This window comes from Physella acuta, unplaced genomic scaffold, assembly GCF_028476545.2.
Source record: "Physella acuta isolate Inbredline_101_S28 unplaced genomic scaffold, ASM2847654v3 ptg000255l, whole genome shotgun sequence".
Classification (NCBI taxonomy): Eukaryota; Metazoa; Mollusca; class Gastropoda; family Physidae; genus Physella; species Physella acuta.
In genome coordinates, this window is record NW_026731774.1 from 6,162 (window position 1) to 136,089 (window position 129,928).

At 34.8% G+C, this 129,928-nt stretch overlaps 9 protein-coding genes and 1 long non-coding RNA gene across 35 annotated transcripts in view; 7 read left to right on the forward strand and 3 right to left on the reverse strand.

Annotated features, from left to right (window-relative positions):
- LOC131938710 (uncharacterized) overlaps window positions 1-1,552 on the forward strand; it is a 5,734-nt gene extending 4,182 nt beyond the window's left edge. The window contains exon 2 of one of the 3 annotated variants that reach the window (XR_009386340.1): window positions 438-510. Coding sequence is in view for 2 of the 3 variants with exons in the window: in XM_059296839.1 (XP_059152822.1) it covers window positions 438-1,475 (1,038 nt within the window). In the remaining variant the exon portion in view is untranslated. Of the gene's footprint in view, window positions 1-437 lie in introns of all 3 variants that reach the window. The other 2 variants (XM_059296840.1, XM_059296839.1) reach the window with 2 other exon arrangements.
- A 1,105-nt stretch (window positions 1,553-2,657) lies between these two features.
- LOC131938663 (protein transport protein Sec16A) lies at window positions 2,658-27,963 on the reverse strand. Of its 7 annotated transcripts, none has more exons than XM_059296782.1 (30): window positions 27,866-27,963; window positions 24,401-26,851; window positions 23,347-23,465; window positions 22,701-22,948; window positions 22,193-22,300; window positions 21,221-21,350; window positions 20,176-20,367; window positions 19,218-19,393; window positions 18,882-19,089; window positions 18,402-18,540; window positions 17,831-18,088; window positions 17,595-17,692; window positions 17,425-17,509; window positions 17,156-17,273; window positions 16,938-17,049; window positions 16,202-16,307; window positions 15,822-15,962; window positions 15,350-15,457; window positions 14,865-15,032; window positions 14,215-14,407; window positions 13,156-13,365; window positions 12,187-12,392; window positions 11,072-11,242; window positions 10,539-10,640; window positions 9,935-10,034; window positions 9,706-9,795; window positions 8,997-9,140; window positions 8,091-8,176; window positions 6,387-6,446; window positions 2,658-4,083 (listed from the first exon to the last, which is right to left on the reverse strand). In XM_059296782.1, exons 2-30 carry the CDS (start codon window positions 26,846-26,848, stop codon window positions 3,934-3,936), a joined length of 6,474 nt encoding a protein of 2,157 aa, XP_059152765.1. In that variant the 5' UTR covers window positions 26,849-26,851; window positions 27,866-27,963; the 3' UTR covers window positions 2,658-3,933. The 7 variants fall into 7 exon arrangements, with proteins under 7 accessions (XP_059152765.1, XP_059152763.1, XP_059152764.1 ...); XM_059296780.1 differs by having other exon boundaries at window positions 27,820-27,963; XM_059296781.1 differs by having other exon boundaries at window positions 27,808-27,963.
- Window positions 27,964-35,071: 7,108 nt separating this feature from the next.
- On the forward strand, window positions 35,072-45,951 carry LOC131938664 (pre-mRNA-splicing factor 38B). Its single transcript, XM_059296787.1, has 9 exons — window positions 35,072-35,273; window positions 40,946-41,103; window positions 41,196-41,264; window positions 41,365-41,516; window positions 42,316-42,376; window positions 43,830-43,949; window positions 44,168-44,313; window positions 44,444-44,593; window positions 44,709-45,951. The coding sequence occupies exons 2-9, from the start codon at window positions 40,948-40,950 to the stop codon at window positions 45,295-45,297; spliced, it is 1,443 nt and encodes a 480-aa protein (XP_059152770.1). The 5' UTR covers window positions 35,072-35,273; window positions 40,946-40,947; the 3' UTR covers window positions 45,298-45,951.
- A 281-nt stretch (window positions 45,952-46,232) lies between these two features.
- Window positions 46,233-48,583, reverse strand: LOC131938665 (ubiquitin-related modifier 1). Of its 5 annotated transcripts, none has more exons than XM_059296790.1 (5): window positions 48,422-48,583; window positions 47,214-47,284; window positions 46,935-46,959; window positions 46,512-46,560; window positions 46,233-46,381 (listed from the first exon to the last, which is right to left on the reverse strand). In XM_059296790.1, the coding sequence occupies exons 1-5, from the start codon at window positions 48,463-48,465 to the stop codon at window positions 46,313-46,315; spliced, it is 258 nt and encodes an 85-aa protein (XP_059152773.1). In that variant the 5' UTR covers window positions 48,466-48,583; the 3' UTR covers window positions 46,233-46,312. The 5 variants fall into 5 exon arrangements, with proteins under 5 accessions (XP_059152773.1, XP_059152771.1, XP_059152774.1 ...); XM_059296788.1 differs by lacking the exon at window positions 46,935-46,959 and adding an exon at window positions 47,004-47,085; XM_059296791.1 differs by lacking the exon at window positions 46,935-46,959 and adding an exon at window positions 47,004-47,085 and having other exon boundaries at window positions 46,508-46,560.
- A 286-nt stretch (window positions 48,584-48,869) lies between these two features.
- Window positions 48,870-57,065, forward strand: LOC131938667 (coiled-coil domain-containing protein 15). 2 transcript variants are annotated; one of them, XM_059296793.1, is made up of 11 exons: window positions 48,870-49,055; window positions 52,056-52,205; window positions 52,355-52,481; window positions 52,972-53,030; window positions 53,322-53,438; window positions 53,523-53,658; window positions 54,025-54,186; window positions 54,562-54,745; window positions 54,928-55,119; window positions 55,525-55,673; window positions 55,823-57,065. In XM_059296793.1, exons 1-11 carry the CDS (start codon window positions 48,882-48,884, stop codon window positions 55,870-55,872), a joined length of 1,500 nt encoding a protein of 499 aa, XP_059152776.1. In that variant the 5' UTR covers window positions 48,870-48,881; the 3' UTR covers window positions 55,873-57,065. The 2 variants fall into 2 exon arrangements, with proteins under 2 accessions (XP_059152776.1, XP_059152778.1); XM_059296795.1 differs by having other exon boundaries at window positions 52,975-53,030.
- A 72-nt stretch (window positions 57,066-57,137) lies between these two features.
- Window positions 57,138-72,961, reverse strand: LOC131938668 (tetratricopeptide repeat protein 19, mitochondrial). Its single transcript, XM_059296796.1, has 4 exons — window positions 72,842-72,961; window positions 58,931-59,126; window positions 58,415-58,576; window positions 57,138-57,928 (listed from the first exon to the last, which is right to left on the reverse strand). The coding sequence occupies exons 1-4, from the start codon at window positions 72,952-72,954 to the stop codon at window positions 57,278-57,280; spliced, it is 1,122 nt and encodes a 373-aa protein (XP_059152779.1). The 5' UTR covers window positions 72,955-72,961; the 3' UTR covers window positions 57,138-57,277.
- On the forward strand, window positions 62,728-66,602 carry LOC131938669 (uncharacterized). Of its 13 annotated transcripts, none has more exons than XR_009386325.1 (5): window positions 62,728-62,861; window positions 65,270-65,387; window positions 65,557-65,699; window positions 66,067-66,131; window positions 66,448-66,602. It is a non-coding gene; the product is annotated as an uncharacterized LOC131938669 (long non-coding RNA). The 13 variants fall into 13 exon arrangements; XR_009386333.1 differs by lacking the exon at window positions 62,728-62,861 and adding an exon at window positions 62,919-62,956; XR_009386331.1 differs by lacking the exon at window positions 62,728-62,861 and adding an exon at window positions 62,934-62,967.
- Window positions 72,962-73,210: 249 nt separating the features above from the next.
- On the forward strand, window positions 73,211-95,375 carry LOC131938682 (FK506-binding protein 15). Its single transcript, XM_059296808.1, has 30 exons — window positions 73,211-73,378; window positions 74,773-74,870; window positions 75,363-75,429; window positions 75,678-75,747; window positions 76,229-76,303; window positions 76,450-76,548; window positions 76,721-76,873; window positions 78,068-78,133; window positions 78,225-78,368; window positions 78,494-78,640; window positions 79,090-79,203; window positions 79,629-79,851; window positions 80,265-80,410; window positions 80,514-80,577; window positions 82,223-82,380; window positions 82,644-82,778; window positions 83,161-83,255; window positions 83,410-83,512; window positions 83,770-83,941; window positions 84,714-84,850; window positions 85,144-85,227; window positions 85,709-85,780; window positions 86,323-86,475; window positions 87,069-87,161; window positions 87,438-87,698; window positions 88,071-88,178; window positions 88,707-88,842; window positions 89,669-90,359; window positions 92,234-92,366; window positions 92,803-95,375. The coding sequence occupies exons 1-30, from the start codon at window positions 73,329-73,331 to the stop codon at window positions 92,875-92,877; spliced, it is 4,122 nt and encodes a 1,373-aa protein (XP_059152791.1). The 5' UTR covers window positions 73,211-73,328; the 3' UTR covers window positions 92,878-95,375.
- A 4,473-nt stretch (window positions 95,376-99,848) lies between these two features.
- Window positions 99,849-111,633, forward strand: LOC131938685 (uncharacterized). The gene is made up of 7 exons (XM_059296814.1): window positions 99,849-100,052; window positions 101,152-101,187; window positions 103,912-104,041; window positions 104,794-104,909; window positions 105,487-105,571; window positions 106,617-107,044; window positions 111,430-111,633. The coding sequence occupies exons 1-7, from the start codon at window positions 100,007-100,009 to the stop codon at window positions 111,588-111,590; spliced, it is 1,002 nt and encodes a 333-aa protein (XP_059152797.1). The 5' UTR covers window positions 99,849-100,006; the 3' UTR covers window positions 111,591-111,633.
- A 6,813-nt stretch (window positions 111,634-118,446) lies between these two features.
- On the forward strand, window positions 118,447-128,497 carry LOC131938687 (uncharacterized). Its single transcript, XM_059296815.1, has 7 exons — window positions 118,447-118,622; window positions 119,625-119,660; window positions 121,524-121,653; window positions 124,083-124,195; window positions 125,029-125,113; window positions 126,568-126,995; window positions 127,818-128,497. Exons 1-7 carry the CDS (start codon window positions 118,577-118,579, stop codon window positions 127,976-127,978), a joined length of 999 nt encoding a protein of 332 aa, XP_059152798.1. The 5' UTR covers window positions 118,447-118,576; the 3' UTR covers window positions 127,979-128,497.
- Window positions 128,498-129,928: the final 1,431 nt, after the last annotated feature.

Below are 129,928 nucleotides of genomic sequence, written 5' to 3' on the forward strand. Positions count from 1 at the left end.
ACTAAAATATAATCTGTAGATTTTAAAATTACTTTAAGAATTCTCCTAACATCCTACTAACTGCCTATACCTTTTATGCTTTTAGTTACCTTTATAAATACTGTCTACTGCTAGAGCCAGTAAAACTTCTATTTTAATATTTATATATATTTACAACTATGTGTTTAAAATATTGAAATGTATTTATATAGAATACAAAATTTTTATTTTACTATTTAGATGGAAATATATTTCATAAATGATGGCATATGAATAAAGGCTTAATTATCTTTTTAAAATTTTACTTATTTCATTTTTAATTGCTTAAATTGTGATTTATATTAAATTACTGATATGATAGCCGGAAAAAATTCATTTATTTCCCATGTCAGCAGAATTATTTCCCCTTAATTCTTTTGAAGTTTATACCCTTATCAAACTTTTTTTGTATCCAACAGATATCTGGTCTGGGGGAGACAAACAAAAACAAGGAAATCAGCCAGAGTCATCTCCCCAGCAGGCAAACCAGCAGAATTCTACCCCAACCCCACCTGACCATTATCTGCAAGGACAGAGGGTTAGAGGAAGAAAGCCAAACAGGTTCACCAAATATGGCAGCCAGTCCCTTGAGTCCTACCTGCCACAGCTTGAGAGCCACCAGGACCAGCACTGGTAGAATTACTGGCATCAGCCATGTCTACAAGGGCACAAGCTACTCCACTGCTCTAAGACATTTGAACGAAACCGCTGGCCCAGACCAGGGGACATTATCTATAGAGGGAGGCAACTGCCTGTTTAGTAAAGGCTTCATGGGAGGGAAGTGTCGTATCAGAGGACAGGAAGATCCGGTACTGCTCTCACATCAGAGACGGGTGCAACATCTCATAGAGCAATCAAGGCTCCGAAGTCGATTTGGGCAAATGATTTCTAAAACAGACAGTATCTGCCCAAAATCGTATTTGGAAATTGCTAGCTTGCGAATAAATAACATTCCCTGGAGTGAGGAAGAATCTAAAGGTATTCTTAAAAATGAACTAGCTGATGCAAATGGGCTTAGTTATGTAGATAATAATGTAAAAAGTGGTGTAAAAGAAACTCAAAATAATAAAAGCAGTTTTGAATGTGTTTCTAAGATAAATCATCCATTTGCAAAGGGTTTCAATATTATAGACAATTATCAGCAAGGTAAAGATAATGAAGCAGATGGAGTTTCATGTGCTGTTAGGTATACAGCTCCTAAATTGGTAGACACAGATATTTTTCCAAGTCATATTAGGATAGATTACAGCTATAAAGCCCTGCCAATTTTGTATGGGGAAGCCATACTCAGCAAACCTGTGGAGTCTCTACCCCCTTCAGACAAACTGGCCTCAACTAGACAAAAGCCTTTCTCTGGCAGCTTTATGGCTGATGTGCCTACCAAAGTGAACATTGGGGTGCCTCGGTTAAAATACTCTGCTGCTTCACCTGTGGCGCCCTCACAGTCCCTCATTTAATGGAGATAAACAAACTGGCAGCTGTTTGCAATGTTTCACTGATGTAAAAAAGCTGTATAAATTATTCATCTACCTCATGCAAGTTTTTCTCATATTTTGTTAACTTAATCTGTTTTTGTAGTGCAATAGCATTGTTAAATGATGAGTAGAAAACTAACACATACAATTTTAAAAATGGTTGATCAACTTGTGACATACATATCCACCTATACAACAGATGATAATAAACTGTACCTGAATATATTCCACACCAGATTTTCCCAGACAAGAAAACTTTTTTATCTGCTCTGAAATTTATTTTGTAATTTAATTAACCTTTTAACAAATATTTAAGACAAACATAAAATACAACATTGACAAAATTCAGATTTTAGTAATAAGACACACATTTTTTTGTTGCATTAAAATCAACATTTAATCAATATCTATAATCATTCAATCATACAGAACCAACAAATCATGAAATAATGATCAAGTCAATACTAGCACAAAAAAGAACACTCTCCAGTCAAAAAATGTACATTCATACATGATGCTGAAATCACATGGGTACAGGAAACATTGAGTAGCAACAAACATTTGTTTAAAAGCTAAAAAATAATTTCAATGTTTAGATCTGCAGATAATTAATTTTGTATTATTTCATTGGCTAGCATTTATTGAATTAATGAAAGAAGTGTATTAAAGAAAATTTTCTGGAACTGAATGGCGGTGGTGTGGCGAGTCATCCACAAATGGCAAATATTCAGAATGCAAAATGGACAAATTTCAAACTTTAAACAATACCTAGACCAAATTAAAGATAAATCCAATCTATTTCTAAGACTAAACATAGATAAATCATCAAAATTTGTGAAAAGAACAGGAAAATATATACCTAATCATTTAAAAAAAAATGTATTAACTAATAAGAAATGTAAAATATTTAAACAAAATAAAATCCCAAATCCTGCTGTAATAAATTAAAATATGTAGAAAAAAAATATGAAGGCATTCATCTTCTTGTACAAGCCAGTTCAACAACCCACCCTTTCTTTCTGAATCTGAATGCCAGTGAGCTCACAAGTGCAAAAGGGAATCAAAACTAGTAACCTTCACCCTGATATAATTCAAGTCATTCAATTATGTGTGATCTCTAAAAATTAAAAAAAGTTTAATTTCATGTCAAATATATATATATATTTTTTTTTTTGTAAAAAATTAAACTTCAATCTCTTACATTTATTTTGCAACAGTCCTGTATTATAATACAAGCAATTATAAGCACATTACTTTAATTTGGTAATTAATAAATAAAAGTTGGTTGAAGGTTTTAAAAAGTAAAATCTTACAGAAAAAAAGCTTGAAACTTAGAAAGAATTAACAGCCACAATGTTTTAGTATAGTTTATAAAGAAATAAATACTACAATAATGTAACAAATGGAAAACTACAGGAGGTGCAAGTAAAGTCAACAACAGTTTCACTAGAGTCAAATGTGCATTGTAAGGTTTTTTTTTGTATCTGCACAGCAGATTCTAAACAACATACAGGAATCATTGAATGTATAGGGGCAATAACTTATTAGAACTGATCAATAATGACTAATGCTTTTAGTGACTTAGTACTGAACTGTATTAGCATCTCAGTTAACAGCTTAAAGCACACAGCATGCTTGTGATTAAATCAAAGACTTAATAGTGCTATAATCTTTCAATCATTTAGAACCAACAATACCATTTTACAATACAACTTCTTGTTGCTAATCTGTTTAGGGTACCAATAAGTATGCAAGTATATCAGATTTTCAGAAAACTTGTCCTTTTTAAACATAAGGTCTAGAAGTTTTCTTATATATTAATGAGGCTTAAAATAAAATCTGTTACTAATAGTGACACATACAAACCTGTGAGGGAATAAAATTCAAGAATAATAATATTTTATGGATTAATTAAAATGTTTTTTTTTTGGAGATGTATGTCTCACCATTAGTTTAAAATATACATAAATCAGAGAACAATTTTTTAAAAGAACAAAACCAAGACTGGTGAATGTTTTTTAAATAGAAGTAGAGAATAGGATAAATATGTTGAGTTAAAAAAAACCATTCCACTAATAATAAAGCACAGCTACTCTGTGCTCCACTACAGGTATAATATTAACAATGATAAAACATGGCAACTGTCTCCCAACAATATGACAGGAGAATGAAATATGAGGAAATAATGTATACATCTTCTGAAGTCAATAAATTATTTTTTTTTGTCTTTTATACACTTTTCCAATAATTGCAAAAGACATGCACATTATACATTACTGGTCAACAAAGAAAAATGCCAGACTATACAGAAAACTGTTTGTACACCATTATCTTACATATCATACCAGGAGTTGGTTTAGTAGCTTGAACAGTTGTGTTTTAGTGAAGTTGAGCTGAATGGTGACATCCCTCGATGCGTCTAGCAGGGTGGACGTGGCCGCTACTTGGGATAAGCTCGACGCTGTCCGTACTTCAGTCCTGGACCTGCTGCTGAAGACTGACCTGGGGCGTTACTTTTCAAACTTGCAGGGTTAAACAAAACTGGCATGGTTGGTACCTGCTGGCTTGGTGCTGGGGTGTCAGAAGAACTCTGGGGGAAAAAATTAAATGTATTGAAAGAACTCTTGAAAAAAATGTTTCAGCCGAACAAATTGGAAAAAAAAATGTCTGTATCAGAATCTTAGAGGAACAAAAACTGATGAATCAGAAGAACTTTAAGGAAAAAAATTAATCAGAAGATCTCTAGGGGAAAAGAATGGATGGATGAGAAGAACCTGAGAGAGAAAAACAAAATGATGTGTTAAGAAGTGCATCACTTAATTAACAGCAAGATTAATCTAATCCTGAAGTTCACCAGTCTTAAAAAATGCAATTATTGATCCAAATGTTTACACACAAGAGGACAACCTAGTTTTAATATTTAATTTGTAATTAGTTACAGTTGTGGTTTGGACATCACTAGCTAATTTAAGGATTAGGTAAGTTGTGAGTTTTTTTTTCAGTGCATACAAGCAGTAAATTGTGACAATTAAATAAAAAATTGCAATATTTTAAAAAAGGGAAAAACTGACTAATCTGAAATTAATGCATGATAAGTCAAAAGTAATCTAAAAGAAAGTGTAGACAAATTATAAAGTACAATGTCTTTTAAATAACCTAAATAAACAACACAAATATGGAAATGAGTCTGACGTATACAATTTTTATTGGGAGTGTGTCTGCAATTATTGTAGCGAAGTGTCAACTTTTGTGTTTATTCTGTGTGGTAGCTGTGTGTAGTTTCATGGTCCTATGTTTATTCTGGATGGAAAATGTGTGTAGTTTCATGGTCCTATGTTTATTCTGGATGGAAAATGTGGGTAGTTTCATGGTCATGTGTTTATTCTGGGTAGTAAAACAATTCTGTCAGAAGATATACAAGAATTTTAAAAAACATCTAGAGATTTTTAATTCTTTAAAAAAAGTTTATGCTAAAACATAAGACATACTTTATATTTTTACCACAAGTGTTTCAAAATATTAAGAGAATAGTTAAAACAGGCAGACATTTAAAGTAATTAAAACAACTGCTGAAATTAGCAGTCTTACAAGTAAGAGAAAAAAAAGGAAAGAAAAGAGATAAATTACAATGCATTATAAAATATACCAATATTACAGATAATTTAACAGTAAATTGATGAAAGAAAAGAGATAGCCATAACATTTTCACAATAAATTCATAAATTGGTGCAGAGAATTGAAGAAAATATAGTACAACTACAATATTTGTTGTTAATATTAGTTAAGACCTGTATTGACCAGAAGATGTTTGCATTCCAATAAACAATTTGAAACATTTGATTGCAGTTAATCTTAGTGAGTGATCTCTACAAGAACTAAAGTAAATGTTTAAATGTATGCAAAAATCATGCAGAACATATCTTCAAAGTGTCTTATGGCCATTCACAGGTCAAGTAATATTCCTCTAACATACCTCCATTGGCCCTGAGTGCATGTGTGCTTTGAACAATGCAACTGTTTTTTTTTTTTAAAAAGCATGGTTTGAGACCATTTGAGTGTCAGCTATTGACTTTCTGACACTGTTAGCTTTTTATTCTAGACAACCCATGCTTAATTATTTAAATTTATTTCAACCATTATATAATAACATGCACAGTACCAATCAAAATAAGCATATGGGTGCCTCAAAACCTAATTCAAAATTCACTACATTACAGAAAGAAATTATATAAAAAAATAAAATCTTCACTACACACAGCACATAGAAATAAAAGAAACAGTTATATTAATTGTACCTACACTTTAATATGATTTACAGTGTGCTACATGCTGAGTTAGCATTATAATAGATAAGCTTATTACATTGCAAGCCTATAGTATACATTTTCAACCACATAACTTGATGCATTAATTTATTTTCTAATGTTAGTGTAAATAATATATGTATATGCAGCTTTTAAGCTATAAAATGAGTGAATAATTTATTTAAAAATATGTCAGGTGTATGCAGCCACAGCTATGCTACATGACTAAAATCTATGGTAGTCAACTCCTCACTCTTGTCTATTATTACTTTAAGTAAATTCTCCTACATTAAACATTCATTAAATACTACTATTTTAAATATTACAATTTATTAATTTAATTTAAAACTGTGTAACATTTTTTTAAAAACATAACTGATTCAAGAAATAATTTTGATGAAAAAGATTGAAACAAAATTGAATGACATCAAGTTAAAATAAAAGTTTGAAAAAAACAAGGACAAAATTTTTAAAAGACAACTGGGCTAGAGGAGTCAACATGTAAACAAGTAATGCTAGCCAACAAGCAAATACAACTGTGTGAGTGTTAGTTGTTAGCACAACTCTGTCAAAAGGAAAACTGTGTTACCTCAGCAAAATAATGTTGAATTTCTTGGGATAAAGAACTGACGGAACTAGAGCGGGACAACTGCAACAGCAACAAGACCTGTTACAATACTGCCTAGGTGTTCTACTGCACATTGGGTTTAAATTACTGCCTAGATATTCTACTGCACATTGGTTTAAATAACTGCCTAGGTGTTCTACTGCACATTGAGTTTAAATTACTGCCTAGGTGTTCTACTGCACATTGGGTTTTAATTACTGCCTAGGTGTTCTACTGCACATTGAGTTTAAATTACTGCCTAGGTGTTCTACTGCACATTGGGTTTAAATTACTGCCTAGGTGTTCTACTGCACATTGAGTTTAAATTACTGCCTAGGTGTTCTACTGCACATTGGGTTTAAATTACTGCTTAGGTGCTACTGCACGTTGGGTTTTAATTACTGCTTAGGTGTTCTACTGCACGTTGGGCTATAATTACTGTCAAGAAGTGCTACTTCAAGTTAGGTTTAATTTACTGCCAAGGTGTCCTATTGCAAGTTGGGTTAAAATTATTCCCTAGATGTTTTACAGCACATTGGAATTAAATTACAGCCTAGTGTTCTACTGCAGGTTGGGTTTAAATTACAGCCTAGACGTTCTACTGCACGTTGGGTTTAAATTACTGCCTAGACGTTCTACTGCAGGTTGGGTTTAAATTACTGCCTAGGTGTTCTACTGCACATTGGGTTTAAATTACTGCCTAGACGTTCTACTGCACGTTGGGTTTAAATTACTGCCTAGGTGTTCTACTGCACATTGGGTTTAAATTACTGCCTAGTGTATTGCATATTGGGTTTTAATTACTGGCTAGGTGTTCTATTGTACATTGGGTTTAAATTACTGCCTAGGTGTTCTACTGCACATTGGGTTTAAATTACTGCCTAGTGTTCTACTGCATGTTGGATTTAAATTACTGCCTAGGTGTTCTACTGCACATTGGGTTTAAATTACTGCCTAGGTGGTCTACGGCATATTTAAACAAAAATTTGATTTAAAAAATAGAATGTTTTGTCCACCTCTAGTCTCTAGTCAATTTTTAGAAATTAAAATTCATGCTATGAAAGCACCACTGAAAGAAAATATTAGCAAGCCAAAAAAAAAACATTTTTAATTACTGGTAAACACATGCAGTAATTTCTAACAAATCGCAAAGCAAAACATGTATCTATTTCTATAAACAAACTATTCATTAAATTCATTTATTAATACTGCAAGGAAAAATATCTTGTTTTCCATTGTTTTTAATCTGATGCTCACATGATACATTAGAAGACTTTATTTTGTAGTACACCATAGACTATTTGGAAAAGCAATTCTATACTTATGCTTTAGATAACTAAAAAAATAATCAACCCTGTACAGTATAATAATGGCAGTTACTGTATGTTTACCTTTGCTTGATAAAACATCTATGAGTGACACAATTTTTATGCTTTAAAAACTTTAACATGTGATCAATGAAAACATTCAGTGTTATTGAGTGACATTCACATTACTTATGATGCGCAAGCACTCACTGAACAAAAACCTGCATCGAGTACTACAATTTGTGCATTAAATTATTTCCTCTTTCTTATGAACACAACAGAACCTGAGTGACTAAGTGAAAGTTGGGGGATCATGACTTTAGAAACAATACCTCCACCAAATACACAGAGGGCACATTCAATGTTTGGATCATCCTACCTGGTCTGTGGTTGGAGGGACTAGCAGCTGTCCCCCTCCCTGATTACTGTTATTGCTTGTATTCAGTGATGTGTCATTGGCTGGTGCTGTGTCATTCAGATGGTAGGGAAAAACAAACTTGGTTAAAAGCAGTTCAGTAAATTAATCATGCAGTGATCATATGGTTAACTAAATTCATCATGCGTTGATCATATAGTTAATTAAATTCATCATGCATGATTATACAGTTCAGTAAAATAATCATGCATTGATCATACAGCTAAGTTAAATAATCATACATTGATCATACAGCTAAGTAAATTAATCATGCTTTGATCCTATGGTTAACTAAATTCATCAGGCATTGATCACATAGTTAACTAAATTCATCATGCATGATTATAAAGTTAAGTAAAATAATCATGCATTAAACAAACAGTTAATTAAGTAAATTAATGATGCATTGATCCATAAAGTTAAGTAAAATAATCATGCATTGATCATATGGTTAAATAAATGCATCATGTATGATTATACAGTTAACTAAATTAATCATACATTGATCATACATATTAAATTATAGTAAACATGATTGTTTAATCTAAAATAGATCAGAGGACGTAACCTAAACAAGTTATGATTAAAATTTAAATGCAAATCTACATGCAAAAGTAAATGTCTAGCACATATGTATCTAAGTAACAGTGTACATCTCCAGCATATCCTTCAGCAATGAGATGTCTAATTCATATTCAATAGCAATTATATATTTCTACAGCTTATTGGTTAACAATAGCTTGTGTATTGTCCTAATCAAAACCCAAAGCACTTTAGTTTTAGTGCAGTGTGTTATTTAACACACAATAAGTAACAAAAGTACATTTTTTAAAAATGCAACACTACTCTGACAAAAGTAGCATGACTTACCTGAAGAGCCAGGTAAAAAGACCTGTGGGGGTGTGGCTGTAACAGCCTGGGCTGTAGCAGGGGGCATGACATTGAATAAGTTTTGTGGTACAGACAGTGGCTTTGGGTTGTTCACATCTACATACTGTGGCGGCTTGCCTCCAGCTTTGGAACAAAAGGTGGAAGTAGAAATAAGGAGTGGGTATCATCTTCAAGGTCTAGATTAATCAATTCTATATCACCGAGCTGGACTCTACAGATAGATGATTTACCCACATGAACAAAAGTTGGAAGTATAAATTAAAAACAGAAATTCTTCTTCGCTTTTAATTGTAATGTTGGACATGCAATACAATAAAGTATTACATGTCAACCATGTTATGTGCCTTATTCACTCTGATTTCAGCCTGCTTTTCATTTTGGATTTGCTCCCATGGCATTTGTCCATCCAAGAACAAACTACAAGGCAACAGTTGTTTCTCTCCTAGATGGGTTGCTGTTCCCCAGTTATCAAACTTCTAACTTTTTGGTTTATTAACTATGAGCTTTACTGACAAGACTATACAAAATTTACAGAGGATTCACTTATTATATTCATTTATTATTCTACGATGATAAATGACTTATCTGTTTCAAAGACAGATAGTTTACCCATTATAGTTTAAGAAACACACAAACTGTGCAGGGTATTAAGCTGGTGTAAAAGATACTTGTGAGTGTTCATTCCTACCTTTAGATTTGAGAGAGAAGCGGTTGCCGCCAGCTAATCCTGTTGGGGGAGGTGGTCCTACAGCACTAGGTGCTGGTGCTGGGATTTTTCCTAATAAAATTTATAAAATATATTACAATAATATAAATTATTTGCCTATAAAAGGATTAAATGTTCTGGCCACAATATGTTCAACTAGTAATGTAACTCTTGCATAAAGAAAAACACTTTAAAAAAAAACACTATCTACCCATGAGGTCCATGTCTTTAGGTGGGGGTGGTGCTGTGCTCTCAGGCTCCTCAGTGCCATCAGCATTAATCCATTTTTTCTTATCAGGGTCCCACACAATCTAGCACATAAGTTAATAACAGCAAGCTCAGAACATGAGTACTAAAGATAATTTTCCTAACAGAGTGGGATGGATATTAGCAAATGTAATTGAGGCTTATTTTAACTTACTTCTACTCCAACCCTAATATTAATTCTGGCCAAATGCTAAAGCTTTACACTAACACCTAGAGTTTTAAAAACTAGTAATACCATTAGAGAAAAATATCTAAAACCCCTCCTTCAAAACATGTTGACAGATTTGTCAAGTTTCTTGGTATGTGTGCATTGCTTACAGATACCTAGAAACTCTCTAATCCTTGGATGATAACTGCTCATTACCAACTCTTCCAAGTTATAGCAAATTAAATGTAAATTTGGCTCAATAAAATCAACCACCAATATCAGCTACAAGGGGAAATATCTACTGGACCTTAGACAAAACAGAAGTTACAAAGAAAGGTGAAGGCAGACATTGTTTTTAGCTGTTAGTAGGATGATAATTGTTGGTGGAGGTATAACATACAGCTGGGTTTTTATCATCAGGTAAAATCATCTCATTTTTAGGTCGGAACTTCTGAAAAAAACCACCAAACCATCCGCCTCCTTTCTGGCCTTGGGAAGTTTTCTGGGAATAAAATATTAAGTTGGATATAACCATCCAGAGGAAAGCTTGAATTTTGCTTCTATCCTGATCATTAAAAAAAAAAAAATCAGATAAAAATAAATTCCATGATCATAAACAAAACAGCTAATAGATTTTTTCAATAAATTTTTTACATGTCTAAAACTATACCTCATTGTAATTTACTCAAATGAGAACATTTTTGTGTAGTAAGACGGAGTGGTCTAGCAGTAGAGAGCTGGTTCTGCTAACCCGTAAGTCTCGAGTTCGAATCTGGGTTCAAGTCAGTAGACTGTCCCTGAGTCCACCAAACTGATGGGTAAAGCAGCTGGGCATAGTGCTGACCACACTATCTCTTGATATGCCATGTCACAGAAACAAGTGAACTCTACCCCATAGACCGTCAGGTTTGAAAGGGGAACTTTAAGACTTACATCTTTAGCTCCAAGCTGCTGTTGAGGTTGTTGTGATGATGGTGGTGAGGTCTTATATGGTGCAGCTTTGACACTGCCCGTGCTGCTCCCAGATGTGGTCCTCCTCCTTCTGGTGCTGCCTGTTGAACTTTCTGACATCGTACGCCACCTATTGGGTGGTGGTATCACTTTCTGATCAGGGGAGAGAGAGTATTTGATTGTGCTATACATTTTTTAATATGGGGTGGGGGAGGTGGGGGATGAAAATTTAAAATGTCAAGGGTCTGATTTTCATTGCTATAAATAATAAATATCATAAAAGCTGCTTAGAAAATCAATATGAAATTTGTTTCATTTCTTCACATCCCTAAACTTATAATTTTAAAATGCCTTCAGTTTAAAAGTGTTGTATTTAGCTCATTAGCATCAGATTGTGTTTATCAAATATTACACAAACAAAATGAATGCTACAAACAGAATGTAGCTATTAAAGGACAATAATTGTTAAATTGCTGTTCCATTCATTCTAAAGAGTTCAGTCCAGCAAAGTTTGTGACCACAACACCCATTGAAAAATACAGTTTGTTTCTATCAGGCTTTATTCAGAACAATGTGAATCCGATACCCATAACACTGGTACGCTAGACAACTAATTTCTAATTATAACTTGACTGATAAATAAGAGTTCATTTCTTTCTGTGACAAAAACAGAAGAAGGAATTGAAGAAGGAATTGTTCGGCAAGTACAATATCTGATCAGGCTGGATTAACTCGGGTTAGTCCCTACAAACCAAAGCACGGAAACAAAAATACTATGTGTTAGTCAATGCATCATCTTTTCCCATGTGCACCAAAGACACATGGGGCAGATGAAGTAGAGTTCATCAGTTTCAATTACCCCAGCATACAAAAGGAGAGTGTGGTCAGCACTATGACCAACCACCTTTGGTTCTTTAACATTAGTGTCAGGAATCCAACTCAGGACTTTTGGGTTAGCAGTTGTAAGCTCTATAATCCGACCATGTTGCCCCCAACCACTGCATGCTCAACTGAAATTCTTTTTTATTAATCTTAGATAACATATGCCTATTGTTGTTCATGAACAAGTTGCTGGACTTTAAGAAATGTCCGATTACCTGATTGCCGCTGACATTGCCAAAGTAATCAAATCCACCAGTGGAAGAATCAATGACTTCCTCATCTTCATTATCATCATCATCCTCTTCCTCTGTTGTTTCATTGGTACTAATACTGGCTCTTTGAGGAAGTTGGTTTTCTGGTTGCTGGTAACCATAGTAACCTTGTGGAACCTGAGTCTGTGAGTGTGTTGCTTCTTGTGTACCTAGTTTAATTAGTTTTGTTTTTAATAAATGACCTATAAATATGGGAATAATATCTTTGAAAACTGTAAACACCAAAAGAAAAAAATATTGAATAGTATGTAAGTAGAATGCTTTAAGTTTAAAAAAAACCCTCTCTAATCATAAAATTTGATATAAACCACAAACCCAACTAATGTAAGGGAAAGTTAATCCTGAATAAGAAAAAGTTAATTTATTTTATTCAAATTTTTTACTTTGATTTGACTCTGCAAATAATGTTTATAATACCACAATGTTTTGTTTCTTAGTTAAAAATGAAACAATCCTCGAGACTAAACATTAAAGACATCCAAAAATAGATAAAGATCATATCAGTAAATTACACCATGCACTGCATCCACCAGCCATTCAATTTACAACAAAATCTTTGAAGGTTCATTTTAAAATTTTATTTACATTAGAATCAAAGCTGTAGACGTTACATATAAATATTAGTTTTATTGTTATTTAAATAATATATCACAAAAGTTCCTTTTTAAAATTACTTTGCAATATATAAACAGATTGTGTTCAATCAACACTTTATCTTTTGAGCTGGTAATAAAATAATATGCCAAAATGCAATCTTTCAAGTATTTTTATTTACTGTTTAAGTTATGTTTACGTTTACGTTTGGAAAATAAAGTGGAACAAGCAAATTTGGATGTTGATACTGGTGGCAATACAGAGACATGCTTTGTTATGTAAGGAAAAAAAAGGAGCGGAGAATGCCTTAAAACCCACCACCAGGATGAGATACATCATCCTTCACTCTGGCATCATCCACAGGGAAATCACTTCTAGTGACTTCACTTGATGTGCCTGGAGTGACTTCCCCTGTTGCCCTAGATACGTTGTGCTGTTCATAAATCTGTTGTTGTGATGGTGTCTGTTCTCCTGGCTGATGTTCATAGGGTTGCTGCTCAGCATAATGACCATAGGGGTATCCTACACCTATACCACATTAAAAATCAACAGAAATAGACAGAGCAAGGGGGAAAAAAGAACAGCAACTGCTAAAAAAGCACCACAAGATTACCCTCAGCACATTTTCTTTTTGTTTATTTTTTTTTGTTTGACAATAGGACACTAAATTTTTTTTTTTAATTTAGTAGTTAATGTGTGTCCTTTTAACTCAAATACATGTATCATACTTCAAGACTCTAGACCCAACCCTAATCTTATCAATGATACCAGCCAGCTTTTTATTTGTTTTGAGGGCTAGCTCACAAACAAAAAATATCAAAATTCATAACCACCTAAAGAAAATGGCTTTTAACTTAATTCCACCACCATTCTTAAAAAGATACTACAAGGTTACATAATTAAGCTAAATTAATTTTTATTATTATATTGGTGTAAAAAAAGTAAGAAATAGTTGTTTGTCAAAATAGATAATTTTATGCAAGCAGGAAATGCATTAAAACAGAGTATATTTTTTAAAAATAATTTTTAAATGCCAATAAAAGTGTTTAGGAAATTAATAAAACAAGGACCACATTAATTTTTAGTATTTTTTTCATTAAAATATTGGTAGAACAGTAATAGTTTTTTTTATAATTCTCAAATTAATTTTTAACAAAACTTCTTTGTAGATGAAAACTGTTTTAGTTTTAACTGTCTTTAAAATTTATTATTTTCTGACAGATTATAGTTGTTATATGATTTTTTGAAAAAAATAAAAATAACCAATAGTTAAATATGTTCAAAACAAAATATTCTGAGTAAAATTCAGAAAAAAAAAAGGTAGAGTGCCCATGGTATTGTTAAGACCCACATGCACAAACAAGAGAACCAACTAACCCTGTTGCCACTGGCTGTAGTCATAAGCTTGCTGAGAGTAACCAGCGTACGCTCCATCAACTTGGTGGTGAAACTGCTCCACCCCTTGGGTGGGTGCAGTGTCTTGACCTTGAACTGAAGATGTGACATCTTGACCTGCATAATAGCCTGAAGAAAGCTGATCTGGTCCTTGCTGAATCACTGGTTGATAAAGCTAAATAAAAAAATTATAAATAAATTAAGGTAGGAATTTCTATTTAAACTTAACACCTATATGACAAAAACATTTAGTGTAAAAATTCCAAATTAATGAACAACTTGTTTTTTAGAGGGAATGTCACTAGTACATTCATTTTACTATGCCATCATTATTCCTACTGGATCACTCACATGCTGTTGCTACACATGGAATTACTTTTAACATTAAATCTGACCCCACTACATCTACTGAATCATCCACCTGCTATAATAAAGTTAAATCTGACCTCACTATATCTACTGAATCATCCACCTGCTATAATAAAGTTAAATCTGGCCCCACTATATCTACTGAACAACCCACCAGCTATTATTAAAGTTAATCTGACCCCATTATGCCTACTGAATCACCCACCTACTATTATTACTTTTAACGTTATATCTGACCCAACTAAGCCTACTGAACCACCCACCTGCTGTTGCCTATACACATCACCAGCTCCACTCTGGGGTGCTATCACACTGGCCTCTGCCCCATTGGGATACCCATGTGAGTTGTAGTCCCCACTCTCACTGCTGGTTGTGGTGCCAGCAAACCCAGCAGGTGTAGCTGTACCTGACACTGGCTGTATGGATCCATCCTACAGAGTTGACATTTATCAATTTCATTTAAATATTAAAAATAGGTTAAGAGTCATTCTTGAAAAAATTAGCACTATGTAGTATATCTTCTGTACAACCGCTAACCCGAAAGTATCAAGTTCAGATCTCGTATTAGGGTCCCTGAGTCCACCAAAAAGGTACCTGACTCAAGCTAGGGAAAGTAAAGGTGGCTGAGAACAGAGCAGACCACACTATTCCTTCATATGCCAATGTCACAAAAACAGCTGAACTCTACTTAATAAAGACATAACATATAAGACAATTTAAGTGGTTTATCCATTTACACTGGGCATACCTCATACGCCAGAGATATTTTTTCCAGCTGTTTGATCCAAAGTGGGTCCTCAGCATCCTCATATGACTGCAAACGTTGAGGGTCTGAAAACTTCAACTTGGTGGAAAGCTGGGGGGAAAAATATCTTTAATGGCATGTGTACTGTTAAAAACAAATTTTACACATTTAATTGAAAATTGAAAAATAAACTTTTGTTGGTTTGCTTTGCCAATCCCCAACCCCCCCCCCCCCCCCCCCCAGGTAATTTTAAAAATTGTTATAGATGTAATATCAGTTTTTTTTTATAAAAATCCTAACAAGACAATACAGTATGTACCAAGGTTTAGCTCAAAAAAAAAAACCTGTCAAATTGATGTCTTTCATCTGATCACACTAATTTCTTTTAAAAAAAATACTTGCTTTACATAGGAAATAATTGATTGGGGGATGGTTGATCCTAATTAAATGTTAAAATGTGTCAAAAAATAGGAACCTGGTAGACAAGTTTAACAAAGGCAGGCTGGAAGTATGCTGGGTACTGCTGAATGTTGGCTGCTATCACTTCCAGATAATGCAGAGCTTCTTGAGACATACCATAGTCCACCAGTTTACAGGCATACAGATACTTGTATATCTAAGTGAAAAAAAAAAACTTGTTTCAGTTCTACAGATACTTGTAGCCTATATCTAATTGAAGAAAAATATAAATCATGTTTCATTTCAATGACGGTTTAAAGAAGTAGCTACGTTAACCAAGTTACAGTAAAACCAAGAATCTATATATACCTGTTTGAGAATTTATGTATTGTGTAAGACTACATTAATCCTATGGATTTTTAAGGGATTAAAATCAAGTTAATGTGGAAGACTTACCTGAAAGTGGGGTAAACAAAAGACAGCATTTCCTAATACTTGAGCATACTCATACACTTCAGTGCACTGTATGGCATTGTTACTCGCAAATTCATTCAATGGTAAACTGAAAAAAAAAAAGAAAATATGAATGAACGTTAAAATATTTAATGAGCACAATTTATTTTTCAACTAAGTTGATGTCGATTCTTCTTCTTCTTCGTTCTTAATTATTAGTGTTGGAGAGGATCGAGATTTATCTGCCAGTGGGTTTGAACTCGAGACTTTGTTCGAATTTATCAACCATGAGCTTTTTGCCGACTCGACCACACCTCCAACACAATTAAGCGTTACGTGTCAACTGGTTATGCGCCATTGAGGCCATTGACTCCGATTTCAGCCTGCTTTTCTTTTTGGATTTGCTTCCATAGCCTTTGTCCAACCAAGAACAAACTACAAGGCAGCAGTTGTTTTAATTTTGGAGTTGTCTCTCCTAGAAGAGTGGCTGTCCCCAGCTAACGAGCCTCATCTGCCCGAGGGTTCGAACTCGAGACTTTTCGGTTTAGCAACCATCAGCTTTACCGACTCGACCACGCCGACCCCTTGATGTCGATTAACTTTTAACTTTATCTGTTATAATTATTATGTAGAAGCTACTCAGTTATCAATTTACGAATGCTAGGCTTTCTGTGTAATAAACTACTTTACAAATCCTTTGTGACAGAGATTTTTAAAATAAAAAGGTTTTTAAACTTACTTGTGACTGGAGCCTACTAGAACAATCTTTGAGGTTTTCTTGGAATAGGTACCAAAGCTGACATGTGCCATTAGGTAACAGAAGTGGCTGGCATGGAGATACCCTTTGGAAGCTGGAATACAGTAAGAATGACGTAATGAGGATAAGAATAGAGAAAAAAGTAATCCTGGCCGCAAAGAAAACAAAAAAAATTCAGTGTTTTTGATTGATGCACTGACCTAATGTATCCCCTAATGTGCAAATGCTCTTCCTATCTATCTCAAACCTAGAGGTCTGATTAGATACAATCATCGCAAGGTGTGGTCTCCAATCACCCCACCTTTCATCTACAATACCCTGTAGGATAGTAAAAAATTCTTAAAACTATTCATGCAAATCACTAATAATGTTAATTTTATTTTTTTAAAAATTTTAAATTTACTTTGTAAATAAAAAAACGAACATTACATTTATTTAGTTAGCAAAAAAAAAGTAAACTTTTTCTTACAGTGACAGCAGCTGGCTGACGTCCTGACATCAACTGATAGAGTGTTTGTAGTGGATCATTCATTTTTATTGCGCTGTTAGCAAACCTTTAATATAGAGAGGGAAAAATAATGTTTCTTGTGTATAAATATAAAAAATACAACTATAAAAAAATTTTTGTTAATAATTTACCTAGTCATCACATTAGCATGAGTCCTTGTGTCCATTTTACTTGCTAAAAATAGGGCGTGGCCCCATAAGTGGTTTTTCATTGCACACTCAAGAGCATCCTGATTTTTTTTAAATTAACAAAATATATAAATAATCATTCCAAAGTTAATACAAAAGTTTTGTTTTTAAATCTACCTACAATTAACACAAAAAAAATACTTGTATTATTTCTATAAAAAAAATAGAACAGATAGTACCTTTTTTCTACCATACAATAACAAATGTCTGAATCTGTCTATCCAGCGCTCCCTTTCCTTCTCTGCTGTCATAATGACAGTTCTGTCAGAGGTAACTCTGACGGCTGGTGAGTCCCTGGCGCTGTTATTTTCCTCGCCATTATCCTCCTCTAGGGCATCTAAACTTGGAGAGATCTTCATCCCACGCAGGCTATACTCGTGAGTAGAAGGCTCATGGCCCTCCAGTAACAAATCTGACAAGTCGGTACCAACGACTGACTAAAAAATTTAAAACAAAAAAATATCTACTTTGAGACTAAATTTAAAAACAAACATTACACTTAATTAAATTTCAGGTACTTCACTCCCATTGAGGATAGCTTACATTGTAAACCAAAGTATAGATAGTTAAAGAGCTAAATTATAATAACCTCTGTTCAACTTCTTGAAATGCAAGTATTCACAAAACAGATATGCAGATAACATAAAGGTAATTTTAAATAAAAATGTGTTAGAAAGGCTTAGAAAAAAATACCATTAATTTTGTAATTAAATATTTTTTTTAATAATCAGCTACAAATTTTGAACCCACCCCATTCTGTTTAATAAGCAATTCAAGAAATCGCCACAGCAGCTGAGCAGACTCTCTATCTGGTAAGCTTATATCTTCTGCACATGCACGTGCTTTCTGCTGACAGAACAGCAGGACATCCTTTTTATGTGTGCTCACTCTGTAGAGAAGAAACAATCCTTTATCAACTATGACAGACAGCTTAATATGATTATTATACAAGCTTTATCATTGTTTGTTAAATAATAATTGTGTTGGAGAAAATCTCCTCCAATATTACAATTAAGTATGAAGAAGATATAGTATGACATACTTATTAGTCTAATTTGTATGAATGTTCTTCTTTAATAATTATGAGTTATTTTGCAAGAGCTTCAAATGTAGATAAGTGTGAAGTTAAAATACATTTATCAAAAGATATTCAAACTAAGCTATATCAAAGGTGCTTTTTAAATGAAGTTTCTTCTGCTTCCAACTCCATCATAGACAATAAATAATTACCTTGTCAGGGGACCTGGGAACTGCTTAAGTTCTTCAGCTTCTGGGCAACTTTCTAAGATGCTCTGGACGTCCTGAATCTCCACCATAGCTGGCTGACCATCAGCTGGTTTGTTTGGTAAAACTTTGACCAGCTGGCCATTGGGTCCAAAGCAAGCTCGTATGTGAGGGTATGTGTATTTTGGTGGGGTAAGGCGGCCTTGGGAATATCCTAACATAAAAAATGGGGTATCTATTTATATAATCAGTGTGGTAATGACAATAGTATACAGTACTTATAATTTTAACATTGTACTTATGTACAAACCAGATTGATGGCCCCCAAAACTGATATTATACCTTGTTGATACTGTTCTCCGTAGTTTTCATAACCATAACCATAATTATATGGATCATATCCATATCCTGCAACATCATAGTAAGGATCATATGGTTGGTATCCATAGGCTCTATAATAGTCCCTATTGTAATCAGTACGACTTGTTGGTCTAGATGCATGGCCATAGTAATCAGAACTGTGGAGGAAACAATATTTGTAGCTTTGTTACATATGCTTCAAAATGTTTTGGCTAATCTTAGCAATTACTATAGATTTACTGAGGTAAAACAAAATACAATTTTAAGGTGGGATAACATAATAAATATTAATATTTTTGTATAGGTTGACAACTAAAAGCTACATTATACTTAAATTTTGCAGGGAAAAAAGAAATATTAAACAGTACAAACTACAAAGTTAGAAAGAAAAATGTGCAATAATAACAAAAAGATGAAAATTACAACAGCAAAGAACATTTAATAATTGAGCTAACTTTAATTTAACATGTAAATCAATATTGATTTACTTGTTAATTTAAAAAAAAGTGCTGACATTTTACGATATTGATATTGATTTGATTGATCAATGTATAACTGCTGAACAAGCTTTTAGTCTTAAGTGTTAGGTAACTAAATCAGCCACCACCACAAAACTAGAACATTTAACATACTTCACTATACTAAATGTTAGGTTTAGGGTTAATATGAAATAGAAAAACTTTTATATATAGAGGTCATAAAAAAGACTACTTCTCTACAACTTTCATGGCTTTTTTTTAAAATGCATACTAGATTATTATGTTGAAAAAAAAAGCAACATAAATATTGTGCTGTTAAACAGGAAAGATGCAAAAGATTATGTAGATGTAAAGAGTAAATAAAAGCAGCTAGAAATATCAAACAGTGACTACAATGCGAGTAACTTCTGATAGATGATGTGACGGTCTATGATGTGACGGTCTATGATGTGAAGTTTTACCCAGTTAACGGAGCAGCTGCAGGCGCTGTTGGTGGAACATTTCCAGGTGCGGGAGACGGAGCAATACCTGGTGTGTTCCCACGAGAATGACTGTGGTTGCTCATGCGATCAACTTCTTGACGACTACTACGGCATGTTTGTTGTTGTTGCAGCTGTTGCTGCTGCTGATGTTGTTGATAAATTTCGGCATGCCTAGGCAAAATTATGAGTGATGTTTGCAAGAGAAAAAAAAAGCAACAAAACAAACAACACCAAAGGCAAGGATTCCACTTGTGGATACACGTTTTTAATAACAGATTCTACTAATAAAATGCAGCAACTACTGCTAAAGGGTAGGTAAGAAAGGAAATAAAAATTAAATTGGGAAAAAATATTAAGAAATAAAGAAAATTTTAAAATGAAATATTGTAATTAAAATACCACTGGGCTTAAATAGAACAGATTTTTCCACTTTCCACAAATGAATTAAGACTTTAGAAAACAGTTGCTTTTTTTAATTGACCTTTTTAAGACTGAGCTCCATATATATAAAATCATGCTATAACTAGCAACATTAAGTCACTACATTTCAAGACAAACAAGCTTTGTAAATACATTTCATACAACAGCTAAAAGGGTAAACAACCAAGCACTGATTGTGTTAGTTACAACATAAAATCATGGAATCACACAGTGATAAGTGCTGAGAAAAATATATTCATTAAAACATTACACACATAATAACACTGAACATAATCCACCACTAAAAAGATTGATAAAGTTAACTTTAATACCTAAAACGATGTTTAAGTTTTCTTAAAAAATATTATATTATTTTATTTTAATTAAAGATGTTACCGATGAAAAATTAACCTTTCTCAAAAGAGCATTAAATTTTTATTTTTTTTCAGACTCATATTAAATATATTTAAATACTGATCAAATTTTAAAACTTAATCTGACAAAGAATGTTTTAAAATATAAACTTTTCACACTCTTTATTTGTCTGTAACTTGAGTACTTCATGAAAGTGAAAAAAAACAACACTAAAAGTATATTTACTTACTTGGCTCCATAATATTCTTCATAATAGCCTCTAGCATATCTCATTTCCTTATCTTTGTAGTAACGATACCAGCGCTCCTTCTCCTCATTATACAAGTCCACATTTCTGTTATAATTTTCATACCCATAACCTAAAAAGTAAATTTTTGAATTGTTTTGAAACAAGGAACAAATATTTTAAATAAAATAACTTTTAAAGAAATCATACTAAGTTTTTCTTTAATATTTGACCTTTCAATACCTTAGATGTAATTTATTGTAAAAAAAAGATAAATGTTAAAAAATATATACAAGCCTACTCATCAGGAGATATTCAAACATAATAATAATAACGAGCCGGCCCGCGGCATAACATACGCCGCTATTTAGTTGTTTCTAATTTTCAATAATTCATAATTTGTGAATTCGACAGTACCAACGCTGACACTGAAAATATTTCTTTAAAACCCTCCCCCCCCTACGTTTAAAATCGTTGGCTCTGCTTGTAAACATTTAGAGTGAACACAGCTCACTAAAACCATGTAGGGGTGGGGAGGTAGGGAGAGCGTTTGCAGCTTGTTTTCTAACGGCTCGAAGAGGAGAATTATATATATAGATGAGGTTAAAGGACATCCCTCATCAAGCTGCAATAGGTTACCTCGTAAAAGCTTTTTTGTTACACATACCTAAGAGAATCTTACTTCTAGTTTTAAAGTACTTAAGTTTTTGAGCCTTATATAATATTCAGATATAAATTAAGATATAAATAAGACTTTCTTCAATTTGAGTTATCAAGTAATTATCAACAGCTGAAATGTGTAAAAATTACATCCACTTCTTTCAATGGTTTCAGTAACCCAGAAATAAAATTCTTTAAGGCTGTCCACAACTTAGGTGTAAAAATCATAAAATTACAAACATCATACTAGTAGACAACCCAGCGTGATACAGATGGTTTTAGGAAAATATTTTTAAAATCAAATAATAAACTTACCACGATTTCTGTCTCTGTAATAATAATCCCTATCATAGTCAGAACGTGATCTGTCAGCATCTTGACCATGAGCTGACCTGGATGAGGGTCGACTGCCCCTTATTTCATCTTAAAGAAATAAGATTTAAACTGATTATCATCTGCAGCAAACAGTTAAATCCATACAGGAAGTATAAAACTCCAAACATAATGTAAACATAATAACTAAAAGTGTTGTTCTTTATAATAAATAATACATAATTTTGTTTTAGATTCAATTATGGCTCTGCTAAAAAGGATAGTTAACTAATAAATTAGGCTTTACAAATGTCATCAAAAAATTTATAATGTACAAAAGCGCTTTTTATGATAATTATTAAAAACAATTTTCAAAATACAAGACAATTATATATTCAGTAACCTAGTGAACAATAAGTTTTTTATATATATATATTTTTTAACAATGGTCAGTTTGAAGCAAATTTAAATTGCGGCGGGTAAAATGCATTCTACTCATAACCAACCTTACCTTGTCTAGAACGAGGGCGGTCATATCTTTCATCAAATGAGCTATCACCATAGTCTCTGTAGCTAGTTCTTTGTCTACGATACGGGTCATCTCTTCCATAGTCAGTCCTGCTTACAGGGCGTTCATACTGGTACTGACCACTGCGACTTACAGGACGATCCAATCTGCCTGGTTGAACATCTGGTTCGCGGCCATAGCGGGAATCTCTGTAATCTCTTGTATCTTTGCTGCTCTTGTAACTTTTATCTCTGTGTTGGATGGGGATGGGGAGGGGGGAGGAAAGAAATGCCACTTGATATAGCATAGGCAGTCGAAGTATTTAAGAAGTATCACTTTATGCAAGATATGTAAGAAACTGGAACTGGCACATTTATAGTTATTAATAGGTTTATCAAATTTAAACTCTAGCTATTCTTTAGTTCAGTAATGCTTGATCATATACTATCATATTATTACTATTAGTTTTATAAGTGTAGAACTTAATATTAACATAATAGGCTGTTATTGCCAGATTAATAGAATTTTGTTATACCTTCTGATATGGTGGAAACAAACTGCTTTACATAATATGTAATTTAAAAGCAGGATTGACATACAAGGGTTAACACAAATAAAATGCAGGTACAACAAAAATCAACCAACATACCTAGGCTCATCAATCACAGCATCTATCTCATCCAAGGAGTCAAAAGAACGATTTTTGTCTTCTCTCGATCTCCCATCTCTACCTCTTTCTGATCTCCTCTCACTTGACCTGCTTGTTGACTAGTCAAATTAAACATTAAATGTTAGTTTTTTGTCAAATTTAACTGCAGTTTGAGTGATGAAAGTTTTAGCTTCTTTGTCTCTCAATAATATGTCAGTGTTAAAAAGTTTTGTATTTACTACTTTATTATCTAGACTGGTTAATAAATCAATCAAATAAAAAATTTGCAGGTGAAGTAGAGTTCACTTGTTTCTATGACCTCTGTGCAGAGGTCAGATACCCACCCAAGATAGGTGTTAAGGGATGACTATTGATTACTTGAGACCAATGATTTAGCAGTCATGTGCTCTTCCATCAGACCATGTCCTCTCATAAAAATATAGTAAGAGACCACTATTTATATAACTATAAAGAAATATGTGGGTCTATGTATATACATTGAATACCCTTGCTAAAATTTAGTGGCCCCTGCTTTTCTTTCATATTTTTATAAATAGCTATGTATTATTTTTAAAGCAAAAAAAAATTTCTTTACAGACATTTAAAACTTTTAACAATTTCTATTATTTTATAATAGGCCTTTAAACAAAACCTAATTAGATAACTCAAAGCACTAGCTAACCTAATGAATGCACTGAAGTGTGTGTTATAGGGCAAACAAGATTATATTGAATTTTTAAAAAATTAAGCCAACATAATTATCTCAAAGTTTATGTTACAAAGCACTGTCATTGAGTCTTCGCCTATGCGTTTTAAATAAGTCGGTTCCATACAGTTGGGTGAAATTTCTAACACAGAATGTTAAACACAAGGAACTAAGTTAAATAAAAGCTTGAAAAAAAATTTTTTTTAAGATCTCATAACTATAATGGCAAAAAACGAGGTTGAGATTATTTAGGACTAGGTCTATTTAATGTTCTGTTACAGTATGAGCTACCTCCTGTTGTGTTAGTTAACGATAATAATTTAATTTAACAATAAAAAGAAAGTTTACCAAGGAATCCTCTGAATAATAGTTTCCACCAACTCTTGCTTTCTCTTCTGGTGCAGATGATTTTGGGGGCCTGGCAGATTCAGTTTTAGGAGTTGAAGTTGTGTTGGATGAGACAGCAGCCAATCCTGGAATTATCAGTGGCATGGCAGGAGCCAGTTGAATACTGGTTGCAGGCGTCTCTATGTTGTCCCAGAGGGTGGTTGCCGGGGACATGGTTGTCTGTCTTGGCCGACTAACAGGATGAAAAGCTGAGTGATGGCGCAGATGGTCACTAGATTGTGCCACCTCTTCAGAATCTCTGGAGTTTTTCCTACCAGGAATCACAGTTTGTTTTGCTAAGGCAGGTTTAACATCACTAGGCTTAATGCTTAGATCTGAGTCATGTCGACTGCCACGGCTACCATCTTCATTAGACTGGCCTGACTTTGGCTTAGGGGGCTGTGGCATTAGAAATGTGTTCTTGCTATTGTCTTGAGATTTATCAGCAAAGGGGGATTTCTCCATCTTGTTGGCGACAACAGGAGCTGGAGGTAAAAATGATGATTTACTGGTGGAAGATGCTGGGGTGGCTTGTTGGGGTGGGATTCTATCATGATCTCGTCGGTAAGGGTTATTTCCAGAACTTACAAGCCCTGAAGGAGGTGGCAGTGGTGCTGCAGAGGCATGGGTACTTTGTGGAACAGAAGTTGGTACAAAATCTTTGTTGTCTGTGACAGAACTAACAAAAGGACTACCGGATCTCCTGTCACCTCCTCTAGGATCATTTCCTTGTGGTACTTGTTCATGGTGTAATGGAGCTGAACTAATATTTGTCTGAGAAAAAAGCCTAACAGTATCTAAATTTCTATTTTCTAAATGTATACTTTCATTCTCTTTGGTGCTAGGAAAAAAAGGTTGAGGCTCCTGATGCAACATATCATGACTTGAACCTCCTTTAGATGGATGTATTCCCCCATCAGATTTATCAGACAAGAAATTAACACTGTTATCTGGAGAACTGTTCCTGCTGCTTGTCTTTGGAACTAACTGAGCTGGGACAATTTCCCAATCAGCTAGCCCAGAAGAGCCACCAGAAACACCAGATCCTCCTGACTCAGCAGAACCAGGCTGGTCACCATCTGGGGATGAAGACCTTGCACCTGTGTCCAACGGCAGAGTTTGAGGTGTGGTATGAATGTTGTGATCAAACCCAGAGTAGGTTCCTTGGTGAACTTCTTGAGAGAGTTCATCTTGCCCATAAATGGACTGTCCAACACTGTTCTGTTCATGAGAGGCTTCAGAAAGATCCACATTCTCCATCTTCTTTACCAGCTCTTGGACATTTTGAAGTGAATCTCTACCATCATCTTCGTCACCAGCAGAGAGGTTTAGTGTAGAAAGACTGGCATTGCTGATATCAGAACTGGTTCTATGAAAAGTAGTGTTAACATTCAACAACCTGTTAAAACCATACGCATCATTTCCCTGATTCTGGTCATCTGTGTTGCGCCCAAGTCTCGGTGGATCTATGTTGCCATCATCATCCCGACCAAAAAACCCTGAGACAGTACCATCGTCGTCATTGTTATGATTGCCTTGAGTGCCAGCAGATTCACTGTCATGACTAGTGGGTTGATTATTATGATGCTGTTGTATACTACTTCCTGAGTTTTGACCTTCTAAATGAGAGCCATTATCTTCTTCAGCATATCCTAAGGGCTCTTGCTGCTGCTGTGTAAAGCTTCCTCCCCAGTTTGCTGCCCCATCTGGAGAACTCCATGTGGTTTCACTGGAGGCAGCACTAACACCATAATAAGAAAGCATCTGTTCTTGATATTGTTCATGCCCCTGGTCATAATAATCCTGTGCCTGACCTTGACCCTGGTCCTCGACTTGCACTTGATTTTGCTGCTGTGGTTGTTGCATCTGTTGTTGGCTTTGATCATAGAACTGACCATCATAAAATTGCTGAGGTTGATTTGCAAACTGGTTGTATGACTGACCAACATACTGTTGTCCCTGGTTAGGGTCAAACGGGGCATTTCCATCAGACTGACCATAAAGTGCTTGCTGCTCTGCATACTGACTAGCATCATTATAACCTGGATTCCAGTCTGTTGTGTACTGGGCACCATTGTAATATTGATTACCTATTGAACCATCATTTGAAACAGGCTGTGGCTGCTGTGATGTAACTGGCTCTCCTTGTGTCTGCTGCTGTTGTTGGCCAGAGTTCCAATCCCAGGAGCTCCAGTTGTCCCAAGAGGTATGGGTATCTTGATTTGATGAAGAAACCTGGCCAACTGACATAACAGGAGCCTGTTGATAACTGTCTTGTGTTGTTGATGTCTGTGTATTCTCAAAAGTGACTGGTGTTTGAAATTGTGAAGGGTTAAAAAGCTTCACTTGCCCTACTTGGTTTGGCAAACCTTGCTGAAAGGGTCCACCACTGTTCCATGTATTACTCATCTTCTGTAAATCAAAGAGGGAAAAAAAGACTTTATAAATCCTTTGTCAAAGTAAAGTCTGTTGTCGTTTCTGTAGCGCTTTGTTTCCACATGGTGGATTGCTACCCAACCCCCCCCCCCCCCTCCTTTCTCATTCTGGACACTTGTTAGTGAAAAGTAAACATTAATCCCAAACTCTAATTCCAGTGTTTTATTAAAAACAAGAGATAATTTTTCGTAGCAAATTTTTCCTCAAGGTATTGTATCATAACAGAACTCTGATTATGATCTTGCTTTCTTGCTTGGACTAAACAGTAAAGAGCCATAAATTGATATTCCTAAAAAAGAGGGTGGGCTTTGATATTTCATGTGAGTTTGACTGGTTGGTGGCTGACACTATGAAATCTTCAAGAGATGGCTCATTATGTATAACAATGCATAGTATTGCATAGGGCCTATAAATCTAGATCTAGAACATATTACATTAATACATACATATTACATAGAGTTAGGTTAGACCTAGAAAATTTAGATCTAGTAGATCTAGAGACTAGATTCTAGAGTCACTAAAGACTAGTAGACAAGTCAAAGCATCAGAGTCAGTAGATGATCAGATACTATGAAAGATAGTACTAGATCTAGAAGATCTTGGTACTAGATTTCTAGATCTGGTACTAAGAGTAAGAAGTAGATTAGTAGATAGATCTAGATCTAGTTAGATAGATTCTCTATTTCAAACGAATGTGGAATGATTAAATGACCAAATGGTCCAAATCAAAAGATTCTGCTACAAAAATGATCAATATGTTACATAAGTACAACAACAGAATACACATTTCTCTACAATACGGCTGCTGAATACGGACGTTCATTAAACTTATAAAATTTTCATAACTTTGACAATCGTCAACTCACTACCGACAACTCCGTCAACCCAACATGACTTTTTTAAATTAAACATTTCTTAAATAAATGACTTACTAGGTAGTTTACCTGTTAAGTGTACAGAGCTGTAGATCTATTAGGCTAATATACATACATCTAAATAATCCCTACACTGGTAATAGCTTCATCTCAAAGGATATCGCGACAGGAAAACAACACAGAATCCATGCTCGGGTTTGATTACGTGTGACACTTTGTATTGCTATTCGAAACTGCGGCTATTATTCAGAAAACACAGTTATATCAATATTTTTTTCATAAATGTGAACTATGTTAAATGTGTGTTCGAATCCCATAAAATGCTAATTTTTAAAATAAAATATCCTTTCTAAATATTTTTATTCGAAAACAATTTTGCTGACGTTTTTTCTTAGTTCTAATAATAGACTTTCCAATTTGCCGAAAATTTCCGGTCAAAGTCGTCGAAAGTCCAAAAATCCTGCTCCGTTTTACGTTAGGCCTTTTTTTTTTTAGCGCAATTTCCATTCTGGAGAATTGCGTTTATTAACCCGTCATTTCTGGATGTATGAATGGGTGGATGTGTGTCCGCAGCTTTAAGTCGTATCTCCTCCTCAACGAAGCAATATCGATGACTCTAGTTCCAAAGCAATATTGTTAAGCAAGTTACGAGGATGAACATAGGCCATAAAAATTCCGGGTTTCTTTCATGGATTTCCCGGAAAAGCCAAAAAAACTCGAAAAAAATGCAGTTTTTTGCCCATATCTCGGCAACCAGACCACTTAGCGACTTGAAACATGTACCAATCGATTCCTGCCGTAATTTAGAACAATATTGCCGAAGAAAGTTTTCAAAAATATCCTTTCGTTCGGTCACAATTTTTTTTTTAATTAATTAAAATTTGGACCGAATTAGTAGGCATTTTTTCCAACCAAACCACACGCGTCATCACGTTCAATAGCTGCGCCATCACGTTCAATGACTGCGTCATCACGTTCAGTAGCTAGGCGCGCAATGGTTTTTAGTCATGTAACTCTATTGTAAATAAAACATGCAAAATACTGAAATTTTTTTTAATAAAAACGTTTTAATAACTAACCAATGGTTTTACTAACCCTGCTCTTGATTTACGCTACGACAGAGCTATTTTTAGATAACATAAGGAAATTGCGCTTAAATGTCACTAGACTTTTTAATTAACTTGTTTTTTTTTTAAATCGCGAATTAAAACAAAAACATGCCTTTCAATTTTAAGAACAGTGTTGAAGACTTTAAGTGCTAATATTTTGGAAGGGACTACATCTAGATCTACATTTTTTATGAAAGGGGGAGGATAAAGACGCCCGATAGAGGATGGAGTCACCAGAGGCCCGCACCGGGTGACACCATTTAGGGGGTGACACCAAGGAAAAAATAGCAAAATATATAGAGAAAACTTTGCGGGTGTGTGTGTAAATCGAAAGTTTGAGGGGGGTGCAAATCGAAAATTTGACACCAGACCATATATATATATATATATATATATATATATATATATATATATATATATATATATATATATATATATATATATATACTTTGTTTCTTTGTGGGGGGGGGGGGTGACACCACGAAGTGCCGCACCGGGTGACACCCGGCCTAGCGACGCCACTGGAAGTCACGAACTTTTAGAAAGCCCATAGTAGACAAGATCTAGATCTAGATCATGGGTTCCCAAACTGTGGGTCGCAGAGGGCTTTCTGTGGCGGGGGGGGGGGGGTACCAACCGGTAGACTAAACCCTAGCAAAGAAATTAAAAATATAAATATTTAGAAGATCTGAAATTCGACTTTACTAACATCACTGGAAATGGAATAGAGAAGAAACAATGCGTACTGTGCAAAGTTTTTCTCAGTCATGAGTCTATGAAACCTTTAAAACTAAAACGTCATTTTGAGACAAGTTATTCGGAACACACCAAAAAGATATGGAGTTATTTCGTCCGCATGAAGCTAGACCTAGTTGCAAATGTCAGAGACTTGATCGAACAGGAAGTTTTCACCAAGGAAATATAGCATTAGGCCTAGTGAAAGTATCAAATGAAGTCGCATTAGAAATTACCAAGCAATAAAAATTACTCAATAGGAGAACATTTTTGCAAACCCTGCATGTTGGAGATGGTGAAATTAATTCTTGGGGATTCCAGTGCAGTTAAGGCACAACAAATATCTATGTCTAATAACACTATTCAGCGGCTTATAAGCAGATATGTCCGTAGATGTTAAAGAGAAAATTTTGAATGAAATCAAGCTTTCGCCATTGTTTGCTTTTCAAGTTGATGAATCAACAGACGTGAGTTCATGTTCGCAGTTGCTTGTCTGTGTGAAATATATTCATTCAGATGATAGCAAAGAAGAGTTGCTATTTTGTGAAGATATGGAGAAAATAAATACGTTTTTTGAAACTGGATGTTTAAAATGGGAATACGGCTGTGGGGTTTGTACTGATGGTGCGCCATCTATGTTTGGGTCAAAATCGGGCTTTCAGAAAACAATAAAAGATTTAGCTCCCTAACCAAGGGGAATCCATTGCATAATTCACCGGTATGTCCTCGCCAGCACGACTCTTACGACTCCACTGCTAATAAAGATCACGAGGTTCTGCTTTTCTAGACTACAGTACGCTGGCTGTCAAAAGGAAATGTGAATGCTTTCTTTTAATTGAAAGATGAAATCAAATTGTTCTTGGAAGTGCAAGGGAAACAAGACCGTTTGATATACTTGAACAACGAAGAGTAGTTGAAGTGAGTATCGTACCTAGTAGATATATTCGAACATCAACATAAGCTCAACATGAAACTTCTGGGAAAATGAACGAATATTATCTCTTTTAAGATAATCTCGGGGCATTTTTTTCAAAGGTGCAAAATTAGCGAAGAAGAATAAATCTTGGAAATATTGCCATGTTTGAGAAACTCTGCAGTGTAGTAGATGAATCTGATTGTAAGATAAATAAATGAATCTCTTGAAAACGAATTGTGTAGTTATTTCCTTTAGAAGAAAGAAGAAACTGCATTGACACGTAGTCGATTCTCTGCTTCCCTTGAGGTTGGCGTTAACAAAAACTCAACCGCGAATGTCGAGGCTAATTAATAGCATGAAATTTTACTCATCGTATTAAAACAGTTATCAAGAATAATTCATATTGAAAGGCTACTAGAAAATCTTATTTTAGTGCTTATTAATATCCTTACTAATTTCTTCTTTTAAATTCTATGCGGGTCGAAGTTCACTTACTTTTTATAAAAGGGGGTCGCCACTTGAAAAAGTTTGGGAACCACTGATATAGATACAGTGGCGTAGCGAGGTCGGGTGACACCCCCCAGAGGCGTAGCGACCCTTCCCGTGGACAAACTTTCAAACTTGAGATTTGCACCCCCCCCCCCTCAAATTTTTCTCTATATATTTTGCTATTTTTTGCCTTGGTGTCACCCCCCCCCCTAAATGGTGTCACCATATAGATCTAGGCACAAATGTAGTAATAATTGGACAATTACCAGAGAAAAGCTACCCTCCCATTTTTCACTTCTCTGATGTAAATCGAAATGTAGTTTTGGTTGTCCTGCACAGGCTTCTGCTTCATACAGCAAAACATACTTTACATTGGAGTTGATTATGCGAATCCTGGTTTTCAAGTTGAGCTAGTTATAGGTCCATTAGTTGGGTGAAAATAACCACTTGTGACTCTTTTATTACAAGCTTTTATTTAGGGGGTCATCCATAAGTGACGTCACGCTTTTTTGACGATTTTTAACTCCTCCTCCCCTCCGTCACACATCGTCAAAAAAGCCAGACCCCTCCCTCTAAATGACATCGACACCTCAGTCTACACCCCCCCCCCCCTCAAAATCGCAGTTGAATTTTTCTTAAAACATCGACATTTTTCCAAAATCTTGTCTGAAATCTGTCAACATAGTGTATTTTACTCAATTCCTATTACAATTTATTAAAATAGTTTTCTAAAACGCGAAATAACGGCTAAAACTCGTTTTCTAACATTGCTTTTTTATAATGCAAAAGTATAATGTAACACAATCTACCCCCCCCCCCCTTTCCCCTCATCACACACCGGTGTGACGTCAGTTGTGGACTACCCCGTAAAAGTTGCAACGTTTATTTGTGTGTTTGTGGCAAATCTTGTTACTTGAGTGATTTTCGGAGACGGAAGTATTACTTTACGGTATTTCCGATTTCTAAAGAAATATCACTTCTACTGGGCCGATTTGTTACAATATGTAGTTAAAGCAGTAGCGTAGCGAGGTTGGGGGGGGTGGGGGGGGGGGGGGGGGCGGGGGGGGGGGAATATGTCACCGGGCGCCGACCTTAGGGGGCGCCAAAATGGGTTGGAAAAATAAATTGAAAGGTTGAGGAGATGCAAATCGAAAGTTTGAGGGGGGGGGTGCAAATCGAAATCTTGTGGGGGAAGTGCAAATCGAAAAGTTTGTCCCCGGGCGCCGGGAAGGGTCGCTACGCCTCTGAGTTAAAGACCTTAATGACAATAAAATGTGACATAAAATTTGACTTAATTAGATGTTAAATTAACTTTTTAAAACATAAATCAATGTTTCCTTTTCTAAGTTCCCGCGCACATCTCTTTTTAAGGACTAAAAAAAAATTAAAAAAAAAACATTTTTACATACCGATTGCACTGGAAGTGCTAATCTCCCTTATTAATATCTAAAGATACACGAGAAAGTTTAGGGGAGATTATAAAAACTTTTTTCAAGACAACTCTTTAATAGGGCTAACACAAACTAGTTCGATAACTGAGGACAGCAACTCTTCCAAGATATACAACTCCAAAATCAAAGAACTGTTGCTTTAATTGTAGTTTGTTCTTGGTTGGACAAAGGCTATGCGAGCAAATCCAAAAAGAAAAGTAGTGTGAAATCGGAGTCAAAGACCTATATGGCACATAACCAGCTGACGCGTCCTGGTTGTGTTGGAGGGAATACCTTCAAACACTAAATTTAAGAACGAAGAATAACAACTAGGTCAGGAAAAATACCATTTCTGTGTGATTTGGAAAGTCTGTTGAAAGCTCTTGGCGTGTTTCCGTTTTTACGGAAAATACAATTAACAAATAGCGGAGAAACCCAGCTTTCCAAAGAAGCCAAATACAATATAATGGCGGATGTCAAACAGTTCGAATTAAGCGATCGTCGTGTAATATTGGAAAACTATGATCTTGTTTTTTTTAGAGGCAGGGTCATACATTTTTTTTAAACTAAGAATTTTTTTTTCTCATTTAAGTTTTTATTCCTAAATTAAGAAATCGGACCAAAAGAATCCAAAAGTGCAAGAAACCTATTATGACGAAAATTCGCTTCCTCCTAGGGACCAGAGTTTCCTTCAACGTCCATTCCCCACCCTCCCACTGAAATTTAAGTCCACCCCCTTCCCAACAGCTACAAGTTTCAAATTTTCTGGAAGAAACACTATCGTGACTATCGTGACACGGATATACCGTTTTGTTAGTTAAGTGTCATTAAATAGCCCCCGATGCACAGTTGCATCTGTTATACCCATAATCCGATTACAAAATTTGCTCGCATGTCAAAAGCAAATTTTTAGCACGCTCGCATCCCAAAAAAACTCTTAAATCGGGGCACTCGAATATCGACGTACGACTGTATCACAGAGGCGTAGCGACCCTTCCCGGCGCCCGGGGACAAACTTTCAATTTGGCGCCCCCCTCGGGATCATCCTTTCAATTTTCGATTTGCACCCCCCCCCCCCCCCCGAACTTTCGATTTGCATCCCCATTCCCCCCCCCCCCCCCACCCCCACTCTCACAAACCTCATAAATTTTTAAAATATTTATAAAAAGCAAAAATGCAGCTCAAATGAGATTTTAATTTGTTTTCCAACCCATTTTGAGGCCCCCTAAGGTCGGCGCCCGGGGACATATGCACCCCCTGCCCCCCCCCCTTCGCTATGCCTCTGCTGTATCATATAATGGATGGCTTACGGTTAAAAAAAGCATTCGTCTACACGTCTTTTGTAATGCGAAAATGCGCGATGCTCTTGGTCTTTACGCAACAGCTTTTAGTAAAACATTAATAAGAAAAGTAAACCATCTATAGGCCAACTCACGCAAACATTAAACAAGTCACAATAGTGTGACCGTCCCGCGCGTTGCCGCAGTCTCAGAAGAAAGTCTGGCGCAACATTTTCAGAGGGTTTCATTTCATCAATGTGTTACCAATCCTATATTCTTAGACGGTGTTCTACCCTTGCGGAGAGAAATAACTTACACTCAGGGTTGTCATACTACACAACATAGGGCGTCTGGTAGTAGTGTGGACTGTGGACAAACCCGCGCCCCAACAACTAAGATTCAATACATAAGGGGTCATGACGTCACGCTTTTCTTGACGATTTTACCTCCCCCTCCCCTCCGTCACACGTCGTCACAAAAAGCCAGACCCCCCTACAATGACGTCACACCTCAGCATAAAACCCCGCCTCAAAATTGCAGTTGAATTTTTTTTTTAAAACATCGATATTTTTCTACAATCGTGTCTGAACTCTGTCAAAATAGAATATTTTAATCAATTCCTATTGCAATTTATTAAAACAGTTTTCTAAAACGCGAAATAACGTCTAAAATTCGTTTTCTAACATTGCTTTTTTATAATGCTTAAGTGTGACGTCGCACCACCTGACCCCCCCTCCCCCATCACACACCGTCACAAAATTACGGACCCCCTCCCCCCTACGAGTGTGACGTTATTTATGGACGACCCCTAAGACCAGAGCAAGACCAGAGTTCCTTTCAGGCATCTCTTCGAGAGGGTGGGGAAAGGAAGTCTACCGCCCCCTAACGAAATTTATATAGAAAACATACTTTTACCAGTGTCCCCGTCCGGAAAATTTTGTCCGCCCCCTCCCCCCCCCCCCTGAAAATATCAAGTGCCCCCAGAAAAAAAATTCTGAAAGAAACACTGAATAAGACCATATAATAAGCATTAGATTTGACAAAAGAGTAATAAAATATCGTTGAAATTTTAGCTTCACTAAAATTTTAAACTTAACTAAAAAACTCTGGAGTAGTCTAGAAATTTATTAAAATACTCTAGATCTATGTTGAAAGAGTTCAGACAGGATATTGGTAAAAAAACATTCAACTGCAATTTTGAGGGGGGGGGGGGTTGTAGGCTGAGGTGTGACATCATTTTAGGACGTCATTTATATAAATTTTATAAATGGCCCCTTATCAAAGATCTTTTGTTAGTACTCTCGGTAACATTCGTTAATTTGCGGACGGTAGACATCCGCAAGAGGGCGCTTTTAGTGATTTAGATGTTGTTATCTAGTCCAGACCCAGAAGCGTCGACGTTCATCTTACGAGTGTGCTTTAATAATCTAGATCTCGAATCTCTATTGTTGTAAAAACAATTGAAGTTGTCTAGATATAGATCTAGATAGATCTATATCTTCACTTCTCACAAGTTGCGGTTTATGACAAAGATATATTATATTAATATAACATAATTGCCAAGGTAACTAGATTCTAGTTCTAGATCTAGATTCTACACATTTTACAATTTATTTGATTAGAGTTTTAGAGTTTAGTCTCTTAAGTTCTTAAGGACTTAGTCTTAGACTGAGTTAGAGATCGACTGGTGGTAACCTAGATCTAGATCAGGATCTAGATCTAGACTAGAATCTTAATTTTAGGCATTTTGATGAAAATCTCAAAACTATTATTTTATAAAAAAAAAGTTTCAACTTGTAGCTGGCACATTAGTAAACTAAGTCAGGTAAAACCTTAGTTTAGCTTCGGTTATTATTCCGTAGTTTTTCCTACTAAATCTAGAATTTATCCAAATTTCAAATTAAACATGACTACTGAATGATAGACAACCATATTTAATCCATTAGGCACTAATTTTGACGTTTTAGTTCGTTTTAAACTAAATTAGTTGGGCTAATTAAATATTTATTGACACTCACAAAAATGCACAACACACCTCTCCATGACAACTCTTCTTACTAGGTCGGTTCGTCACTTAGATGGCTGGATTGACCTCTGACCCTGAAACGTCATGCGTCGTTTTCTGACGGTTTCTAAATTTATTTTAGGGGTCCTATCCACGACAAATTAAAGAACTGTTTATCTCGCCAACTCTGATCATTATTTTAACACAAAATGCTAATAAAATGGATAATATGCCTTAGAATGCCAGAAAAAATCGCGAGAATTGTGTTTGTAAATAATGAGAGGATTTCTAGTGGAGCACTCTCCGTAAAAACTGAACCGCGGCCAAAAACGACCCAATAACCAGGGATGTGACTTTTCCGAATTTTAGCGGAAATCCGATTTTTCCGTTTCAGTTGCGATTTTCCTCCGCTGATTTAATTTTCGCCGAATTTTTCCGCCGAGTTTCAATTGTTTACGAAGTTTTAAAAATTAGGAAAAAAAAAACGGAAATGTCTTCTACTGAAAGGGCCGACATGCTCATTCCACTTATTCGTATTTAAATTTAAATCGACAACTACTGTACTTAGGTCAAACGGACACTCGAATATGCGCATTTCTTTTCGATTGGTCAATTGCGCTGGGTCTGACGGTGCTAGATCAAGATTAAACATAGATTAAGATTCGGAATTTCGGCGGACTTTCGAATTTTTTTAAAGCACACTTTTTTTAGTCCAAATTTTCCGCTGATATTTTCAGTTAACTATTTATCAAAAACACGGGAAAAGGTAATCTAAAATAATGCAGTTATTCAAATAAAACTTACATATCTTAAGCCTGGTAATCTAGCTGTCGATATAGCCTAATTTACCTATCGGTATTTTAACCCGCCTAAATCTACAGTTTCTCTCTGATTTTATTTTATTTCGCAATCTCAAATTAATATGGAAATCCTTGCAAAAGGTGACTATGAGGACTAGACTAACCCGCCCCACCTCGTAGCAACGGTGTCTCTTGTGACCTCGCCTTGACCGCAAGTACGTCTTCAGTACTGCTTGTGGAAAAAAAATGACGTCACAGTCAATTTCAAATAGCTGTTCCTGAAATATGCTTATGCTTCGTAGGCCTACATATTTAAAAAAATACTAAACTCAACGTGACTACGACCGTGTCTTGTTTGTGGAAGAAAAAATACGTTCAGACTGTGGGGGGGGGGGGGGGGGGGAGTCTGGCATTTGTAGGAGAGAGGGGAGGTAAATATCGTAAAAAAAACGTGGATGACTCCTAACAATTTACAGCTATTCCAAAAAAACATAAATATCGATGTGGCTTGGTTATCATTATGATTAACTTTGGTTTACATATCAGACCCTATCTAATTTTAGCTAACCTGGTCCATTTCATTTTTCCATCACATTAAACTAAAACTTTCAAATTGTAACTAATCTTAATCTAGGGTCTTTACAGTTAAAGACAAATATTTTTACCAATCCAATCTTTAAAAGAATATAAGGCATTAGGCCCCCTATTTAAAAATTGAAAACAGGAGTACATCTAGAATCTACACTAGAATAGTACAGTTTAAATTAGCTTAATGGTAAAATAAAACTTAATTGCTACTTGTAATTTTTAAAATGTTGTTTATAAGGTAAACATTAAATTGCAATTAGACAAGACTTTCAATGTCATTTTAGAGTAACATAAAGTTCTTGTATTTAAAAATATTAATTTCATTAAGCAATTAATAAGTACAGTAACAGTATGAAGCTGCTTAACCGCGATAAAAAGTAGATAAAACATATTGAGTTATTATCCGAAGAAAATTTCCTAATTTTTTTGCCTGGTCTGGTCACATCCCTGAATAACGGGGAAAACGGCTCCGATAACACTAAATTAATATATAATTGAGATAATTACCATGTATATTTACAGTATTATCGATTCTACTTTCCAAAATCTGATTCCAAAATGAGGTACCCACCCTGACATTTCTATCCGCTATTTTTAGTATCATGACGTCATTGCTACGCTAGTTGCCAGACTGAAACAACTAGTTTTTGTTTTTTACGGAATGAACTGTTAAGTCTAGTATTTTAATTATTATTAAATATTATTCAATTGTAGCATGTGGGGAAAAAGTAAAATTATGGACATTATTATTGTATTAGTAATTTTATTAGTATATTGATTTTTTCTTCACTGTGGGCCGACCGTTGCTGCATTCGTGACCGGTGGTTAACCTCGTCAACGCCGCGTGGCCTATTCGTTTATATAATCAGTGATGCTCGTTCAGTGGCCTTTTTCAGCGCTAGGCCTAATTACAGCGATTTTTAGACTTAATTGATTGGCCGTTAGCCTTTTTCATTGCTGCGTATTTTAAAAAATGCTCGTTCAGCGGCCTTTTTTTTTGGCGCTAAATAATCTGTTTACGTGCATTTTAAGCGTTTATTTATTTATTTTTTTAAGCTAGACGTAGATCTAGTTAAAAAAATATTTTTTTATACAGCTGGCTGATATGCGAACTTTTAAAAAAACGACCGAGCTTTTAAAAAAAATGACCAGAAGGGAAATAGGTCTGTTTTTCAATTAGCTTGAAGAAGGGTGGGGGGGGGGGGGGGAGAAGAGAGAGAGAGAAGTGAAGACACCGACCATCTCGTCTGCGCGTGTTCATTCTATGACGTGTACTATAGGCCTGCTGAAGTCACGGTGACCCCGCGACCGTGGTGGGATTTTTCATCCACAGGATAGTAAACATAAGCAAGCAATCACGCGAGTGACGATGTTTGGAGATTTTATTTTTAAAAAAAATCACATGCGTCATGTTTTCAAGATGAAAAAAAAAATGTAATGTAAAAAAAAAAAGACACTAATACCATGTATGAACCTCAGCTGCCACACTGTTGACTCAATATAATGTGATTGAGTGTAAAATGTATTTGTATTTATAAACTATCTTAACTCTTAACTATTACTATCATATTATTTTATGCATATTTATTATTTAAAATTAGAATTTGAAATAAAAATATTTATTATGGTCATTTGATTTATGCAGGTGTTCATTACTTCATAAAATGGTATGAATAACATGTAGATTAGAATTTAATAAATAATAAAATAACTAGATCTAGTTTTATTATCAACCAGTTGCTTTTTGTTATTTTCCTGTGATTAAATAACCTAAGCTGACGCAATTACCATGGCGGGAATTAAAAGCTCGTGCACACAAAACCACGACGTCATGTTATGCCGGTCGAGGAGCAAAAACGATGTTCTGACTTTCATTTTCCATTCTCGGAAAAAATTTAAATTCTCTCTTTTCTCGTCAACCGATTAAGCTAGATATTTAAATGTGGTGTCAAATGTTCTCTTAAGGGGTAAGGAACTTAATGGTGTATTTGAAATAACAGAATATTTTATTTTAAAAAATCCATAATTCAACCTACTTCTTACGCTTGAAGCTAAAGAAAACCACAAATAGGTTAGACTTTTTAAGTGGCCATGTACCGGAAGTTCCCCACTAGTGATCATCAAATAGCGGTCACGTGGTTTAAAAAAATAAATAAATTTGGTTGTCATTCAAAAGTCGTGTCTTATTTTAAAAAGCGCATGTAATATTTGATTTATTTCTTCATATAATGATAAACCTAATAGTTCTACAACCTCCAATTCATTTTTGTGACCTCCGGGCTGATATTTTAGAAGTTCTATTAATTTTAATGAGACCGACTTTTAAATTTAGCCTTCATTCTCCAAAGCAAATTTTAAAATGCTTTTCTGGCATATTTAGCCTTGCCACCTATAGCATGTTTTATAGCGTGAAAACCCGCCATTTTACTCGTGATAAACATTTTTAAACGTAATTCTAAGAAGGTCTCTGGATCTAAGACGAAAAATCGTCGGAAGTCATGCATCCGGTCCGTACGCCATATTGTTGTTAGCAACCAGCCACGCCTCCGGGTTAGCGAGAAATACTATTATTCCGAAATGGTATAGCAGTAAAAAACAGTAAAACAATATCAAAGTCTGTCACACAGTTCAGGTATCCACCGGAAGTACTGTAAACCATACTTTATTTGGCGTCATCCTTTATTTTTAATACAGAACGTTTAAAATTTGGATAGATTTATTTTAATTGCGTGTGAAATGCTGCTCTATTACTTATTTTGTATAACTAGTTATTTTTAAGTGTTTCAGCTAAATGTTTCTGCTACTAAACATTGTTTAACAGGGTTTGTACGCAGTCTGGAAAAAGTCTGGATGGGTCTACACTGTGGTATGACGTTTTTCGCTGGGTATCGGAGAAGAAACCTGATTTCTCAGTTACTACGTCATTGGGGGAGGGGGGAAGAGTGTTAGACCTGTCTTTTTTTGTTGTTGTTGCTTGACTGACCGTGAAAATGTTAAGGGCTGGACTAACCCGCCCCTCATAGTAACTAAGGTCACTGATATCTAATCTAGTATGAACTCACCGTGACCCCAAGTACGTAGATGGTGCTGTTTGGCTAGGTGAGAGAGAAGTGGGGAATAAAAGTTACGGTACAGTTCATGATATGACGTATTAGACTGGGCTACTGTGACCCCTCCACTAAAAGATAGCTAAAAGTTAACATAATCAATAAACAATTAAAAAAAAAACAAAAAAAATTAAGGCAGAATCTAGCATGCAAAATGGAAACTACAGCCTTCATTCGCGGTGATGTTTTCAGACCTGTTGATCCATATGGCAGATAGTTTTAGTAAATTAGGTCAGCACTAAGCTCAGCTACATTTTACTTTCCCTATTGGAAGTCAAGTAATTATCAGAACTGGGTGGACTCAGGGACAGCTTTGGGCAAAATCAAAATATTAGATGTCGAGCCATTACCTGCATTTAGTTAAATATGCATGTTTAACCCTTTACATTCGTATGCATCAGCGATTGCCAGAGATTTGTTTGGTACAGTCCAAGCTGCTCGTGGTCACTCGAATTATGTATAGTACATTTATTCACTCATAGATTTTGCAGATACCATCAGAAATAAGAAATTATAAGTTTGTAAAAATTGTTGTAGGTCCTATTTTGTAAAATAAAAACTCTATATTAGTAAAGCTTATGTTAATTGATATCAATTTTTATTAATCTTGGACTTTTGAGGTAATATTTTAATTATATAAACTTCTTTGATTTTACAAAATGGTAAATGATGATTTTAAAGGATCTTTAAACCAATGGATTCAAGCCTTACAAATTTTAACTTTTTATTTGTCCAGAAATGGCACCTAACAATGCCCTTACAGCTTGGGGCAATGACAAGACCATGAATCTCAACACCTTAATTTTAACAAATATACAGTCCTCACCTTATTTTAAAGTTCAACTCTTTGAACTTAAAACTTTCCATGAAGTTGTTGATGAAATCTTCTACAGGGTAAGCATCTTTTTTTTTCACTGGTGTTTTTTAATTTGCCACACAATTTTTTCCCTTTGCTATTTTTAATGTACCCATTTATTCTTCGGCAGGTTGAACATTTAGAACCTTGGGAAAAGGGCAGCAGAAAAACAGCTGGTCAGACTGGGATGTGTGGAGGTGTAAGTTATTAATCTGCTATTAATTCATATCACGTTACTTTATTTTAAAAAATTTTAATTGCTCAAAACCATTTTTATATTGTTGTAACTTTCATATTAGGTGCGAGGTGTTGGTGCAGGAGGAATTGTTTCTAGTGCATATTGTCTACTATTCAAGCTGTTTACATTAAAATTGACAAAGAAACAGGTCAATAACCTCATTACACATGGAGACTCTCCATACATAAGAGGCCTTGGATTCATGTACATCAGGTAATTTATATTTTTCTAATACATAGGTTGTTTTTTTTTGTGTCAACTTCAGAAAAATAAGCAAAATTTTCTTGTTTAACCATTAATGTCCCGTAACGCCCGCTGCCGCCCGACACTGTTAATGTCCCGTAACGCCCGCTGCCGCCCGCTTAAAATACGCATAGAAAAATTAAATTTGTTTCATTAAAATTTGGCCTACAAATCCTAATTTTTAACTAAACAGGAAGTCGGATAGTTTCAGCGTCCTTTTCCGGTCTTATAATTTCAATGGCGCTTTTGAAAGATAAAAAATAATAGTTTTTTTCTATCTCGAAATTTTAGACTCATCTGTCCTTTTTTTAGTAGATTTAATATTAAAAATAAAATAAAATAATGCCTCTAAACGTATCTAGGCATGTATTTTATGAATTATTTATCTTAAACATAACCAAATTGATATTTAACTGTTAAATTCGATGCATAGTTGTTTAGACAAAAATAAATAAAGTTGACTACCGAAAATGACCTGTTTTGAATTTTCTCCGACATTTTTTATTTTTTTACTGTACTTTTACCGAATATAATATATTCTATTTAATACTGTTGGAAAGCCAGGTTTATTCTTAACATTAAGCAGTAGTTTTTATCTTAATTTTCAATTTCATTTAGACAAAAACAAATATTTTGTGAAACTATTCACTTGATCATACAGAGTTATGCTCCTTACATTGGGCCGTCATGGGTGGAGTTTTGGTAGAATGAATGGGACATTAATGGTTAATTACAGTGTATATTTCTAATTTTTCTAATTTACTGATAGATACACACAACCTCCTCCTGATCTATGGGACTGGTATGAACCTTATTTGGATGATGAAGAGGTATGACACTACTGTTAGGGACAAAAATGGCATTGAACAGGCTTGGCTCTTTACTTGAAAAATAGTAATGAAATTATATCAAAGATACCTTTTCCTTTTTATTGATAGTGTAAAATGTTTTAAATTTGAAACAATCATGAGTACAGTTTTTAAAAAAATAAAGTTTACAGCAAATTTATAAAAAGGTTTTCCAAAATAAAGTTGTTCTTCTGTTGGGCCAAGCTTGTACTTAAAAAATGCAACACAACACTTAAAAAAACAAGGCATATTAATACACACATTTCCACACCATCTGTCTGGAAATAGAGCTGCTCTACAAAACAGCTCAAACTGACTGGTGAGTACTGTCAAAATTTGACAAAAATCATCTTTCTAGTGCTATCCTTTTTTTCTGTTGCTTGCTTCTCTTTTCTGTATAAACTTTTGTGATATAGCCATAGTATGCATATGTACATGTGCTATAACCACAAAATGTTTGTTTCTGTTTACTTCTTGAAGTTAAATCTCCATTGGATACATAGTTTTTACAATTAACAGTCAACAGCTAGCTTAGGATGTAGAAAGAATTAGAACTGACTATTATAGTTCAGGAAAACACTGTTTTAATATTAGCATGTGTAAATTTTATATGCTGATTCAGAATATAAGTCAGACTTGAGGAGAATCTTTGGCTGATTATCACCAAATAGTGTATTAAATGTTAGAAAAAAATCAGCTTCACACGTACTGTATATAGTTCCATAATTGATGTGCTGTTTTGTATGTACAGGGTCTTTGCCTTAGCCCGTGCGAGGATTTCCAATATCTCCCAGCATCCTCCAAAGTCTTTCATGGACGCCTCGAGCAGAGGTTATAATAGATTCTAAGGGGCCCAGAAAGGGGGCCATTTATTATTTTTTTCCATTATTTTTATGTTCATGTAGTTTTTTTTAAACAATAATATTATTATGACTTGTTCTCTGTTCACCTGGAAATTTGTCCATGGCATTTAACCCCATCCTCAACAAAATTTTATAACAAAAATTGTAATTGTAGGCATTTCCCTTTTAGTTTAGCTTTGAATAGTGTTGAGGTAAGTAATCATTGGCATAAAAACACACAAGTTGTTTTGACTGGATCAATAAAATCCCAAAAAGATGTGAAGAATGTCGTACATATAGTCAGATTCAGCATTAATTTTTTTTCACTCACTCAGATAATTTTAATGGAATTTTCCCTCTGTACACTATAAAACAGTACGTGGCTATATCATTAAATACACAGGATGTTGGAGTTAGAAATACTTTTCCAATGTGTTGAAACCTGTTAGGGTGTGAAATAAAGACTGATAAATGACAAATCTTTCAAATTTAGTGGTGCGATTAACATTAAAGCCAATTTTTTTTTGTATGTCTTAAGCAATTTTATTAATCTTTTTTTCTTTTTTTTGTCTTTTTTTTTCCAAAAAAATCAGGAGCTGGATGTTAAAGCAGGTGGTGGACACATGATGACTATTGGAGAGATGTTGAGGCAATGGCTAGTAAAGCTTGAATGGTATTCTACTCTTTTCCCAAGAATACCTGTGCCTATTCAGGTAATACATTTTCATTGCCAATTAGTTACTGGTACTTTATAATTATAGCTAAAATTAGTGTATTTTAGTAACAGCTATTCCAAGCTTTCAGGCTTTGTTTTGTTTACTCACTTTTTTTTTATAAATCTTAAAACATAATCTAGTTATCTCAGTCATCTGTTTTGTTAACTGCTGTATTTGTATGCAGGGTTATAATATGTTTCTAATGTTAACTGCAGAAGGACATTGATATCAAGCTTCGGTCGAGACCGGTGACTGCAGGTTACCATGGATATGGAGAACAAACAGATAATGAGCCTGAGCACATTCCTGACGATCAAGTATCTTTTGGAGAGGCTGAGAGAGCAGCCATGTCACAACGAGGGTACAAATCTTTAATCAAACAATATTTGAAAGAAAGCAAATATTTCATTATTGCATTAAAATGAATGCTTTATATTTAGAGTTTTCTAATGTAACGTTTTGAGCTATATTGATTGTTTAATATATTAAAGACGAGGTGGTGGATATACTAGAGACAGCTTTAGAAATGGTGCTGTATCAAGAAGAACACCTCCACAACGATTTTCTCCACCAAGAAGACGCTCACCTAGGAGATCACCGCCAAGGCGTCCAATATCTCCAAGAAGTAGTCCATACTCTAAGTAATTATTTTTTATGTTTGGTTTTATAAATTCTAACTAATTGTCTAGATTGTTATATTTAGTTTATTATTTATATCTAGTTTATTAGAATTCTATAATCTTTTTTCTTTTCCAGACCATCTGATGATTTTACAAAGGAATTAGAAAAAGAGCGAGAACGACAGCGCAGGGAAAGAGAAAAAGACCATAAACGTAGTAAGCATAGTAAACACAGATCTCGCTCTCGAGAAAGAAAAAGATCACGTTCACGCTCGCGAGACAGGAAAAGATCTCGCTCACGTGAGAAGAAAAGATCCAGGTCTCATGAGAAAAAAAAGTCTCGTTCTAGATCTCGTGAAAAGAAAAGGTCAGTGTCAAGATCTCGTGAACAGAAAAGGTCACGGTCAAGATCTCGTGAAAAGAAAAGGTCACGGTCAAGATCTCAGGAAATGAGGAATTCACACAGCCATGAGAGCAAAGAACGTTCATCTTCGCATCACCATGACAGGGATGGTTTGACTTCACATCAACGTGACAGGGATGGCCCATCTTACAGCCGTGAAAAAGATTCATCCCCATTCAACCAGGATAATGCCACACATCACTACCCAGACAGTCCCTCATCTCACAGAGAAACAGACGCACACCATCGCAGCAAAAAAGAGCATAAAAAAGAAGAAAAGAAGCACAAGCACAAAGAAAAGGACAGGGAAAAGAGACATTGAAACTTTGTTGTGTCTAATTCATAGCATTTATAAAGTGAAAAAATTTGCCTTTTTAGAACATTACATTTTTTGTTTTAAAATATGTTATCGTCTGTGTTACATGGGTTTTTTTTATTTAGGGGGAAACTTGTTTAAATAAATTAACTTGTTAAAAAATTTCCATTAAAAATTACATTATGGTTAGAAACAGATAATTTTTATATAACTCATGTTGTTTAATGATAATTGTCAGGACTACACTATATATTGTACAGCAAATCCTCTAGATTTTGCTAAATTGTAATCATTTACTTTTTGAAAATTGTGGCTGTTGTATGAAAATCATGCTCTTCTATATAAAAAGATTTGTTTTTGACATTTGTTTTTAATATACTTTTAAGTTAATGGATACAACTTACATTAAGTTGTGATTGTGTGATTACCCAAGTTTCTTAACAATTTAGTTCTTTGTTAGGTATCAAAACATATGGGGTAAGATTTTGTAAAAATGCAAAAAAATTACTGAACATGATTTTGGAACATTTAAGTTTAATGGAGAGTACTGAAAAAAAATGTTAAGTTTTACATTTAAAATGCATTTTTTGAATATTGAAATTAATACTATTAGTTAATTGTAGATCTGTCATTTAAACATTTCACCATTTATTATTTTTTTTTAAAAACATTGTTCATCAATATTGAAATACATTTTTTATGTTGAGACCAAAGTTTTCACTTAAGATAAAACTCTTCATTTAAATATGTGCTGCATAAATTCTAAATTAGCTAAATACTTATCTTACAATAAAAATGATGCAAATGAAAATTAATTTTTTTTTGTTTTCTTTTTAGGCAAAGAAGTAGTAGACTTACAGGTAGATTAACTATTCTGTGGTAAATAAACTTCAATTACACTTTAGAATCTGCCACAGAAAAACATGACAAAACAAAACACCATTGATGACCAAAAACATTTATTATGGCGCTAGTGTTAAAAAATAATTTCCAAACCACACTCCCTAGGTGTCTTTCGCAGTTATCCGCCATGAAGGGTTGATATGAAAACTATCTGGTCATTTTCTTGAATTTCATATTCCAGTTCACCCTATAAATAGTATAAAGAGAAGTTTTTAGAGAATATATAGGTTTTTGAGTATTATCCAACTTATTTTGGTTATCTTTTCAATACCATTAAACAAATCAGTTTTCACAATAATGCTAATAAGTATACCTACAAGTAACTCCCAGTCTGCATCATTCACTAATACAAGAATCCCTGGCCTCCTGCAAACAAAAATAAATTAAAACACTTATTGGAGTATCACAGTACAACCGGCTTGATGCAATCATAGTTACTGTTCCAACAATATAACTTGCTAATGATATGGGATGTGAATAATTCGATAATAATTAGCAACAGTAAAATAAAATTCTTTATTAATATGGACATGTAGCTGTTAACTACTGAGAAAACATCCTTTTAAAAAATGTACTAAATTACTATTGTAACTGAGAGCTAAAAACAGTGCAAATGTACATTTATTTATTTGAATGCTAGACATTATTAGGACTACCATTTTAAAAATAAAACTCTTGAATGATGACAAAATGGAAACTAACAGTGGCTATAATTAAGTTAAATCTGATGTATTCTGTACCTCAGTGATTGTAGGAACAGAAATGCTGCAAAAATCAAGGATTAATTCAAGAAATTAGAAATTGATTACACTGTGTTTCCCTGCATAAACAGTTCAGGTCTTTCTTGAATAATATTGTCTTTGAGCCACAATAACAGATTTTTTATTTGCCCTGTAATAGAAACTGTTATTTGTAAAATGCCAGTTTACTTATTCAACAATTAATATGAAAATAACAAAGATTAGACTATTCTATTCTTCTAGAGCTGTCTTGATGAACTACATTTCAGCAAAACTTACATTTACTATCTTGCTTGGGCAAATGAATATCATGCTTTTTAATATTTCCACACAGTAATTCAGCACCACCACTAAAATCAAGAATAGAATGCATTTTATTATTTTTAGTTTGAATTTGGAAAAAAAATAAATAAAAAAAAAACCACTTTATTTCTTCTTTAAGTTTGAGACTTTCAGTAAGTAGTTTAAAAGTTAGTTAAAATAGGGAAGTTAAGTTGATAATTATTTAATATTGCAGACTGAAGTTTTCCTGGAAGATTCTGCCTATATTATAATATTAGGCCTATTATAACATTTCTTTTTACTATTAATTATTTTCAGTCAAGAGGATGGTGAAGATCCAGAAAAAATAAGACGATTAGATTTACAGTTCATGATATGACGTATTAGACTGGGCTACTGTGACCTCACAGTGACCCCTCCACAGTCTCTTGTTGTGTGTGTGTTTGGGAGGGGGGGAATACCGGTAGTTTTTAATAGCAGACAAAAGTTTCTCAGCTATAAGCACAAATAATGGTGTGGTTACAAAGGTCTTGTTTCCTTTTCAAAATAGGGTACGAACCCTGTTTCTATTCACTTTTACTATTTTTGTAATCATTTTTACATCTTTGTAATCATTTTTACTATTTTCGTAATCTAGGTTTTTTTTTTAACTTGGCCTAGCAGCTAGCTAGATCTAGATCTAATTAATTAATGGTCGCAAATCCACTGCAAGCCAAAAACATTAAATTATTACATTTGACTTTTCTTTTTAGATCTACTAATTCAAATCTACTATTATATTTATTCTTGTTTACTTTTGTCGATTAAACTTAAAATTTAAAAAATGAAAACATTAATTTGCTACAATCGACTTTCACTTTATTTATATTTCAATATATTCAATGGTCAAATGAAATAAACCATGGTTTACCGTAACTCTAGTTACCGAAACTCAACAAACATTAGGCTACCCGATAATTTCCCACGCTAAACTAAGGGACTAAGGTTTTACCAACTTTTAAACTACTTACTGAAAGGCTCAAACTTAAAATACTTAATACAATACACTTGAATACTATGAATACAGCTTATGATTTAGACTCCTAGTAGTAGATCTATAAAATAAATCCAAACTTAAGTTTAAGTATTAATGTATTATTCTAAAAACGAGGAAATACCTGAATTCTACTGATAAAGAAAGTGACATTATCTAACAATAAATTTACTTTCTATCTTTAAATATATTATAAATATCCAGTGGTAAAAGCATAATAGATCTTATAAAATTAACAAACAGCTGGGTTAGATAGAATGTAGTAGATCTAAATCTAAATCATTACTAGAACAGTGTTTATTTTTTAAATTTTCATGGTAAATGAAAGCATTTTTGCCAGATCAAGTTGTTGAAAAATTGCAACAAATTCCAAAAATCACGCATATGAAAAAAGTCGGAAAAAATTAGATCTAGATCGATACTATTATAGAATATTATAGAAATTAAAAAATGCTAATATTAAATAACTATTTGCATACTCTAATCTAATAGTAAAACCAAATTTAAACTTCTAAGCTTTTTGAAATAATTCTTCATTTTAATAATATTCACATTCAATTCGTCAACCATGGAAAAAGGGGAAATTATCATTGTTTTAAAGACAGAGTAGCTTACCCGAGTAAAGCGTCAAAATGGCGACAAGGCAACGAAACAGACCGTCGTCTGGATTCGAAAAAACTCGTCGTGGTAGAGAAATAATGCGTCCTATAATTTCATCGGATGTAATGGGTAATAGAAATGTTGAAATAGTTCCAGTTGGAGCATGGGTTGAGCCTGCGGATGCTGATGTTCAGCAAGATGCAGTAGTAGGTTTTTTTTTGTTTTTCAACTCTAAATAAATTCAAGTTTGGGCTTGAATTTGAATATTAAAATATAAATGAATAGGCCTAATATTAGCCTAATAATAATAAAATTATTAATTGAGTCCAGTGTATAAAAATATTGTTAATATTAATGTAACTACTTTTTTTGTAACATAATATTCCACTGTAACTCACTTAGTACTTGCATATTACTTAGGTTGTCTTATTACAATTTTTTAATTAAAATTTTCTGTCACTTATCATATATCATTACAAACCATATCACTTACTGGTTAATTTGAGACCAAATTTAATGGTCTAGCTTAATTAGGGGCCGAGAAAACAAACAAAAACAAAATGACCTATTAACATCTTAAAATGCGAAACTCTTTTTCGCCATCAAAAGATATCAAAAAGTTACGTTGGTTTGTGTTTTCCATTCGTAGCATGATGTCATAGCAATTACGACAACATTGGGTATTTTAGTTACCAAAAAAAACCAAAACATTTTGTTAGAAATAAAACTTTATATTCATTATGTTTATTAAGGAAATATCAGACATATTTATTATAAATTCTATGTACAATGTACAATTTAAGACATTAGGCATTCCATGATGAATTGAACAATCAATACCCATGAAGATGACAATAAAATTAATATCCAAAACTAAAAATAGATCTGACAGAAATCTAGATCTAGTCCTTCTAACTGTAACGACAATACAGTATTATTAGGTAAGATGATAAATGAACTTTTTTTTAACTTTAAAATTAAATACTCTATAATTAATATTCTCTTCTGTAGTAGCATTAGGTTAGGCGAAGTTTTCTTTTTTTTTTTTTTTTTTTTTTTTTACCAGCTATGCGTAGTAAATCTACAGTCCTGTAAGCTTGCGTGAACTTAAAATGACCCTAAGTTGATTTACAATTTGCTTGGTTTATGAGGGGAGGGGTGGGATTGCCCACCGACGATCTCTAACAGCAATAGTTAATGCTGTGATGTATGTATGGTAGGCCTGCTGAACTCACGGTGAACCCTCGACCGTGTCAACATTTTTCTCCCGCAGACAAGAAAATGTAAGCAGTCGATCTCGCGAGCGACGATGTTTGGAAAATTTTGAATAATTATTTCATAAAATATTATTTCGTTCAAAAAAATTTTTTTTGAAAAAGAAAGAAAATAAAACCGCTCGTGGCATTTCCCATGTGAAACAATAAAATAAAGCACAACTGATTAACGTCGGATTCGAACTCGGAGATTCTAGGTCACCTACCGCACCGTTCTGTTTACTCTGCCACACACCACGATGTATTGGAAAATAAAATATTAGACATTTTGTATCAAAAGATTGCTAAAACTAAAAGGAAATAATTACTACTTCATTTATTGATATCATTCTACGTAGTAACTGAGTAACTGCATAAATTGTACACACAATTCCTATATTTTTAACTAACACAACAGCATTAACGAGGTTGACCAAGTCTAAAAATAAAAAAAAAATTGCCAGTAGGCCTAATTAGATCTAGCACAAAAAGGCTCGGAATGAGCATTGTTTAAAATACAATACTAAGGCCTAATTAAAAACTACATATAATTTCATATAAATTATACAGTCGGGTAGGCCACGAAGTATTAATATTAGGCCTAACAAGGTTAATGACCGGTCACGAATTATGTTCAATGAAACTAACAGTGCAGTCGGCCTACTTGGCTTGCAGTGAAGAAAAAAAATCAATATACTTATAAAATTACTAATACTTTAATACAATAATAATGCCCACAATTTCTGCACATGCTAAAACTGAATTATAATTAAAATACTAGACTTAACAGTGCATTCCGCAAAAAACAAAAATTAGTTGTTTCTATCTGACAACTAGCGTAACAATGGCGTAACGTTGCTAAAAATAGCAGCGGCATGGTATTTCTATGGGGAATTGGATTTTGGAAGAAGGGAAGCAGCATCATTGTAATTAATCATGGTAAATATCTCAAATATATATTTATCTAGGAGCTGTCGAGCGCTGATGCCCGGTGGTCGGTTGTTTTTCGTTGCAGTTCAGTTCCTAATGAGAGTGCTCCATAAGAAATGCTTGTATTAATTATTACTACATATCTCGCAAATGTTTCTGGCATTTAAGCCATAGTATCCATTTCCTTAGCATTTCGCATTAAAATAGTGATGAGATATTGCTAGATTAGCAGTTTTTTTCATTTTTTGCATATAGGACCCCCCAAAAACACTTAAAATGCGAAAACTAAAAGAGCATGACGTTTCAGGGTCAGGTTCTGACTTCCGGTTTTGGTAAGGAGATCGACTAATATTACTTATACTTATATTATACTATAGCCTAGGCATAATGAATAGGTCTAATAACTTATAATTTATAATATAGGCCCTAATATAATGAATCAATTAATTTTAAAAGCCATCTCAATCTCATTGTCACGTGTCGTGTGTATTAGGCCTACTATATTAAATAAAATATTGATTATTATCATCGGGCAGATGAGGCTTATTAGCTGGGGACAGCCACTCTTCTAGGAGAGACAATAATAATAAGTGAATCATCTGTTAATTTTATATCCTCGTGTCAGTAAACCTCATAGTTGTTAAACTCTTACACTTCTCAGTTATGTATTCTTTGTGGACTCAAATTTCAGCCAAATGTCAAGCTTAACTAGGTACCTTACACAAAAAGTTAACCTAAACTGGCATAAAATAGAAAGTCATTTATTTCTTTATTGTCTCACATCAAAATAATGATGAGATTTTCATTCATCACCTGCTGCGTACAAAGCAATGCCAGACCATTGTTTGATCAGATCAGAATTCTGCCAAAGTGAAAACTATTTAGGGATACGTTGTATTGCCAAGCAATAACCATAAGTTACCTTATGAAATAGTACCCAATTTTTATTACTACAAATAACATTGTATGCTACATGCCCAGCTATGTTACATTTTAAATTAGAAATATCAATAATCTCTTTAGACAGCTGCCAAAGAAGAAGAGCTGAAAATTAAACAAATTAAAGAAGAAAAAGAAAACTGTTTGCGAGATTTCCAAAGAAAAGTCAAACAGCGTCTCAATTATGCTAATCGATTAAAGCGAGAAAAACAAATACAAGAAGCAGAAGAAGCAGTGAGTAACTGTATATATCAGTAGTGTTTATTTGTGATTTATACAAATATATGTAAATATATTTCTATTATACACATATAAGAACATATTAATTTATTTATACCTACATACAAAGCTGTTAACTAGAAAGCATAATTTGTTGTTTTTAGTTTGAAAGAGAAAGAAAAGTTGTTCAACAATCATTACTAACTGGAGATGCACCAAGACGTGACACATGTATCCAGAGACAAGACCTAGATAAAGCAATTATGAAGCGTCTTTTAGAAAAATATGGAGGTAATTTAAAAAATGTTAATATACAGCATGCTACAAAAAAAATAGTTAATCACTTGATGGTAGTAGAAAAAATAAAATGATTTTTCCAATGTGTAGTGAGTTCATAGAATTATGTGATGGATCTTCACTTTCACACTGTAGCTAAGATGCAATTCACTTGTAGTTTTTCTTGTGTATACCCTTAACAAAGATTACTCTTACTCCTTAAACAACCTAACACCTGTGTTATAAATTGTATCTCAGTTTATTGAAAGGGTATGAGAGTATGTCTTGTGTGAGTTGTCTCATCTTGAATGGTTTGTCTCATCTAGGGTGGGTTATCTTGTTTAGGGTGTATTGTCTTGTCTAGGGTGGTTTGTCTTGTTTAGGGTGTATTGTCTTGTCTAGGGTGGGTTGTCTCATCTAGGGTGGGTTGTCTCAACTAGGGTGGGTTGTCTGGGGTGGTTTGTCTTGTCTAGGGTGAGCACTTATATTTTTATTTTATCCACAGAAGATGTTTCAACTTGGGAAAGAGTTTCTAGTCAGCCATTGCAATCCCACACAGAAGAGGTGAGCCTTAAAACATTAAAAAAAAATGTGTTCTCTTGTAGAAAATACAAGCTGATACAAGTAAATGTAGTTTGGAGGTTTTTGGATTAACAAGTGTCATTTTAAGGCCTTGTATTTCAATTAAGTGCAGCTCTGTATGTAGTAAAAAGATAATTTTATCCATATTTTGTAAGTTGTTAGAATAAATATCAGTTTGCAAACGTAATAATTATAAGATTAACAATAATTGAAATATACGATGAAAGAATAAAGAGTATTTACTATTTATAGATGAACTTTTTGTTTTAATAGAGTCACCAGGTTACAGACAAAGCTCGTCAACAATTGATATCAAGAAAAATTGGACAGAAATCTAATGAAGATAGTCAGAAGCATAACCTTCGTAGTAAAGCAACTAGAGTTGTACAGGTCTGTTTAAACTATGTGTATGTTTTTGTGGGAAACTATGTAAATGAATGTCGCTTTTACATTGACATTATTTTCGTTTATCAGAATCCTGTGGTGAGAAGTGTAGTCAATGTAGATGGTGGGAATGTCAGAACCAGCCAGTCCAAAAGGAAGACCCAGAAGTTAGAGGAGGATAAAAAGTTAAACTCTGAGTTGGAGGTGGCAGGGAACAAAAAAAATGGTGAGTAATTTATTCTAGATATTTCTACACACACATTACTATTACTCACTATTCAATCAATTTGATATTAAAGTAATTAAAAAATAAATAGGTTAGCTCTAAATTGGATGTAAAGTTTTTATGCTGTAACAAGATTTAGAAGTTGTGCATGGCTTTTTAAAATTACAATTCCTAAAGGTCATTTATAATCTTCCACACCATTGAATTTCTATGGAAATCTTGTTATTCAATGTATAAAATAAAGTTAAATTGTACTAGAATTCATTATGCATTTACTAACCTAGGATTGCCTTTACATTATAGAGCCATAAAGAAAGTTAAATTAAACTAGAATTCAATTTTATGGTATTGTTCTTAACATCATAGATCAAGTACCCAACTCGAGAACAGAGGCTGAAGAATCAGATAACACAGATGTTAGCAGTGATTATGACAGTGATTATGACAGCGTTGATGAAGAAAGTACAAAGGTTCAGTTTGCTGATCCAAAGATTATAACAGTCAGGCAAAAGATTAAAAAAAGATCAGGTTTGTAAAGAAAATTTAATGCACATTCTAATATTTCAGATTCTATTTTTTGGGGAAGTACAACATTGAAAATTTTAGCATTATGCCAAATGACACCATCTCAAATATACAACTGATAACTAATCCTAACAATGATACTAAAGTTTTAGACTGCTAGAGCTTACAACACCTTGCCTAGAATTAAACTATCTGATTGGAAGTAACTGTTACATTACCAATTCTTCATGCTTTGTATGTTTATAAATGGAGCGTTGTTGGTTAGGTTAAGCGGGAGGAGCTTAATAAACAGTTAACTTTGAGTGATTGTATTTTAACTTTGTTATTGGATCCAAAAGCCTTCAAACAAAAATAAATATTTTTAACTTTGCTTTCAAGGATCCTCCAAAAGACCTTCTTCTTCAAGATTATATGCCATTTTATCACAAGATGCAGAAAATGGACTTTTGGCTCGGCAGAGGAAGCAACAAACTGCCGTCTCTAGAAGGATTTTCATGGACAGAGAGAGAGAAGCGGTGAGAGAAAACATTCGCAGACAGGAACACAGAAAAAAGATTATCAGGTCAGTTAGAAAGATTATCAGGGATAAGATAATCAGGTTGGTTAAAACTTCATTGTAGGAAAATATTTTCCCACAAAAAAATACCCAAACTTTCTGGATGTAAAAATTGGATTCAAATAACTCATTAACAATTTATTCTAAGTTAGTCTCTTTTCAACAAACTATTTTTCCTCACATTACAGCCTCAAGAAAGAGAAGGAGGAGGTCAGACAGGAGCTGGAAGAATTAGCCCATCAACAGTTTGAGCCAGATGACTTTGAGAAGGGGGAGTCAGCTGAAGAAGCCAAACTCAGGGAGGAAATAGAACAGCTGCAAATCCAAGAGATGGTGAACAGAAAGAAAGATGAAATAAGGAAAGCACGAGAAATGGAAAGGTAATATTTACTTTATGTCACCCTGTATGGAAGTTTGTTTTAAATTTGAAGTGTTGTGGCTGCCTTTTCAGTCAGTTTCCCAACCTTGTCTGCCTGCTTTGGGGTTTGAGTCAGTAAACAAAGCACTAAGCCTTACTCTACCTCCTTGTTCTTAGGGGTCATCCATTTATGACGTCCACATGGGGTGGGGGGGTGTCTGAAAAACATTGACTTTAGCGTACACGTATAGACTTTTATAAGGGAAATAAGTGGATTTTTGTGGGGGAGGGGGGGGGGGGGGGTCGAAAATCCACAAAATTTGTGGACGTCATAAATGGATGACCCCTTACCAAGGCGGTAGTGCTGACCAGTAATGAAGAATGTTTGGTGTTAAGCATTTGTAACACTCCTGTGCTTTGCCAACAGGTACCTGGATGCATTGCGCCATAGTTTGGTTGAGAAGGTGTCAAGACAGAGGCTACAGTTGCCAGCACTGTGCTCCTGTGGTGATACCATTTGGGACACACACCCTGAGACTTGCGCCAATAACTGTTTCTTCTATAAAAATCACAGAGGTAACATAATTTAATACTGGAAAACAGTTCAGTCTTTTAAGAAATTAAAATTTATTTAATCAGTCATTACCATAGCTATTGCACCATTTAAATATTTGCATCTTATTTAAAAAAAACACATTAAAATATATTAAAAAATCTCTTTACAGCATATGCTCGAGCACTGCAGTCACTTTTAACATCCTCTGAAGTCAAATAAAGATCCATTAAAAACTCTTGTAAACAGAATTTGTATTATTACACTAATATTTTAAACAAAGTTTTTAAACCTTGTATCATATAAACCTGTGTAGTCACAAGTACACTTTGGTGTATTGATATACTAGGGATGTTTCAGTTATTTCTTCATTAATAAAAAGAATGAACTGATTTACTAAGGGTTTTCCATAATTATTGTCATTCACAAATAGTTGTGACAGGGTGATGCAGCATTTAATGTGTATTTCTCATGGACAAATATGAATAAAAAATAGATGTAAATTTTTTTCAAATACAAAAGACCAGTGGTTCATAACCTTTTTGGAAGTACCAAACCCCAAAAGTTTCATACAGGCATTCACAGAACCCTTCTTAAAAGTTCCATGGTCTGCACTGACAAAGTCCAATTGTGAAGCATAGGAGTCTGGCGTGTGTCTTGTGACCTCTAACAAACCCTTGAGACTAACTCCCTGAACCCCATGAGTTCAATTGAGCACAAGTTAAGAACCACTGCAAATATAGCCATGAGACTCTAATATTACAATTTACACTATAAGGTCTTAATATACTGTTGTGACAGTATCCATGTCAGAATTTGCCTTATACAAGAATAATACATGCACAACTATTTTTACACCACAAATACAATGTTAAAGTACATTGTTCTTTTACATTATTTAAAAGAGCATGAGTAATGTGACTTAAGCCTGTCTAGACATTAGAAGCGCAATGTTCTTTAATTAAATAACATTAGTGATTAACAGGTCTCTTCTACCCCATTTCGCTATTTGTTTCTTTGTCTCATCAACAGCACTGTATTATATTATGTGGATATGATGTGTAGTTGTGATAAATCAGGGGTCCCCAAACTTTTCAGTCCGAGGGCAGCATTAACTATCAAATTTCAGTTCGGGGGCCAGTTTCTTCCAGGCATGTCTTTGATTTTTCTGGGCAAAGTTCCTCAGCCATCACCAACAAACGTTTTTCGGTGGACAAAAAGATCTCCGTGGGCCGGATGAGAGGACCTCGTGGGCCGCAGTTTGGAGACCCCTGTGATAAATTGATTGTAAATAGTGTGGTGTCTGTATATTGTAAACATTTAACACATGCATACTCTGTATTATCGTAAGTCTACTTTAAAAATTCTTATGATTTTAAAATTTTCATACTTGAAATAAAATATTTTGTACATTACAGGTTTTCAACAATTTATTGATAAATAATTTTTAGAAAGGTTGGAAAGCCATAAGTTTACTGGCTATTTTGTTTAATAACCACCAAGTAATCTAATAAAAATGAGAACCCACAAAAAAATTTCAAATAAGTTTTTTAATGCAGCAACAATTAGGCTGAAAAATTGTAACATGTTAAAAAATTGTTAGTTTCATATACAAATATCACATGACTTATTTTTTGGGAGGGTTTAGAGTTGCAGCTTTCTGTAGACATGCCTCTGCCATATTTATAGCCATCTTATGGTCAAACTTTTTAGCGTAATCAAGACCTTTTTTGCAAGTACTAGTGGCTGACATTACCTCCCCTTTCCTCAAATATATTGCACCCAAGTTACAAAACAGTGTAGCACCTTCCCCTAAATTTGAACTCTTAGAAATTTCAATCCCCTTTTTCAGAAGCTTTTCTGCTTCAGTGAGATTTTTAGTTACAATGTACAAAGTGGCAATATCATTTAAAACAACCAGATACTGGTTGGAATTAGTGCCCAAAACATTTTCAGCATACATCAATGATTTCTCAAACATAGGCAATGCTTCAGTGTATCTCTTTTCATACAACAAAAACCTGCCATAACTGCTCAATGCCATGCCAAGTAAAGAAGCTGTGTCTTTTTCTGTTTCAGTCAATTCCATTGTCGGTGTCTTTGCACCCTCTGGTGCCTTTTCAGTCAATTTCTCAACTTTATCTGCCAGCTTTGGGGTTTGAGTCTGTATACAAAACACAAAGCCTTCCTCTGCTTCCTCTTTCTTACCAATGATGGCGTAAATGCTGGCCAACTTCAGTGAGATCTCAACTATTGTGTTGTGGGTTACATCCATTCCCTTATTGAAAAGAAAGAACAAGTAAAAATAAATGAGTTATGAGTACACACAAAAACATTAACAGGCTACACTCAAACTGTTTTTTTTGTTACATTTGCCAAAATTGACACAGTGATCCACACAAAAAAACCCTTGATACCACACTATTAATTTCTTCCTGGATTTCAGCTATATAAACTACCAATTATTGCAAACTTTATTTAAAACTAGAATACCTACACACACCGAATACCAAGTGCTAAGATAGCATATGGGGAATTCTAGGCACCAAATCACACCCTGCAAGCATGCCGCCCTTCTAAAATTAAAATTTTCTCACATAAAACTGCCTAGGAGTATTCTCATCAACTTCCCAAAGTTTCATGGAAATAGGATGGAAGGTGTAGTAATGCATAAAAGACAAACCCACACTCAGATATACACACTTTCACATAAAAAAAAACAAAAAAAGTGATATAAACAGCAAGTAGTAAACAGCAAATCCACCTGTTGCAAACAGCCCTTCATTGTGTCCTTGTACAGAACCTCAGCTGTCTCAATGTCTCCTGTCTGCATGGCAATATCAGCCAAGCCATCATACATCAGAGTACGGGCCGTCACAAATTTGTCCTCAGTTATTTCTTTAGCTTCTGCAAGCTCACTAGCCAGCTAACGGGAGGTTTATAAAGATGTAATGAAAATTATGTTTAGTAATTTTATGATTTTTAATGGAATCTTCTTAGAAATGGAGCATAAGATTGCAGGTATAAAGCTATAAAATAATATAAACCTATCCCTAACCCAAGCGCAATTAGTAAAATAGCTTTAACCTGTACACTAACTTTAATATTACAATACTACTAATAGTAATAACCTTAATTATTTTTATAGTAGAGAATTATGTTAGACACTGGTAAGAAAAATACTCAGAGGAACTTGTATTGTAGTGTAATATTTCTAAGTTAATAGATGAAAATAATTTTTAACAATTAAAAATACAGAATGGACCTTTGAAATACTTACTTTAAGACACTCATGGTATAAATCATCAGCCAATTTGAGATCTCTCTTCATGTGTGCAAGTCGGGCATCTCTGTATTTCTGAGTCAGTGCATCAGTCTCCTGCTTTTTTCCAAAATTCAAACCAAGTAAACCAAGGGATATTCCATAAGTTGTTCCTGCCACTGTTAGTGTTAAACTATGTGTAGAATTTTTCTCCCTAAATAATGCAAAGAGTACAATAAGAACATAACCAAATAAACATCAAATGTGACAAACAAAATATAATTTAAATGATCACTTGTGAGGCCTGACCTGATTTCTTTCAATGTTGCATCCAATAGTTAAAATTATTTTTAAAAAAATCAACAACTTACAAGGGTCAGATTAACCTCATTATCTAATTAACCTGATCTTCTGTCACCTTTTTACATAGGTAACAAGGCTAATCTTTAATGAATATTGTCAAAAAAAACAAACAACCACAAAAAAAATAACAGAAACACAGATACACATACAAATTTGAATTCTAAAAAGTTAATTCTTGCTGTTTTAATTTTAACAAACCATTTTATTATTTTCATTGACTAGATACAACTTTTCCCCCAAGACATTTTTAATGTAAAAAGCCTATGATACAAGTTAAAAAAAAGGAAAAAAAACCTGACTTAATTACATAGAGGTACCAAGTGAAAATTATAAAGCCCATTAGTACCACTGTGGTAATTGGAGAAATGAGCAGCACTGCCTTGCTCTCAGAAGTGTCTTGAGTTAAGTGGCAAAGTGTAAACAACTATTTATTATACACACTGGTTTATTATATACTTCTGAATTTCTTAGTCTATATTCATTTTAATTTAGAAGCACTTGTACTAATTATTAATTTACTTTTACATTAAAGTGCTAAAAGGTTTTTATGATTTTATGGTATTTTGTAAATTTTAGAAGCTGAAACAGAATGTCCCTACATTTTAAATGATGAAACCTATTTGAACTAGAGATCTAGATAAAAGCCTAACAGAGCTTAATTCTTATAATCTGAGATAGATTAAGGTAATGCAATGACTTTGATATCACCATACCAGTTTATACCAGTTTCCGATAATAGAATCTTCTTTTAAAAGTGGTGCTAGGCTACTGGTAGTTAATTAAAATACATACATGGCTTGCTAATGTCAATGCTAACCCTCGCCCTACCATACGTCCAAACCTAATTTCTAACTATAAAACTAGCCGAGATTACACAACAATGTTACTAGATCTAACAACCGAACACACCTATTTTATTTTTGGAAGAGTCTATAGTCACACTATTGTGACTATATATATAGTATAGTATAGTGAGTATAGTGTAACTATACTATAGTAGTCTGGCGCGTTGCTTAGACCTCTGACCCTGAAACGTCACGCATCGTTTTCTGACGGTTTCTACGTTTATTTTAGGGGTCCCATCCACGACAAATGAAAAAACTGTTTATATCGCAAATTCTCATCATTATTTTAATGCAAATTGCTAATAAAATGGATAATATGCCTTAGAATGCCAGAAAAAATCGCAAGATTCGTGGTTGTAAATAATGTAAGGATTTCTAGTGGAGCACTCTCCGTAAAAACTGAACCGCCGCCAAAAACGACAGACTAACGGGGAAAACGGCTCGACTAACGGTACATTAATATATAATTGATATATTTATCATGTATATTTACAGTATTTTTGATTACTTTTTCCAAAATCTCACTCGAGGATGAGGTACCCACGCTGACATTTCTATCCGCTATTTTTAGTATCATGACGTCATTGTTACGCTAGTTACCTCACAGAAACAACTAGTTTTTGTTTTTTACGGAATGAACTGTTAAATCTAGTATTTTAATTATAATTCAATTGTAGCATGTGCGGAAAAAGTAAAATTATGGACATTATTATTGTATTAGTAATTTTATTAGTATATTGATTTTTTTCTTCACTGTGGGCCGACAGTTGCTGCATTCGTGACCGGTGGTTAACCTTGTCAACGCCGTGTGGTCTATTCGTTTATATAATCAGTGTTGCTCGTTCAGTCGGCTTTTTCAGAGCTAGGCCTAATTACGGGCGATTTTTAGACTTAATTGATCGGCCGTTAGCCTTTTTCATTGCTGCGTATTTTAAAAAATGCTCGTTCAGCGGCCTTTTTTTTTTGGCGCTAAATAATCTGTTTACGGGCATTTTAAGCGTTTATTTATTTATTTTTTTAAGCTAGACGTAGATCTAGTTAAAAAAATATTTTTTTATACAGCTGGCTGTCTAGCATGCCTGATATGTGAACTTTAAAAAAAATGACCGAACTTTAAAAAAAAATGACAAGAAGTATAATAGGGAAGTAGGTCTGTTTTTCAATTTGCTTGAAAAATGGGGGGGGGGGGGGGGGGAAGAGAGAGAGAGAAGTGAAGACACCGACCATCTCGTGTACGCGTGTTCATTCTATGACGTGTACTATAGGCCTGCTGAACTCACGGTGACCCCGCGACCGTGGTGGGATTTTTCATCCACAGGATAGTAAACGTAAGCAAGCAATCACGCGAGTGACGATGTTTGGAGATTTTATTTTAAAAAAATAATCACATACGTCATGTTTTCAAGATGAAAAAAAAAATGTAATGTAAAAAAAAAGACACTAATACGATGTATGAACCTCAGCTGCCACGCTGTTGACTCAATATAATGTGAATTGAGTGTAAAATGTATTTGTATTTATAAACTATCATAACTATTACTATCATATTATTTTAAGCATATTTATTATTTAAAATTAGAATTTGAAATAAAAATATTTATTATGGTCATTTGATTTATGCAGGTGTTCATTACTTCTTAAATTGGTATGAATATCATGTGGAGTAGAATTTAATAAATAATAAAATAACTAAATCTAGTTTGATTATCAACGAGTTGCTTTTTGTTATTTTCCGGTGAGTAAATTACCTAAGCTGACGCAATTACCATGGCGGGAATTAAAAGCTCGTGTACCCAAGTCCACGACGTCATGTTATGCCGGTCGAGGGCCAAGAACGCTGTTTTGTCATTCATTTTCCATTTTTGATTAATTTTCAAATTCTCTCTTTTCTCGTCAACCGAGTAAGCTAGATATTTAAATGTGGTGTCAAATGTTCTCTTAAGTGGTAAGGAAGTTAATGGTGTATTTGAAATAACAGAATATTTTATTTTAAAAAATCTATAATTCAACCTATACTATAGGCCTCGGTGTCTGATATTCATTCTGATAGTTAAGAAATTAATTTAAAAAATTGGTAATCTATCGTTTTGGGTACGTAAAATCGCCCGCGACTAGTAATGTGAAAAACAGGTGACTCCTTAAATTTTAATAATTATTTCACATTTTGAGGAGGATTTATGTTTTGAAAAATACAAAAATGTTTCCTTGTTTCATTTATGTACCTGTTTTTAAACAATTGAATTAAAACTTGTCAGTAATAAATGAACACCAGTGATGTTTCCAACAGATGCAACCATGCTCATTTACTATGGCAGCCATCTTGTTAAAGTTTTATTTTTATAGACTTAGAGCGCGAGATTCAGGCGGAAGTCACTCTATTTTACAAATGGCTGCTGTTTATAATTAATACTAATAGCCGCTCGCGATTTTACGTACCCAAAACGATAGATAGATTACCAAAAAATTAGGCCCCTTAAAACTTAATGTCTAAATGTTATTGTTTAGTTTAAACAAACTTAGAGGTGTGTGACTGTAAAGGATTTTAAAAATGCAGCTTGAATACATAATTATAATATATAGATCTACTCACCCCATGCGGATCATCTCAACGACAGAATCGTTGAGCCTCTCTCCGACTGTGTCGCTGAGAATAAAACCCTTTGGTGGTTTCTCAGTCAACACTGTCGTTGAAAATAAAACAATAATTAAACATGCTCTCCACAATTAGGAAAGCATAAACTGTAGGTGTTTTGAAGCTAATATTCCAGCCATTTTGTTTTGACGAGAGCTAGTCCAGTTCTAGACTAGATCTACTTGATCAACGATTTACACTGATGTAAAACCTACGTAAATCTACAAGATCAGGATTTACATTTAGATCTAGAAATCTACATTATTGACTAGAGAGAAAAAGTTAAAAGTATGCCTAGTGCGTCGAAAGTAAATGATAGAATCTAGATCTAGAAAATCTAGTAATTTTTCAGTAGCACTAGCTAGATCTAGAATCTAGACTTAGTCTAGAATCTAGATTGACTAGATAGAAAGATAATTATTTCTGTGGCATAGCTGTCCTTTAGCATTTAGGATCTAGATCTAGAAGTCTAGATCTACTCAATTTTAAATCTCTTCTATTTCAAATTGTTTGTAGATCTATATCTACAAGATTAGGCTTAGGTCTAAAAATATACTAAAGTAAAGTTATTAGTTAAAGCTACACAAGTACACATCATTCCTAAACTTAATGCCATTAATGGCTAAAATTCACTGAGCATTGTTGCACTTAAGACTTAAACGTAAGGCCTAAATAAATACTAGATATCTAAATAAAATTATTACGTTAGCTTAATTTTCGTGACAGCTTTTCTCTTCTTTTTTGCCATGCTTAATTTAAGTCACTTTCATGTGCTGGTAGCTTAAAATAAAACTTGTTTAGGAAGTTTATTTCTTTCTCCCTTTCATAATGCTGCAAATATGAGTAAGACGCTTATTATTATAATTAAATAGCTGCGATAAATAATCATTTGCATCTTTTTGGGGGTATTTCTTTTACATTTTACATGAACTGTGAAATACGGTATCTCAAATTTTGCGCGTAACTCAAAGCGAAATATTACTCGCTCAACTGCTCTTATTAAAAAATCTGGTATGTCGAGGCACTAGAATGTTGAGGTACCACAGGATCTACTATGTATTGAAAGAAAACATAAATTAATTATAGAATAATAGGCAAATATAGTAATAAAGTAGGCCTTATAGCTTTAGATTTTATTCAGCCTACTAATAAATGATTAAATAGGCCTAAAGTAGTACTAGATATTAGTTAAATCACTAGTATTGTGTAGGGTTATTTTTATTAAAAAAACAGATCACATCTTATACATTAAGGCGGGCTCAATAAAATAAAAATAATTTATTTAGGACCTAGGCCTATCTTTTGGAGATCTAAAATTCTAAATGAAAAATAAATTATTAATTAGACCAACAATAGGCATAGTATGCTAAATCTATTTTAGTATTTAAATTTAAGGCTCGGCCATCTACTAAAAATTTTATAAATGTCATAAAATGGCCTACTTAATTATAATTACTATTAGGCCTAAGTTTAAACTAGAGATAGCCTATTTTATTAGTAGAAAAAGTATTAGTCATAGTTAAGATGGTATAGCCTTATGTAAATTAATGTAATCAGTGTTAGATATTATGATATCGATCAAGCAATTATTATATAATATCGGAAAGGGGCCTAGCACTCTCTTAGTCATTAGTCTATTAGGTCTTACAAGTAGTTTAGCCTATTTATATATTATAGGGCCTATAGGCTGTTATTTAAATTAGGCCAAAGGCTTATTAGGAAAAGGCTTAATAGGCTTTAGTTTTTAATTAGGCAACAAGGCAGAGGCTTAATGTTGCTTATAGATTTAATTTGAAATTATTATGATATACGCTACTCTGCGACTATCACTATAGACTGCTATAGAGTATATTATAGCCTAGGCCTATCTAAATAAAATAATTCAACTCACTTAGCTTACTATAATTTTTAAAAATGTTTAGTTAAGTATTCAGCTCTCTATGTCAGCTAAGGCCCATAATTGTAATTATCCTACTGTTAGATCTATTAATTATTTAATAATTAGTAGGCCTAACTATAGGAATTAGGTCTGATACATTAAGTCCTATACATTGGTCGTAGAGTAATACTATTAGGCTAGTAATTATATACAATATCTATACAAGCCTACTTATCGTTAATTTGGAAGTCTTTGCATTGACCTTAGTTTTCAGATGTAGCAGCCTAATTTTTATCAGATTATACCATAAAATCAAAAGTAGACTTGTAGATCTTTTTAAAACAAGGCATGAAATATTAATTTAAATAATATAAATTAAACAAATAGCCTAAATAACAACTACACAAAGTTAAAGTCATAATAACTTTTTATAAAGGTATCTTGAATTTCAACTGGAGGTAGTTTTGATAAATATTAGAATTCTGAACATTAAAATAGGTAGACTTAACATACATTTGTTCTGAAAACATATTTAGAAATTGGTTTTAAAAAATGAGGTTAGGATTGGGGTGATAACTAGTTGAGGATTAGATATGATATTCATTGTGTTTATCCATGTTGTAATTTCTCTTTTACAGGTTCATCCAAAAAAAAGGGAAGATCTGATTTTTACCAGTAATAAGACTACAGCATACTAAATGACACAAGATGTTCTTTCTCTATTACCTCTTACATTTGACATAAAAGTAGGAAAAGGTATGACAATTATTAATAAGCTGCTTTAAATTTTATAATTTGTTTTTTTTTATAACTTAATTGTACCATTTTTATTTCCAATAATGATAAATATAATTTAGTGTCATTTATATTTTAAAATATTTATATTATACTAGATATAATTTATTTCTATAATATTACTATCCAGGTTTAACAGTCTATGCCTACAACATAGATCTCCAGGACTAAAAGTACACAAAATGGCAATCAGTATATCACAAGTGTAATAACACATGCATCTAATCTGCTTCAGTGGCGAGAACTGGGTGAATCCTCTCAAACATTAATCAGGTAAGTTATCACAAGTTTGCTTTGGTTTATTTTGAACATGTTGATTGAGATAGATTTTTATTTGTATAAATATTGTATTTAAAAAAATATTTTACCTAGTAAAACCAAGTCAGTGGTGATGATTGATACAATATCATTATGTATTTTTTTAAATATTTGTTTTGCAAAATATGCTGATTTGCAGGAAGGATATATATATATATATATATATATATATATATATATATATATATATATATATATATATATATATATATATATATATATATATATATATATATATATATATATATATAAAACAGTATCATTTAGTGGTTTGTCTTACAAATTTGAATTATTTACTTAATCTGTCTTAACTGCTCAACAGGAACTAGGCATACCTAATGAGCGTCAAGCTGATACAGTAGATGTACAGAAGAGTTTATACACAAGGTAAATATTGATAAATTTTAAGTTTTCTTTTTTTAAGGATACATGTAGTGTTTTGGGAGAAAGGAATTAAATTATTTAAATTAGGCCTAATAGTTTATTTCTCTAGCTTATGTTTCACTTAAAATAACTTAAATTTTTCCCCCTTTATCACTAAAGCAAAATTTTATAGATATCTATGCCATGATTCATCTCATTCAATCACTTTTTTCTTGTTTTGTTTTGATGTATTAAACTAATTTAAACTAAAGATTTTTTTTTTTTGCTAATTTTATTATTTCAGATGGATGATTAAGAAAATCATTTTGTTTTGTTTCAGGAAGTGAAAAGTGATGTAAAAGGCAACTAATACTTCCATCTACCATAGTTAAACAAGAATCTGCAAATGGTGATAATTGCAATAATCTTGATATATTAATGTTTGGCTTTATAATTATATGCAATTGTTTCATAAATAAATTATTTCTCAAAATTTGATGTTTTTGGTTTTCATACTTTGTACATAAGATGCAAGTGATTGAAAGCTGAAAAGGGTTGTATGTAGTTATAGTATTCCCAGCACAAGTTGACATTAAAACAGCTGAATCCCTTTAAAAAAAAAAAAAAAAAAAAAAATAATAATCTAGGAATGCTGTTTCTATTAGCTGAGCATATATTTGGAAAAGAACTTAATTGTTTACCAGAGAATACTGTAACCCAGTTTGTACTCCAGGCAAAAAGTGTCTATGGTTAATATTAAGTTAAAGAAAAGTATCAAACAAACAGGATAATATTAATAAGCAAGACCTCCACACTAGAGAAGTATGGAATGAGTGTTGCATGGAATTCAAATCAACTTTGATGTTGCTAATTGCTACACTGGCCATAATTGGCCTACATTGATTTTTGCTGAGGTAGGCAACTGTTTTTGTTTAACTTTAGATGTCGACTAAATAAAGAAGAAAACTGACACGCCAATACCAAAATCAAGAACTTGTAAAGTTCGTGGTTGCTAAACCGAGAAGTCCTGAGTTCAATCTCCCGTGTAGATGAGGCTCTATAGTTGGGGATAGCAACCTATCTTGGGGATACAACACTTGTTCTTGGATTGACAAAAGATAAGAAAAGAAATCCAGAAAGAAAAGCAGCTGAACGAAGAAGAAAAAGGCTGGATATATTCGGTATCAACTGTACAATTTTAACAGACACACATTTCAAACTACACATGCATTTCAATGACAAAGTTCAGTGAAGCCATAATGTTGAGTTTGACTGAATGAAGAACGATATTGTTATTTCAAGCAAAGTTAAGGTTTATTGTCTTAAAGACATTGTCGTGGATTGATTTAGACTAAGACTTCCCTGTTAAATAAGCCGACAACGATGGTTCTTTTTATTTCTCGTCTTTGATGTTGCTTTCAAGAACTTGTATGAGATTAGATTACCTATATACATAAGGCTACACAGTTTGGAATCTTGGCTTTCTAATAGTGGACCTGGCTACATGACATTACCCCCACCCCGTCAATTACCCCCCCCCCCCGGAGGAGACCCCCCTCCCGTACTTACCCCCCGGGGCAATTACCCCTTGTCAATAACCCCCCTGGAGAATCCCCCCCCCCCCCCGGCCTCAAGTTATGATCCTAACTCAAACTCTATACCTATGTATTTCCTTAATCCTAATCGATAAAAAAATGACCAAACCCTAAGCATTCACCTCAGCCTAAAACTTAACACATAACCAAAACCAACTCTAGACTTAGGTTTCAGCCTAACCTTGACCATAACACTAACCCTAATCCTAGCCTTAATCCTAACCCTGACCATAACACTAACTCTAATTCTGAATCTAACCCTAGCCCTAACCTTAGCCCTAACGCTAACCCTAACCTTAGCCCGAACGCTAACCCTAACTCTAGCCCTAACTCTAACCCTAGCCCTAACTCTAACGCTAACCATAACCCTAACCTTAGCACAAACGCTAGCCCTAGCCCAAACTCTAACTCTAGCCCTAACTCTAACCCTAGCCCTAATCCTAACCCTTACCGTAACCCTAACCATAATCTTAACCTTAGCCAGAACGCTAACCCTAACTCAAACCCTAACCCTAGCCGTAACCCTAACCATAACCCTAACCCCAGCTGTACCTTAAGAGGTGTGTGCGTGGGGGGGGGGGGGGGGGGGGGGGGGGGGGGGGGGAAGATGTCCTCCTTGGCGGGGGGTAAATGACAGGGGGTAATTGCTTCAGGGGGGGAGAGAACTAATAATCTGTAAGTCCTACTATTCAATACATTTGGTTAACACAATGTCGTCACACATGTAAAACAAAATAAGCAGTGTTTTTATTATTTGTATCCTTAAAAAATGCAAAATAAATGCTACGCCATTAACTCAACCCTCTTTTTTCTCGTTACATATCGTCACATAAAGCCACCGCCCAAAATGATGGTGACGTCAATATACAATCATAAAGTGGTCACCCATTAACCACGACTCACTCTTCAGACGATTTTGCACCAAACCCCCCTTCTCTAATTGTAACAAATTTTCACAAAAAGCCAGATCTTCGCTTCCCCCCCCCCCCCCCCCACACCACCATTTTTACTTTCTCGTATATACGAAGTATAGAGAAAGTCTTGTAATCGTGCAAAAAAAAAAATCGAGATTTTTTACAAATCTCGACGTTTTACACCTCACTGATACGGAAAAACATAATTTTGCAATCTTGTCCGTATGTCTGTGTCTGTGTGTGTCTGTGTGTAAACACGATTACTTGAGTACCGTTACAGCTAGGTTGATGAAATTTCATATATAAGTATTTTATCAAAATCATAGATCCGTATAAACTTTTGAGTGATTTCCGATAACAGAAAGTGGTACTTTTTCTACTTTGAATTTTTCAAAAGCCTATAACTTGAGTACTATTGCAGATAGATAAATGAAATTTCACATGTAAGTAAAAGATCTAATTCTCTACCTTCTGTCAAATTTTGAGTAATTTCCGTTGACAGGAAGTACTAATTTACGCTATTTCCGATTTCTCAAAAAACGCACGTAAATTTATAAAGTACTAATAATGTTGCGCACTATTATGCACATCTTTATTTGACGTTCACTTGGTGTGCAATTCTTTTTTCTACGAGGTTTTATTCTATTTTAAAAAGTTTAAGTATTTAAAATGGATTAAAAATCATGTCTATATCCCGAGTTGCCATTCCCCGTAGTGTTATATTAGAATATTCGAGAAAGTTTAGGGGAGATCACTCCCGGTTTATTATAATATGTACTGACCTCGATAAACATTGAGTTAATAAATGAATTAATACCAAAACAATCTTTTAAAGCCCGAAATAACGGATGAAAGCAAAAATGTGTCGTCACACTTTCCGATCATCCCTTCCAATAAATGAAAAAAAAAGCCTGAACATACTAAAGGAGAGTATGGATGTTGATGGAGGATCACAACGTTAAAAATTAAAGCAGCGCAAAATTTCAGGAATCCATGTTACATATTATTATTTTCCGTAGGTATAACAAAGGTATTTACATTGTGTTTTATATTTTACGAGCCGCTATCATACGCCGCTATTTTGTTGTTTCATTTTCTACTTTTCAGTAATTCATAATTTGTGAATTTGACAGTAACAATGCTGCCACTGAAAATATTTGCTTTAAAACACTATCAGTAGCTCGTTAAGGACGATAACCCCCCTCCCCACCCTCCTTTCCCAAAAATCCTCCCCCCCCCCTCCTCGTGAAAGCAGCCCCCTCTGAGATACCTCCACTAAGTTTAAAATCGTTTCAAACTAAATTATCTGCCCCTAATAGCTGTCACTAAACCCGGTTCTACGATTGTAAACATTTAGCTTGAACCACAGCTCACCAGACCATGTAGGGATGGGGGTGGTAGGGATAGAGAGAAAGAGAGGGGGCTGCTAGGGGCGCTTACAGCTTGGTGTTTTCTATGGTATCCATGAAGAGAATTATTTATATAGAAGAAATATATATTAAACCAGCGTACCCGTCCCGCGCGTTGCTGCGGTCTCAGAAGACAGAATGACGCAATATTTTAAGAGGATTCCATAATTACATTAGCAATCACGTATTTTTTTACGCTTGACATTGATTTCTAAATCTAAACAATTTAAATGTAATCAAAGCCGGTGTTATATTGCTTTCATCATAGTTGTTGAGGCGCAAATTCTACCGCACACAGTAGCCCATTGTATCCATAATGTATCGCACTCTTTAAAACGAACGTAGGCGCAATAGTGTTTATGAGGGACCCACACAGGGGCGCTAGACCACACGCCAGTGGTGCAGTAGACAAAAAATTTCCCTACTGTAGGGCGCTCTTTTAAAACTCATAGTGTTCCTCCCGAAGCCAGTGGCGCATCGGGTCAAACGAATTGTCATCGAATGTCGTGTGCCACAGGGTCAATATTGTAGAGTGCTCTTTAACACAACCTTAGGATATCTCAGGGCGCCAAATCGCTTCCTGCCGGGGAGCCGGCAGACGCGCCTGATTCCATATAGTCAAAAATTGTTGCCCATCGTGTCTTTAGTGTATAAATAAAAAAAAAAACGAACGTAGGCGTCATAGTGTTCACATGGTAGCACGGGGCGCTTCGGGTTACGTAATATCCGGGGCGCCGGCGGCTGCGCCTGTTGTTGCTTTTTTACCTTAGCCCCCATGCAGTTTTAATATCGCGGCCCTGGATTTTCAGGCGCCAAGCCGTTTATTAACAAAAATCGCACCCTCCAGGGAAACGCCCATAATAAATTTTAATTTTTGTTTTCGCAGAAACCTTCTCGTGAGTGTTTTCATTAACTCTCGAAAGTTTAACGGCACTCAGATAAACGATGTCAAACAGCATCCGTTTTGTTTTTTACAAACTGTGTAGAGAAAAATTGCACCCTCCAGAAGCGCCGCCCTGTTAAAATTAAAAAAAAATAACCTCCCCTGAAGTTTTATGGCGAGCGGATGAACGGGATTAAACCGCAATCTACTTTTACGTATATATACCCTATATAGGGATCTATATATAGAATCGATTCGCGCCCTGCTGGGGCACCGTGCTTGTGAAATATATCCAGTGGTATTCTTAACTTAAGTTGCATGGCCATAGGATGAAAGGTGTAGTGCTGCATAGAGGACATAAACAAACCCACAAACAAACAAGCAAAACTTCATTATATATATACATAGAGATAAATATAAATAATTCTACATATGCATATATATATATATATATATATATATATATATATATATATATATATATATATATATATATATTTATAGCTACATTTGGTGACTTCCCATTTTCCCCAATGGCGTCAAATTTTGCACATAATCCACCTATTAATTCATGTGAAAAAAAAGCATCGTTTTCATCGTAAATTATTAGATTTTGGTATCAGCTTCTCTCCGGTCGTCGCTTAGCAAATCTGTTATCCAAAAATTCAACAAGCATGTATTCACCTGTACATTTTGCAGTTTGTGTCATCTCCCCTCACCCCCCCCCCTGAATGATAGTTTTTAAACGTGCACAGTTAATTGTATATTTTTTTTATCTGTAGTCAGTTATTAGTACAGTTAACTCTCATTAGTCATTTATTGAACTGGCAAAATGCTTACTTCTTCTATATATTTTGCTATTTTTCGCCAAGTGTCACCCCCGAAATTTTGCCACCTTGCGCAGTCCTCAGCCCCGCCCCCCCCCCCCAACCTTGTGACGCCTCTGGTTAGGGGTACTACTTGAGTACAGTAAATATGTATATATATATATATATATATATATATATATATATATATATATATATATATATATATATATCGGGGGGGGGTATAGCCCCTTGGCACACCTTGTACCTACGCCACTACATAATCATGTTCTTAAGATTATATAGCACATTCTATGTATAAATTCGATAAAAATAGCTATTACGTATTCTGCAATTTTATATTTGTAATAACATATTGTAAACGAAATGAGTCTTAAATTCGATTAAAAAATGGGCCTTTATATTATGTATTTTTTCTATTTTGCAATCATATCATGTATTACTTGTTGTATAGCATAGATTCTATAATAATATACTAATATATTCTATATTACATAATCCTATATTATATCGTTTAGTAATCTCTACCCTAATGTTTTCTATACCGAATAATCAATATTCTGTAATTCTAAATTGTGTATAAATTAATCATACAATCTCTAAAATTAATCATAACTATGATCACAATTAAATTCAGCAATCCACTGTATTAATTTATATTGCTAAAAATAATTTAATTTTCAATTTTAAAGACAGAAGATACATTTTTTATAATATTAATTATTATTAGCTCTGTAAAATGAATGGTTGTTTAATTTTTCTTATATTAAATATTTTAAGCGATTAATTAATCGAAATGGTTTTATTCCGTTAGCTAGTTTTTACAGTTTATAACTATAATTAGAGTCTCAACGACAGAATCAAATGAGAAAAAATCTATAGCGTTATTATATACCGACACTGTTGATAAGCCACTCAACGACAGTCTCGTTGAGAATAGTGTAGGATCGGCTGATCTACTAGATCTAGATCTATCAGACATCAGATCACATGATGAAATTTTTGAAAGTTTGAAAGCAGAGGTCAGGCACTGAGATAAGCTTTTATTAAAAGTAATTTACAGGGCCTAGATCAAAACCTGAAAATAGTTGAGTTATGACAGTCACCTGAATCGAATAATTCTATTGATGCGATCACTTTTTTGTTCGAATTTAAATCGAATCAGCTTTATGTTGGAGCAAAGCCTGCGACCCATGACCATGGCAATGGAAGTCGCCATTATTGTTTACACTAGAGTTAAAGAGTTAATATTAGTTGGGAGAAGCTATTATTCCAAATTTATTGCCAACATAAAACACACCCCTTTTTTTACAATTATAATCTGTTGTTATGGTTTTTAAAAAAAATACTAGATCTATAGTGATAATTTGTTATATATTTCGAATTTATATTTATTGCATAATATACTGTAAAGCTATAGATCTAGTATAAAAACAACAATAGATACTCTTTTTTTTCTCTCTAATAAACTTCCGGGTCACGGAAGTGCTCATATGACCACTGTAGAGACTTGCCTCCCTCCTATATTTACTGATTTTACTATTTAGACTAGACTAGATAAAAACTGAAGTATATTTTTCCCAGTAGTTCGCTATGTTTTTCAACGCTGAAGATGATGAGCAGGATTTTATGTCATCAGGAGGGTGTGTAATCATTACAACACTAGTTTCATAAGTTAGTGTTTAAGTGTTAGTCACACAAGTGACAGAGTCTGACACACAGTCATCATTCAATCAATTCATCATTTACATTAACATTATTTATTTTTCATTATGTCATTATGATCAATGATTGATCAATCCAATGTCTGAATTGTCAATAAATTGAATACATTCAATTATTTTTTACATTAATACATAGTAGATTCTACTAATACATAGATCTAGTAACATACATTACATTCGAAGTGACTACTCGGAAGAAGATTTTTCTCCCCAACGTCTCCACTTAGTCGGCAAAAGATAGCTCTGCGCATGCGCAGTGACCTAGGGTTAGGGCTAGAATGAGGGGTAGGATTAGGGATAGGGTTAGGGATAGCATTAGGGCTAGGGATAGGGTTAGGGATAGGATTGGGGTTGGTGTTAGGGTTCTGCGGTTGTAAACACACGCATACGCAGTACCATCGAAAACATCGCCGCGAAGGCAAGTCGTAGTTTCCATTGCGCATGCGTTTCGCATGCGTATCTTATTCCGGCTAGCATCGGCTTAATACATTACATAGCTAACTATTTAAAAATTATTTAGTTTGCCTTCATTCATAGCTGCCTTAAGAAAATTATAAACTATAGCCTAGCCTATCTGACTGCAGGATGTTCTTTATGTCCCCATTATCACAGGAAGACAAAAAACTTAATTGTGTTTGCCTTTTTTAAACAATTTGTTCAGTTAGCCTACCAAAATTGCTAAAAAGTCAAATATATACAAGTCAAATATTTAGCACAGTCAGGCAAAAAAAAGTCAACTTTTTCAAACCATACTATTTTAATAACATTGTACATGATTTTAAAAATCTTTAAAGGATCTTTTAGACTTTTCATGTTGGGGTCCATTGGTCATATTAGTATTAGCTTATTACTTTTACTTAGTCAGGCTTAAATGTTAGTCATTACATAATTAGGCCCGTATTAATAATATTATTTATTTTATTATTTATTGGATTGCCAGAAAACAGTAACTGTAGGCCTACTTTAACTTTATTTAGTTACCATAGATCAAGGATCTAACCTTAATTGACTTGATTCTTTGCTTCTAGTTTAACATAAATATTAAAATGTTGTTGCAAGTCCTAATTGGTTACCTATAGGATACTTATTTTAGCCACTATTGATAGTTGCTTCATTGTTAAGGAGATAGGTTAACTTCAGTTATTTTGTTTTTTTTTATGTATCTTAAAAAATAAAAACAACTTCATCCTATTCTGACTATTTTTGACTTAAAATGAAAAAAAAATCAGAGCAATCATTGTTTAGTATTTAAAATTTATATATTTGCCTTTTAAATGCAACACTTTTGTTCAGTTTTAAATTGGCTTTTTCAGGTCCAAGCTTGCTAATCTGTTTGGGATGGATAAAGCCAGCAGACAAGGAGGAAATGAATCCCTAACATACACAGCACCTAAGCAGCCAAAGAAAAAAGGTAAGAATTGACAAATAATTAAAGTTTGCCATGGCTTTATTGGCACAAAAGTTGATCTCATGTGGTGACTGGTCGTGTCTATCTTCCTGTATGGATGTGAGGCATAGACCCTCAACCGCATCCCCCTTCCCCCCCCCCCCCACCCCCAATAAGAATCCAGGGTCTGGAAATAAGATATTTATGCAGACTCTTAGGAATCGCATACAGAGATCATAGAAATGAATTAGTCTGTGAAAGGCAAGGATGTCATTGGATGGAGGACATTAAAAATTGGACTGGGCTGCCCATTGCAGGGTTACTCAAAGTACTGAGTCAGATGGAAGAAAATTATGAAAAAATCAGATGTGGTGCCCGAACAACTCCAATATGGGTTAAGGGATTGATTGATTGTTTTATTATCATTGTTCAGAAAAGTTACATTTTTTATATTAGAAAGAGTACTATTATGTTGTGAGTTCCATTTTGTTCTATTGTTTCTACTTCAAATTATAGAAGGAACTCCAGATGGAGGTGCAACCCCTGCAGTTGTGATTGCTAGTGTTGTACATGCATATAAATAGTAAGTGCAATATGTTTTCATTTTATAAGTTAAATATCAACTTATAATTCAAATTTTAATGTTGAACCGTATGCAAGTTTTGGATAAACACATAACAGTAAAATTTGCACTCACAAGTATGTGATAAAATATTAAATTAACAAAAATCTCAATTACAACTACAACAGTCATAAATAATTATTTAATAATTAGATAATTACATTAAGTATTTTATCAAAATAAGTAAAACTGTGTGAACAAATCTTCAGCCTTGAAGGTAAATATGTTTCACAAGGAAAACTTGGTGCAGCATTACTGGCAAACCATGGTGCAAAAGATGTGAGTACTTCTGTTGTTTACTTCCTTTGTACATGTTTGTTAACAAATTAGCAATATGGGTAACATCTCTCTCAACAAATCAGCAAACACTTATTGTGTTTGTAGACAAGTTAGCAGTATGGGGAAACATGTTTATGTGTTCTACATATGCATCTTGTATTCACTATATTTTATCACAGCTTGAAAATGGAAGAAATACTGGGAAACCAGATACATTTTAGAATGTTGTTGCTTCAGTGCTTTTTACTTTAATAAAAATAGATTTTACTCTTTATAGTTGACTTCTGTTATTTATAAACTTAATTTTTACAACACTAACCTATTTTGATTTATTTAGGTCAAATTCATCAGATAAAGCAAATTATCTTAATCATGGTTATAAATAGCTCTCTTACTGTACCATTATAAAACAAGTACTATTAAATAGCACTTGTTCATTAGTATCATTAGTTGATTTGTATCTGTTTTATGTTTATTTCAGTATCGAATACTACTGTATGTTACTCGTCAGCAACAAGTTACAAATGCTAAAATCACTTTAAATTTTGCATTTAATGTAAGTAAATGTAAATAATTTAAGAGTTTAAAAAAAAAAAGTAAAATTAGTTTACCCAAGGTTTTAGAAATTATTTTGTTACTTGTCTTATTATATTCAAAGCAAAACCATGTAATTTTCATTCAAAGATCTTTTTGTGGTTTTAGATCCAACAAAATAACTATGCCAGCTTTTATGATGATGCGAGACAGACATGGTCCATTATGTTTGAATCTGCTGATGCTGCAGAGAAATTTGCCAAAGAGGCAAGTTATTTTTGTATTTTAAGTTGACATTTTAAAGAGGTATTGAAAAATGAAGCACTGTCCAGAGCCTATTAAGTAACAAAACAAATGTTTTCAAGCAATGGTTAGAAAAGTATTGCCATATTTGTGAGCTCTTCTGTTTGAACTACATTTATCTTTACATAATCAAAAGGTAGCCCTAGCAAAAGTAAACTCTGCACCTGGACCTATCACAGAACTAGTCCAGCAGGAGCTGACCTTGGGTGAAGGTGGACCTCTGGAGGCTGGAGACTCTGTAGAGGTGAAATACATTGGCTGGCTTTTGACTGGCGGCACTTTTGGAAAGGTAATTGGTAATTCTCACTACCATTTTATGTAACATCTTTTTTAATGAAGGCTAGAATGGACCATAATGGTTTGTACTTGTTTGATAAAAAAACCAGAGCTTACTAAAGCTCCTTATATTATACTAGGCATGCTGCCCAGCTTCGCTTAGGCTTTCGAAAACATTGAGAATTTGAATGCTTAATTAATTCGCCCGAAGGTCGGTCTACGACCTCAAGAGTTATGAAGAGGTTCCTCCGTGGACATTTTTTTTCGATTTATAGCTCATATAAGGTACCGGTCAGTCGAGGTCAGTTTTGACCCCCACATCGTAGACTTTTCGGCCAACCGGCCCCCGTGTTCTGTCGCACCAAGGCAAGATCATGCCAAATTTGAAGCGCCTGCGGCGCCGGGAAGTGCCCTATCGGACACCCGACAATCTAGATCTAGATCTAGATTCCTAATAGAATTTTTTTTTTTAAGTTTAGCCCGAGCATAATAATCCCAAATTAACCAGTTCCAAACAAAGATTTTGTATAAAATAAATAAGTCTTGAAATAGTTTAGTCCTAATATAGAAATTTATTTTTGGAATTGATTTTAGAGAAGTTAGAGTCTAAATCTAGATCTTAGCGTCTACGTCTAGATCTAGTTATTGCCTAGATTTAGATTTAGATTTAGTCTAGATCTAGAATCCAAATACATAAAATAAATTTTATGAGTTTAGGCCGGAAAAATTGTATTGTATACATTTCATAGTGTACGTAGATCTAAATCAAATTTGAATGAAATAGTTCATTTCTTTTCATTCTAAACACGGCAGATGACGTCATTAGTTAATGTATAAGCAATAGTGACGTCACAGTTTTATGCGTTCTTTTTCACATATATTAATGCTTTTCCGGTTGCATAAATAATACTGTTTCTCTACATTCGAATACGCCTTTAATTTTTATTTTTCTGCTTTAACTAAAATTGTGGTTATACATTTAAAACATCTAACATATTATTTTCAACAAAAGTCCGTATAAAGTTCTGCATATATCGCTGCCGTTTCTGACGTGATGTCCGGCGAAAATATTTTGCGGACAGACAGAGAGAGAGAGAGAAGAGCGCACATGGCCTTTTATAAATTAGGATAGTTACTTAATTTCAATTTCTATTTAAATTCTTTCATTTTTATTTAATTTAGCCTAAAATGTCCATTGACATTTCAGATCTTTGACCAATCTCAACCAGACAATAACTTCAGGTTTAAAGTTGGCAGAGGAAAGGTTATCAAGGTTGGGTTTTATCTTTCTTATCTTACTTATTGATATTACAAAGTTATAAAAATCACTTGCCTGAGACTGTAATTTTCAATATTTTTTAAAGGGTTGGGATCAAGGAATGCTGGGAATGAAGAAAGGGGCAAAGAAGTTGTTAGTTATTCCCCCTTCATTAGCCTATGGTGCTCAGGGCGCTGGAGAAAGAATTCCACCAGACTCAACTCTCATTTTTCAGGTTCAAATTGTAAGAGTAAGTATCGTCCTCACATACTTAACTTATTCTATTGAATAGAATAAAAAAAAAAAAAAACAGCAAAAAAAAAAAAAAACAGCAAATTTACCAGATTTATTGGTTTGCTATTTGTGGTGGTGCAGGTAAAATTACAGAAGGGTGAGTCACCACAAGAGTCTCCAGCACCCACCCCTGCCCCAACACCTGTACCGGTTCCTTTACCTGAACATGATGACCTAGAGGATGGCGTCAAGTCACGCACCAGGTCCATTAATGAACAAATTTCACAGGTAACTTTTTAAGTCTCTTCTTATTTCTAACTCTACTATGTTTCTGTTTTACTCACATCCCAATTCAAACTTAAGCAAATGTTTTTTGATAAGATAAAATTTAGCCCTTGTGCAGTACCTCAGTTTTAGTTTTTAACACATTTAGTAAACTGTTAGTTAAAGAAAATTCTTTTGATAAAGTCCAACAATTTTGAACACTATTGTGCCAATGATATAAATTCTTTAATTAAAATATATCTAAAAGCAGATCAGTGAGCATCAAGTAAAAAAAAAACATTAACCAAAACATTTTTAATGTGATCCCTTGTCAAATTAAAAAAAAAAATTACTTGAAACAATTTTAAATGCAGTCCCCTATCAATTAAAAAAATTCTTTATTTGAACTAAATCTTGTGTTTGAAGCCAATAATATTCATGCGTGAATTAACAATGAAAATTTTTGAATGCAGTCCCCTGATAGCAACAAGGCCAAGCTGATCTCCCGCATGGCTAGAATGGGGCAGCCTATGTTACCTTTCCAAGGGGCCGTGCCAGCACAGCCTGATGACAGTGATGAAGAGATGGTAAGGTCACATTTTCCAGCTATTCTTATTTTAGAAAGGCTTATGTGGGGATCTATGGCATGGTGTGGTGGAGTGTTTGACTGCTAGTCCAAAGCTCTCGAGTTGAAGTCTCACTCTGTACTCCCAAACTGCATGTCCACCCAGCTCAGTTGGGCATCTGACTCACATTAGGAAAAGTAAAAGGAGCTGGACATAGTGCTGAACACACCATCCCTTTATACTCTGAGTTCATGACTATATATGAACTCAATTTTATCTGCCCTATGAATTTGAACATATGAACTCTATAACATCTGCCCAATGGATTATTAGATCTGAAAAGGGAGTTTACTTACTTTTAGGTGGGTTTAGCACCAAGAGAAACGTAGGTCAATATGAATGACATCAGCTTTATTAAAGTACTTTTGATCCCTTCCAACACACAGCATCACATTGATCATTCAAACCCCGCACCTACTGTCAAACCAACCCTACCCACCAAGCCCAGGACCTTGTCTAACGCGGGCATGGCAGTTCCATCTGGTCATGTGATCATCACCCAGACCCAGCCCACAGCTGTCCATCAAACCCTCCCTATGATGACCAATCAGCCAATGATGATGACTAGTGATGGAATGATGAGCCAATCCCAGCCAGCCTTCTTACAGAGTGAGTAGTTTGAGTTGACCTTCGGTACATGACCCGAGACTTGACTTGTGTTATCTTGTGTTGTCACTTTGTTTATATTTACAAAAGCTAAAATTCACATTCACTTAAATGCAAGATTTAGAATTTTTTTTATCTTGTAAGTATTAAGAAAATATTTTCTGCTAATCTAAATTCTGAGCAGCAGAAATAGAAATTCATTTTGTTTTATCCCAAATTATCTCTTACATCATATTTTTAATTTTAGAAAAATACTTTTCACACAAAATATTTTAATTTTTTTATTAACCTTTAAAATGGACCATAATTTTTGGTATATTAAAAAAATATTGCCCTAAAGCTGCTAGCATATGAGTATGTATTAATCAGTGCTTTGAATGGACCAAATTTTTTTGTCCTTTTTTGAAATAACCTAGACCTCCCTGGAGCCCAGCAGCTGGCTGTCTATCAGAATCCAAACAATTACCTACAACAGCAGCAACAACAGCAGCAGGCGGCACTACTTCAACAGCAGCAGCAACAACAACAACAACTTTTACATCAGCAACAACAACAACAGCAGGTATTTCTTGCAAACATTATTGATTTGTTTCTCTTCTTTTTCTTGAAAAAGAAACAAAACAACTCATTATATTAACACTTGTACATTTCTTCCTTGTTTGTAGGCTCAGTTGTTAGGTCAGGGTCTTATGATGGGTGGAATACCTGGTGCATCTTCAGCATTTGGAGGTAATCTTAACCACTTTATTTTTTTTAGTGTTTCTAATTTTTCTGGCATAGTAAGTTGTATTTTTTTGTTAGCTTGAAAAGAGTAAATGATGTTGAAAACTTTAGAATTAAATTTGTGTTTAAAGTGATGATTTTTTTTTAAGAAGAAAAACAACTTATCAATTTATAAATAACTACATTTTTTTAAGCTGAATATTTTAATTAATTAACTATAATGTGAAATAATATGTTTTTAATTTTATACATATTTCAAGATAATTCAAATATTTAAATATTGTTGATTCAACCTTAAGAATTTATGTTTTAATTATATGTATATTCCATTTAAAAAAAAAATTACCACCCTAACAACATTGATAAAATAATTTAATCACTTTTTAATAGTTAAAAAAAAAAAATTAAAACATTTAAACTTTATCAACACTTGTATGCATCTTATGTATATTAGTGTCAGGTAATCACTATAGCACCTTTATCTCACCATTCAAAATGGAAAAATTTATGTGCATGGTATGTTACAATTAAGGTAGCCATATGTTAAATCTTGCTTAAGACAGTTCTCACCCTACAGGAGCCATGAGTCTTGAGTGTAGCTGTCTCAGACTCATAAAATCTCAACTTCCCACTATACATTAAATATGTGAGGGCTTCAGTGACTTAATCCCTGAAGGTTAATTTAAGGGTAAAATCATTTATGGAGTTAAGACACAGAGGACCATAAGATCAAATAAGAAACATAAAAGCTTGTCTAAACATACCCAGAAGAATATTTAATATCCATTGGCTTCAACTCTATTACAAATGAAGAACTATGGCAGCAAACAAATGAGCATCATAAAGGCTGTCACATGAATCCACTGGACAAAAGAGGCAGGTTAAGAAACACCTGGTATATAGTCTTGAAGTATGACACAAGAAAGATGGGTTAGCACCTGTGACAGTAAAAGAAAACAGCCTAAAACATACTAGGGTTGAAGGCTAACAAGTACTACTACCGAAATTCTAAAGTTTTTCACCATACAAAAAGTCTTTGTTTGGAGAAGACACAGACAATTAACTGGAGTTATGATAATAATGATGATGTTAGAAACTTTTAGGAAGTTCCTCTTCTGTTCTTTCAACTTTCACAAAGACTAGATGTAAACAAAGGTATCAGTAGACCAAACAAAAGCAAATAAATACACCGCATGCAGATGACATAAGTGTGAAGGTTTTATATAGCTACTTTATATCACTGACTTGTTTATTATACAACATTACATAAACCTTAAGAAACAAACAATACAATAACTAATTGTGATTCTAAATAATATTTGAAAAAATGTTCATACAAACATAAAATAAAAAATCCATATTATACACAATTATGCCATAATAGCATTAGGATACAATTTTTTTTTTAATTGTGTAACTAAGCATTTATATTTTCATTAAAATTTTGCTACTTTTCAAAACTTACCACCCTTTTCACTGTAAAAAAATATTTCCTTCTTACTGAACTAACACATTGTTTATACATTTCTTGCATGGCTTGTTAACTCTCTGCCTGCCTGAACACATCTTCCTCTGATTGGCTTGGTTAACACTGGTGATGGGATTTATCTACTTCTGGGATGGCTGACATCTTTGTAACCATGGTTACCAGCCCCTGTATCCCTTGCCCCCCAAGTCTCAGCCCCTCCACAACAATCCTCAGCAGACGCCTTAGCCCCAGCCCTCCTGTCTGAGACTAGGCAGCAGAACACAGAGGTCAGGATTGGACTGTCCAAAATGTCCGATAAGGTGGACAAGATTTTAGAAAAGGTGGGTTGGTTAGAAAACTTGTTGAAAAATACATGAAATGTGGATTGGAGTAAATGTTAAAATAATCCCTTGCGCTGATTTATAATCAAGACTTCTATTTAAAAATAATTTTACTTATTTTACTTCTATTTAAAAAATCATACAAGTATAATTTTATGTGTATTTTAACCTAAATAAAGCATCTGCATGCTGAATTATTATCATGACTTTATTAAAAAAAAACCAAATCATCTAAGTATAATTTTATGCGTGTTTGAACCTAGATAGAGCATCTGAACACTACAGTGGTCAGTTCAGCTAGTCACACCCTTGGGGCTCTGGCACCCTATGGTTCCAGTATGCCAGCTCCATCCATGGAGGCCAATGTCTTAATGCAGAATATCACAAGAATTGTCCAGGTTAGTCAATGTCCCATAAGCCAAAATTTAAGATTACAAAAATACTTTTATTTTGATGTAGAATTGGAAGAAGAAAAGGTCCACAGAGATGAAAGTTGTGTAGAAATTGAATGATAATAACAATAATCTATCTTTTACTTAATAACATTTTAAAAACGATTATTCTGTGCAAGTATGTTAATTTAGTGATTTTACATCCCAATATGTCAGGATCTTTAAACTTATCTATAACAATATTAAGCAGTAACAAAAATAAGCAGTCTATTGATTCTTTGTATTAAAACCTTGTCTAAAGCAGAAAATTTTGCTGACAATTTTAAATAGATTGTTTAAAAATATCCTTGCATAAATCTTTTCTCTGACAATTTGTATCATGTTTCAGGAAAATGAACGTTTGAAGAAAGACTTGTACGACCAAAGTCACAAAGTGCAAGAACAAAATGAGAGAATAGCCAACCTGCTAGAGAAAAATCAAAAGTAGGAAAAATGTTAACGTTGAAAATTTAAAATCTATAAATTAGTAATTCCACTTGAGCTGGTCTAGGATAGTATAATGATTTTTATGAAAACAGAAAATGAAACAGAACTTACATCAACTGTTGAGCTAATTAAATTTTAAAATCTGTGCTAGGTATGTTGAACAAAGTCATTCAGTTCTAGAACAAAGAAATGAGGGCTATAAGAACACAGCAACACAGTCACAAGCCAGAGTTCTAGCTTTAGAGCAAGAGAAGGTAACTCTAATCATCTGACTTTCTCCCTTTTTCATTTTAGCATCTTGTTTTAGCTATACAAAGTTCTAGCAGTCTAAATTTAATTTATCCGGGTTTTTTTTTTCTATGGAATTGTGAGAGTTGATATTTTTTTAAAACATTGAACTCACCTGGCCACTGAATAAAATTTTGGTTCCAAGCTCCACCCCAAATTATTTTTTCTTATGTTTGACCTACCAAGTGAACCTTGTCAATCACACCTGAGTGTACACTTGCAGGTGCATCTAGCCACGGAGCTGAGCACAGCCTCAGCCCAGATCAGCACGCTGCAGCTGGAGCTGTCGGAGTACAGGAAGAGGGAGGGGGAGCTCAGGCAGACCATACAGATGACCACCAACACAAACACAGCCACCAAGGATGAACTGGACAAGCTGCGGCAACAAAGAGAAGGTGAGAGCTGAGCTTAGATGGGTTAGTTGGGTTAGAGGTTAGTTAGGTTAGAGCTGAGGTTAGCTGGGTTAGAGGTTAATTGGGTTAGAGCTGAGGTTAGCTGGGTTAGAGGTTAATTGGGTTAGAGGTTAATTGGGTTAGAGCTGAACTTAGCTGGGCTAGAGCTGAGGTTAGAGCAGAAGTTAGCTGGGTTAGAGCTGAGCTTAGCTGGGTTAGAGCTGAGGTTAGAGCAGAAGTTAGCTGGGTTAGAGCTGAGCTTAGCTGGGTTAGAGCTGAGCTGAACTGGGTTAGAGCTGAGGTTTGAGCAGAAGTTAGCTAGGTTAGAGCTGAGCTTAGCTGGGTTAGAGCTGAGCTGAACTGGGTTAGAGCTGAGGTTTGAGCAGAAGTTAGCTAGGTTAGAGCTGAGCTTAGCTGGGTTAAAGCTGAGGTTAGAGCAGAAGTTAGCTGGGTAAGAGCTGAGCTTAGCTGGGTTAAAGCTGAAGTTAGATGGGTTAGAGCTGAGGTTAGCTGTGACAACAAAGAGCTTAGAACTAAGTGACCAGACAGGAGGTTTAGGGTGAGAGCTAACCTTAGTTCAACTTAAAAAATTCAGGTTTAAAAAATTGGGACAGTTAAAAATACAATTGTCTTTATCAGCAATGGAACAAAATTTTGAAAGACAATAAATTAATTTCTCTCGTGTATGTATTCACCTAACTTTATAATCACTGTTTAAAAATACTAATCCATGTGTATTTATGCTAATAATTGATGTTTTACATTTCCTGAGCAGAGGATGAACAGAAAATAGCCACCCTAAACACCAGCATACGAGAAGAGAAGCAAGCACGTAAAGCTGCAGATGTTAAGCTGACCAGCTTGGTTGAAGAGCTGACTGACTTGAAGGCCGCCCACTCAACTTTGGAAAAGGTAAGACAGTAAGGTGAAGGACACACTGTTTTGTATCGGGAAATAAAAGCTTGGTGTAAAATGGGGGGAGGGCGGGGGAGTTAGTGATGTATGTTGTGTGTTGTGTAATTTCCTTCTACAATATGCTCCCCTTCATTCTTTCTAATATTTCCTAAAGTGGAATTAACATTTATTTTCAAAGAAATATAAATTTGGTTTGTGGCTTCCTTTTCTGTGCTTAAATAATAAATAAAACATTCTTACACCTTAATGAAGCAGTATGTAGTTTGTATATAACACATTACTTTCCACAGAACCTCACTGAGAGGAAGAGAAAGGCTGCGGAGGAGAGGAGGAAAATGGAAGAGGACATGGAGGATGCTAAAATTAGCTATGAGGTCAGTTGTTGTTTGGTTGACCAGGTCATTGTTGGATCATTATTAGTGTCTGTCATGTCCTAATTGGGTCTGTCATGTCATCATTATTGTATTTGTTGGATCACTGTTGGCTTTTGGTTCATGTGTCCTTTGTTAAAACTAGATGGATACTAACATACATCCTAACAGTTTTAAAAACTAATGAGTAAAATTAAAAGAACATAATTTAACTGTTAGGAGGGTCTCACTGATGAGTCATGGACAGGATAAGTTTGATAGTAATAAAGCTATGTTGTGACTTATTGCCAATGACAGCTAAGGCAGATGACCACTGGTCAGTCAACTAGAACAACCTAGAAAATTATGGGGGGGGGGGGAGCTTAGAGAAAAGAAAGTAGAGATGGAAATCATGGTACAAATACAAATCAATATTTTACGGTCACATCCATGGATGATCTATCTTTTTGGTTCTACCATCCAGAAAATGTGTTTTCTTCCATAGCAAACAATTGAAAGTCTGAGAGAAAGAATTCGCAAACAAAAGTCATCAGTAGATACAGAGACGGAGAGTAAGGTAAAAACATTAATCCCAGTTGCCAGAAAAAAAATGTCTTAAAGAAACTTAAATTTGGCAGTATTATCAAATGGTTAGTAAACTGATGTGGCTTTCTAATTATGCGATGTTGTTTTAAAAGTTTAAAGTAAAGCACCCTTACAGACCAGATAGAGTTCATATGATTCTTCTACCTCAGCTGGTGAAAGAATTGTTTGAACAACACTATATTGAGCCCTGGGTCCATCAGCTGTTTGGAGACAGGAGGGGGGGGGGCCTGATACATGGGCTGCAACTGGCTTTGTGCTTGGATTTCCAATGCGCAATCATTCTATGGTTTATTAGACTATAGAGCCATTTTGAGCCAACTTAAGCCGGATAGCTTTCAGTGCTGAGTTTACTCACTGACATCCATCAAACCCAAGGTTATGAACTGAACTCCAGACTTTGGGTTAGCAATCAGGCACTTGGCTGATGTCCCCTGTGTCCCAGTGTTCCAAAATGGTTGATTTAAATGAAAAAAAGTTTAGATAATTGGGGAACCTTTTTTAAAAAATTTTCAGATGTCAAAGATCGAGGAAGACATCTCTCGTGAGTGGCAGATCAAGTGTGACAGAATGATGTCTGCCGTCACTGAGAAACACAACAGACAAATAGAGGATTTGAAGAGTGAGAAGGAGGAACTGCTGCGTAAAGTGGATGAGTTAGAGAAAAAGGTAGGATTCATTTTTTTCTGTAAACCATTTTGTTCTGTTGATAAAAAATTATGTTACACAAATTATTACTATTATTACTATTGTGTTTTTAAATGAAAATTTCTTGGATGATACTTTATTCATATAAAAATTAAATTCTTTTTTTTTTCCTTTATTACCACCATGGTAAAAGAAATCAAGTAAATTTTCTATCAACTGAACAGTATCATCCTACCTCTTGTCTATACACCTTTTCTGCCTTTCTATCCAGAATTACTTCTCTCTTAGCATCAATGCACACCAATAATACAATTATTTTAATCAAGTGAAATTTGATGTTATAATTTTGGGTGAACACATCTAATGTCTGCTCTGTTGTAATGGTTCTAAAATTAGTAAAATAATACTAAGTTGAGAGTACACACCCCATGTCAAAAAATGTCTAAAAATGTGTAATACATGATGATGAATGTAGTAATTACAATAATGAAATATAGTAAAATTTTGTTTTGATTTTCTTAGCATGAAGTAGAATGTTCTGAAGGCTTTTTAAAATGCATTAATTTTTAATAATATTGATTTACTTTATTAATAAAACAATTATTTTAAACTAGATAATCACAGTTAGGTCATCAGGATCATCCACAGAGAAACAGATAACACTCTTGCAAGATGAGCTAGCAGACATGAAAATATGGAAAGACAAGGTAGATAACTCTTGACTTTTGTAATTTAAATGTTTTACAAACATATATAAAAACATAAGTGAATGAAAAACCCACTGAAGTTTAAATCCTTCGACTAAAGAAATGAAAATAGAAGCCTTGTTTGAAAGCATTCTATTAGATGTGCGTCATATTATAAAATACATTTTGTTTAGATAAAGCAAGTGAAAAAAGGTTGTAAAACAAAAGTGGTTGAATTTAGTAAATTATTATTAAAGTAGTTGAGGAAATATAAAAACATTTTTGTTTTTCTGAAAGTACGACACTCTAAGATCCCAAGCTGCCAGCATGAAGGAGAAGTACGAGAAGAGGCTGGAGGAGCTGGAGAAAGACAAGGAGGAGGACGAGGAGAGGCGGAGTGAGATAGTAGAGAAAGCCAAGGAGCAGAGGCAGGACCTCCTGCAGCAGATACAGCAACTGCAGCAGCAGGTCCAACAGCTGAGGGCGCAGGCCAACGTGGCAACCCAGCACAAGCCTGCTGTCACACCCACTGTGGCCAGCGCTGATGTGGCAACTGAGGTAAAGTTGAAAGGTCATTTTGATGTAATTTAAAAATCAACTCAAGTAAAGCTGAAATGTCATTGATGTCATTTGAAATCAACCATGGTGAAGTTGAAATTTTATGTTGATAATTCATTTACTATTTCATTGCTTAACTTGCTACATTGGAATGTTAAGATTTTGTAGAGTACATGACTGCTAACCAGAGAATCTTATTTCATGTGGTAAGTCTGAAGGTTACCCTGAGTAAACTGATCTCTAATGAGTACCTGACTTGAAATAGTAAATGTTTCTGGTCACACAATTGCCCAAGCTATTTTGTCTTTTGCTAACATCAAATAAACAAATACACTCTACTTCATCTGAACAATAGTCCTTTTGTTCCATCAGGTGAAGAAGATAATGAACTCTGTCTACCAGTCCTTGAGGAGTGAGTTTGAGGCAGATGAGAGTTACGCAGGCTCGGAGGTTCTAGCCACCATCTTAAACGCTATTAAGGTAACTTGCGTGTAGTGAATGAGTGAAGGGGAGGTGAATGTTGTTTATATTTTGTACCCTGTCCCGTTCATCCCTGTTCAATCCTTGTGCTGTGAGTTGTGATAGTCTGGTTTATACATGTTTTCTGTAAGGGTGTATAAGGTGTGTGTGAATGTGTGTGAGTGCCTCAGTTTAAGTCCAGTCCTTCCACAAGGTTAGTGTAAATTAGTTCTGTACTGTTAGATAGCCACTGTATCTTAGTTTGTGTACTAGTGCATGTATTTATATTTAGAATAGACTGTGTTGTGTAGATAGTGTATATAGTATTACACTTGCTGAGTCAAATTAGCTTCAATTAGTACCTAATAAAAGTCAAGTTTATAGACATTTGACTGGCCACACTTTGTGTCCAAGTTAGTGCTCAGACAAATAGATGAACTCTACTTCAGCTGCTCTAATATCGACCTTGATCACAATGCTTCTTAAGTTTTATTTCTGTGCTTAAAAATTGAGACTTAAAAGTAAAAATTAAAAGTTTTTGACTTGCAGCAAACAACTTTAAAACTTGTCAATCAAGCTGCCTCTCGTCAAGAAGAGAGTGAGGAGGAGGAGGAAGAGGAGGAAGAGGATGAGGAAGAAGAGGAAAAGAAGGAAGAGGCTGGAGTTGATGAAGTCGATGAAGAAGGTCTGGAAATATTGTAGAGAGAGTAGAAAATTAAAATAATACAAATACAAAGATATTTACATAGTTTAAAGAATTACTGTATTTTCTAGCATATAAGATAACTTTTTAACTCAGGAAAATTTCTCCAAAGTTGAGGTTTATTTTGTATGCTGGGTGCCTTTTATTAAAGCACTTATATATTCAAACTGTATATTTTAACTGGAAACATTGGGGTCATCTTATAACTGATACATAGTAAGTTGGTTTAGTATCTTTAAAAAAGCCATATTTTTGTTTAATTTTTTTTACATCCCTGAGTAATCCAAGCCATTTATTCATTTTAATTTCTTAAATTTTAATTTCTATTTTTGACGCAGTTAAATAATTGTGCTAGTTAAAAAGTCAAATTGTCACAATTATTTTGATATTAAAAACCTGTTTTGGGGTTTTGTAGAAGGTTGCCTCAGTCTGTGTAGTGTTCTCTGTTATTAATTATTTAAAAAAAAAATCTGCATAGGCTTGGACATGTGTTTGCATGTGTTTATATAGTGATGTCTTATGGTGTGTCTCAGCTGTCAGGGGTAGACAGTCTGCAGTGTTCTAACATTCTTTGGCTTTTTGAATCATTTTTGAATAATCCAATGTTTTCTTTTTCATTCGGCGTAAATGATGTACCTATAGTTGAATTAAAATTATTTATTACTATAAGAAATAACTTGGTATCACTTTAGTAGAAGTTGTTAATACAACAAGGTAAAGACAATAACAGATAAAATTGCGAAATAATTAACATATTGAAACAGTTCAATCCACAATTTAAATAATGAGTTAACCTTTAACCCCTCAGTCATTGAAGAGGTGACGCAGCCAGACAGTGAAGCTGCGGTGAGACCTGTTGCTGAAACCGGCACACAAGATGGCCGCTACCTAGCTGAAGAGGCATCTCGCTCAGAAAACATAGAACAGAAAGCTGCGACAGAAACTGTCAGCCATGTTGAGTCTGGAACCCAGCGATCTCAGTCCCCGGTTAGCCAGTCTCAAGTTCCGCAGATTCTGGAGACTCTGTCAAGTTTAGGTGCAGTTGAAACAGAAAACGAAATTGCCACCAGTGATGATGTTAGCGGAATAGACACCAGTGAAGATGTAGTTGTTAAAAATGGTGGGGTTTCAGAAAAAGATGTTGTTAATCAGAATGAGGCCTTAAATTCAAATGTAGAATCAGCAGATGAGACAGCTCAGAAAGAAGATAGCGATGTAGAAAATTACCACAATGCACATGAGAATCTTCCGGAAATCGAAGACATGGATGTTAAACAAGACAAGGCAGTGGAGCAGAACGGATTTGATCCAGCACCAGTAAGTGATACACATGAATCAGAAGAAAAAACTGCACTAGTAGATGATCAGACAGCTGAACAAAGCAAGCGGGCAAGTCTCGAGGCCAGCACTTTGGTGGCACCAAAAGCACCCACAGACACAGATGCCAGGGACCCTCCCCCTCCCCTGTTTGATGATGATGATGAAGATGATGAAGACAGGTAGGTCTTTGTTTTTTTTTTTAACCAATATGTTAACGCAAACAGAAAGCACTGAAATCTGCCTTTACCATACCCACGTTATGTAATATAGTCTTGATTTCTTTTTGTCAATATTAATATAAAAAATTGTAAGAACGTTAGTATGAATAGATGATCAGCACGTACAGATGTACTTACCGAACATATACTTACATACCTCGGGTAAACAATATAGAAACACTGTAAGAGTACAACAGCCTCCAAAATCTTAATAAGCAAACTTCAAATAAAGAATTACTATAGCTGTTTAATTTACAATCAGGATCACGACTTTTGAAACAGGTACAACTCTGTGAATATTGTTTGTACAATTACCAATAAGGAGGTGTGTGAGCAATATAGTGATCTACTAACCCAAACCTTAACATTATGTTAAAAAATAGTATTTAAAGAACACAAAAAGTAGTAGCTAATTCAAAAATATAGGATCTGATGTGCAAGATTAAAAATTTAGATACCATTATATATGTGGGCTTTATTTCAGAATTTTCCACCTATTAGCTATAAATTTCCATACAATCTAAAAGCGCATGTTTATACCAACTCCATTTTTATAAACTTTCTTTATTCTGTGATGTTTTAGCATTTATTAAGAAATATATTTAATTCTGATTGTAGAAAAAAAATGTAAAATAAATCTTAATAAACTACATTAATTAGTGATCTAGTTGAATTTGACAATTACAAACCCGAAAACCAGTATACGCCTCTGGTTTTCGTCTACCATGTTCTAGAAAATCCTAGATTATAAACATAAAACACTTAAATTTAATAGTTAAAATAGTTAATATTCTAAATTGCATCCCATTTGTGTTTCTGAAATATATAAGGGAGACAAACACAGAGTGGGTAAAATAAAGTATTTAAAATCGAAATACAAAAGTAAATATTATATAATGGGGAGATTTTTAAAAATATGTTGTAAAACATAAACACTTTTAATGTTATTTAATGTATATTCTGAAATTTTTCATAACTGGGAATAAATATTACCCTTGATTTTGAATAAAATAACAATATATTATTAATAAGAATAATGTTTAATAAAGTAACTTACTATGCAACAACTGTAATACTGCTTCAGGAATCGGTGGATATTTTTTGGAAGGCCTTTCTAAGTAGCCCACGCTACACATGTACTGCTATTTAGTTGTTTTATTTTCTACTTTTCAGTAATTCATAATTTGTGAATTCGACAGTACCAATGCTGCCACTGAAAATATTTGCTTTAAAACACTATCAGTAGGTCGTTAAGGACAATACTACCCCACCCTCCTTTCCCCCAACCCCTACCCTACACCCCCCCCCCCCCCCCCCAAGCTACCTCCCCTAAGTTTAAAATTGTTTCAAACTAAATTATCTGCCTCTACTAACCGTCACTAAACCCGGCTCTATGATTGTAAACATTTAGCGTGAACCACAGCTCACCAGACCAGGTAGGGGTGGGGTGGTAGGGAGTGCGCTTATTGCTTGTTTTCTAGCGTCTCCAAGAAGAGAATTATATATATATAGATTCTTGATACCTGTTTTAAAAATGTTTCTCAAAAAGAAATACCAATATTTTGTTAAAGTTAAAAATCAGTTACCCTTTTGAACCTGGTGGGCCATGGGGCAGATGAAGTAGAGTTTACCTGTTTCTCTGACCTAGCCACATGAAGGGATGTTGTGATCAGCACTCTGCCCAGTCCCCTTTACTTCCTTAACATAGTAGACTCAGGGATGTTCTATGGACTAGAGCTCGGGATATGAACTCAAGACTTTCATGCTAGGAGCCATGCACTCTACTGTACTACTATGCTGAATATTTTTTAAGATCTTGAACAATTTTTTCCCAGTCCATTGTTTGGTCAAGACAGTATCGTGTCAGACACACTGGGCATTGAGCCCGCCCCCAAGTCCAGTGCCACACCCACTGATAGCAAAACCAAAACAACACCAGGCAGGAAACTGGACCTCACTAATGAAGAGGTGGGTAGTGTTGACACTTGTTAGTTAAGGCTAGGGCTTGTCAGTTTAGGCTTTTGTCAGTTTAGGCTTTTGTCAGTTTAGGCTTTTGTCAGTTTAGGCTTTTGTCAGTTAAGGCTAGGGCTTGTCAAGTTGTCAGTAGGGTCAGTCAGGTCTAGGAATGTCTATCATCAATACTGGGTTAACTCAGAGCAGTTAGAAGAAAAGTGAACTTCATTCATAGAGGAGACATTTCCTCTCATTATAGGCCTCTTGCAGATTCCCTTTTTATGATTAGCTATATTAATGCATTGAAAAGATACACCTTATTTAGTCAATTTTGTTACAAGAATGAAGGTTTTCAGCCTATTTAAAAAGGAAAGAAAGAACTTAGATCTACCTGTTAAAGTAATTTCTGTTGAGGTATTAATTTTAAATTACATTTTTTTATACCCCCCAGGACTTAAAGCCTCAGCCTCCCCCGCCCCTGTTTGGTGATGACAGTGATGATGATGACTTGGACTGGTTAAGCTAACTGTGGATGAATTCTAGGCCAAACATTATTTTATTCTGTTGTCCCAAGCATAGGTGTGTTTCCTCACAAACATGTAGGGGAAGCAACTCCTTTGTTTACCATTCATGTGCTCTAGAATTAGCTTTCTAATTGTGTAATGAAAATTTATTTAAGTCACTAGGTTGAATGGCTGTAATTTTAGAGTAATACTGATATTAAAAAAATGATAATTGTACTGTAGGTTAGTTTGGAAATATTATTTTTCTTCAAGGTACTATCACTAGAATGAGTTTCATTGTATAGTTTTTAAAAACTAATTACAATATCTCATTAATATAAAATAAAATAAATGATGTTGTTCTAAAAGTAAATTTAATTTTCATTGTGAATTTGTATAGTGGAAAAACATTATTATTTTGAATTACTAACAGATATTAAAATTCAAAATTATTATCTTCTGTTCAGTAGCTTAATAAAAGTTTTGTTATCATTTTATTTATGTGGCTGTGTTCTAGAGAAATTAGATTTTAGAAATTTCCTGCAATTTAAAGTGATTTTCTGTGTGTTATTTATACAATTTTTTTTATTGTTTCTGCTTTTCTTGTGCTAAGTATTATTTAAATTTTGCATTTTTAAGTTAACAGTTTTAATTGTGTTTTAAACAAAATATACATATGTATTTAATTTAGGCTTTATACGTATACTCTAAGAAAATACGTTACTTTCATCTTTGTTTTATGTCTAATTATTTGCAGTTGTAATTTGAAAGGGTATTATTTCTGTTTATAATTGCATTTAGTTTTTTTTAACCAAATACATTTTGTGAGCATATTTACAAACTTGCTTTAAATACGATTTATTCATCGTTTATTTGTGGGTTTTTTTCACTCTCTCAACCAGATTATTAATATTCTGAACAAAAATTATTTTAAAAATGTGTGTAGCTGAGCAAGTCCTGACTTTTTTTACTAGGCTAAAACTACCAATAGTAAGTAACCCATGTATGAGTGTAGTACATGGTTTGAATTGAATTGCTAAATTATGGGTCAAAAATCAAATATGGATCAGTATAACTTCAATATACTGTCCCATATTAGAGGTATTTTATACCTTAACTACAGAAGAACTACAAGATTTGTGGCTCTTAGTTGTGCTGACTTACATTCCATTTGTCTATCCTCTTTCACCTCATGTTAAATATCTTGTACTCTTGTTTCATTTTTATACTTAGAATTGAATTACTAGCTATACATTTTTGACAGCTAGATAGGGCCATTAGGTGAGTTAACTAAAGCAATTTTTTATAATTTGTTTTACAACACTTGTATAAACTTGTTCTGGTTGTTAGAAATACAAGACAGCTCACAAAACTTTCAAATAAAAGAGTTCACAACTCACCAGAAAATTGCTCAAGTGTGATTGTCCCTGAATCATCTTTTCCCTTTTATGTCAGACACATTGGGCCTTTATAGAAAGCTATTTCTATTTTTATTGGGCTCTGGCAATTTTCTTGGCATTTCCCCAAGATATTCCTGCTCTTGTAGGTTGTTTTTCTACAGTGCGCCTGCACGTCTCTCTTGGCCTTCCCAGTTTCCTTTTTCCTTGAGGCATCCTTTCCTTTTTCCTGTGACATAATCTGAACTTCTTATAATGTGACCCATCTAGCGCCATCTTTTTTTCAATTATTTCTGAAACAGATTCTATTTCTCCTAGTACCCTTTCATTGGAGATGGTGTTGGGCCAGTGGAATGCTGGAAAGCGCAGTCAAAAATTACATCAACAAAATGAAGTTTGTTTTTCATGTTTTATTACTCAATGGTAGATAATGGCCTATAAACTGTGGTCAATTTCAAAATTTGGGGTTATTATTGTTCACCAACAGAACATTTAACTACTAGCTTCTGAGAACTGTGGTCATGTAGTATTTTATCTGAGTCTGTAAGGTGACCATCTAGCTCCTATAAGTGTGTAAAATCTGTTGTTTCTGTATTTTGGTACTTAAAAAATATATTTCCTGGACAAAACATTAACATATTCTTTGCTGTTGTTGCAAGTCAGGATTATGATTAAAAATTATTTTCTGAATTTCTTGTCTAGTCTAAAGCAATTTATAATACCATTTACACATAGTATCATCATCACAGTATGTTCTGGTGTATTCACTAGTAGTAACATACAAATTAAACATACAATTTTCTTCATTCTAGTATGTTTCAAAATTCTAATGAAGGATACCTTAGGAGTAAATTATTGTAACCGACTACATTGTTATGTTTAATTTTAGTTCAAATTTACCTTCATCCCAGTATGTTACAACATGCAAGATATTTTAGAAATCAATTTATTGTAACGTACAACAATGTTGTGTTTTAATGTTGTTCTGTTGTACCATCATCTAAATCAACTTTCATGTAATTTACAGTTGAATGAATTCGTTTCATGTCTTTTTTATGTTGAAAATTTGAATCCAAATTAAAAATAAATAAATTGATGCAATTAAAAACAATTTCATTAAATTGATTATAAAAATAGTTTTTCTTGTGTTTGTGTTTTGTTGCTGACTTTATTTTTATGTTTTCTTTTTCTAGTTTATAACCTTCAAAAATATTGTTTCATTTATTATCTAAATTATTATTTTTACCGCAAAATTATTACTAGTATTCAGTAATACTAGTAAAATATTAATTCTTTATTTTCTCAGAAAGTTTACTTCTAAAAATATTTACTGTTCTTATATATACGCTAAATTTGCCACTTTAAAAATGCCTAAATTTACAAGCTTGAGAGATTTATAGTAATAAAAAAAAAAGAAAAAAAAATAGACTACAAGGGGCGGTAACAACTATAGTAAACGAGTTATCGTTCGTTTCCATTCAAATCTCTAAATATAGCGGAGGGAGGGGGGGGGGGGGTGAAGTTAATTTGTTTTTAAAATTAGTAATGTTAGAAACTGATTTTAGTCGTTATTTAGCGTTTTAGAAATCTGTTTTAGTAAATTGCAACATAAACCAATATACTCTATACTGACCGAGCGCAGTCAATATAATATTTTAGAATGAAATCGATCCATGTATAAAAACAAAATTAAATTACAAATTTTGGTGGAGGGGGGGGGGGGGGGGTTGTAGGCGGAGGCGTGATGTCATTTTAGAGGGTGGGGGGGGGCGTCCGACCTTTTATGAGCTGTGATGGAGGGGTTGGAAGGAAGAGGTAAAAATTGTCCAAAAAAAGCGTGACGTCAGTTATGGATGAGCCCCTAGCCTGATTTTTTTCATCATTATATTTTCTTCACGGATTGCTAATTAAGCTTGGAATTCCACAACCGGATTTGAATCAAACTCTATTCGTATTCGATTCTTTTTGTTGTTGTTCAGAACGTTACCGTAAGCTGGCCATATCTCTTACACTATTGATTTTTAGTCCTGATCCTAATCCTATAAACCAGGGGTCTCCAGACTTTTCTTTCCGAGGGCCGCATTAACTATCAAATATCAGTTCGGGGGCCAGAGTTTATTCCAGCTTCCCCCCCCTCCTTCCCCCCCCCTACCGAAAAATGTCTAACCCCCCCCCCCCCTCAAATATATACACATTTTTCTTCACATTTTCCGTGGACAAAAAGATCTCCGCGGGCTGGATGAGAGGACCTCGTGGGCCGCATGAGGCCCGCGGGCCGTAGTTTGGAGACCCATGCATAAACCAAAACTCTTGCCCTAACTCTAACAGCCATACCCGCATCTGAAAACACAGGTCGGTCCTACAAGCACTTTTATAATAGGTTTTGTCGTCAGTTTACATGAAATAGGTCACCGGCCAAATCCGATTCAATGCCCGGGTTCTAAATCTAGAACAGAAGAACGTGATGTGACGTTCGGCGCTGCCGATTTCTATGTTACGGACGGACCGCGCACATAGTATAAAACAAGTACGACTTTTTTTCCACCCCTGCCCCATATGTGTTATATAACATTTCTATATTTTACAACCCCGCATCGTATGGCAAAAGTATAGTAAGCCCACTTGAAAAATGATCGGAACTAAAATACATGACCGCATCATTTTAGAGGAAATTGTTTATTGCATCTTGCTTACAAAAACAAAATTAACAACATTTGGGCCTATTAGTCAGTTGTATCAACATCCAGCTATTGTGCACAAGAGAAATGTATAAACAATGATAATAAACAATAGCTAATCAGTATTACATACCTTTTCTGTATATCACCATCGAATAGAGTGGAAGAGGAGGGTGGGGTAGTTACACACAAATGCACACACACGCGAAAACACTCACACACAGAAACACACACTTACTCACACACACACACACTCACACACAAGACACTGAAACACATTCGTACTAGCAAACGCACACGCAACTTCTAGCACTTAGTTACATCGGCAATGTCGATTTTAATACTAGAAATGATTTAGTAGAATCTAACTAAAACGAACGAAAACATTACTTCTCCCATTCTCTTTTACTTATTTAGATGTATTATAATGTTTTATATGAACTCCAGATGAAATCGTAGACGACGTAACTCTTGTGTGTGTGAAATGTTTTTGAAAGAGACGCACTTATCAGCGGACCGTAAAGGAATCCGTGCTTCCGAGTCAGCTCCCCCCTATCTCTCTCCCCTTCCTCCTCCACCCCCCCCCCGTCACTCAGAGCCTTCGCCCCAGTCTTGAATCTAGAGCACACATTCAGCCACACCCAAGCTTATTTCGTCCTCCCACACAGCTTAAAACATTGTGTGGGTGATATTTTTTTTGACATAAATGGGTCTCCAATTCAAATTTTTTTTTTTAAAACTTCAAAGTGTTTTTGCGGATTTATATTTTAGTCAACATCGCTTTCCCAAGTCTTTCTAAACCTTTTCTGACATTCTATTTCCCAAACTTTTTCTGGTGGCAACCATCTTTTTAAATTGACCAAGTTGCCAGCGACCCCCCCCCCCCCTTTATTTCAGGTTAAGCCTATTTGCTATGATGGTATATCTGCTAGATATGATACTGTTATCATCCATACTTTGTTGTTAACGTGTTGCCCTTGAATGTCCCAGAAAAAAACTTCATTTTTAAATTCATGACACGATTCAAATTAGCTTTCGACAACCAGCGTACTGCAGTATAGAAAAATATACCTCGTTATGAGAATCGATATTTTTGCGCACTTTTCTTCAAACAAAATGGGACTTCGTGGTCGGATGGTAGAGTGTACGATTGGCAACACGAAAGTCTTGAGTTCAAATCTCGGACTTGAATCCGTTAGAAGTTCCTGAGCCATGAGTCCACCCATGTTAAGGAAAGTAAAAGTGGCTGGTTGACCACACTATAATTTCCTTTATCGTGGTCTAAGAAACAGCTGAACCCTATTTCATTTACCTCAATGAGAACCAAATGGTGTTCTTTCTTGCTGAAAACTTCCCGTGAGATCCAGTCTCTGACCAGTAGCGTAGCGAGGGGGGGGGGGGGGGGCGGGGCGGGGGGGGGGGGACACATGTCCCTGGGCGCCGAGCTTAGGGGGCGCCAAAATGGGTTGGAAAAATAAATTGAAAAGTTGAGAGGGGTGCAAATTGAAAGTTTGAGGGGGGGGGGGGGTGCAAATCAAAATCTCGAGGGGGGGGGGGTGTGCAAATCGAAAAGTTTGTCCCCGGGCGCCGGGAAGGGTCGCTACGCCTCTGTCTCTGACGTTTGCAACAAGCCGAAAGAAGTCAAAATAATCTCCAATATATGCTGAATTTTTCCTGACGTTTCGAAAGTTTCGCCAAGTTATGACTTAGACTGAGAGCTGGATTCAGGTAAACCTACACAGAAGAAGTAGGTAGATTCAGGTAGGGCTACACATCTGAGCTGGGTAGATTCAGGTAGGGCTACACATCTGAGCTGGGTGGATTCAGGTAGGGCTACACATCTGAGCTGGGTGGATTCAGGTAGGGCCAGAGGCGTAGCGAGGGGGGGGGCGCGGGAGGTGACACCAAGGCAAAAACATAGCAAAATATATAGAGAAAATCGAAAGTTTGATGGGGGGGGGGGGGGTGCAAATCGAAAGTTTGAGGGGGTGGTGTAAATCGAAAATTCGTCCCTGGGAAGGGTCGCTGCGCCTCTGGGGGGTGACACCATTAAGTGCCGCAACGGGTAACACACGACCTCGCTACGCCACTGGGTAGGGCTACACATCTGAGCTGGGTGGATTCAGGTAGGGCTACACATCTGAGCTGGGTGGATTCAGGTAGGGCTACACATCTGAGCTGGGTGGATTCAGGTAGGGCTACACATCTGAGCTGGGTGGATTCAGGTAGGGCTACACATCTGAGCTGGGTAGATATAGTTAAGCCTACACAGTGGATTTAAATGGGCCCATATATCAGAGCTGGGTAGACTTACTCTGGGAATCGAACTCGTGTCTGCGATACAGCTCGATGCCACTTTACTACGAGCCACATACTTCACTAAATGTTTCCTCATATTTTTGCAAGTGTTCTAAAAATAAAAATTACTTAACTTAGCGCATGTCGATTTTGGAGCTCCTTAATTTTTGTTTGTTTTTAAAAGCTATAACAACTTTTTTTGGAACATATTTTTTTGTACTTTATCATTTAACAACGTTCACGTATCACTGATATTCATTATTCAGCCATACATTTTAAGCTTACCCTGAGATATAAAAAATCAAACAAAATTTTAACCATAACACTGACCCTTTTAAAACATTTTTTATAAGGGTATTTTTTTTAACGTTACCGTCATGTGCCTAATGTTGGCATAACAAAATGCATAACAAATGGCTATAGACATTTCTTGCGGTAAGTTTATGAAGCTTGAAAAGACCTTTATTTCAGAACCTCCCCACTTCACCTCTAAACGTATCGCTTGAATGCTATTTCTACGAGTTTTTGTTACCCCCGAGAAATGTAGAGCTCGAAATAAACCCCCCTCGTCTTGAAACAGGAACCGGATCTGAAAAGAAACTGTAACATTTAACATGTAATTGCCAGGGAGGCAAAACCTTAAATACATTCGTATAAAAGCAGCGGTAGATTCTTGTCTTATAATATATTTGCATCGTTATATATTATATCACTGTTTAAGCGAAAAGAACACATTTTAAATAAAAGGGGAGATTTTTGTTGCTTTTTAATTCCTGAAGATGAAAACTTTATTTATTTTGATTTTTGTTCATCTCATTTCGTCAGGTAGGTTGCATTTCTCATACAGTATTGACTTTATTTAGACATTTTTTTGGCCATATCGTGAAGGTGTTGTATTCTTCAGACAATATTAGCCCTTTGTGAGAGTAGGCTGGTCGTGAGGTTTGTTAAGGCTGTGAGGGCACTGATTTAACCAGCCATACTTCCAGAAAGACAACTTGTCATGATGCTATACTAAGTCTGATGTTTATTCATAGTCATTCGGTTGTTATATCTATCTATCGATATGTATGTATATATATATATATATATATATATATATATATATATATATATATATATATATATATATATATATATATATATATATATATATTCCATAGCCATTTTCATTTTTTTGCCTCTATTACTTTTGTTTTTATTACAGTGCAAAGTATCGATATAACATTATTTAAAATGTCCATATAATTCCATATATCACTAACCCCTATTTAACATTTTCATAAATCATCAGCAGCTATATATATATATATATATATATATATATATATATATATATATATATATATATATATATATATATATATATATATATATATATATAACAGAGACCACCACCCAGAAATAATATAATTTGGTGCTACAAAAATGTAGGGATTTATAAATTAAAAAATCTAAATGCCCTTTAATTTTTAGTTCCTGAGATAAAATTGCTTGTTATACCATTGGCAGTATTAAATACAATTTCTTTGTACCAGCCCTACAATAAAGAACACAATTTTTCAAAGAAATAAACCAGCTATCCCACTATCCTGCACCCGCCCCCAAACAAGCAGTGTTTAGTAAAGACTTTTTTCACCGGGAAGTGAGAAAGGGGTGGGACTTGAAAATTTCGAGGTTGGGGCGGCTGACTACATTTTGCGGGATGGGGGGGGGGGGTGAAGGGGGTGGTCGGACACCAGAAAAAGTACTTTTTTTTCATATAAATTCTATTACGTTCGGGGAGGGGGGGGGGGAAGAGAGAAAGAAGTGCTTTTTTTTGGGGGGGGGGGGGGGGGGGGAATAGAGAAGAGATGCCCAAAATAAACTTCTAAAATTCCCAGACGTAAAATATTTTTTAAAATTTTCAAACTATCTTCCACAGCCAAGGGTGCCACTGAAGCCCCGCCCACAGATTCACGTGAGTAGAGGACGAAGGCTTGTCTGATTTGCTGCATGACGACATTATCTGACGACATTATCTATACTTAGTGGCGTCGCTAGGACGGGTTTCACCCCAGTGCAGTAACTGAGGGTGTCTGCTTACCCTCTCCAAAAAATATTTGCATTTTTCGGGTTGGTGTCATCCCATTTCCCCAAATATTTTATTATTTTAACTGGATAAATCATAGTTTTGAGAGTACATTATGACTTTTCGATATGGTGCCACCCCTAAAATGGTTCGGACTGCACCCCCCCGGCCCCGCCTTGTGAGTCTTTGTGACGCTACTTTAATGGTTACATGAATAAAATGGTTACATGAATTATAATGTAATGGCTCGATCAATCATACTGTAATGGTTGTATCAATTATACTTTAATGGTTGCAACTAAAACTTTAATGGCTCCATCAATTATACTTTAATGTTTGCAACTTAAACTTTAATGGCTCCATCAATTATACTTTAATGTTTGCAACTTAAACTTTAATGGCTCCATCAATTATACTTTAATGGTTGAAACTAAAACTTTAATGGCTCCATCAATTATACTTTAATGTTTGCAACTTAAACTTTAATGGCTCCATCAATTATACAGTAATGGATGCATCTATTATACTTTAATGTTTGCAACTTATACTTTAACTAGGCATGCTGCCCAGCTTCGCTTAGGCTTTCGAAAACATTGAGAATTTGAATGCTTAATTAATTCGCCCGAAGGTCGGTCTACGACCTCAAGAGTTATGAAGAGGTTCCTCCGTGGACATTTTTTTTCGATTTATAGCTCATATAAGGTACCGGTCAGTCGAGGTCAGTTTTGACCCCCACATCGTAGACTTTTCGGCCAACCGGCCCCCGTGTTCTGTCGCACCAAGGCAAGATCATGCCAAATTTGAAGCGCCTGCGGCGCCGGGAAGTGCCCTATCGGACACCCGACAATCTAGATCTAGATCTAGATTCCTAATAGAATTTTTTTTTAAAGTTTAGCCCGAGCATATTAAAAAAGAATACATTAACCAAGTTGACCTTCTGTGTCTCGAACCCGCACCAACTGCGTGGTTTAATGTACACTAACATCTCCGCTATTTAGGCACCTTATAAAATACGGAGAATGAAACACGTATTTTAAAATCTTAACTTACGCGAATATGCCTATTCTTTCAAATTAATTTTTTATCCCAAATTAGCCAGTTCCAAACAAAGATTTTGTATAAAATAAATAAGTCTTGAAATAGTTTAGTCCTAATATAGAAATTTATTTTTGGAATTGATTTTAGAGAAGTTAGAGTCTAAATCTAGATCTTAGCGTCTACGTCTAGATCTAGTTATTGCGTAGATTTAGATTTAGATTTAGTCTAGATCTAGAATCTCTAGATCTAGAATCCAAATACATAAAATAAATGTTATGAGTTTAGGCCGGAAAAATTGTATTGTATACATTTCATAGTGTACGTAGATCTAAATCAAATTTGAATGAAATAGTTCATTTCTTTTCATTCTAAACACGGCAGATGACGTCATTAGTTAATGTATAAGCAATAGTGACGTCACAGTTTTATGCGTTCTTTTTCACATATATTAATGCTTTTCCGGTTGCATAAATAATACTGTTTCCCTACATTCGAATACGCCTTTAATTTTTATTTTTCTTCTTTAACTAAAATTGTGGTTATACATTTAAAACATCTAACATATTATTTTCAACAAAAGTCCGTAAAAAATTCTCGATATATCGCTGCCGATTCTGACGTGATGTCCGGCGAAAAATTTTTGCGGACAGAGAAAGAGAGAGAGAGAGAGAGAGATGTGCGCACATTGGGCTTTTATATATTAGGATAGCGCCATCGATTATACTGTAATGGTTACATGAATTAACTGGTTACATGAATTATACTGTAATGGCTCCATCATTCATACTGTAATGGTTGTATCTATTATACTTTAATGGTTGCAACTAAAACTTTAATGGCTCCATCAATTATACTTTAATGTTTGCAACTTAAACTTTAATGGCTCCATCAATTATACAGTAATGGATGCATCTATTATACTTTAATGTTTGCAACTTATACTTTAATAGCGCCATCGATTATACTGTAATGGTTACATGAATTAACTGGTTACATGAATTATACTGTAATGGCTCCATCATTCATACTGTAATGGTTGTATCTATTATACTTTAATGGTTGCAACTAAAACTTTAATGGCTCCATCAATTATACTTTAATGGTTGCAACTAAAACTTTAATCGCTCCATCAATTATACTGTAATGGCGGCAAAAATTGCACCGTAATGGCTACATTAGTTACACCACAATGGTTACATCAAAATGCTGCAAATGTTGCATTAATTATACAATCACATTATGACTTAAATGAATGAATACAAAAACTATAACGCGCTGACTCAGCATATTATAGCTACTTTGCTGTACTTTACTGTACAATCATTATATAAATAACTACAATCACCCAACTATAATGACTTATTACACAATAACCTTATAAGCTATATAACAATCACTACTTAACTTTAATTAAAAACACTAACTTTGACTACTAACAATGTTAAAATGACTGTATCGTAGATGTAGTTTTAACAAACTGAATGAGTCTTATCAACAAAAGTATTTGTAACTTCGAAAAAATATGGTATGAGCGCTAGTCTCCCATGATATATTAATCTTTCCTGTCGGTTGTAGCTGTAGACGTGTGTCCCTACACTGATGATGCCCACCAATGTCTAGGGCAAACCTTTGGCGACCTGAACTACTTTAGCAACTACACCATCTTTGTCGAGGACCCAGTCTCCACACAGGCTACATTGTGCAAGTACGTTTCCTCTTAAAATTTTTTTTTCCAAATTTCTAGTAAGAAAAACGAAAACCATACAATCTAAATAATTTTTAACTGAATAAATTGATAATAAGACATCTTAATTAGTAGTTATTAATCCTGAAACAGGTTAACAGCAGTTCTTAGTTATATATATATATATATATATATATATATATATATATATATATATATATATATATATATATATATACACACATATATATATATGCTAGTTTATACCCGTGCTTCGCTACGGTGTGGATATGGATATTACCTCAGAGCACCGCGATGCGCGCGGGTGGGGATCCCCGCAATTCTAACGGTTATTCCTTCAGCGGTAATACCTTTGACGTGAATATGGATATTCACGAAAATTTAACTACGGAAAAAAAATGGCGCAACGCTCTAACGAATGTCCGCCCCAGATTTCCCTTCTCCACCCGACCCGCGGCGTTATTTAAACCGCCGCCAAACAACATGTTTACCTGGGCGTCCGCACACGGAGAGACGTCCACATGGATGATCACATTCTCCATATTAAAAAAAAAACGAAGACAAAGTGTCTATACTAAAAATATTGTTCATGATTGTTCCACTTAAACATAAACTGGAAAGTACCAGTAGATGCATTGTAAATGTTGTCAAGGTAAAATAAAAGTGACAGCATATTCTGATAGAGACTGAAAGTACTCACTATATATGAACATTGTATAGTACCTAACACATAATTTTATTTTGTTCTACAGCGCCAAGACAGCGTGCCTTGAGCCTCTTTTCACGAACTGTTCGGAGAAGGCGCAAGAGGATTTCCTTTTGTTCAAGGGGCTGCTTGACTATCTATGTTCGACTACAGGATACAAAGGTGAGAATTAGTGCTGATAGTTCTAGAGGGTGGTGAAGATTGGTGTGTGAGTGTTGGGATGTGAAAGGAAGGATGAGGTGGAGGTGAAAGCTAATGGTGACCCAAATACAGACTGTATTGTTTATTAAAAAGATAAATGGAATGGCAATATGTGTTTGTAATTCTCTAACGAAACAAAAAGTGTTAAGTATTTTAAAACAAATGTTTATTTAAAAAAAAAATTAAAGTTCCCGTTTCGGACATTTACGATCAATTGTACAGATAGAGTTAATCTGTTTCTTGTATACGTCAAAAGAAATGAAGATGTGGTCAGCACCATGACCAGCCGCCTTTACCTTCCCTAACTCGCGTCAGGTAGGCTACCTATCAGATCTTGGTGAACTTGGTGATCCGAACTCGAGAACTTCGGGTTAGCAGTAGAGCGCTTTACTACTCAACCACGTCGTCCCATCAAATTATTATTATTTAAGGATTTGTTTTTGTTAGAATGCGTTACTAATGTAAACATTATTTTAATTAATCAGATATCAGAGTTGAAAAAATCTGAAGAAAGTTGTATAATTTTTTTTCCCTGTAGATTTTCTTGATTTTAATCCATGTTTTCAAAACAAGGAATTCATTGATACCTTCTACACCTGTGGCTTTAATTCCGACGTTTGCTTGTAAGTATGCATGCATTTATTTTTATCTTTGAGGAATCACATCAATAAGTGAACTATAAAGCGAAAGCGACTTGTTTATTACTAAACAATATTTTTGTCAACACAGTTATTATCTTTTAAACGATCAGGAAAAGGTGCATAGTGCATTTATTATAGTAAACAATAGTTTTAGAATAGTTTAAAGATGGCCCACTTCAATGAGGTCTATAGATGGACCAATTCAGTGTTGTCTAGAGTCCAGAGATCACCGGGCCAATTTGGTCAGACTTATTCAACTACACATCATATTGCTGATACCAGAATAAAATAAACCGGGAGTGATCTCCCCTAAACTTTCTCGAATATTCTTATATAAAACAACAGGGGATGGGAACTCGGGCTATAGACATGATTTTTAATCCATTTTAAATACTTAAAGTTTTAAAAATAGAATAAAATCTCGTAGACAAAAGAATTGCACACCAAGTGAACGTAAAATAAAAAAAGTGCATAATAGTGCGCAATATTATTAGTAGGCTACTTTATAAATTTACATGCGTTTTTTGAGAAATCGGAAATAGCGTAAATTAGTACTACCGGTCAACGAAAATTACTCAAAATTTGACAGAAGGTAGAGAATTAGATCTTTTACTTACATGTGAAATTTCATTTATCTACCTGAAATAGTACTCAAGTTAGAGGCTTTTGGAAAATTCAAAGTAGAAAAAGTACCACTTCCGGTTATCGGAAATCGCTCAAAAGTTGATACGGATCTACGATTTTGATAAAATACTTATATATGAAATTTCATCAACCTAGCTGTAACGGTACTCAAGTTATCGTGTTTACACACACACAGAGACACACAGATAGACACACAGACATACGGACAAGATTGCAAAATTATGTTTTTCCGTATCAGTGAGATGTAAAACGTCGAGATTTGTAAAAATCTCGATTTTTTTTGCACGATTACAAGACTTTCTCTATAGGCTACTTCGTATATACGAGAAAGTAAAAAAACAACCTTTTCTGTTGTCTGTGACCTGTCTGGTATCGTCTACAGGTTTGCATCGACACAGAAGAACTGCAGCATCGAGTTGGCCACTCGGCTGTGCCCAGGCAGCAATGTCCAGAAACTCAGCGACGCCCTGGACAAAATCTTCAAGCCAGCCACTGCAAATAAATGTCAATCAAACACCCCTGAGGAGACGACCCTGGGTCCTTTACCACTTGAAACAACGACAACACCCATGAGTTCAGACCCACCGACGGACACGACCCTCAGCCCCTCGCCAGTTGAGACGACCACAGCCTTGAGCCCAGCCCCACCCAGGGACTACAACACCTGCTACAGGTGCAGCAGTGGGCGGGACGACGAGTGCGAGAACGATATGTGTCCAGCCAATGGAAACATCTGGGCGTGGTCAAAGTTTCATTACGTCAAGTGTAGTGGACCGTGTATGTCTACCGTAACCCGAGGTTCAAATGCAGGTGAGTCAGGTGTAAAATATCTCATACGGGACGGTGTGGTCGAATGGTAGAACCCCCGACGGCTAACCCATAGGATAGTGTGGTCTACAGGACGTCTAGAGTTTACCCAGCTCACATGAGTACCTGACGTGTTGGGTAAATTAAAGGCGGCTGGGCAAAGTGCTGACCACGGTAATATGCAGAGGTCACCGAACCAGATGAGTTCTAGTTGACCAACCCATAGGAGCGTCAAGTTTGAAAAAGTACTTACTTACTAGCAATCTTGATTCAATGTTCAAGGACAGGTGAGTCAAGTGTAAGGTACCTCGTATGTCAACCTTGATCTGAGGTTCAAAATAAGATAACCATGAGCCAACCTTCTAGTAGAAAGGAGACAAGGTATATCTTTTTACGTGCGAAAACTGTTAGGATGTATACCATATTGCTACATATTTCTTGATTGCCATTCCGTAATATTTAAAGCAAGACTTTTTGTGAATAAAGACATTAAAAACAATCATAAAAATTCTATAACGTTTAGCAAGAAAAAAAAATCGAAATAAGTGAATAATTAAATAAATGCGTTGTTTATAAAACATTATCAAAACCAATTATATATTTGATTTTTTAAAAAAAAGTAAACTTTGATATGATATATAATCGGTAACTTATATCTTTTTTTTTTAAATACTTTTATTTGCAATTAAAACAAGTACATCAACATCACATTTTTTACATAGTTTCAAATGAAAACGAAAGGTTTTGAACATGTACATAATGAATATTTACATGATGTCATGTATATGATTATAACAAAAATTACAAAAGATGGCAGTAAAAGGGGTGAAGGTCAAATAAACGTGTCAGAAGTCTGGGTGGGGACTGGAAAGGATATTTTTCCGAGAATGACAAAGGGCCAGTGGAGCATTTTCAATGTAGGGAAACACATTAAGTTGACTAGTTAAAAGAGTGTTTATTTATGTACTGGTCGCATTGATTTTTCAAAAGGTTGCTGTGTAAAAAATGAGGGGAAAGAAACAAGATTTAGAATTTTAAAAAGTAAATGAATAGATATTCGAAATTGATGTTGGGGTGGGTGGTGGGATCGTTGGAACAGTTAAAGGGAAAGTGGTGTTTTCATGTCTGAGGGTAAGTGGATAGAGGGGGAGAGGGGGGAGTGGGTAGATGTGTCCGACGAGGCGTGGAGAGGGTGACTGCGTGTTTTAAGGCAAGCCAAGCGTCACATTTTGTGCTGTGTTATCTGACTGCTGAGGTGTTACCATTTGTAGTGTGTGTGGGTGGGGGGGGGGGGAGGGTTTGACGAACAGATTGCTGTATGAGCGAATTAGTGGGAGGGTGAAAGGTTGGTATGTTCAAGTCGGTGTTTATGTTTAGATGAATGTTTAGTACCGACAGGTTAGGGGTGGGTAGGCGTGTAGCTATCACGTGTAGGGATACAGTGGAGTTTTATAGATCAAAAAAATTGGTGTTCACATAAAAGAGTTAGTAAAGTTAACGAAACAACTGTAAGTGTTAATTTGGTGATAAAACAATGAATACAAAAGGAGTACGGGTCATTGGGGTCATTTGTACGTTGCGGACCAAAGTACCTTACATATATGATAATAGTAATATAGTAACAAATGATAGCTTTACAATGTTTGTAAGCTTTATAAATTAAACAATACACAAAAAGCAACAATAGGAAAATGAAATGCCAAATGATAAATGATGCGACACAAAGTGGGGACATGGGGGTTGAGGGGTGGGAGTTACATTGATGTTGTTAGAAATGTATTTGGATAATACATCATTGTCACTGTTTAACATAGTACTTCATCACAGGGGTGGTGGTGATGGGGACGAGGGGATGCAGTTTTGAGGGGAAATTTGATATTGGGATCATGAGGTTTAGGGGCGGGGGGCGGAGAGGGTGTGATGAAAGGGGGATGTGTCAGTTCGATTAGGCGTTCCAGGTGGCAAAAGCAGTGTAATATGTTCTTTACGTTTTGGTGTTGTTAATTATGGTATATGTGTTTGAGTGCTGTCATTGTCGAGTCGTCTACGATAAATCAAGTCTAGTACGTGTCCCGTGAACTGTACCTTGTCGTGTTTTGCTTTTATTCTGCTGTTCCAAATAGTCTGTCTATATATAGCTACCGTCCTTGCTTTTTGCTCTAGGTCCGTCCTATCTCTTTGTATTGGGATTTTGTTTAGAGTTATGACTATATCGATATTGTAGGTCTCGTTTTTTATTATTTTGTTTTCTAGCGTCTTTTTCATGTTTTGTATGGTGGGGCATTCTAAATAGATGTGCGTTTCGGTTTCGGGTGTGTTTTGTCTACATAGTGGGCAAAATGGTTTCTGTTGTTTTGCTAGGGGTGTTGAATTGTAGATGAGTCTGTAAGTTATTTCCCTGGCTTTGGGTGTGATGGTTTTGAGGTGTAGGTTTCTGAAGGTGTCCATTGTGTCTGTTAGAGCGTATTTCCTACACCATTGAATTCTGTTGTATAGTGGAGTTGAGAGCTTTTGCACTAAATTTTTGTAAATGTTTTGTGACTTTTTGTGAACAAGTTTTTCGTTGTTTTTTAATATTTGTAAACATTCTGTGTAAAAGGGACTGTGTTTTCCTCCTATGTAATGTGGAGTTGTATTATTGATTTTTGTAAGTTTGTTTAGCTGAATGCCTATATAGTAGTGAGCTAGAGGGTGAAAGTTTGGTTGGCTAATTATTCTGCTAATGTGTGTTAGTCTGAATGTATTGATTTTGGTCTGTATATCGTGCAGGTTTATTCCTCCATGAAGTTTGTTTTGTACTAAAGTGTTGTGGCTAATGTTTGAAATTGTGGTCTGAAATATGTACTCTCTAATGATTTTATTCAGATGTTTAATTGTTGGCTTTGGGATATTTTTAGCCGTGGCTATATAGGTAATTTTTGGGATGACATACCTATTAATTATAGATGACCTAGCAAAAATTGTTGTTGAGCTAAATTTATAAAGTGCTATGGTGTTTTGGATTTTGCTTAAGACTTGTTTATATCTAATATATAAAGCTCAATTCTGTATGTAAAAATAAGTTTGTTTGTTTGTCGTTGACGTACTTCCATGGATTTAAGTGTTAGACTATTATCGTACTCATAGTCTAAATTTATGAGTTAAAAAATTACTATTGAAAGTGTTGGGAAATAATTTTCAGTTTTCAAATTGATAGTAATAGTTGTAGGCATGTTCATTAAACATAATTTAAAAAAAAAAGAACAAAAATTCTAATTATGTCTGAAAATTATTTATATTTAGTCCTTTAGCACTTACTTTCCTTTGTTAAATTAGGAAAACACAATTACTTCCCTTTATAAAACATTGCATTAGTGGAAAAGAATTTACTTTTTATTACTTTGTTTTGGTGTTGGGAAAAAAATAATTACATAATTAGCGGGGATTGATCAAGTGCAAATGTTGTAGGTATTTTACGAATAAGCTTGGAGTATTATAATTGTTCATTTGGTTTGGTTTGGCACCTACGTTCGTTTAAGTGAGTGCAAAAGACTATGAATAAGTTGGGGCACTGTAGTCGATTATTAAGCTGAAACAGGCGATTCTGCCCCGGGCTAGACTGAGAGCACTTTGCGTTTATGTTCGCGTTAGTGTTTTCTTTGTGTTTAGGTTGGGTTTGCGTTAGTGGTTGCGTTTTGATTTGGTTCGTTTTTGTTCTTTCTTTTTTCGTTTTCGTTTGTGTTTTTTTCTTTGGGTTTGTGTTTGTATTTGTGTTTGTGGTTGGTTTTGGTTTGTTTTCGTTTGCCTTTTCGTTTTTTTTTCTTTGTGTTCGTATTGGTGTTTGTGGTTGGGTTTGTTGTTAGGTTTTTGTTTTCGTTTGCTTTTTTGTTTGTGTTTTTTTCTTTGGGTTTGTGTTTGTGTTTGGTTTTGCGTTTGGATTTGGTTTGTTTTCGTTTGCTTTTTCGTTTTTTTTTGTGTTCGTATTGGTGTTTGTGGTTGTGGTTGGGTTTGTTGTTAGGTTTTTGTTTTCGTTTGTATTTGTAATTGTGTTAGCGTTATGTTTGCGTTTTGTTGTTTTAGTTGGTTGTGGTTTGGGTGGGCAATGCCGGGTTTATGATGATTACTAAACACACAGGTAATGGTCTTTAACAGAAAGGTTTTTCACTGAAGCCAGAGCAGGGCCTGACCGGGACGGTTAGTAATATATAAAAATAAGATTCATGCTTTAATAGTTTTTTGTACATTTCTAGCAATGGTTTTGCAAAGCTATTTATAGAATGTCATACTTAGTGCTCACATACTTGTGGAGTACGTACTACACTCCTCAGTCTGACTTTAGAGCAATACAATTCTGCTGATATAGTTTGGAATTGATGGGGCCTGACTGTAGTTTTCTCTTCTTTTACTAGTTGTCCGTGGATGTTCAGACGGCAAGTTCCCAGGTCTGCATATCCCAGCCAATGGCTGTCTGACTCACAAGAAGGAAGTCACGTGCTTTTGTACTGGTGACCGCTGTAACACCAGAAACATGGTGCAGGAGCAGGCCAAGATGAGGAGCAGACGTAATTGAGGAAACGTCGGACTTCAAGACAATTTTTTAAAATTCTATTTTCAGGCCGGTCCAGCTTTTGAACCTCAGTTCTGTAAAAACAAATATTGAATCAATGTGGTATAAGAGATCGTAGTACTTAGTAGTTGAACGATGATCTTGTTAATCATAAACACAGTTGGGATTTACAAAAAGTTAAAATACAAACATTTTTCACACAGTATAAAGTCTGTAACAACACAAACACAAGCACATACATACGTGTCGCACACACGCACGCATGCACACACGCACACACATAATAACACGACGCCGCACGCATGGTACACGCATGCACACGCACGCTACACACATACTCATGTACATAGTAACACATCCACTCCAAGTTCCTAGAGGCACCTTGTTTTTCTGAAAGTCTTGCATTTTTCCTTTTTATAAAAAAATTGTTTGCATAACTCTAGTAGAATAAAGAACTTCATACATCTTTAAAAACAAAATTGTGTCTGTTTTTGCGAGTGAGCAAGGACACACGTTATGGTCAAATGTTATTCAGACTAGGATCGAATCCAATACAGATTATCAATAAATATTATCAATACACAATTGAGACATAATTGAAAAGTTTGGGACCTGAGCTCTGGAACATCGTTTTTGTGTGTCGTGTAATAGAGAAAAAAAAGAATAGATGCAAACAAATTTAAAGTCATTTCCCTGTGTTAAAAACAGATCATGTTATTAAAAATAAATTAAAAAAAAAACCGCAGCTTTTAAAAAAAACATTTAACGGGTCAAAAACATAGATGTCGATTTGATATAAAGTCTAATTTCGTACCGCAATAATAGCTGTTAACATTTAAAAAACACACGAACCTAGAAAAAGGGCTAACTAAAATAAACAACACACAAGACTCAGAAGAAGTAAAAGATTTCTCATATTTAGGAAACGTCAGCTATGTAGAAAATTGCATTGCTGACATTGAAACACGCATCTCTAAAGCTCAATTGCACTACAATTGAGAGCGAGGACGAAATAAATATTAGTGAGAATGATATAATCGTGTTGTTATTAAATGAACTAGACCAGAAACATTCCAACGGCTTTGCAGGTGCGCAGTAGAGAGCAAACAAAAATGGCGCTTGCACGTTTCTCAACATAGCAATGTATAGTAAAAGAACTTACTAACTCCACTCAAGAGAGCTATTATTGATACACAGGCAGGTAGCGCTCTGTAACGTTCTAGTGTCAATTATATCTTTCTATCATACCCGAAGGTTTACAAGCGTAGTTAAACAATGATAATGATCTAGTGGGCTAAGCTAAACGGAGCGACGATTATGACGTTTCTTGTCAAAACGCAGTCAAGCTTAGACTATTGCATGACTGGTTCTCTGTAGGTCGTTCTTACGTGTTCAGCTGTTGCACAAAATAAATTGAATACATACGATGTCTAAACTATAAGTACCACACAATTTAATGTCTCGTTTTTTTTTTCCCAGACCACAGTATATATTTTGAGATAGAAGGAACTTGCCTGTCAGATGTATCCTCATAACTATGGTCAAATAACATACTTCAACATACAGTTGCTAACGACCTTACTGTACCGACTTTGGTCAGTCGCCTTATGAAATCTGAGAACTGTCTGGCCGATGTTCGAAATCAGGAAGATCGGGCATTTTACATCTTTTACATATTTTAGCGACAAAAATTTGATGTGAGAAAGCAGATTAGTTTTATTTTCTTATTTTTAGTGCATTTAAGAGCTTGTTGCTATAAAAGGTTTTTTTTTATTTGTTTTGTAATAAATGAAATAGTAATTAAAAATATTAGCTTTTTAAAAATTGAGCCTTTTAAAAATTTAATATGGTTTATACGTTAAATTATAGATATTTAATCTATTGTAACCCTAAGCGACGCACGTTAAAAAAATAATGCTTAGATAGCATATTTTTGGATACTTTCTCGTATCTGAGTCGGAAAAACCTAGTTTTTGCAATTTTGTCTGTATGTGTGTATGTATGTGTTGTATTGCACATCAGTCGTGTGGAGTTTGTCAAAGTGGTTAAATAGTTTGTGTTGAAAGTGTAAATTTCAAAAGGCTGCTCATAATTTTGTTAACATTTGATTTTCAGTTATTTGTTTGAAATAAAGCCTGTAAAAACAATGCTTATGTTAATTTAAAAACAAACAAACACCCACATTGTTTTTAACCCACAAGGAGAATGCTTATTACCCGAACAAATAATAAAAGTAACAAAATTTGTTTTAAAAAACAAACCATGTTATAAAACATAAATTGTACTCCAAAAGTGTATGTCCGAAAGAAGGTTTGTTCTATTTCCTAACCAACTACTTTTAAAATTTTAGCACCATAACGTCTTGCTCTTGTTACTTAAAGATGTGCTTAGCTGTATATTATACTCTACCCTACTACATTTTACATTACTGTACTCAATTCTATAGCATTCATCTATTCTACTACAGTTTACACCATAATACACTATTCTACTACATTTGTTTATTCAACTACTTTATACTATACAAGCCGACCCGTGGCGTATCATACGTCGCTATTTAGTTGTTTTATTTTCTACTTTTCAGTAATTCATAATTTGTGAATTCGACAGTACCAATGCTGCCACTGAAAATATTTGCATTAAAACACTACCCCCCCTCCTTTCCCCAAACCCCTACCCTATACCCTTCCCCCCGTGAAGGCAGCCTCCTCTTAGTTAACTCCTCTAAGTTTAAAATCGTTTCAAACTAAATTATCTGCCCCTAATGGCCGTCACTAAACCCGGCTCCACGAATGTAAACATTTAGAGTGAACCATCGCTCACCAGACCATGTGGGGGGTGGGGGTGGTAGTGATAGAGAGGAAGAGAGGGGACTGCAAGGCGCGCTTGCAGCTTGTTTTCTAACGTCTCCCAGAAGAGAATTATATATATAGATTTCACTACATATTAATTTGTGGCCAAGTGTGGTGGTGGTGGTGGGGTGGAGTGCGGTAGGTTGTGTGTTGTGTAATTATCCCTTATATAATTTGCTCCACGTCATTCTTTTTAGTATTTCCTAAAGTGAAATTAAAATTTATTTAACTGTTGTATCATCCTTTGGAGCAACTTTCATGTTATATATGATTGAATGAATTAGTTTCATGTCTTTGTTATGTTAAAAATTCGAACCCAAATTAAAAATAAATAAATTGATGCAATTAAACAAATAACAACTTCATAAAATTGATTATAAATAGTTATTGATCTGGTATGTTTTGACCTGGAATCCACAAGGCAGGAGGAAGAGAGGCAGACCAAGAAAGACCTGGAGACGTGACCTGGAAGAAGACACCAAGAAGATTGGATACACCTGGGGACAGTTGGAGAGACTAGCCCTGGACAGAGACGTCTGGAAAGCTCTTGTCAGCGGCCTATGTCCCAGTAGGGACGACAGGCAAACATGACATGATGTTTTGACTTATTTTTACGTTTAATTTTTTTCTTTTTGTAGTTTATAACTTTAAAGAATACTATTTATCTTTAAATTATTATTTCTTTTCATTTTATTTCATTTAAATTTAAAATAATTTTTTCTAGTTTATCTCGTAAATATTTTATTTTTCTAGTTCAGTTTCTGCTAAATTATCACTTTTTCTATTTTTTAAATATTTTTTAGTAAAAGATTTTAAAAAATTTTGATTTATTTATAAAAATATTTAGTTTACTAATTCATTTACTTTTAAATTATTTGCTTTTTCAAATTTTTTGTGTGTAGATTATTGCCACTTAAATGATTAAACGGGCGGTAACTTCCCTAGTGAAAGATTTTTTTCGATCGTTTCCCTTGAAATCTTTTCCTTACCATTAGCAAAACTCCGTTAAAACTGCATATTTAAATCAGTGTACGTCTGTAACAAAGTGTATTCATGGAATACTTTATTATTTAAACAATGTACTTACTCTGAATTTCAATTTTCTTTCAAATTATTATCTTCACAATAAGATTGTCTTGAAACTTTATTAATACATCGACCGGTTATATTCGATGCTTTTTGTATTCGAGAACGATACCGTAAAGCAACACTGGCAATCTCTCTGATTTTAGTGATCCTAGCCTTGGTCCTAACCCCCGTAAACCAAAGTCCTTGCTCTAACTCTAACACCGATACCTGCATTTAAAATCAATGATCCGCTTTGGCAGCGTTTTCATAAGAACTTCAATAGATTGTGTCGTCACGTCACATGAAACAGGTCACCCGCAAAACCTGTTTCACCTTGAGAGTTCTGACGCCGGGCTCGAAAACTAGAACCAGCAGAAAAACGTGAAGTTGCGTTACGCACTGCTGATTTACGTAGGTGGTGAAACATCCTGGGGACTGCGTCGTCGGATGGTAGAGCATACGACTTCTAACTAGTGGCTTAGCGAGGTCGGGTGTTACCCGGTGCGGCACCCTCATGAATATATATATATATATATATATATATATATATATATATATATATATATATATATATATATATATATATATATATATATATATATATATATCATACACACTTGTAAGTATGTGTATACGCATGTGTATACGAATTCAAATATTTTTTTTTTGATGTATTTAATTCCGCCCCCCCCCCCCTCCCATCCCATACATAGATTAACATATAGGTTATTAAGATTCTCAACCTAATCGTTTTCCTCAGGCACATATATTGCAGCGTTGAGTTGATGTTACTTCCCCCCCCCCCCCGTCACCCCCACAGTGATTGCTTTAAACTGTGCTCAGATAATACTAACGAATTGTATCTATATTCAGTTATAAATGCAGCTGGATGTTGCATGTTTTCTCTATCATTAGCAGGTTTAAGTCATGATGTCAACCCCTCCCCCTCCACCCGTGTCGGGATTTGTCCATCTTGCTATTAAAAGAATATTTAATTTACTCTAATTAATCATTTAATTAAGATACATTATCACTTTTCTGTATATATTTTGCTATCTTTTGCCATGGTGTAACTCCCCTAAATGGTGTTACCCAGTGCGGTCCGCACCCCCATCTCGCGACGCCTCTGCTTCTAACCCGGGGTCGTGTTAGTAGAACGTCTCTGTCTAACGAACTTTGAAAGATAGGTGACACACGTTAAGGAAAGTAAAGGCAGTTGGGCACAATACTGTCCATATTATCCCTTCATATGCCAAGGTCAACTCTATTTCACTTACAAATGGACCGTCAGGTTTGAAAGGGTACTTTTATTCAAATTTCAATATGCTTGCACATGTACGCACACGCACATACACTACACACATGCTACACACATACAATACACAAACACTCTCACTCACAAACAATCACACACACTCATACACAGACTACATCTAACACTTCATCTCATTGGGAATTTCGATACTAATATTATAAATTCGTTCAAATCAAAACGAAAAAAAGAACATATTGGACCGTAAAGAGACCGTCGTACAAGTGTACCGATTTCTGAGGGACCCCCCCTCCCCCACACTACTCAAAGACTCAGTCTTCAATGTAGACCACGTTTAACCAGAGGTGTGCCGACCCATTTCGGCGCCCGGGGAAAACTATCAACGATATCAAACTATGTTATTCTGTTATTCGGGATGGCAAAAACACCCCCCCCCCCCCCTCCACACACATATACACACTAATTCAGGAAATCAGTCTGTAAAGCCAAGTAGCAGACTTTTGATTGTGCAGAATGAACTTTTTATTCTTTTCTACTCTGTTTGCCCCCCTCCCCTTTTTGGTCGCGCCCAGGACGGCCGCCCCATCCCCCACCGCCCTTCAATACGCCTCTGCGTTTAACCACACCAAAACTTCTTTGGTTCGCCCACACAGAAGAAAATTTATTTTGGAATGATTTCTAGATAAAATGGCGTCTTCCATTCAAAGGTTGTTTATTAAGCCTAGAAATAATACAAGGTCAGAATAAACTAGGGCTTGGGTTATTGCAACGCTTCAGGTAGCAATAACCCGAGTTTCTTTGAGATGGGTGGATTCATGAAAGTCAACACAGATGGGTGGATTCATGAAAGTCAACAAAGATGGATGGATTCATGAAACTTAACAGAGGTTGGTGGATTCATGAAAGTAAACAAAGATGGGTGGATTCGTGACAGTTAACAGAAATGGGTGGATTCTTGACAGTTAACAGAGAGAGAGAGAGAGAGAGAGATGGGTGGATTCAGACGAGCCAACACATTAAAAAAATGTGTTCGCTAGTTTTTGACACAGGAATCGAACTTGAGAATTTAGGGTGGCCATTTGTCAACACGTTTCATCAATTAAAATTTGTCTTCATTCATTTTCGCAGTTTTCTACCCTCCTCCACCTTTATTGAAATTGATTCAATTAGAAAAAACATGTTTTTAAGCAACTAGTTTTGTTCTCTAGAGGGTTTACAAAAGCTCGTTGTTTTATTTAGACGGTATCTATTATTTAACCTAAGCTTCATACCACCACGCAAAATTAACCAAATTAAAATTCTAGTCCCAACCCAAATCCTTATAATAACCATTGATATAAGCTAACATTCAGATAAAAAAATGTGATTTTTAAACGCGTGTGATAAAGGATAAAAACAAATCTGTAAATTTGTCTGGCTTTTCACATTTCAAGTTGATAGAAATTATGTGAACTTAAAAAGGCTTTAATTTCAAAACCCACCCCACCCCAATTTCAGTTGTGAATGTATCGCTTGAACGACAGTCTGTAGGTACACTTGTCCCGAATACAACACAGCTAGAAATATACCGCCTATCATCTTGAAATATGGAACCGGATTTGAAAAGAACCTACCAGAAAAAAACGTTTTAAATAACTGCTAAAACAGCTACACCGACTGACGTCATTATAGTCATATAAAAGCAGAATTTCTTTTTCGGCAGTTATATTTTTACTTAGTTTGTCACGGATTAATTGAAAAGGAAAACATAATTAATAAGCGGAGGCATTTTGTTTTTAGTTGATCAGTTTTTGAAGATGAAGGTTCTAAATGTTTTATTTTTTGTCCAGTTCTTTATAACTGGTGAGTTAAATCATTTACAAGATTTTAGTATATGAAAAGATTTAAAAAGAATTTAATGATTGGGAGCTGATACTTTATTTTATTGTATTTTAAAGTACTTTATTATAATTCGTTAGTTAAATTATATACAAGTTAATGTTTTTAGTATATAAAAAGATTTAAAAAGAATTTAATAATTGGGAGCTGATACTTTATTTTATTATATTTTAAGGTAATTTATTATAACTGATGAGTTAAATTGTACACAAGTTAGTGTTTTTAGTATAAGAATTTAAAAAATAAAGAATTTAATAATTGGGAGCAGATACTTTATTTTATTGTATTTTAAGGTACTTAATTTTTTGACATGGAGGTGGAAAGAGAGGGTTGGGGAGAATAAAATTGACGGATATACTTTTATATCTTTTTGAGTTTTAAAGTAAGCGTTATCAACCAATGTAAAAATCTGATAAAAATTGTGTTAAATTTTCTAACTTTGATTTTATTTCCTGCCAATTTAGCCAGTGCATTTTAATAACTAGAAATTTACATTTTAGTTTTTGAATTGGCGTGGACCATAGGTGGAGATTTCCGACGCGTTATTTTATTAAACAATGTTGATGAGGGTGGTAATTCTACTTAATATATATATAACACAGCTTACATAGCATATATAGGAAACACCCACCTTACCAGTTACAATACACTTTGATAGCCTAAAATAAAATGCCGGTTTAAAAAAATATTTTAGGAACAACTTCATTTGAGAGAAAATCGATGGTTACATCGTAACTGGAAGTAACTACATATTTAGGCCTAAACAGAGTTTAAAATAATGTTACCAAATGTTTTAGAAAGCATAGTTTTGTGAAAATAAAATGAGAACAAAGGAAAAGCAGTGTTTTTTGTCACCATACAGTGGCGTGATTAGGTTGTTAGTCAGCCCTTATTGTTTTTAAAAGGTGCAAGGCTCTTAAATTAGTCTTAATCCCATAATGTTTTGATAAAAATTATCTTCCACAGTAAAGACTGCCACCATAGCCCCGACCACAGAGTCACGTGAGTGGTTTTCTTTTTATTTTAGCGTCTAGTTTTTAAATTGATGTTTTTTTTAAAGATTCCTAGTTATCTAGGCCAGTGCCTAAGGAAAAAGTTCCATGGAAACAACATGGAATGAAAACATAAGTAAATATTTTATTCAAATTGAGTATCATTGATTCAATTTTACCATTACACATCCTTTGATTTATCCTTAAACTATCTTAAGAAAATAAATATACATGTTTAATTTAATTTTTTATGTATTATGTATCAGCATATTTGCTATAAATAAAGCATTTTAAAAAGACTAATTCATTATAAAACAATCTATTTATTTCTCAAAATGTAAAAAAAAGCTAAGATAGAATTTACAACCTAATATTTTTTATGACATATTTGAATCATGGAAGCTATAAAGTTCTAAATAAAAAGCTGTTTTAAATATATTTGAGTTAAGGATGTGGAGGGCGAAATAAGCAAATTATCATATAGGATGATAGAAAATCTACTGTAAAGACCAGAGCTAACTTGCTAAGACTACAATTAGCTCATGCCGTATTACTTCAATAACCATACCGTAATGGCTACAACATTTATACTTTATCGTGTACATAAACTAGTCTATGCTGAAGTAATTACAAAGACTACAGCAATGGCTACTAAAACTAAAATATATTAGTCTATACTGTCATAATGAATAATGAGAAACCATAATGTGATTGAAGTTAAAGCTAGAAGCCTTTCGGAACAAAAGGATAAAGACAACTATTAATAAGCTTCTGGCTAAACACCATGTCAAACGAGGAGTTACAAGAACACTCATTCAACTATCAACAGTAGTTAGCAGACACAGAATATGGAGATGCTAAAATTTCGAGGAAAATCATTTGCTAGGACTGCTCTCAGATTGAAACCACAGGGCAAGAGAAAACTTAGGCGTCTACAAGAAACGGTGGCCGGAAAGAACCGCAACGGAAAAAAGGGCAACGGAAAAAAGCGCAAATCAAAAAGCGCAACGGAAATAAGCGCACACGGAAAAAAGCGCAAAGAGAAAAAAGCGCACACAGAAAAAAGCGCAAAGAGAAAAAAGCGCAAACGGAAAAAAGCGCAAAGAGAAAAAAGCGCACACAGAAAAAAGCGCAAACGGAAAAAAGCGCAAACGGAAAAAAGCGCAAAGAGAAAAAAGCGCACACGGAAAAAAGCGCAAAGAGAAAAAAGCGCAAACAGAAAAAAGCGCAAAGAGAAAAAAGCGCACACAGAAAAAAGCGCAAACAGAAAAAAGCGCAAACGGAAAAAAGCGCAAAGAGAAAAAAGCGCAAACGGAAAAAAGCGCAAACAGAAAAAAGCGCACACGGAAAAAAGCGCAAACGGAAAAAAGCGCAAACGGAAAAAAGCGCAAACAGAAAAAAGCGCAAACGGAAAAAAGCGCAAACAGAAAAAAGCGCACACAGAAAAAAGCCTCTGATTACTACAATAACTATAGGGCTGGTAAGTAGGTTACCAACCAGTTCTATGGCTCATGCACGTTTTATTGAGCCGTAGAACTGGTTGGTGACCTACTTACCAGCCCTATACCGTTACGAATACAGCAGCTATACTTCAACTTAACATAGCTAATTTATACTGAAGTTATCACAAAAGCTACTGCAACGACCACAACAACTTACTGTAATAGCTAAAATTATAACGTAATGTACAAAATATACCTTTACTGTAAATACTCTAACATTTTTTAAATGACTCCACTCCATCAATTGTAACTACTAATTAAAAAATATAAATATAAATTTTACCAATCTTAACTCACACCACTATAATTTAAGCTGGCTTCGATATATGATGAACGCTAATTTAATCTGCACCCCACCCCGATATCCGCAGCCGAAGACGTGTGCCTATTCAGTGAAAATGCTAATTATTGCTGGAACCAGGCCTGGACTAACCTAAGCTACTTTAGTAACTACTCCATTTTTATAGATGATCCAGTCTCGACACAGGCAACTTTATGTCGGTAAGTTTAATAAAAACAAATTGCACATTTCTAGAGAAAAGAAAAAACAACAAGTAAATCTAGTTTTGTGTAACCTTACTAAAACTAGGCCTATATGCTGGTAAGACTAAAAATAAAAGTCCGGGCGCTCATTGATGAAAACTAACCAAAGGCCCAGTGGCGTAGGCAAGGGGGGGGGGTAAGGGGGTTACAATCCCCCCCATGGACCCCCTGTACATTTTTTTTTACTGTCATAATACCACTGTTATGGTATTTATAGATTTAAGTATCTATTTCTGAATCAGTATATATGTAAAATTGCATATGTATGTTTAAAACTCTGAGAGTAGTAGGCCTATATCAGATCCCTTTTGAGTCGCAAGGCGGAGGCGGGGACAATGATATATAGTAAAATATGGGTCCGCCAGCTAGAGTAAGAGGAGCCGCTGGGGGTGGGGGTGGGGGAGTAGGGAGCAGTTGTTCCGCGCGCCCTTTGTGTGCCACGACGCCCCCTTACTATGCATTTTTTAAAAAAGTTATGTTTAAATAGTCATTGAAAAATTAGTTAGCAAGGGTTGACTTTATTCCTTATTTCTCATGCAGTTGATCTATAAATAGCCGTTACTACTAGTCTGATTTCGTCTTCTGTTCTTTGTCTAGTCGGGCTACAGGACATTACCCCCCTGGATATTTCCCCCCCGGACATTTCCCCCCCGTATTTACCCCCCGGAGCAATTACCCCCCTGTCAATTACCCCTTGTCAATTACCCCCCTGGGGGAATTCCCCCCCCCCTCAAGTTAAAATCCTAACTCTAACTAGAATTGTATACCTATATACTACTTTAGTCCAAACCTTAAGAAAAAGACCAAAACCTAAGCATCCACCTTAGCCTAAAACTTCACACAAAACCAAAACCAAAGCTAGACACAACACTAACCCTAAAACTACCTATAACCCTAACCCTAGCCCTAACCCTAACCCTAATCTTAACCCTAACCCTAACCCTAGCCCTAACCCTAGCCCTAAAACCTAACCCTAACCCTAACCCTAACCCTAACCCTAACCCTAACCCTAACCCTAACCCTAACCCTAACCCTAACCCTAACCCTAACCCTAACCCTAACCCTAACCCTAACCCTAACCCTAACCCTAACCCTAACCCTAACCCTAACCCTAACCCTAGCCCTAGCCCTAACCCTAGCCCTAGCCCTAGCCCTAGCCCTAGCCCTAGCCCTAGCCCTAGCCCTAAACCTAACCCTAAACCTAACCCTAAACCTAAACCTTACCCTAAACCTAACCCTAAACCTAGCCCTAACCCTAACTCTAACCCTGTCTGGGGGGGGGGGGGGGGTAATGTCCTACTGGGCGGGGGGTAATTGACAGGGGGGTAATTGACAGGGGGGGTAATTACTCTGGGGGGTAATGTCGGGGGGGAAATATCCGGGGGGTAATTGACAGGGGGGAAATGCCCTGTTCCCGTCTAGTCGTGTTAATTAAGTTAAGCGTGATTGCTTTATTTGTTGCAACTGTTAGATTGGTGGTTTTTAATATTTACATAAAAGTTTTATCTTATTTACACCCTTTGTACTACATATAGTTTATTAGAAGTATTTTTATATTTTTATTTTTTACGTGCTTGTTGGTTTCATGCACGTTTATTTTATTTACATAGGTGAGACTATGTTGTTATCACTAAGTTTTTATTGTTTTTTTATATTTTTTTTCATCACCTTTTAACTTTAAGGTTCTATAACTATCATGTTGACTTCCACTTAAAATATATATTTAAATAAATTTTGTTTATATTTTGTATAATTTTCTAAAAATATTAATATTGAAGATAAACAAATAAAATTTTGTTTCTGTGACCTCGGCATATGAATTGATAGTGTTAATCACTATGCCCAACCGAGTTTACTTTCCTTAACATGAGTTAGGAACCCATCAGTACTCAAAGATCTTCTATTGATTTGGACCCGGATTCGAACTCGAGACTTTTATATAAGTTTGGATTATATAAGTTTGCATCATGTTGTATTACATTAGTAGAAGATTTTTTGCTCGATAGCCTTGGTCTCCATAGGTGTATTGGATGTGCCTCTATGCGAGAGATAGGCGTAAACGAGGCGTATGGAAGATGTAGAGTAGAAATAGGCGTAAGCGAGGCGTATAGAGGATGGAGAGTAAAGTTAAGGATATGGGGCCATATGGTCGATGTAGACATCAACATATGGGTCATAATGTGTAGAGAGGTGTGTAAGAAGGCATGTGATGCAGTAAAACTTTCTTTCTTTAATAAAAGCATTGCTCGCTCATGAGATCTCTTACATATCTTAACGACCAATTCTTTTATTAAAGATAGCAAGTTTTTTTCCACTAATTATCAGGACGTTTAAAATATTATTGTAAAATGTGTCTATATTTTTGTCCTTTATTTAAATATGTACAGCGCCAAATCGTGTTTTGAACCGGTATTCACGAACTGTTCCAAGAAGGCACAAGAACAGTTCATGTTGTACAAAGGGTTGGTGGATTATCTCTGCTCGAGTTCAGGATTTAGAGGTGAGTAGAAACCCATGGGGTTGGGTCGGTAATGTAGGTGGGTTTTGAGTAACAAGTGTGGGCTGCAGTACCGCTTTATTAAATTTTTAAAACGAAAATGGAATCGCATTTTAACAAACAAGTATTTTGCTGAATGAAATATATATAGCATGAGTGATTTACTTTAAAATTATCGTATATGTTTAAAATATAATTTCTTCTTAATTGTAAAGTTTGAACGGATTTTCAACTAGACATTAACAATAATAGTAGGGATAGCACTTCCAGTGCAACCAGGCTATGGAAATATAAAAGTTTTTGACAAAACCGCTCGTTTTTCTTTTAGAAAACAAATAAAGGCGAAGAGGTCTAAGAATTTGTTGCTTTAAAAATTATGATATAATATTACCATAGCGTAAAATACAGCTTTAGGTCACTGAAAATTACAGAGATTAATAAATAAGGTCTTATTCGTATGTGTGAAATTTCTTCCATGGAACCAAAAGTGTACTCATGTTATCGGTAGTTTAGTTACCGGGAATAGAATAAAGTCCCTCTTCCGTATATCCAAGTATACTATCTTATACATTTTTATGAAATTTCGTCTACGTAACTAAAACAGTACTCAAGTTATAGTATTTACATAACAATTAATTGCGATTTTTTTTGCACGATTACAATACTTACTCAACATTCCGTGGACGAAAGTAAAAAGCGTTAGGTATTTTTTAATACAATTTCTTTTGTATACTTGATTTTTTTTTAAAGTGGTAAAAATGAATACATTTTAAAAGATTATAAAGTAGTATAAAAATCCGGAAAAGCATCTTAACTTTTGTTTTTATTATGTTTAGATTTCCTGGACTTTAATCCATGTTTCCAAAATAGCACGTTTACAGAGACCTTCTATACGTGTGGTGCAACGGAAGATATTTGCTTGTAAGTACACATGCACCATATTTTCTTTAAAGGTATCTATATATATAATTCTCTTCTGGGAGACACTAGAAAACAAGCTGTAAACGCGCTCCCTACCGTCCCCACCCCTACATGGTCTGGTGAGCTGTGGTTCACTCTAAATGTTTACAAACAGAGCCGGGTTTAGTGACGACTATTAGGGGCAGATAATTTAGTTTGAAACAATTTTAAACGTAGGGGGGGGGGGGGGGGGGTAACTAAGTGGAGTTTACTTTAACGGAGGGGGGGAGGGGGGGTATCGTCCTTAACGAGCTACTTATAGTGATTTAAAGAAATATTTTCAGTGTCAGCGTTGGCACTGTCGAATTCACAAATTATGAATAACTGAAAAGTAGAAAAAACAACAACTAAATAGCGGCGTATAATATGCCACGGGTCGGCTCGTATATAATAATGCACCACTATTGAAATAACTATGAATAAACGCATGGGTCGTTTATTAAATTATAGTAAAGGTATCCAATAGACAATAAAGTAATCCACGTCTTTCTCCTTAGTGGTGCATTATTATACATTGAAAGAAAATCATTTTTTTTCTTCTTTTTAGTGTATTATTATATAAAATCTTGCGATTAAAACATTTTTTACAATCGTTTATTTAACGTGTTTCTCGATCTGTTGAGCTTAATGCTTCGTCATAGGTCGAAACCGGCGATAGAAATTTCGACCACTTTTAATTGACCAATTTCTTTTAAACTTTGCATGTTGGTTGAGACATGATGATAATGCAATCTTGACTTAACTTAAAGAATTTATTTAAATTTCCTAATTTACCATTATCCGCGCTATATATGCAATTGTTCGTGATCATTGTATGATAAATTGTTTTTATTCGTGCAATTCTCTTGCATTAAAATTTAAAGTGTTTAAAAAAATCATTAAAAAAACACCTTTTAATAAAAATATTTTATATAATAATGACAGAAAAAAAAAATAAATAAATGATTTTCTTAAAAGATATCTATCTAGTTATTTAACTTGCCTCTTATTCATTTGTCATGGTTTAAAACTGTGGAGCACAATTTTGGCCCCTTCTGACTGACCAATTTCTTTTAAAACTTTGCACGTGGGTCAAGATCCGTAGACAATGCAAAGTGACATCCAACTTGACTCAATTGGATACCTAATTAATTTTCAAAAAATTAATTACAATTTCATATATAAAAAAAAATTCCGCGCTATTATACGCAGATTTTTCGTGTTCATAAATCACTTGTATTAAGCATGGTCTAGAGTAGACTATGTCAGTGTTGTCTAGTGTGTTCTAAGTAAAAAGAAAGCAGTCTACTATTCCATTTCAAACCTGACGGTCCATGGGGGCATATAAATGGATAGTGTAGTTTACTTTACTTTTTCCAACAACACACTATAAGAAGCAGCATTGTACCCATCAACATGTCTGTTATCATATCCAGGTATCTGGAGCAGAAGAAGAACTGCAGTATGGAAGCAGCAACTCGGCTCTGTCCTGGCAACAACGCCCAGAAACTGGGTGACGCTCTGGACAAAATTCTCAAACTATTCTTAGACTATACTTGTAAACCTAGCACCACTATGGAGACCACGCTCAGTCCCTCGCTACCTGAAACAACGACAACAGCCATGAGTTCAGACCCACCCACGGACACGACCCTCAGCCCCGTGCCAGTTGAGACGACCACAGCCTTGAGCCCAGCCCCACCCAGGGACTACAACACCTGCTACAGGTGCAGCAGTGGGCGTTACGGCGAGTGCGAGAACGACATGTGTCCAGCCAATGGAAACATCTGGGCGTGGTCAAAGTTTCATTACGCCAGGTGTAGTGGACCTTGTATGTCCACTGTAACCAGAGGTTCAAGGGCAGGTGAGTCAAATGTTTACTTGTACATTAACCTTGACCCAAGGTTCACGGGCAGGTGAGTCAAATGTTTACTTGTACATTAACCTTGACCCGAGGTTCACGGGCAGGTGAGTCAAATGTTTAATTATACCTTAACCTTGTCCAGAGGTTCAAGGGCAAGTGTGTGAGTCCTAACTGCATGATTACAATACCAAGTTGAACAATTCTAGTTTAGCAACGGCTCTAGTTCAACAAGGACTCCTCTGTGAGCACTGTTGCGACTACATTCGTTTTAAAGAGCAACCTACAATAGGGATACGGTGGCACATGACGTATCTGCGGTGGTTTTAACCGAAGTCTGATCTAAATCAACATTACGCAGGGTGATTTACGTATACTCAAGTCCGTCATACTGCACATCTTGGGGGGGGGGAGGGTTTCTTGGTGGTCGTGTGAATAAACCCGCGCCCTGACAACTATGATCCAAGAAATAATGCGCCGCCTTTGTTGACATTCAAGTAACTACGTTTTAGAAAACAAGGTCACTAATCTAAAAATAAATGATTGCAACACTTCGATTAAATACTCTTTAAATATTGCGTCAGCCTTTTTCTGAGACCGCAGCAACGCGCGGGGCGGTGCGCTATTTTATAAAATACATTTGATTTACAGTCTATTCGTTTTTAGTACATTTCTTACATTTGTTTTACAAATTTCAATTTTTAAAACTCACATAAAGCAGTAAAAAAATACACCAAGTTGTTCAAACAACAGCTTCTGAATTCTGTTTGTTCAAATACGTAATCGACAATGAGTAAATCAAAACTATTCTTTGCCTTTTACTAGTTGTCCGTGGATGTTCAGACGGCAAGTTCCCAGGTCTACGTATCCCAGCCAATGGCTGCCTGACTCACAAGAAGGAAATCACGTGCTTTTGTACTGGTGACCGCTGTAACACCAGAAATATGGAGCACGAGCAGACCAAGATGAGGAACAGACGTAACTAAAGAAACGTCGGACTTCAAGAATATTTTTAAAAATTCATTCTATCTTTCGCACACTTAATCTTTTGATTCTTTTCAAATTAATTTAACTTTTAAAAATAGTATAAGAAAACTTAGTACTCAGGGGTAATTCATAAACAATCACAATGTTTCATACTTAGGTGTCGTTCATAATAATATGACAATTGATAAAATATATTTTAATTTTTGTTTTAAACAAAATTGTTTTTGTAGGGGACTGGATGGCATCATTATAGAAGAAGTCTGGGCTTTTTGTACGCCACATAGCATGAGGGGGTTAGAATTTAAGCGAGGCTAAAGCTACGTGACATCATGTATGAATTACCCCATTGTAGACTTTTAACTGTTTTGCTTTTCATAGAAGTAAATAGTGCTTAATTGCTTCATCACAAACATTTGACCATAAATTTACAAAAGCAGCTTTAATAAAATGAATCAAGTACGATGGTCGTATCAATCATCCAGTGGCGTCACTAGGTGAGGGGGGGGGGGGCGGGGTGTGATCTGTAAGGGGAAACACCATTTAAGGGGAGACACCACAATGAAAAATCTTACAATTTATTTACTGATAAAACAATGTTTTAGTAAGTTAAAAAAACAGTTGAAATAGGAGTGACACCGAAACCGAACAATCCAAAATTGAAAGAAGTAGGGTGTAGCGTTCTTATCGCTCCGGTTGATACCCGACCGAGTGATGCCACGGCAATCATGCACATAGTCGGAATTCAAACACTTATTCCATGCAATACAAACTAAATAAGCTGTCTAGGATTATATTTTACTTTCAACTTTGACACCAACCTAGACTTTGTTTGAGTGACTAGAATAATATATTATCTAACTGAGGCGGATCCGGGAGATTAGTGGATGGGCAATCCACATCCAAACAATCTGAAGTAGAGGCATACCTACAGCATAAACAATATATATATATATATATATATATATATATATATATATATATATATATATACATATATATATATATATATATATATATATATATATATATATATATATATAAGACACACTCGCTATATCTGTCCCCATTGGACCGAGGCTCTTACAATCATTGTTTTATAATTTTTTAGTTTAGTATAGTTTACCCCTTGGAGAATAAAGAATTTCAGTTGGTTTTCAAAAAAAAATTCTTATTGTTTAATGGTCTGATGGATGTTAATAAATACTATGATCGAATCCGTGTGAAATGCTGTAGTATCAACAGGCTGTCTTTTGTGTAGCTTTTGAAAAATTTGTTTCCAGGTATGATGCGAGCATTGAAGCATCTTTCTAGTATTGTGTAAAACAGATAACTATTTTTACGCTTTTATTTAGCTTGTTTTCTCTGTATGTTTTTTTTGCCTGTCGCGCTTCGTCCGTCATAGATCGAAACATGCGAGCACAAATTCAATCACTTCTAACTTACCGATTCGTTTCAAACTTGGAACGCGGATTAAGACCCGTGGCAAAGCATTCTGATATCAAATTTGACTTAATTTGATGAAAAATAAGGCAGATGTCGATTTGAAGCGGCAGTGCAACGTATATTATGTTGGCACACAATTTTACATTATGTTGGAAGAAATCAGCCATTTTATGACTAAGAAAAAAAAATTACAGAGCTAATTTTCTTTTCCATAACAAGTCTACTGCGCTTTATCAGAAGTATTTTTTTAAAACAGGTATCAGTCAATATATTAGGCTTTTAGACCTATAATTCAGTAACTATTTTGGTAATGTATTATATAACAGTCTTGTCATTGAGTGAATCAAGAAAAGACATGGGTCTTTTTAAAGTGCACGGTTGAGTGAACATTAAAAGACATTTTCACGTTTTTTTTTCAATTTAGAAGAACGAATGAATTTGAAAAGAACTCATTAAACAGATGCACTCGGTTTATTTAAAGCATAGGAAGGGGCAAACAGGGCGTG

Bases quoted from the DNA above. Each gene is read 5' to 3' on its own strand.
- LOC131938663 (XM_059296782.1), bottom strand. From the start codon at position 26,848: ATGAGTAATACATGGAACAGTGGTGGACCCTTTCAGCAAGGTTTGCCA. The intron at 19,090-19,217 runs GTATAATATCAG...TTTTTATGTTAG, and splicing joins CGGAGAACAGTATCAACAAG to GATATTCCCAAGGCCGCCTT. The intron at 11,243-12,186 runs GTAATCGGACAT...TCCCCTGATCAG, and splicing joins GCAATGTCAGCGGCAATCAG to AAAGTGATACCACCACCCAA.
- LOC131938664 (XM_059296787.1), top strand. From the start codon at position 40,948: ATGGCACCTAACAATGCCCTTACAGCTTGGGGCAATGACAAGACCATG. The intron at 42,377-43,829 runs GTATGACACTAC...CAAAAAAATCAG, and splicing joins CTTATTTGGATGATGAAGAG to GAGCTGGATGTTAAAGCAGG. The intron at 43,950-44,167 runs GTAATACATTTT...TGTTAACTGCAG, and splicing joins GAATACCTGTGCCTATTCAG to AAGGACATTGATATCAAGCT.
- LOC131938665 (XM_059296788.1), bottom strand. From the start codon at position 48,465: ATGCTTTTACCACTGGATATTTATAATATATTTAAAGATAGAAA. The intron at 47,285-48,421 runs GTAAATTTATTG...TCTTGATTTTAG, and splicing joins AATATATTTAAAGATAGAAA to TGGTGGTGCTGAATTACTGT. The intron at 47,086-47,213 runs GTAAGTTTTGCT...TTTCTATTACAG, and splicing joins GCCCAAGCAAGATAGTAAAT to GGCAAATAAAAAATCTGTTA.
- LOC131938667 (XM_059296793.1), top strand. From the start codon at position 48,882: ATGGCGACAAGGCAACGAAACAGACCGTCGTCTGGATTCGAAAAAACT. The intron at 49,056-52,055 runs GTAGGTTTTTTT...TAATCTCTTTAG, and splicing joins ATGTTCAGCAAGATGCAGTA to ACAGCTGCCAAAGAAGAAGA. The intron at 55,674-55,822 runs GTAACATAATTT...ATCTCTTTACAG, and splicing joins CTTCTATAAAAATCACAGAG to CATATGCTCGAGCACTGCAG.
- LOC131938668 (XM_059296796.1), bottom strand. From the start codon at position 72,954: ATGGCGACTTCCATTGCCATGGTCATGGGTCGCAGGCTTTGCTCCAAC. The intron at 58,577-58,930 runs GTAAGTATTTCA...ACCTCCCGTTAG, and splicing joins TATACCATGAGTGTCTTAAA to CTGGCTAGTGAGCTTGCAGA. The intron at 57,929-58,414 runs GTGGATTTGCTG...CTTTTCAATAAG, and splicing joins TGAAGGGCTGTTTGCAACAG to GGAATGGATGTAACCCACAA.
- LOC131938682 (XM_059296808.1), top strand. From the start codon at position 73,329: ATGTTTTTCAACGCTGAAGATGATGAGCAGGATTTTATGTCATCAGGA. The intron at 75,430-75,677 runs GTAAGTGCAATA...ACAAATCTTCAG, and splicing joins GTTGTACATGCATATAAATA to CCTTGAAGGTAAATATGTTT. The intron at 88,179-88,706 runs GTAACTTGCGTG...TTTGACTTGCAG, and splicing joins CCATCTTAAACGCTATTAAG to CAAACAACTTTAAAACTTGT.
- LOC131938685 (XM_059296814.1), top strand. From the start codon at position 100,007: ATGAAAACTTTATTTATTTTGATTTTTGTTCATCTCATTTCGTCAG. The intron at 100,053-101,151 runs GTAGGTTGCATT...TATCTTCCACAG, and splicing joins TGTTCATCTCATTTCGTCAG to CCAAGGGTGCCACTGAAGCC. The intron at 105,572-106,616 runs GTAAGTATGCAT...TATCGTCTACAG, and splicing joins TTTAATTCCGACGTTTGCTT to GTTTGCATCGACACAGAAGA.
- LOC131938687 (XM_059296815.1), top strand. From the start codon at position 118,577: ATGAAGGTTCTAAATGTTTTATTTTTTGTCCAGTTCTTTATAACTG. The intron at 118,623-119,624 runs GTGAGTTAAATC...TATCTTCCACAG, and splicing joins TGTCCAGTTCTTTATAACTG to TAAAGACTGCCACCATAGCC. The intron at 125,114-126,567 runs GTAAGTACACAT...TATCATATCCAG, and splicing joins GCAACGGAAGATATTTGCTT to GTATCTGGAGCAGAAGAAGA.